Source organism: Melanerpes formicivorus, unplaced genomic scaffold (genome assembly GCF_026170545.1).
Source record: "Melanerpes formicivorus ecotype bairdi unplaced genomic scaffold, bMelFor1.0.p_v2 SCAF_1, whole genome shotgun sequence".
In the NCBI taxonomy this organism is placed as follows: domain Eukaryota; kingdom Metazoa; phylum Chordata; class Aves; order Piciformes; family Picidae; genus Melanerpes; species Melanerpes formicivorus.
Genome location: NW_027142353.1, coordinates 54,845,295 through 54,947,422, shown reverse-complemented (window position 1 = coordinate 54,947,422; position 102,128 = coordinate 54,845,295). Strand labels below are relative to the sequence as shown.

The following is a 102,128-nucleotide window of genomic DNA, read 5'->3' as shown; positions in this document are numbered from 1 at the left end:
TGGCAAGATGCATCCCGCTCCCTTTTCTCTGTTTTTAAATCTGCAGGCCAGCAGAGCACTGACCAGTCATCCAGTCAGATCTATATCAGCTCTTTGCTTCTGGTTTAAGCATTTTGTCTTTAACAAGCCATAGCCATTTCCTACAAATGCACAGCTCTGGCGAGCCACGGTGCTCCTGTCGAAGAGCAGCCACAGCAGACTTAAAAGGTAAACAAATCCCAGCCTGGGGAAGATCAGAAAAGCCGACAGGCAGTCCTGCTGGTGCTGATTTATACTTCCTTATCTTTTATCTCCTCCCCTCTCCTTCTCGAGCACGCTAGCTGTTCTCCCACGGTCCGTCTCACAGGGAAATACATACGCTTGCTTTCTGCAATCATTCATTTTCAATTCTCAAGTTCTTTAAGTCTAATTTTAATATAAGATTCCCCTTTTGGTGTACTGCAAGCCTGTCAGGGTAAAGCACTCACTTGAACTCATTCCCACCAGCATGTAAAGAAATCTCTGGCTCTGGGAACAGAAAACCTCCAATACTTTGCCCAGAAGCAATCTGAAATAGCAGATGCACAGTGCCTCCCACTTAACAGCAAACAAAAAAGGCACTTGGCTCACATCACTTTTCCAGTTCTCCACTCAAGAACTCCTCCCTAGCTGTGAAGCAGTCAGCAGGACAGTTACCCAGCAAGCATGGACTTGCTACCCTCTTGGCCAAAGCTCTTTCCAAACACACTCTCTTCATAGCTTCTAAGACCAGAAAAAACAGCTGCCCTCTAGCATAATGAAGGACACAGGGCTTCTCTGAATTAGTCTGAACATATTTTTGAGCAAATAGGCCAGTTTTAAAGTGCATTTCTAGTGCTGATCTGTCAACTCCAGCACTGTCCTTCAGGTATGTCCCAGTGCTCCGTTATTCCTGCTGTTAAACAAATAAATAAATGAAAATTAGGGGCAAATTTGCCTAATGCCAACTTTGAGCTAGCACCTCCTGCTCAAGACTTGTTTTCAGACCAGTGTTCAACCTCTCAAATCTCTGCTCCTGTATCACAATTATGCTAAATTGAAAATCATGCTTTCTGAGCCAGCAATATTGTTGGTACAGTGGTCATGCATTTCCACCTCAGTATCATCATTTTCATAGAGTTTTTATTTCTGCAGACTGATTTGAAGCCTGACCTGTTCTCCAAGCTGCTGTTCAACATCTGTAGAAAACATTGCATCAACATATGATATGGATTCTTCCACTGCAGACAAAGCAGAAATATTTAACACCTTTGCCTTTTCTGTTACTGACAGGGCTGTAATTTCCATTTTAGACCTAGTGCTTCGGGAAGACACTCTCCCCCTTTTAATTCTTCACAAGTTTCTTACTTGGAGGCCATTTTACTTTTGTATCAACCCTTTTTCATGCCTGATTTCTAATCTATATTCAATTCTTCCTTGCCCTATTTCCTTTCTCTTCCCAGCCTCATTAAATTAACAGCTCCCTTCTGCTCTGCATCTTTGTTGGTAGGGTGCTCAGAAAACTCCACGCAGCACCAGTTGCATTTATGTCACCAGAAAGCAATCATTAAGCAATATTTCAGTCTATCTTAAGTGAATCATAGAAATAATCACATCAAACATGGTGGGGGGGGAAGGGCAGCTGACACCCCAGACTATCAAACGTAATCCATGTGTGTTTTTCTGCTGTGTCTTAATGATGTGCTATTACTTCAGGATTGCGTAAGGGTGTAATTTCCTTTGAAGACGTTCACTACTTCTTTTCTATAGCAGCTAAAATCCAAAACACAGGACAATTTCAGACTAAAAAGCACGATGCTGAGATACAGCATTATAAAACCAACTTCGGGATAGCTGGCTCAGCAGGCCCAGTGGGAAAATACGGAATGCTGGAAAAGGATTACAGTGGTTTTTACATTTACAAAGAGTTGCACTGCTGGTCACAAGAGAGGTCTCACATTACTGAAAGTACACATATTTGCTGGAAAATAAAATTCTCCCAATAGAAGGATCAAAAAAAAATAGAAAGGAAAAGGCAGCATACATTTGAACAGCTGGAAGCGTTTTCAGAAACTACCAAAAAAGAGAAAAGAACTCATTTAGAATAATATTTCCCTTTCTGCAGTGAGCATCGTAGTGGTGATATAATACATTCTCAAGAGGCTTAATCATGTCTACTGTTCAATCCTCAAAGGTTATTTCATAAAACAAAAATTAGTGGAGTCCACAGAGTTTCTTCACAAAAAAAAAAACCAAACCAACCCTGAAGCTGCTGTTCTGAGCTGTATTTGTTTTTCTACAAGCTCCCTTTGCCAAATGTCCCAGGAGCTACGGATCTGTGACAATAACCCACAGTCCACTGCTCTGGCAAAAGACAGGGTTTTAGAATAGAATAGGAATAGGAATAGGAATAGAATAGGAATAGACCAGACCAGACCAGGTTGGAAGAGACCTTCAAGATCATTGCGTCTAACCTATCAACCAATCCAACCCACCTAAACAACTAACCCATGGCACCAAGCACCCCATCAAGTCTCCTCCTGAACACCTCCAATGACGGTGACTCCACCACCTCCCCGGGCAGCACATTCCAATGGGCAATCACTCCCTCTGTGTAGAGCTTCTTCCTAACATCCAGCCTAAACCTCCCCTGGTGCAGCCTGAGACTGTGTCCTCTTGTTCTGGTACTGGCTACCTGGGAGAAGAGATCAACATCCACCTATCTACAACCTCCCTTCAGGTAGTTGTAGATAGCAATAAGGTCACCCCTGAGTCTTCTCTTCTCCAGGCTAAGCAGCCCCAGCTCCCTCAGCCTCTCCTCATAGGGCTTGTGTTCCAAACCCCTCACCAACTTTGTTGCCCTTCTCTGGACACACTCCAGCAAGTCAACATCCTTCTTCAGTGTTAGGAAGATGCTGCTTGACTCCACTCTGATAAAAACTTGAAAAGACTGTTTACAGAAGCATCAACTGAGACAGTGAATTAAGGAAGTAATAGGAGCCACGGGCATAAAACAATGTGACTACTACAAATATTTTGATAAAGAACCCACACTCCAGAACCAACACCACTCCAGTTGCTTTCAAATTAAAATCCTGGGGTAATCTTTTCATTTTAAATGCTCTGCTTATTCCACCAATTATGATGCTTTATTTTCTTTACCATAGTGCTCCCAGGGCCGTGTCAGCACTAGGATTTCCTTTTGCTAAGTTCTTGTTGTCACAATGAATCTTTCAACATGTGCCAACTCCAGATAAACACTACTGGTAGTTTGCTCCAATACAAAAAACCAGGCAACAAAGAACACAAGGCTCTCTTAGCAACACCCTTGAATTCCCTTTAAAACACACCTCCATTAAATATTCTACACAGGGTTGTCAAATTCATGTTCACCATTGATTGTGTCTTTCTGAGAACTTCCCATCTTCACAGTGTGCTTTTACTCACGTCTGAACTTACATTTGTTCTGGTTTTGTGGTGTATTAATCACTTCACTTCAGCAAAATACTCACCCAGTTTGTTAAATGAAACCATTCATTCTTTCCTAGTAGGGACCAGCTACAGGTATAGAATGTAGTCAGTCAGAGGTGCGAGACAGAAGCTTTCTTGTGGTACATGCCTGAAAATGTGCCTGCTAGTGTTTCATCAGAAGACTTGGTATCTAAAAATACCTAAAATATCTCAAAATACCTAACAGAATGGCAGTGCTATCCATAGAGGACAAATTCCTGCAAAGTGACAAAAAGACAGTAAAGTATCAAACACCACCTGAGAGCACAAATTCTGTTAAAATCAGGAGTTTGTCATTCAATCAGCTCTCATGCTTATTCATCCCTTCTCAAACATCCAGTTTTTCTGGGTGAGCCTTATCATGTTTATTCTTTATTTGCTTCTTTTCCAGTTATTTACTGTGTCCAGTTCTGGGCCCCTCAGTTAAAGAAGGACATCAAGACACTTGAACATGTCCAGAGAAGGGCAACAACGCTGGTGAGAGGCCTTGAGCACAAGCCCTATGGGGAGAGGCTGAGGGAGCTGGGATTGTTTAGCCTGGAGAAGAGGAGGCGCAGGGGTGACCTCATTGCCCTCTACAACTACCTGAAAGGTGGTTGTAGCCAGGAAGGGGTTGGTCTCTTCTCTCTAGCAACCAGCACCAGAACAAGGGGACACAGTCTCAAGCTACACCAGGGGAGGTTTAGACTCGAGGTGAGGAGAAAGTTCTTCACCGAGCGAGTCGTTCGTCATTGGAATGGGCTGCCCAGGGAGGTGGTGGAGTCACCGTCCCTGGAGGTGTTCAAGAGGGGACTGGATGTGGCACTTGGTGCCATGGTCTAGTCATGGGGTCTGTGTTGATAGGTTGGACTCGATGATCCTCGAGATCTCTTCCAACCTTAGTTATACTGTGATACTGTGATATTTGTCCTCATCTCTAAACCTTGGTTCTCTTCCTCTCTTGCTCCTTTCACTGCAGTTCTGCTGAGCAGGATGCTTATGATACCTTTTTAAACAAGCTCTAACTGACAAGGCCATGACTACAGAAAAATCAGCAACTTTTCAAAAGACAATATGCATTCAAATACCATTGTTACCATTTACTTCCAGAGAAAAAGAAAGCCCTACTGATAACATTTCATTTATTAATCACCCACTATATAATGCTCCAGTCTATCCTGGAAAAAACATTCCTGTTTTGAATGGTTTTGTGGCCCCCTATAAAACCTGCCCTCATAAACTCAGAACTTTAAACAGTTCCCCAATACTCATTCACTCATTATTAAAAGGAAACTCCATGTGAACAAACACACAGGGACCAGATTCAGGATACATCTACGCTGAAACAGAGCCAACATGTTTCCAGAGTACTTGCTCTCTGTGAGGTAATCGTCAAAATGCCTGCAAATCCATATTCACCAAAACAAGATAGATTTCACACAGTAAAGCCCTTAAAGTGGGCAAAAATAAACCACCACGAGCCAGTAAAAGCAAACACACACAGAGATAAAAGGACAAAAGGACCCAGTTAATGGGAGAATATTCCTCTGAAAACAACTGGTGACCCCTGAACACTGAAGCTCGGTGGAAGATCTGTGAAAGATAAGCCCAGGAACCAAAAAAAGTACCTAACTCTGCTGGCTATTTACAAAGCTACTAATTCAACAGCAAAACCAGTTTTATGGCACCTTGTAAATTCCATTCCTTTCTCAGCCATTTTATGTAGTTGGTACAATGAATGGGTTCACCTTTTGTATTTAGCTTTCAAGTTTGCTATTCTGTTCCAAACCTCACGAATACCTTCATGTAACAAAAGATGCTGTTTTGACTTACAAATATGGCCACAGAGACACCATTGGTTTCTCACAGCTACAAAAGCATGGCTGTCTTCCATGGCTAGCCCCTGCAATCAAACATTCGTAGGGTACTTGTTTTACTCCGTTGTCTCTCTTTTCTTGTGTTGCAAGGTATCTCTTTCCTCCACACCCTAACGTTTCCCATCGCATACCTGTATGATTACAGTTTTTCTTCTCCCATCTTTTTGTTCCCTATGCCAAATACAGTTCCTGGTTTTCCACTTCATCTTCCTTTCCAATTTCCCTTCTGTTGCAACCACAACTTGCTTTTTCCCCAGTGAAGAACTCCCACAAGGAATAGGGTTAAAACAAGTTTAAAAAAACATCCATGAGCATGCGAGGAAGACCCATGCTAACAGTTCCAGGTTATGACACTCAACAGCTGTGCCCTGATACTGAACCCAATGAGCACGCCAGAAGATCACTCATACCACTCCACTCATCCTGAAGGTGAGTTTTAATCAGCTGTTCCAACAAGATCAAATTTTCTAACAGTATGTGCTAGAGATTTGTTCTCTCCAATTCTATGCTTCAGTTCCTGTGGAACAGAAAGCCACCACCTTCATAAAAAAAAAAAGGTGACTCAATGAAATTATTTATTAACTCTCCCACCAAGTGTTCACTGAGAAGCAAGACCAAACACAACAATATTTTATCCACAATTAGGAAGACATGTATGCAATCTTCCACAAAAGAGAGCGGTTCCGTTGAACATCTTCATGAGTCCGTGATAAATGCTTCAAAGTCCTGGTCCAAGTCTGAGACAAGGGCATCCACAAAATCTTCAACTGAGGGTGACTTCTGAAGCATACCTACAAAACCAAGACAACAGACTCTTCAGTACTAATACTTCGACGTAGAAAGCTTTGTCAATAGTAACATTAGCCTAACCAGCTGGTCAAGGGAGGTGATTCTCCCCCTCTACTGCGCTCTGGTGAGACCCCACCTGGAGTACTGCATCCAGTTCAGGAGCCCCTATTACAGGAAGGATCTGGATGTGCTGGAACACATCCAGAGAAGGGCCACAAGGATGATTAGAGGGCTGGAGTACCTCTTCTATGAGGACAGACTGAGGGAGTTGGGGCTATTCAGTTGGGAGAAGAGAAGGAAAGTGGCCTTCCAGTATCTTAAAGGGGCCTACAAGAAAACTGGTGAGGGAGTTTTTAGGGTGTCAGGTAGTGATAGGAATAAGGGGAATGGGAAAAAAACAGAAACGGGTAGATTCAGATTGGATGTGAGGAAGAAGTTCTTCCCCATGAGGGTGGTGAGATGCTGGAACAGGTTGCCCAGGGAAGTGGTAGAAGCTCCATCCCTGGAGGTTTTTAAGGCCAGACTGGGTGGGGCTCTAAGCAACCTGATCTAGTGTGAGGAGTGCCTGCCCATGGCAGGGGGGTTGGAACTAGATGATCCTTGAGGTCCCTTCCAACCCTAACAATTCTATGATTCCATGATGTATTGCTAACTTCCAGTGTCACAATACAACAGTAACACCTGTCACGTTTCACCATCTAGAAATAAATGCAATTATGATATATACACATTACTTAATTTTTTCAAGCTACCTGCTACACATTATCACAAAATTGACAAGTTTCAAGACAGTCAACTGATTGTTATCGTCACAGTCTTGCTTGCACAGGGAGTTACACACATTTTAAAGGAATGTAACCAGAGACTCAGTCATTTCCAAATGACTAGGATAAATCCCTGAGCAGCTATCTAAATCCTTATCTGCTGAGTCTCAGGTGTGACAGTGCCAGAAAAAACAACCTGTTTTCTCAAAGTGGCACACACCTTTAAAGCATCTAATTCAGCACTTAAAGTTCTGTGTGAAATATCTCTGAAATTTTTCACAAGGCACAAAATGTACCCAAACAAAAGTATTTTCAGTGCCTTGCAGTTTCAGTTTTGCTTTTCTACAGTAGCAGGACTTACCTTCCACTAAGAATTTTAATTAGTGCAACTGTCAGCTGTAGCATAGAATCATAGAATCAATAAAGTTGGAAGAGACCTCAAGGATCATCAAGTCCAACCTGTCACCCAAGACCTCATCACTACTAAACCATGGCACCAAGTGCCATGTCCAATCCCCTCTTGAACACCTCCAGGGATGGTGACTCCACCACCTCCCTGGGCAGCACATTCCAATGGCTAACAACTCTCTCTGTGAAGAACTTTCTTACCTCAAGCCTAAACCTCCCCTGGCACAGCTTGAGACTGTGTCCTCTTGTTCTGGTGCTGGTTGCCTGGGAGAAGAGACCAACCCCTTCCTGGCTACAACCTCCCTTAAGGTAGTTGTAGAGAGCAGTAAGGTCTCCCCTGAGCCTCCTCTTCTCCGGCTAAACAACCCCAGATCGCTCAGCCTCTCTTCATAGGGCTTGTGCTCGAGGCCTCTCACCACCCTCGTTGCCCTTCTCTGGACAGGTTCAAGTGTCTCAATGTCCTTCTTAAACTGAGGGGCCCAGAACTGGACACAATACTCAAGGTGTGGCCTAACCAGTGCTGAGTACAGGGGCAGAATGACTTCCCTGTTCCTGCTGGCCACACTATTTCTGATGCAGACCAGGATGCCATTGGCCTTCTTGGCCACCTGGGCACACTGCTGGCTCATGTTCAGCCAGATGAAATTAGCATAATGAACAATCATGCTCAAGCACTTTGTCAAGCAATACTATAAGCAGAGTGGCTAAAAATCTCACACCTTCCTCCCCAGAATCTCAGCTTTTTAGAAAGCAAGAAGATATACCCTGTAAATGACGTTCAGATGTTTCTTTGTACTTAACGCTACATTAATGTTGGTCTTTTCCTTGTTATTAACATTTTTGAACATATGGAACTTTACTGCATTACTTGTACCAGAAGAAAGAAAAAAAAAACACCAAAAACATTACAGCTGCCAAATAATGTAAAATTTAATCTTTGTACTTCTTTGAAGTGATCTGTTCTTTCTGACAGCTGCCAACGTAAATATAACCTTGTTCTACCCTTTCTGATCGGCCTACCTACTGAACAGAGTTTCATTTTCTTTCACATCCTCAACAAGACTTGCCCTCAGTGGAAATTATAAGTGCATGCTGCTAGAAAACTGCAATCTTTTGCTATAAGAAAATGATTCAAAACCCACCAGGAAACAAAACCTCCCCTCTATCTGATTTAAACATGTTGCGAGCATCAACACAAACTACCACGGCACAGGAGGCTAATACTGAGCACCAAAAGGGAAACAAATCTCATTTCAGGTTGGCTGAAATGCTGTTAAGTGAAGTGTGCATCAAGCCATTTTGAAAATTACAAAGAACAGAATTAATATTTTGGAATACCTAGTAAACCTCTCATCTACTTTAACATTAGTCAAATGACCGTGGAATTACTTCCAGTTCACAACAAAAAATGGCTGGCTCCACGCTGGGCTGAGAAACAGAGGTCTCCAGATACCAGCTACTAATTTAAACTCCCCAAAGAGTTGTGGCTTCTTGTAGACTCCCTCTCTCAGGTTCCTCAGTGGGCTGTCTGGGGGACATGTATGTGCTCCCTAACAGCCTTGGAAAAGTTCCAGTTTAAACTCTTTTCCTGCAGTTCCATCAGAATTGGAGAGAATGCCTTGAGAAGGTGACTTGCATGGCAGCCCACTGAAACATGTACTGTCATGCCTGACTACTGGAGCTTTTTCTGGAATTCAGTTGGAGCTGTCCAGTCCCAGCAGTGTGATTAGTTTTGGGTTTTGGCCTAATATTGCCTCACACATTTACATCTGACCTACCTGGCTCTATTGCTAGAGACTGAACAGGAGGAAGACCTTCACAGGTATCACTCAGCTGACCTTTTACAGAAGTATACATTATGATGAGGTGAGTTGTACCTATGAAGAACCTACTTCCCCCTGTATTCCAGAAAGGAAACCTGGATAACTAGTTGAGGCACAAAAAAAAGTCTCAGGTTGGTGAAATTATTCCCTCATTCCAATTTTTAAGACATGGATCTACAGAAGAACCATTTTTCTATAGCAAATATGTCCTTTTCTATCAGGTATCAATTTGTTAGCCATTGGAATGTGCTGCCCAGGGAGGTAGTGGAGTCACCATCCCTGGAGGTGTTCAAGAGGGGGTTGGATGTGGCACTTGGTGCCGTGGTTTAGTCATGAGGTCTTGGGTGACAGGTTGGACTTGATGATCTTTGAGGTCTCTTCCAACCTTGGTGATTCTGTGATTCTGTAATATGGAGGGATGGCTGTACTGCTGCATAGGCAGTGTATAAAATTGGCCGTAAGAGATATCACCACCGCTCCCCAAGCCTCAAAACACAAACCCCACTTTCCAATACTGACTTCATAAAAACCAGCCAGCCTGGGTGATGCTTATCCAATTCTTCTGTCACACTAAAATTTATTCTGCTGTGGACAAGTCTTAAAACTTATTATCACTGCATGGCAAAAGAAGAAAAGCTAACAGTGCAATGATTAGGGGGAAGGAAAGAGAGCAGACTGATGCAGGGATTATCTGCAAGTAGATTTAATTTGCCTCTTACATAAAAAATGGCAAATGATAACAGGAACATTCCAATCCTGGATGTTACAAAATGAAAAAAATAAACATTAATTAACTACAGTATACTTGCACACATTTTAGTGTGGCCAAATAGAGGATTTTCCCAAACCTCCCTTGAAACTTGTTACAAAATGCATTCATTTAGACTCCACATGGTTTGTTTTAAATGTTTAGAAGAATTCAAAATTGTCCTGGCAATTTTGATGTCATATGACCTCCTACCCAGTAGTTCCAACTTTTGATACAGCTTTCAGACTTCTTGCATTAGTGGTCTACTGCACTCCTACTTTCCCATCATTGACATCAAAAGCAGACACTGGCAAAATCTGCTTTTGCAAAGGAAAGAGGAAGAGTGAGTAACTGAGGTCACTGCTGAAAAACTCCTACTGCAGTAAAATGATCATACTCTTCTGAAATAAATAAGTACAGATTTTAGAGTAGACAACTCCAAAAGAAACAGACACTGGTGGTATTCCCGTGCTTTAATCTCTTACTCTACACAGATGACTTAAAAATGGTCATCTCCCTTTAAACTCCATTAAAATATATCAAAGCAAGACGAGCTTTGATATATTCTAAGTACTCAGCACTTCAGTCTACATGATTTAGTAAGATGTCCACAAGGTCTGATAATTGCTGTTTTAAAATCTGGGCGTGTGTTTTATACGTTCAGCCCAACTCCTCTTTCAGCTCAGTCTCTCCCAAGCCTGAGGCAACTACATAACTTATCTTCTCTGCTTTGAAGTTTTCTTTCACATTACAGCACTGTGGTTAACCACACCCTTTTGAGAGATGGTTAGCTGTAACCTACAATCACTGAAAACTGGGAGAAGAATAAAGCCTGTGGCAAAATCTGGCCTCTGCCCCTTTGAAACACTAATTATTTTGGGTCTGTACAGTTTGAGTTAACATATGTTGCCATTCACATCACCTTTTAGGATTTATGCCTATTTTTTACACTGAGAGACATGCAATTGTTATCTGAACATTTTAACAGCCTCCTCAAATGGTAATTATTCCATGAATTACAACTTGAGGCATAGAAAATAAATTTTCAAGCTGCACTGGAGCACATGCATGTATGTTCGCTCACTCAGTTGATTACCGTGTGTGCACACAGCTGCCTCTGCCTGTGTGCAGTATTACACAGCACTAACACATCAAGAGCACAACTCTGCGTGTATTTATGCACAAGGACTTCTTCAGAGACCCAAAGGGGAAATGTGATTGCATCAAAACTGCAGGAGAAGCACACTCCAGGATATGTTCTGTGCTCTCAGATCATCCAACCCAGTACTTTTCACAATGCAATTCACTTTCTGCCTATGCACCTGGGTTTCTTTCCAGTCAAGGAGTGCCAAGGGAGAGAAGGAGGGCTGGTGCACACCTGGATCTTGTTCAGGCCTGCAACCGGCACACAACTGGACCTGGAAGGGACAGCTGGGTTATGTCTGTTTAAAAGAAATGTGGAATCCCTAATGCCACATAGTCCTGGGAAGGAGAGCATCAGCAAGAGCCACAGAGCCAACTCTAAATGAAAAAGGAATCAAGTTCTTCTCAAACTATTTCCTAAAGAAAACAAAACAAAACAAAATCCTCTGAGGCAATGCATTGTTCACTCGTTCTTTTAATTGCTCCTGCTATCCACGTTTGTGGCTATTTCTGTATTTTGCAGATTATCAAAGGGGGTAAGATCAAAGGGGTCACTTCAGAAAAGGTTGAAGAAGGTTTCACAAAGCCTTTGTGCTGTTTTATGTTATTTTCAATGCAAACAAATGCCAAGAGAATCAAATCCAAACAAGAAAAAAAAAAGTATATTTTGTTTTCTAATTAAAGACTAGTCCAAACAGGAATCTTGTTAGTAACTCCAGTGAATGGCAGGTCAGATCCTTTCTCTTCCCTAATCAGTACATCTATGGAATCATGTGGGAGAAAGATGAAAAGCTACGGTCATATCCACACACAAAAGAAAGACAATAGATGGCTTCTGAGAAGAAAAGCTTAACAAAGAAACTGCATAAATGAAATGCACTTGTAAAGTTATCTGTTATCAGTCAATGAATATGGCTAACTTCACAAGGAGATACAGGAGAGCTTCAAGGGTGAGGCTACATACGTGCATCCAAAAGTCAGACTTGTAGGAGCACATTTCTTCATCTAGGTATTAAAAACACCCATGCTCATGGAACTTAAGGATTTTGAAACACAGCACTAGTGAGCACAGCATCTGGACTGTTAATCTGAAGAGTAAAATCAGCAAGTTTCTAAGTTTGAAATTAGAATAGAATAGAATAGAATAGAATAGAATAGAATAGAATAGAATAGAATAGAATAGAATAGAATAGAATAGAATAGAATAGAATAGAATAGAATAGAATAGAATAGAATAGAATAGAATAGGACAGGACCCGCTTGGAAGAGACCTTTGAGATCATCCAGTCAAATCTATCACCAACACTATCTAATCAACTAAACCATGGCATCAAGCACCCCATCCAGTCTCTCCCCAAACACCTCCAGTGATGGTGACTCCACCACCTCCCTGGGTGGAATCTAATCAGAAATTTGTTTGTTCATCTGCTGTGAGAGCACAGCTTTGTGACTGATAAAAACCAAGAAAAGGTGGAAATCAAGAATGCTGGAACTTCTGTAACGAAAAGGGAGAAAAAGCAGCAGAAGGAATCGGAAGCTGATGAAATCTAAACAAATTAAAGAACAAATAACTACTTTTACTTTTCTTCTTAAATTCTCAATTTTTGTAATAATAAATACAGAGCAATTTAAGTATAAGCATGTAAGAAACTTTTCCATTATGTGTGTTCTGTGATTTCACAGCAAATAATCCCAAGGGCAGTCAAAATCACTTGTCAAAAGAGTTGAGTCACCTCAATTTCATTTTTCAGGAAGTCATTCAAGCAGAATAGAATAGAATAGAATAGAATAGAATAGAATAGAATAGAATAGAATAGAATAGAATAGACCAGACGAGGTTGGAAGAGACCTTCAAGATCATCGTGTCCAACCTATCATCCAATACCACCTAATCAACTAAACCATGGCACAAAGCAGCCTATCAAGCCTCCTCCTGAACACCTCCAGTGATGGTGACTCCACCACCTCCTCAGGCAGCCTATTCCAATGGGCAATCACTCTCTCTGTGTAAAACTTCCTCCTAACCTCCAGCCTAAACCTCCCCTGGGGCAGCCTGAGACTGTGTCCTCTTGTTCTGGTTTTGCATTGTCTACAAATGAACATCACAATATAGAATCCTGGTTATTTTTATGACCTTTAATATATTTTAAAATTTCTTTTCAAAGTAATATTAAAGAAATACTGAGTATCAAAGTGAAATTTGGAGTACAGAAGCGGCCAGGGAGCTAACCTGAAGAAAAAGAGATGTACTCTTGATGGAAGGCTATCACATCAGAGAACACTTAAGCAAACTGGGCATGTGGGAGATCACAGGTCCTGATGGGATGCATCCACAAGTTCTGAGGGAACTGGCAGACAGTATCACAAGGTGACTTTCTGTAATCTTTGATCCATCATGGTCACTGTGAGAAATTTTTGATGCTATCTCCAGCAAGATCCACACAGAGCAGAAGGTGATATATGGGCTAGATTATCAGACAGTGAGGTGGATTAAAAACTGGGCCCAGGAGGAGTCAATTAGTGCCATACAGTCTAGTTGGATGCCAGTAACTGGCAGTATACCCCAGGGGTCAACACTGGGTCCAGTCATATTTAGTATTTTCATGAATAATCTGGATGACAAGGCAAAGTTCAGCAAAGAGAAGTGCACAAGCCCAGGCACCAGTATATGCTGGGAGCCACCCAGCAAGAAAAGAGTTTGGACAAAAAGGACCTGGGGGTCCTGGTGAACACCAACTTGAACATGAGCCAGCAATGCACCCTTTCTGCAAAGAAGGTAAATGGCATACTGGACTGCATTAGGCAAAGCACCATCTGCAGGTTGAGGTGGTGATCCTTCCCCTCTACTCAGCGCTAGTGAGGCTACACCCAGAGTGCAGTGTCTGGTGCTGGGATCCTCAATACAAAGAGATGACTGAGGGACTGGAGCATCTCCCCTGTGAAGAAAGGGTGAGAGAGCAGGGACTGTACAGCATAGAAAATAGATGGCTCAAGGGGATCTTATTAATGAGAATAAATAAGGGAGGGTGCAAAGACGATGGAGCCAGGCTGTTGTCATTGGTGCTCAGTGACATATTAGACATACAGTGGACACAAACTGAAACATGGGAGGTTCTCCCTGATCATCAGGAAACACTTTTTCCTTGTAAGGATGACTGAGGGCTGACACATGGGGCCCCTAGAGGTGACGAAGTCTCCATCCTCAGAGATATTTAAAAGCCATCTGCACATGGTCCAGGACTACCAGCTCTATCTAGGTGGCCCTGCTGGAGGCAGGATGGTTGGACCAGGTGAACTCCAGAGGTTCCTTCCAACCTCCATCCTTCTGTGAGTCTGTATTTCTGTCAAAACATCTGCCATTTTTTGGTAAATCATAGCAAAGAAGGGCAAGTCTGCAAGTCATGCTGAATGAAAAAGAAAAACCACCTCATAGATCAGAAATATAAATACATTAATCTGGAGAACATGCAGTTGCTTAATATATGACAAGTCTAAGGACAGCAGAGGTTATAGCCTCAAATATAAACAGATGGGTCAAAGAACTGAAATGTTCTAGTTATGCAACTGTGCCAATCTCATGATGAAATACCAACACAATACCATTGTCTTCCTTATCTGTAGGAAAAAACCACCATAACTTCCAGACTACCAAATAGCAGTGAAGAAAGGCCAATGAATTAATATTCATCCTAGAATTTCACACTGAAAGATGTCCTATTAGGACTCAGCAAGTGCCCATACCAGGAACAGCGACTGTAATGCAAAAAAACTTTGAATATTGCAACATTACAGACTAAAACTTCTTTATCCTGATCTCCTTGGTACATTTGTTTCATTCTCATGACTTTTTAACATATTTAACATATGAAGTGTAGTATTTTTGCTATCACTATGAATTATTTTTAGAAGTTATTATTCAGACTAAAAAAGGCAAATATGGTATCAAGAGGAATAATACACCACAGTCACCATACTGATGCAACCAAAGCTGTTTTGATGATGCTAAAATGACACGGCCAAACCAAGTTGAAATTCTCCTATAAAAGATAACTACATTATTAATTCCATGCATGCAGAAGTTAGGGTTTTTTGAAGCAAAAAATAGTGTCATCAATCTTCTTCAAGTATGAGATACTCTTAGTCTAAATTCTTTAGACAGCCTTTAGACAGCCTTGAGCCAGCAGTGTGCCCAGGTGGCCAGGAGGGCAAATGGCATCCTGGCCTGCATTAGGAATAGTGTGGCCACCAGGAGCAGGGAGGTCATTGTGCCCCTGTACTCTGCTTTGGTTAGGCCACACCTTGAGTACTGTGTCCAGTTCTGGGCCCCTCAGTTTAGGAAAGATGTTGACTTGCTGGAATGTGTCCAGAGAAGGGCAACAAGGCTGGGGAGAGGCCTTGAGCACAAGCCCTATGAGGAGAGGCTGAGGGAGCTGGGATTGTTTAGCCTGGAGAAGAGGAGGCTCAGGGGTGACCTCAGGAAGGGGTTGGCCTCTTCTCCCAGGCAACCAGCACCAGAACAAGGGGACACAGTCTCAAGCTGTGCCAGGGGAAGTTTAGACTCGAGGTGAGGAGGAAATTCTTCACCGAGCGAGTCATTCGTCATTGGAACGGGTTGCCCAGGGAGGTGGTTGAGTCATCGACCCTGGAGGCGTTCAAGAGGAGATTGGACGTGGCACTTGGTGCCATGGTCTAGTCATGGGGTCTGTGTTGATAGGTTGGACTCGATGATCCTCGAGGTCCTTTCCAACCTTAGTTATACTGTGATACTGTGATACTGTAATACAACCTCTTCCAAACCTTTGCCCAAGCTACCAGGTGGTTATTCTGTGTATCACAAGCACTACTGACCACGACACAAAGCTGACGACCAGTCCACTTCACTAAACAAATGAACACATTTTCTTTCACAATCCTAGTGAAAATCAGAATTAAAAGACCAACTAGGGAATGCAGTTGAATTATTTCTTCCTTGAGCAAAGGAATAACACAGTTCTGATTTTGTTTTTTACCTTGAACCAAAAGTATGGGCTCTTTTCCACCGCCGTGTGCCAGCATCTCTCTACGATAACGCTCACCCATTGCCCTGGAGAAACACAGATGTTAGAGCCACCTGCAAACCCAACCTCTTCAGCTTTCAGTCAGATTTGCTTTGACAATCTCTGTGGAACTCAAGAGAGAGATCAAATAAAAATTTCCACCCTGAAACAATGAGTACCTTGACTCCATGTTGACTCCTTAAATTCCAGTTACATTTAAAATTGCACTATGAGTAACCGAAGCAGAGAAATTTTATACATATGAATATGTGTTGGTGTTTATAGAAGTCAATTTGCAAACAACATTTCAGCCTTCATTGCTCCAAGGAGAAAAGCTGCTCTGTTACAACGCTCCTAACATTCATCTAAGGTGATCTCCCAATTTACTTTTTAATTGCACAAAGCAAAATGAGTCAGATAGCTACACTTAGCTTTGAAGCTGGTGACATGAGGCTTGTTCAACACCTGCAGTTGCTTTGATTTCAATAGAAAATTACAATTAGGTATTTATGAAAATCAAGCCATCTAAGTACATCTAAATATGGGTATCAGTGCCTCCCAACTGGCACACCTGCACATTTTTTTGCACCAATGAACATGTCCCAAAATACACTTTATACCTGTAGTTATACATGGTTTTTATAATCTTTTCAAAAATCAAGAAGATGGCTAAGAATTAATTGTCATTAAAATCCCCATCAATCTACACAGCCCCATTTCATGTTGTCCTGAAGCAAGTAACACAACATTTCATTCTACTTAGTATTTTCTCTGGGTTTACCTATCAAATGGGTCTTGAGCAAAACACTGTTTCCACACCATGGAGGCAACAGCCCTAGACATGAGGTAGGAGTAATATTTGGCACCATAGCCCACAAGATGACTGAATCGCAGCTGCCAGGCCTATAAGGAGGAAACAAACAAAAGCCAGAACAGAAGTCATCTTTCAGATCCTTTACATTGTTTGGTATTTCTGATGTATAATGGGAAAAAGCTGATACTACTAAAGAACCAACAGTTTAGAAAAGAAAGAAGAAACGAAAGGAAAGAAAGGGAGAAAGGAAAGGAAGGAAAGGGAGAAAGGAAGGAAAGGAAGGAAAGGGAGAAAGGAAGGAAAGGGAGAAAGGAAGGAAAGGGAGAAAGGAAGGAAAGGGAGAAAGGAAGGAAAGGGAGAAAGGAAGGAAAGGGAGAAAAGGAAGGAAAGGGAGAAAGGAAGGAAAGGGAGAAAGGAAGGAAAGGGAGAAAGGAAGGAAAGGGAGAAAGGAAGGAAAGGGAGAAAGGAAGGAAAGGGAGAAAGGAAGGAAAGGGAGAAAGGAAGGAAAGGGAGAAAGGAAGGAAAGGGAGAAAGGAAGGAAAGGGAGAAAGGAAGGAAAGGGAGAAAGGAAAGGAAAGGGAGAAAGGAAAGGAAGGAAAGGGAGAAAGGAAAGGAAGGAAAGGGAGAAAGGAAAGGAAGGGAGAAAGGAAAGGAAAGGGAGAAAGGAAGGAAAGGGAGAAAGGAAGGAAAGGGAGAAAGGAAGGAAAGGGAGAAAGGAAGGAAAGGGAGAAAGGAAGGAAAGGGAGAAAGGAAGGAAAGGGAGAAAGGAAGGAAAGGGAGAAAGGAAGGAAAGGGAGAAAGGAAGGAAAGGGAGAAAGGAAGGAAAGGGAGAAAGGAAGGAAAGGGAGAAAGGAAGGAAAGGGAGAAAGGAAGGAAAGGGAGAAAGGAAGGAAAGGGAGAAAGGAAGGAAAGGGAGAAAGGAAGGAAAGGGAGAAAGGAAGGAAAGGAAGGAAAGGGAGAAAGGAAAGGAAGGAAAGGGAGAAAGGAAGGAAAGGGAGAAAAAGAAAGCAGAAAGAAAAAAAAAGAAAAGAAAAAAGAGAAAAAAGAAAGCAAAAAGAAAGCAAACAAAAAGAATGAAAAAAGAAAAGAGAGAGAAAAAAGAAAAAAAAAAGAAAAAAGAAAGAGAAAGAAAAAAGGAAAAATAAAGAAAAAGAAAAGAGAAAAAAATAAAGAAACAAAGAAAGAAAAGAAACAAAAAGAAAGAAAATAGGAAAGAAACAAAAGGGGGGGGGGGGGGAAGGGGAAAAAAAAAGAATAAAAGAAAGAAAAGAAATAAAAAACAACAAGGAAAAACACCCAAAACACCAATTACCAGAAATCCTAAGTACTGGATATACAGAAATACAAATAGGGTAAGAAGGAGAGAAAACCAAGCAGTAAAAACAAAACCAAACAGAACAACCAAACAAAAACCCACCACACCCTAAAGAAACCAAACCAATTTGATAATAGTGATAATAGTTGTGTTGTTCTATTGGTCTGGCAAGTTAACTGCAATTACCTTATTACATGTAACACCACATTTTATCATTTTCCATGTGGGTAAGTGTCAGATGTCATATTTGGGAAAGTTCCATTTACATATTTCTGCCACAATCAATAATAGGGACTTACATTTAATACTGTAAAAAACCAGAGCTTGCTATACACCCAAACAAATCAAGATTCAGACAAACCACATCCAAGATGTGCAAGACTTGCCTGCACATTTTTAGATGCATATATTTCAGCAATTTTGCAGAACTCTCTGACTGTGATTCTTTGTCGCACTGTAACAATCTCCTGATTTTGACAGCTGAAATAAACTGTATTTCTTTATTCAAGAAAGTGATGACCATCATCTTACTCTCCACTAGCCAAGTCGAAGATGTATGTCTGTGTTAAAAAACTAAACAAATTACCAACTGAGAGAATGGAAAAAGGAAATATTTGGCTTTTAATCAGTCCTTCTACCGTCAAAAAGGTAGCAAACAGCGGCCCATATTCTAGTTCCTTGTGAACTCCTGATGAGAAACAAAGTTGTTAGCTTCCTTTTCTAAGCAACACCTACAAATAAAGCTCTCAGCTGTAATTTACTCATTCAAAAGCTACTTTTAAGCAGATGTTCATGGGTGAGCAATCAAGCCTGTACTGGTAGTGCTGATGATTACTTTAGAGTAGGAACAGCAGCGTTAAAGTAGATGAAAAAATGTCTCTAGTCTCCTATTTTCCTGTGGATATTCAGAAGTTTAAATAGTTTCCAAATAGATCATTACAGTGAAAAATCAAAGTTGCTCATTCTGTTACCAAAAAAACCACCAAACATTTCTATGAGCTTGACATAGAAGAGGTTGAAATACTCTTCCCTATCAGAAAGAAGCTGTAACCAGGATAGTATGCCTTCCTCAATGGTGTAGTTTACATTGAATTGTTCAGATCAAATGCTCTTGCATTTAATGGCCTGCACCTAAACCAGGTCACCTTTAGGGATGGTCAACTATTCCATTCATCAGGCTTACTGAAACTCTATATCACAAGTTCAGCCTGGAGAAGAGAAGAAGGCTCCAGGGAGACCTAATTACCTTCCAGTACCTGATGAGGACCTACAAGAAGGATGGAGAGAGACTGTTTACCAAGGCTTGTAGTGATAGGATGAGAGGCAATAGCTTCAAACTACAGAACAGTAGATTCAGATTGGATGTTAGGAGTAAGTTCTTTACCATGAGGGTAGTAGAACACTGGAACAGGTTGCCCAGGGAGGTAGTTGAGGTCTCATCCCTGGAGATATTCAAGGTGAGACTCAACAAGTCTCTGGGCAACCTGATCTAGTTGAGGATGCCTCTCTTTACTGCAGAGTGGGTTGGAATGACCTTTGGGGGTCACTTCCAACCCAAACCACTCTATGATTCTAGGCGTGCTAGAAGAAAATAACATCTTCTCACCAACCTGCCCAAGACCAAAATCTTGTTTCAGTCTGCATCTAAACGAGGCCTCATTAGCCTCTGTCCAAATAGAAGACATTTTGCCTAACCTCACCTTTGCTAATATACTGAAGTAAGAAACTTGACATTGCTTGCTTTCAAAAGAGAAAAGGGAAGACCAAAGGAAGACACTGCTGATCCCTATCCCTGCATTTGGAGAGGCTCTCATACATAATGAAGTTGAGAATTCAAAAATTCATTGGCAGCAGGACCGTATCCAAAAAAGGAAATAAAAGTAGAAGATGACTAAATCCATCTTAAGAGAGATTTCAAGGACTGAAAAATTATAGATGAGTCTCTCTCCCTTCACTGGGATAAAGAACACACTTTTAGATAGCTCAAGCTGTATAATTACTACCATTCTCAAACTGCAACTGTCTTCCTATTGCAAATAATATACATCAGATCATAAACACTACTATTCCCTAGTGAGGTTTGAAGCCTGTATTAATTTGTGTTTGTGTGTGTGTTTCTTTTTTGCAACCAGTACAGATTTTCCTCACTCTAGAGTATGAATAATTGTAGCACACCATCATTCCAGAAGCTGTGGATGCCTCTCCCTGTGTTCAAGGTCAGGCTGGACAGGGCTTTGAGCAACCTGGTCTAGCAGAAGGCATTCCTTCCCTGTGCACAGCAGTGGGGTTGGATCTTTAAGGTCTCTTCCAACCCATACCATTCTATACTCTATGACTCCATGTCACTACTTTATCAATCCTCATGCAAAGCTTCTGATCAGGAACTCCTAATCTTCAGTATTTCACCATCCCCTAGTACACATTACACTACTCAAGTACATTTTCTGATTCTCACAATTAACTTCACAAAACTGGATTTAGCTGCCTCTAAACAAATACTTAAACATTAAGAAACATCCTCTACCCTAACTCACAAAGAAATACCTATCTGTATTAAAAAAAGCCTCCTCCTGCTTTACACACATGAGATTACAATCTAGGCAATAAAATGTTCTAAAAGCTCAAGAATATGTAGGGTTGTATTCCTTTTAAAAGTTTTATGATCAATAAAAATAAAACAAATCCCTATAAAGGTATTCTTTCAAACTATACAGTTCAGTCTTTATTAAAATAGATTTTTATGATAAAGTTAGCTATAGAGGTAAAATGATTTGATTCATTGTGTTGTTTCCAGTGATAAACAATTTCTCCATTAAAAACCAAAAAAAGACATCTTAAGGGTGAAAATTCCACCCCCAACATTAAATTTGCCAGACCAGCAGCTGGAAGCAAATGAATAGAATAGAATAGAATAGAATAGAATAGAATAGAATAGAATAGAATAGAATAGAATAGAATAGAATAGAATAGAATAGAATAGAATAGGAATAGAATAGATCAGGTTGGAAAAGACCTTTGAGATCATCGAGTTCAACCTATCATCCAACGCTGTCTCATCAACTAAACCATGGCACCAAGCACCCCATCCAGTCTCTTCCTAAACACTTCCAGTGATGGTGACTCCACCACCTCCCTGGGCAGCCCATTCCAATGGCCAATCACTCTTTCTATGAAGAACTTCTTCCTAACATCCAGCTTAAACCTCCCCTGGTTCAGCTTGAGACTGTGTCCTCTTGTTCTGGTGCTGGTATTTACAAGCAAGACTACATTCTATAATGGAATGCAATGAATATACAGAATACAGAATTAAACAGGTTGGAAGAGACCTCTGAGGTTATCAAGTCCAACCTATCAGCCAACACTACCTAATCAACTAAACCATGGTAATAATTGCCTCATCCATCTCTTTTCAAACACTTCCAGTGATGGTGACTCCACCACCTCCCTGGGCAGCCCATTCCAATGGCCAATCACTCTTTCTGGGAATAATTTCTTCCTAACATCCAGCCTAAACCTCCCCTGGCACAGCTTGAGACTGTGTCCTCTTGTCCTGTCACAGGTTGCCTAGGAGAAGCGACTCCCCCCCAACCTCTGGCTACAGCCTCTCTTCAGGTAGCTGTAGAGAGCAGTAAGCCCCTGAGCCTCCTCTTCTCCAGGCTAATCAACCCCAGCTCCCTCAGCCTCTCCTCATAAGGCTTGTGCTCCAAACCCCTCACCAGCTTCATTGAACTTCTCTGGCCACTTTCGAGCAACTCAACATCTTTCTTAAATTGAGGGGCCCAGAACTGGACCCAGTACTCAAGGTGTGGCCTATATGTACAAAATAGACAGCATTTACAACATTTACAGATATTGACAATTGATAAACAGCACAAGGACCCCCCCCAGACAAAGACCAGGGCAAGGTAATAGTTTCTCCCTCCATGCCCCACCTTACCCCGCCCCCTACACAAAAGGGACAAGAGACAGGAGCAGAGAGACATTAGAGCTTAGCCAAAGCAATGCAGCCAAGGTCAAGCAGAAGCCAGTTAGTATCTCTCCCAGAGTGAAGAAGCAAGAGAAGAGAAGATCGTTTTGGTACAACTAGTTTAAGTCCCTTATCTGTCCAATGGGATTGTTTAGCACTACCATTATTTTCCTTTTTACACCCAGTAGTGATTTATTGACATTTTGCTACTTTCTGTTCAAGATATGTGAAAAATTTTTAAAGGCATAGCCTAAAACTACCACAAGGCTAGACATGTAGAACTAGGGCACTCTCCTTATTAAATGTTGTATTTTTGGTAAGGAACTAGAAAGTTAATGAAGACTGTGAGTAACCACCTACTGCAGAAAGTTCCATGAACTCATTCCAGCAGTTTATAAAACACTGCATTTTACAGCATAGCCCATGGGTTAGGATAATATGCCATCCACAGGTCATGTTCTTGCCTGCTTTTTATCCAGCACAACAGACTGAAATAAAGCTGTGTGACTGATCCACTGCTGATATTAAAGGGGCGTTTTTTCAAGCAACATTATCAATCTTCTTTTATAACCCTGTCTGAAGTATTTCCTCAATTCCTCTTGCAGTTACTTTCCATCCCCTCGTGTAACAAACAAAAATACCTCACTGAGACTTTTGTATTCTCACACCTTATCAGGATTTTTTTTAAAGCCCTTTTAGGATAACATTCTTAGGGTAAGATTCAACTCATTTTACTTTAGCGCCACGAAAATAGGTGCCTTGCCCAAACTAGTCACATAGGCTTCCTTTGTAGTCAGAGGACAGAAGCATCTATCCAATTCTCTTTGGAGAGGATAGGGCTGCTGCTCTAGAAGATATCTGAATAATTTAATACAATTTCTATCTAAAAGTTAACCCACTTCATTCATTCTAACACTATGGGAGGATCAGTTAAACCCAGCTGTTTGGAAGACTACACAAAGTAATTTGTGATTCAATTACTTGAATTCTAAATTTAGAGTTGTTAAGATCGTCACAAAAATAATCTGACATAAAAATTTAGAGGTGATTCTAAAGACAAAACTATAAGAAAAGAACTACAGGTAGCAGGAGCTGATCTGCTGGAGGGTAGAGAGGCTCTGCAGAGGGACCTCGACAGGCTGGACAGATGGGCAGAGTCCAACGGCATGAGATTTAACACATCCAAGTGCTGGGTTCTGCACATCGGCCACAACAACCCCATACAGTGCTACAGGCTGGGGTCAGAGTGGCTGGAGAGCAGCCAGGCAGAGAGGGACCTGGGGGTGCTGGTTGATGGTAGGCTGAACATGAGCCTGCAGTGTGCCCAGGCAGCCAGCAGTGCCAATGGCATCCTGGTCTGCATCAGGAACAGTGTGGCCAGCAGGAGCAGGGAGGTCATTCTGCCCCTGTACACTGCACTGGTTAGGCCACACCTCGAGTACTGTGTCCAGTTCTGGGCCCCTCAGTTTAGGAAGGGTGTTGACCTGCTGGAATGTGTCCAGAGAAGGGCAATGAAGTTGGTAAGGGGTTTGGAACACAAGCCCTATGAGGAGAGACTGAGGGAACTGGGGTTGCTTAGCCTGGAGAAGAGGAGACTCAGGGGTGACCTTATTGCTCTCTACAACTACCTGAAGGGGGGTTGTAGACAGGCAGATGTTGGTCTCTTCTCCCAGGCAGCCAGTACCAGAACAAGAGGACACAGTCTCAGGCTGTGCCAGGGGAGGTTCAGGCTGGAGGTCAGGGGAAGTTTTACACAGAGAGAGTGATTGCCCATTAGAATGGGCTGCCCGGGGAGGTGGTGGAGTCGCCATCGCTGGAGGTGTTCAGGAGGAGACCTGACAGGGTGCTTGGTTGCATAGCTTAGTTGATTAGGTGGTGTTGGATGATAGGTTGGACACGATGATCTTTAAGGTCTCTTCCAACATGGTTTATTCTATTCTATTCTATTCTTACAGGTAGCTTAACACATACTAACCTAGCTTTTATTTCAGTGTGGGCAATCATGGTTTCATGCTCCACTAATTACTCCACAGTATTACAAAACCCTACAATACCTTTTGGAAACATAGAAAAGAGAAACAACCCCCTAAAGAAACTCTTATCTAGTGCTTCAATTTTTTAAAGTGTTCTTCCATCAGATTCTGCTGAGACTTCAGCTATTTCAAGGTATATTTAAGTCCACTTTGCTTTGCATCTTAAGACAAAAATCACAAGTAAGAACCTGAAAGTATTTTCAGTATTTAAGACTTTTAATTACAAAATGTGTGCTACAGTAATTACATCAATGAGCAAGTTGTTGAATAGTTTCCACAAGGAACAATATTTGATGGAGATACTATTTAATGCTCTCCCCCTTCTTAATTAAATTCTTACTCTGGCATGGCAACCAACTGAGAAGCAGCCAGCTTATCTCCTTCAGGGGCTATGGGGTGGAGAACCCCTGAGACTTGATGTTACTGTTCCTAACGCCCTTGAATTTAGCTACCAGCACAGCTGGAAATCTCCTGTGAGTCATGAAGAAGCTTCAAGGTCTGGCAAGTGGAGAGCCAGAAGAGAACAAGGAAATCAGTATAGGATATTTCCCTCTGATGAGACCAAGGTTTACCAGGGGTAGTGGAAATCCAGGACAATGCTGCTCTGGTATGCAAATGACCATATTGAAAGTTAGCACAGGCAATGTTTTCTCAGCACTGTCAGCCACTCAGATGGCATGAGCTGAAGGTGGAACTTCAAGGGCTACAGATCAAGAACTATGAAAGCAATTTTCAGCACAGAAAAATGGTGAATTTACTGAGGATGCAGATGATTTCATTTGCTCCACATTTAGCTTAACAAGTTACCCATTCTGATGGACTAGCTGTGCAGGTATCACTTTAAAATATGAGAGGGAGAAAGTGCTTTTAGCAAAATTAAAATGTCCATTATCTGATGACCAGGACATCTGGTCTTACTTTTATCCTTTGACTCCACTTTGCATTTTTCTGCTTTTACCCAGATCACTTTTCTCAAAATCCAAGAGCACAGAACTGTAACAGCATCCAGCCATCACAGACAATTTCTGTCTCACTCATTCAGTCACAGTGACTCCCAGAACCACTGTGCTAATCTACCTCAATTAAATAAATGCCCTTCTCTGAACTGCTCCCTTTCCCAAAAGAATTGAGTCTGCCATTAGACATGATGAGAAGCTTGCTGGTAAGGCTCCTCTTTTTCTCTTGTCCCCACACAGTAATGGGAGTGAGCAGCCCAGGACTGTTAGCAGAAGTTTGGGCTGTGGCCACCAGGCTCCAAAGCGTAAGCTCTGTCGCTGGGTGTGCTTATTTTGGAGAGGCCAAATTGTCACATAGAAACTATTCTCCCACTTTTCTGTTTGGATTACTCATTTACAAACCCAGAAAATTATTTTCACATACACTTTTCAGCTTAAAGAATCCACTCCCTTGTTCCAAAACAAATCACAGACTGTTTCTCCTTATTGAGTTAGTTTGTTGCGCAAGTTTGCACTGTGCTTTGAAGACGTCCTCTATTCATTCTCACCTCTAGACACAGTTAACGAGTTCTGGAGCGCAGAGTTTGCAGTGTTTGTGCCGTCCATCTCTGGGGAAAAGCTAGAGCACTCACTGACTGACAGGAATAACTTGCTCTATAGGTAGGCAGTGGCTTCCCCAGGCAACTTACTTTCTGTGGTTTTTGCCTGAGCTCCTCTAAGTTTTATAGGATTACATCAGCACCACTCTGGAGTTTCACAACAATACGAACATCTCATAAAGAGCTTTAAAGCCGCTTCCCTCGCTGCACTTTCTAATCTTGTTTAGAATAACAGAAAGCTAATTTCAAGAAACCACATTTTGTGCTGCACCTCCAACTTTCTTAACTTTCTTGTTTTCAGTGTCATGCACTTCTGTTAAGAGTGGGAGAGCACACAAAGTAAACCAACCCAGAGACACTGCTGACATTTTAGAAAGCGAGTCAAGCAAGAGATTAAGATTTCAATTTATAACACTTCTGTGTTTTTATTATAAAATGATAAATAAATCTAGCACAGCAGGGAATGTAAATATTTTTGCAGTTGTTTACACTAGGGAAGAGGAAAGGAATTCAACATGCAATTAACCACTTAGGTGATTCCAGATAGGTACCATATGGTCTTTGAATTACTTAAAGAGAAGTATTTCCTTTTCATTTACAGACTATTGATGCTTTTGAGCTGCTTATAGCAAAATCATTTAAAACTATTTACTCTTCACTCTTCTCTCCTCCCCATGAAGTGACTGGGGGAAAGGGGACATGGGAGATGAAAAAGAATACAAATATCAAAAAGCTCTATGTATGATCTGCATTGCTCTGCAACTCTTCAAGTGTGGATTAAAAGACACAGAGATATGAAAATTGATTCTCTATTGTGTCCTTTGACCTTGTCTGACAAGCTGAGAGACAATGTTACTTGTACAGAACTAGTCTTGGAGGGAAAATGTAAGAAATATACAATCAATTTCCAAAGATGCCCTTCATGTTGTAACAGAACTACACACACATACATGCACATGCAACACACACACAGAGAATTCTGTTACCAATTAACAATTTCTATGCCTGCCTTAAACATTCATAAGCCGGAGAAAACTAGAATCAGATCATCACAGTTTCCTCTGGGTACAGACTCCCAATGAAACCCAGGGGTTTTATTCTAGTTTACCAATGACATATTCCTTTAAACAAAACACACAAAACCCCCCAAAACCTGCATGAATGTGGCTTTAAAAGAACTGTTATTATATGTATTAAGCAACATTGTAACTGCAAACTATATTTGCCAGTACAACTTAATCATGTAAATTCCCTGTATCTGCACTGGAAGATGAAATTAATGCTCATTTACTAATGACAGAGATTTAGGGGATCATGATACAAATCTTGAACCTGTGACAAACTGCAGTATTAACTTGAAAAAAACACCTTTTCCCCTGCAGTGCAACTGCTACTTCCTGTTAGGCAAGAGTGATAACAGATCCTCTTTCTTCTTTTGTGCTGACCTCAAGGTGTTCAGAGAGCGGACAATCTCACACTGCATTTGAAGAGCACTTCATTTCAGGCCCTGTTTATGGCAATGGCAGATTCATTTCTACCACAGCATTCCTGGGGGGGGAGGATGTGTGACCTGTGAGAACAGAATTATGTAAAACTAAAACAAAGCAGTCTGTGTTCTTGTGTATCTCTTTCTCTGGATGTATGTGTGTGTGTATCACAGTATCACTAAGGTTGGAAGAGACCTCGAGGATCATCGAGTCCAACCTGTCAACACAGACCTCATGACTAGACCATGGCACCAAGTGCCATGTCCTGTCTCCTCTTGAACACCTCCAGGGATGGTGACTCCACTACCCCCCTGGGCAGCCCATTCCAATGATTCTCTCGGTGAAGAACTTTCTCCTCACCTCGAGCCTAAACTTCCCCTGGTGCAGCTTGAGACTATGTCCCCTTGTTCTGGTGCTGGTTGCCTGGGAGAAGAGACCAACCCCTTCCTGGCTACAACCACCTTTCAGGTAGTTGTAAAGGGCAACGAGGTCACCCCTGAGCCTCCTCTTCTCCAGGCTAAACAATCCCACAGCCAAAGATACATATAAAGCACATACAGCTATTCAGAATGTTTCCAGGAGGTGTATGCAACTACTTCCTGCACTGTTCCTTAAAATATTCTACTACACTCTCTCTGAAGTATATTTGAGTTTCATAGGGCTAACATGCAAAAAAAGAATTTCCTTAAAAGTGCTTCATATCTTACAATATCTGTAAACACTCTGCTGCTGTGGATAGTTGCCCAGGGAATAGTGTCACATTACCACCAGAAACCAAATCTTCACAGTATTTGCTATCACTATTTTCTTTATCATGAAGTGAACTCAACTCCAGAAAGACAGAAACCTAAACAAACCATGAAGGATGACTTTAAGAACTTTTGAAAGCCCCGGCATCTACTTTAATATTGACCTCAGCAGGGCACCAATCTTTTTGAAATGGCTTTTAGCTATTAATTATTTATAGAACTATTCCCTTCCCCAGAGTGCACTATGCAATCCTTTATTAATCTTTTCCTCAGATAGCAGACTCTTCAGCTTGATTTTGTAGTATACTTTAAAGAAGGCTCACATGAAAACTAATCCAGGGATTTGCACTTTGTGTAAATAACTTTGTCTTCCGACATGGCAAGGTAAAAAAGATTACTTTGAAGGGGTTACACAAACTTCAAGAGCTTGAGTAATGACGTATGACTTCATCGCTCTTCAAAACACTCCAAAAAGTGGAATATGAGCAACATCAATGCCTCTTCAAGTAACCAGAGAGAGAAGAAAAAGTGTAAAAGCAATCGTCTATTAAGGCTCTCTGCTTTTACCATGAAATTTACATCTCTGTGATCCACAGCAGTGGTTTCTTTAAAACACCTATTTCTTTCTTTAAGACACCTATTGGGTGTCTGTTTCACTCTTCAACAAATAAGGGAAAAAGCTGACAAGAGTTTAAAACATTAGGTATTAATCATAATCACACGTGCTGTAAATTAAACCATTCTTCCCATCTACTATCTGCTCACTCATAAGAAACCAATTATCAGAGTCCAATTACATAGGTTTTTTCATTAAAAAAAAAGCAAAATCAGAACATGCTAGTGTGCCCACTCATTTCCTATCTACTAGCCACATAAACTCCATTCCCTCAACTTTCCTCACAGGTCCAAGTTTCCTTCCTAAAATTGCCTCTATTTATTCCATTTTTTCCTACATCTTTAAGAGGTAGCCAACTACTACTACACAGTGCTAAGTACCCCATGCCAAATACTTATTTTAAAAGCAGGTATTATTTTCTTCAGCAGCATCCCATGAATAAAAGCATGCTCTTATTTCAGTTGGAAGGGATCTACCACAATCAACTAGTCCGACTGCCTAATTCAGAGCCCAGCAATGGTTAAAGCAGTATCAACAATATCAACACTGACAGGCATAGGGCCTCGCTCGCCTCCCTGGGAAGGCTGTTGCAGCACTGACCACCTTCTCAGTAAAGAAATGCTTCCTAATCATAGAATGGTAGGGGTTAAAAAGGGGCAATTTAAACCTGCCATGCACAGCTCTGAACCATTCCCCTATGTCCTGTCACTGGATACCAGGGAGAAGAGATCAGCATATCCCTATCCACTTCCCCTCCTCAGAAGAGCATTGAGTTCACCCCTCAGCCTCCTCTTGTCCAAACTAGGAAAGCCCAGAAACCTAAGCCGCTCCTCACAGGACATGACTTCCAGCTCTCTCACCTGCATTGTTGCCCTCCTCTCAATGCAATCAAGGACCTTCACATCCTTCTTGAATTGTGGGACCCAGAACTGCAGGCAGGAGTCAGGGGGAGGTGACACCAGGGCTGAATTCAATGAGATAATCTCCTCTTTTGACCAACTGCTAATGCTATGCCTGATGCCATCCAGGATGTGGGTTGCCCTCTTGCCTGCCAGGGCACACTACTGACTCCCACTGAGCCTGATGTCAAGCAGCACCTCCAGATCCCTTTTTGTAGGGCTGATCTACAGCTACTCCTCTCCCAGTTTATACTTGTGCCTGGCATTACTCCATCCTAAGTGAAGAATCCATCATTGTTACATTTTATCTCATCAATCATTGCCCAACAATCCAGTCTATCCAGATCTCTCTGCAAGGAATCATGGCCTTTGAGAGTCATCAGCAGATCCAGCGTGGTCCCACTGAACTTGCTAACAGTGCATTAAACTCCTGCATCCAGATCCTTGATAAAATACATTGAACAGAAGTGGCCCTAGAACTAAATACTGAGGAATGCTGCTGCTCACCAGTTGCCAGTCAGATGTAGCCCTATTCAGTACAACTGTTTGAGCTCTGCCCTTCAGCCAGCTCTTCACCTGGCACACTGTAAAACCACTGATCCCACACTTGGACAATTTGTGCAGAAGAATGGCATAAGAGACAGTATGAAAACCTTTAATAAAATCCAGAAAAACTACATCCCCTGCCTTCCCATTAGCCACTAGGGAGTGGCCTTAGCATAGGATGTCAAATTAGTCAAGTGGGACTTCCCTTTTGTGAACTCATATTCACCATGCTTGATGATTGCATTATTCTTTAAATAGTAGTACCCACTATAGCCTTCTCCATATTTTTTTTTCCAGAAACTGAGGTTAGACTAACAAGTCTGTAGTGCCCTGGGTCTTCTTTCATGCCCTTTTTGTAAACTGGAGTAACATTTGACAACTCTCACTCACCAGAAACCTCCCCAGACTCCCAAGACTTTTGGCAGATGATAGAGAAGGGTCTTGCTCTTTCAGAACTCTGGAGTAACTCCCAGTGAGGCCCCATGGACTTGTGAACAATCAGCTGATACAACCAGTCCCTCATCATTTCAATGTCCACAAACAGAAAGTCATTGCTCACACACTTGTGGTCTTCCAGCTCAGGGGACTGGGCAGTGGGAGGTCTGCCTCAAATGCCTCCACTTTTTCTTCATCCCTATTAGTCGGATGACCACCTTTGACATACTTTAACAAGCCCCTGTTATCTGAAACGACACTGGCCAGATTCAACTCTAATTGAGCTTTGATGTTTCATGACTTCTCTTTGCATATACAAACCATAACTCTGTAATCTTCCTGCAAAGTCTGACCTTGCTGCCTGAGACTACACAGTTTATTTGTCCTCCTGAGCTTCGTGAGGAGTTCCCTGTTCACCCAAGCTGATCTTTTCCCCACTTACTTGACTTACAATGATTCAAAATCCCAGGTCCATTCTCATTATTTCTGTCATCTTTGTCAAATGAAGGAGCTTCTATAAATATTATAAATTCTCATCAAAGCATTAAACAAAACCACATAACCTCTGCAATTTCTGGACAGACTTCAGGGGACTTCAACTTAAAATGTCTCAGCCTGAAACCAAGCTTTCACCTTCTCTGTCAGCATGTTTTGTACGTGTTGCCTCAGCCATAACTCCACAGTTTGCTTACAGAATTACAACTTTCAAGTGTCAGAAAGGGTGGTAGATGTAGATTATGCTATTCACAAATTCAATCAATTTCTTTAAAAAAACAAGGTAGATTTTTCCATCTCAGATGGTTCTGAACAAAACTGTAGTTCTTTTGCTGACTTTATATTCTCAAGGTACTTACAAGCTGTTTAATAACTAGTTCTACTAATTCTTAACTGACAAGTCTGAATGAATGATCAGTCTACAACTCCCAAGTTCTCCTCCCTCCAGAAGAGTAGCCATCATACTAACACTACCACTTTTTCATGAGCTTCTGAGTGATAATTCCTCCAGGTCAGTGACTGTTTTGACAATCTTTAATATTCTGACAACCTGACTGCACCTAATTGGATTATTCTGTCTTTCCTTCCTTAATAGCTCCGTTGTGTTTCTATCCATCTCATAAATTATATGCATTAATTCCTTGTATGTTACTTAATACTTCATAAAAAATCACTCTTTTTTTTTTATTTTAATACTGGGGTATAGGCATGATACATTTCTGCTTTTCTGCATTTCTGCAACCAGCACCAGAACAAGAGGACACAGACTCAAGTTGTGCCAGGGGAGGTTTAGGCTGGATGTTAGGAAGAAATTCTTCATAGAGCGAGTGATTGGGCATTGGAATGGGCTGCCCAGGGAGGTGGTGGAGTCACCAGCACTGGAGGTGCTTAGGAAGAGACTGGATGGGGTGCTTGGTGCCATGGTTTAGTTGATTAGATGGTGTTGGATGATAGGTTAGACACGATGATCTCAAAGGTCTCTTCCAACCTGGTCTGGTCTGGTCTAGTCTGGTCTATTCTATTCTATTCTATTCTATTCTATTCTATTCTATTCTATTCTATTCTATTCTATTCTATTCTATTCTCTAACATTTGTTGCTGTTTTCTATCCCACTCTCCTCTTGCTTCACCAGTAGTGATGGAACTCTATCACCTTCACTATTTGCATTTTGCAACTTAATATTTCTAGCCTTCTTATTCTGAATTTGTGCATTCTTCTAGGAATTATCTCCAGTCACATCATCACTTCTGGAATGGGCTGGGGAGGGACTTCTCAGGATATCAGGTAGTGATAGGACTAGGGGGAATGGAATGAAGCTGGAGGTGGGGAGATTCAGGCTAGATGTGAGAAGGAGGTTCTTCACCATGAGAGTGGTGAAACCCTGGAATAGGTTGCCAGGGAGGTGGTTGAGGCCCCATCCCTGGAGGTGTTTAAGACCAGGCTGGATGAGACTCTGTCCAGCCTGATCTAGTGTGGGGTGTCCCTGCCCATGGCAGGGGGGTTGGAACTAGATGATCCTTGTGGTCCCTTCCAACCCTGACTGACACTATGATACTATGATTTTTTTTATGATCTTGATGAGGTCTTTAAAAGGCTTAGTCCCTTTTTACCTATTTTACTTTTTTTTTCCCATCAGGGTAACTACAAAATCATCGTGTTTATGTGTTTTCCAACTACAGCAAATAACTGGCACCCTTCCTCTTTCTGACACGTTGTTTTAAATCAGTATTGACATTGTTTTGTTTTTTAAGCTGCTTGGAATTTCCACAATTCTACTTTGGGCTCACTGGAGCTTATCCTGTCTTCTGTTTGTCACACTTTTTTATGGCTTCTCTAATTCTGCTAACCTCCTTTGCTCAGATACTCAGGTGTACTGGTGTTTCTTTTGGCATCTTATGGATTAGCACCGTAAATTTTATTCCCTCGTCCTCAACCCAGCAATGGCAATTTAAAAGCCGTTTGCCAACAGCACCGACTCTACTTTTCAGCTCTTCTTTTTCATTTCCTTTAGCCTAGCTTTCAGTTTTGCTTAGGTTCTAAGGTTACATCGCTTTAACTTAATAAACCTAAGACAAATTTGGGAAGATTTTAGATAAATGTGAAATGAAATCACAGTTTAAAATGTAATTGGCAGCCACTACTTAGCCTTCCTTACCAATAATTTCAAGATTTATGTTCACCACTTGAGTAAAGTTTTCAGAATTCAAAACCACTTTTACCTTCAGAGGTTAAGGGTTATCACTTATTTATTTTAAGACAGATGCTTCATTGCTTGCTTGCTTGTCTGACTCTCTACTCTTTTATATGGTGTTACTGATATTCACATGAAATGTTAAACAGGACTGCAGTTACAGCTACACATTAGTAGCCACTCCAAAGACCTAACAAGAAATCCAAAGATAACAGATGCCACAACGACACAGATGGCAGATTCCATAACAAGATATTTCACTCAAAACTGCCAGCCAGCCTTCAGTAGGCTGAGAAACAGGCCTGTTAAAACAATCTCTCCCCCTTCACTGCAGCACCACTTCTAAGAGTGATCACAATGAGTACAAGACTGTGATACAGAGCTTCAGAAATCACATTGTCTCCAATTTTGGCCTCTGGCTTACCTAAGACAATTAAGCATGAGGTCAGGTCACTCTCAAGCTCTTAAGAAACGGCTCCTAAGAAGGCAAAAGAAGCACACAGCTGTTCAACCCCAGGCAACTCTACAAGCTTGGTAAGCTGGAAAGCTGCCTGGTAGAAAAAGACCTGGGAGTGCTGGTTGACGGCCAGCTGAATATGTGCCAGCAGTGTATTCAGGTGGCCAAGAAGACTAACAGAATCCTGGTCTCTACCAGGAATAGTGTGACAAGCAGAACCAGGTAAGCTGTACTCAGCTCTGGTGAGGTCACACCTAGAATAGTGGACTCAGTTTTGGGGCCCTCACTACAAGAAAGACATTGAGTGCTGAAGCATTTCCAAAGGAGGACAACAAAGCTGGTGAAGAGTCTTACGAGGAAGGGCTGAGGAAACTAGGGTTGTTTAGTCTGGAGAAAAGAATGGTGATGTGAGACCTTATTGCTCTTTACAGCTACTTTGGGAGGTTGTAGTGAGGTGAGTGTTGGTCTCTTCTCCCTAGTAAAATATGGCAGGAGGAAAGGAAAAGGCCTCAAGTTGCAGCAGGGGAGGTTTAGATTGGATACTAAAGAAACTTCTTCACTGAAAGGGTTCTCAAACAGTGGAACAGGCTCCCCAAGGAAATGGTCAAATCATCATTCCTGGAGGTGTTTAAAATATGAGTGGTTGTGGTATCAAGGGACATGGTTTGGCACCAGACTTGGTAGAGTTAGATAATGGTTGGATTGGGTGATCTTTTCCAGCTGAAATGATTCTATGATTCTTTTGCTATCGGGTGTTGCTCAACAAAACAAAACAGGGGGTTGGGCATACGGTGGCAACGTGTGTTGCAGCTACTATTTTTTCTCTGCAGAGAAGCTGTTTCTCTGCATCTAGTGACACCAACTCCTTTTCAGCTGACCAGCATCCCAGATACCTTTTTTACATGCCCTATTAAAAAATCCTTGTGTTCTCAACACCCACGGCAAGCCACATCTTCCTGTAGTGCCCAACATCCTCCCTGAGAAAGAACTCCAAATGATAGGCTGCATCTTTTCCATTGATTTCCTTTGTCAGGAACATGACAGACAAGTTAAGACAATGACCTAGGTGAAGCCTTCTGAGGTCAGAATCCCTGTCTGGGCAGAGTCTCCCCAGCTGCAGGAAGAAGAGAAGCAACCACATTGGTGATACACCATTGTTCATGCTCTTCTTCCCTCTAGGGTATCTAGAACAATACCTGCCTTGTCTTCTGTTGGCAAACTTGGCTAGCTAACATATTTGGTCTCACAGGTGTTTTGGTCTCTCAGATCACTAGCAACCTTAGGCCATTAAAAAGTTCTCATGCTGCCAAAGAAACCTGCACTCTGGACAAAAGCACAAAGGCATATTTAAACCTGTAACCTGACGTAAAATTTTAGGCCACTAGTAGAGGTTGCCCTTCTGAACATGATAATATACTTAACATGCTAGAGCAAAAAAAGGTATACAGCAAATTATTTAGTGTTCCAAAAAAATATCAAAAGGCCAACATGTTCCTTCCTATCAGATGTAATCATAAAGATGTATGTGGGTTAATTCCAGCACTGCACTCTGTATTCAAGCAGCACACAAATAAATTCTTTCTGTTTCTGAAAGAACAGCTTGCTGGAAAGCCAAGTCATTTTAAAAAATATGCAAGGGACTATTTGGCAGTGAGCCAAAAATGAACACAGATTCACTGTGCCTCCCTGCTCTTCAAAACCATTTCTCCTCACAGTTTCAATTCATACCAAACCCCCAATTTAGAACAAAGAAAGGTCACTACGCCAGGCAGACAATTAATATGCCAGCCCATGGTAACTTTTTAAAAGTAAGAATCAATAATTCAAATCCATACAGTATTTCACAGAGAAAATTCAGGTAGGATGATTTGGGCAGCTGGTGTTTATTGTAAAACCACTTCATTATTGGGAGCTCTTTCCTGTAACTGCAGGAGGTTGCAATCCCCACTATCGCTGCAGAGCCTGTTTACCCTGTGTCTCATTTTTCGTTACGATATTGAACCGAAACCCACAGCAGGAGATAGGAATTATTATGGTTGGCACAGGACTAACAATGCCATATCATTAAGTTTTGATGACTGTCTCAAAGGAAAGTATTTTTCAAGTCTGAACTTGGGGGACGGGCAGAGGACAGAGCAACAGATCATGGGAAGAAACTTTGATCATGTCTCAGGTTGATCAAAGGGTCACCTGACACTTTTGAAAGTCTCTCTGGGCATCCTGGAGACAAAGGTAGAGGAGACCAAGGAATGTACTCTAAAAGCAGACAGTGTTATCAATTTTAAGGCAGACCACAGGAAATGGAAACTGGCTTCAAAAGAGATGAGAATTAAGCTATGATTTGAAGAACAGTGCGGAGCAAAAGCAGAGTACAATATTCACCAGAGTTCAGAGACTGTAGCACCACGTACATCCAGAAAGAAATAGCAAGAAAATGTGTGATCATTAGTATGTGGTTGTTCTTGCTTTTCTAGAAGAGTCAAAGGAAAGACTGATTGCTTTTTGAAGGTATCACAGAGACTCAAGAATCCAGCCTGTGCAAAGTTTGCATTAATTTTCCACGCTCAGTAACAAAACTCCTCTGGCAACAAACCCACCAGACACTACAAAAACAGGCAAATACATTTCCTTGCCCCCTGCCTGGCAGTCAGCAGCTTCTGGATTCAGTAAAAGCGCAAGGAAATCCCAGCAGAATTTCATCCACCAGAAGCCAGCAGCAAACCCTGTGGTACTTTCAAACAGATAAGCAATGGCCAGCCAAAAATCAAGATTTACATTCTTCAGGAAAAGAGTCTCGTGGAGTCCTGCTTCTCTCTGTTTCTGTCTCTACAGTCTGCTCCATTCTTCCTTTCTGCCTTGCATGTGGCACTAGTTTCTGCAACAGTCTGTGTCAACACAGCCAGTGTAAATACCACTGTGTGCAGTGCCAACTGCCCCAGCACTGGTACATCTTGTATGAATGGCAAATACAGGCTTTGACAGGATCTTCTTCCCATTATCTCTCCCAGCATTGGCACATATGACATGATCTTTGCTGAGGATGCTTTGTTTTACTTTCAAATAGGTATTACTACAGAGATACAGCAACATCTACTCCTTAGGTGCAGTTTATGTGCCTCATTTTTAAAGTACTATAACAAAAAGATGCACACAAATTGTCCTACTACCAGATTTGGGCCTCAGAAAGACTTTGTTTAAGATACGCACTGTAGCTCTACTTCAGAAAAAAATGGGTCTGCACAATAAGACTGAACCACAAATACATTCAGAGGATATTTACTCGGTTTATTTGCCTGTCAAGAGCAGTAAGAGTGAATTAAGGTATATCAGGAGGAGACTATAGATGACAGAGATTGGAGTCAATACAGCTGACCAATATGATCGAGTATTGTTCCTTTATTGTTTCAGTACTGTAGGACTATAGTGTGAGTATAGTACAGTAAAGCAAAGCAAAGAAGAAGAAGGGAAAGGAAAGGTAGAAGTGCGTATCAAGGGAACTTCTACAACTTATATAAACTCAGAGAGCCTCGTTGGCATGGCTTCATTGGTTCCCTCTGAGTGACCACACATTGCACTATTAGAGATTATTGGTCCAACTACTAATGACACACGAGGTTTGTTGATGCAGGTGCATGTCCTGTTGTTCCAAGATAACTCTCTGTGTTTATAGCTACCAGTGTCTTGTTTTAGTTACATGCTGCAGGCACAGCACTGTTTTGCTACACTGCTAGCTGGCTCTGCACTTACGCTGAGCATGGCCTATCACCATGTCAGGCTCTAGGCCTGCACTGCCAGATTGCTCACACTGCTCGTCGCTGGCATTGCCACAGGAGACAATAATGGATGCTTGTGCAGCCCTGACTGACACATTAATGCAGTTAAGATCTTCATTATGAAATTATTACTTTTTCCCATCATATACAAGCCTGACCTCATTAACTCAGAACTGAATCTCAAGCTATTGAGAGCAGCTAAAATTCAAACAATCAAAATATGTTGCTTTCTCTGCCAGCCCTATACTCACCTAGCCAAATAGCAGATTAAGTTCATTTTGTATTTCAATGCCTACTTATGAAATCAACGAAAGGAATATACTCTCTTCACTTAGAAAACACAGAAAGCCAAGAATTTTTTTCATCTAGATGACAAATTAAACTGCAAACACCTCTTAAGTTTGCAAGGAAGAGCAGCAAAGGACAAAGAGCCAAATTACTGGCATTCAGTTACTCTACACATAGCACTGACATTCTCCTAATGTATTTTTTTCACTAAGTTTTACTGAAATTTAAATTGCATTACAGTTCTTGGCACACTAAATCTAAATTCAATACAAATTTGAAGAACACACGTTCTGACATTTCAAAAGTTCACCAGATGTCTTTCTTCATGTTGAGGCTAAGATTATTAAGAGCTATTACACACTTCTGAAGGTAATAACTAAACTTAAAGAATATTTAAAATGGAACAATAAATGCAGGCTAACTTTCAAAGCTGTTCTATTCACTGGGTATCTAATAACTGTGGAGGAACAATGTAAAACACCTATAAAAATGCTGACAAGTCAGACATTATACTCTGAAGACATCTTGCTTCCACTTCTCTTTGCCAGGCCAGAAGAGTCAGCAGTTTTGACGAGGAGTGCTGAAGTACATTTTTCTTAACACCCTTCTCACAGAACAAAAATCACATTTTTGCTAAGGAGAAAAGTACATTTCCCCAGGAGCAGAAAGCAGAGAAAGGATCAGGGTATTCTGACCAAAGAGTTGGGGGGCCAGGAGATCTCTGCAAACTGCACTTTTGGATGTCACATGAAGTATAGAACAAACTCCACTATTAGTCATAAGGAAGATCAAAATTACACAGCTGAGTAGAAGTCAAAGCTTTAACACTTTCAGATACCACATGAAAGGATAAATAAGTGATGTGCCAAAGGTCACAGCAGCACAGTGAGAAAGCCTCACTTCCAAGTCCTATTTCACACTGACTTCAGATAAGAAAAGAAAACGTTAAGTTTCAAGTTCAGCATGACAAGACTATACAAACCCAACACATTAACTCCATTTTGATTTTTAGCTGGAAATTTACAACCCCCTACTCTCTGGCTAAAGCAGCTGAGAGAAAGCAAACTCTTTCAGCATAGAAATACAATAACAAGCACATGTGTGAGGGCCAAGGAACAGGGAGAAGTAGGGATACTACTAGGCTAGGAAAGAAAAGATGAAGCGTATACAGTCAGTATGATTCTACTTACTGTATTAGATACATATGGCAATCCATAAACTTTCTCCTGTGTTTCTTTTAGAATTTCTGTGGTTGACTTTTCTAGTGGATGTTTCCCATGGTAGATCTGGTCCAAGGCAGCATAAAATACCTGAAGACATAAAATAGATGTTTTTCTTTGGCACATGCCACTGGCATTTGACAACAACAGAAGACAAATAGAAAAGAATGGGAGAGAGAATAGCAAGAGGGAAGAGTTTAAATATATATGGGTTTGTTCATCTTCCATTTTTAGCATAACATACAAGGACAGAAACTGGCTTTTGGAGGACACCAACCACCATCATCATAATCATAGAATCACAGAATTGTTAGGGTTGGAAGGGATCTCAAGGATCATCTAGTTCCAACCCCCCTGCCATGGGCAGGCACTCCTCACACTAGATCAGGTTGCTCAGAGCCACATCCAGCCTGGCCTTAAGAAACCTCCAGGGATGGAGCTTCTACCACTTCCCTGGGCAACTTGTTCCAGTGTCTTACCACCCTCATGGGGAAGAACTTCTTAATAACATCCAATCTGAATGTACCCCTTTCTATTTTTGTTCCATTCCCCCTCATCCTCTCACTACCTGACACCCCAAAAAGTCCCTCACCAGCTTTCCTGTAGGCCCCCATAAGATACTGGGAGGCCACTTTCCTCAGAACCTTCTCTTCTCCCAACTGAATAGTCCCAACTGTCTAAGTCTGTCTCCATAGTAGAGGTGCTTCAGCCCTCTAATCCTCATGACCCTCCTCTGGACATGCTCCAGCACATCCAGATCCTTCCTGTAATAGGGATCCAGAACACGACGCAGTACTCCAGGTGGGGTCTCACCAGAGTGGAGCAGAGGGGGAGAATCACCTCCCTTGACCTGCTGGCTATGCTTCTCTTGATGCAGCCCAGGATGTGATTGGCTTTATGGGCTACAAGTGCACACTGGTGGCTCATGTTGAGCTTCTCATCCACCAGCACCACCAAGTCCTTTCCTTCAGGGGTGCTCTCAAGCTAGTTACTGGCCAGCCTATATCGGTGCTTGGGACTGCCCCAACCCAGATGCAGGGCCTTGCATTTGGTCTTGTTGAAATTCATGAGGTTGGCTTTGGCCCACCTCTCCAGCCTGTCAAGGTCCCTCTGGATGCCATCCCTTCTCTCTAGCATGTCTGCTGCATCACACAGCTTGGTGTCATCTGCAAACCTCCTGAGGGTGCACTCAATGCTACTGTCCATGTCGCCGCAAGAGTGGTCCCAGTACTGATCCCTGAGGGACTCCCACCTGTCACTGGCCTCCACTTGGACATATTGACAGCTACCCTTTGGCTGCAGCCATCAAGCCAGTTCTGTATCCACTGAATGGTCCATCCATCAAACCCATACTGAACCAGCTTGGTATATAATAAATCCATGTTTAGGCCACTGAAAACACTGGCAGTACCAAATCATCATTTGGAATCTTCAAAAACATGGTGCTGAAAGTAGGAAATGTGTGACTATTTAGTAGGCCATTATGGTCATTTGGCATGATTGAGACTAGTTGAACATCAGTTATACAAGAGTCATTTAAGGGCAAGCAGCCTGTTTAAGCATGCATCATTGCCAGCAGCAGTCCATCCTGCAGGAATTTCAGCTCAACAGAGGTGTGTGTTCTCTCCCCAGTTCTAAAGCAATGGGATCTGGAGTGACACCGAGACAGACCCTACAGACATCTCAGGAGGGCCAAGAGCAACAGCTTGATTGCACAGGACACTACGGGACTGATGCAATGACACCTCTTTGTCATTTACTTCTGGAGCAATGCCACAGATATTGCCATAGTTGGAAAAGACCTTTTAGATCACCAATCAATCATCTCTAAAACCATGTTCCTGCCACAGGACAAAGAAGCCATGTTACTTGCTAATATAACTGTGACTTAAAATTTTCTTTCTATCCAAGCCCATTTAGTCCTCACTCTGTAAATCTGACCTCAACCCTTGATAACAAATACACATTAAAAGTTGGAAGAAAATCTGTCAGATCTATATACAGTCAGGAACACACGAGGAAAGAATGGGTGCATGTGACAGCAGTTATCATCACTTTGGTAGTTACTAGTCTGTAGACTGGCAAATTATTCTGTGCCAGTAGATGTCATGAATAGAAGCCCACCACTAAACATTCTCATTATACATTTTATTTCACTCCTGCATTGTTTTTTTCCAAAAAAAAATCTCCCACATGAACTAACTGTATTCTTGCCCACATTCTTTCTGGATTCTCAGCTATCTCTGTATGAGAACCTTTCAGAGCCAAGAGCATATATTTCAAAACCAGATCTGTAGAGAGTATCATAGTATCATTCAGGGTTGGAAGGGACCACAAGGATCATCTAGTTCCAACCCCCTTGCCATGGGCAGGGACACCCCACACTAGATCAGGCTGGCCAGTGAGTAGCAAGTCCTCTTGCATGTATGGAGAGGATGCAATTACTTTCATGTCATAGATGTATAGCCACAAGTAGCACCCTCTTTGTTAACACCTGCACAGCCAGCACTGGCCTCTGCCAGCCAGCACTGCACTGAAAGCATAATTCAAAAATCCCTTAAGTTGAACTAATTAAAAATATATGTATATACCAAAACCTGTGTTATGTCTGGTTTTGATCAGTGTAACTGATGTGTATACATTTACAGGTCCAGACTCTAACATTCTGATACAAGTAACTGCACAGAGCAAAGTACAAATATTTAACTAAGTTTTTCTTCTAAATCAGCTTCAGTGAACCAGAGCAACTCACATCTGTTGCAATCATTTGGGTACTTTTCAAAGTGAAGCATTACAAAGATCTGATCTTTACATTTGCTCCTTTCTGCATCTCAAAAATAGCCAACTATCTTTTATTAGGGTAGTAGCAGATTTATCTCATCTAAACACTAGGTCAGCTGTAAAAAGGGAAATTACATGCTTTTGGCTGACATAAAAACAAAGAGGGGGGAAAAAAACATAATCACAAAAAATCACACAGTACAAGATTTTAGCATATTAAATGCAGCCAAACTCACTGTAAAAACACTTGGCTGGAAGCTAATGCTACTGTTCACATCTGAGAACGGCAGGACTGAAAACCCCTAAGTACTCAGGACCATAATTTATTTCCTTTGAAGCAAAGCACCACTGACAGTTTATGGGAAGGTCACATTTACCCACTGAAAACAAAGTTTCCTTAATTTAATTACTGTTCCTCACACTGTGACAGAGAAGTCTTACAGCTTTATAGCGCCACCAAAAATCTTGATGGCAGTAACAAGCTGCCATTTTCATAGTGGAGCTGCAGAAGACAAGGAGCTCAAATCACATTTGAGTATATAAATGAGGTGGTTTGATTTTACTAAGGTGGCCTATATCTCTCAGTCCTGCTACACTTCAATGATCCAAAAGCACAGAATACTTCCATCTGCTGCAAGTTCTCCTTAAATGATTCTATGAATTGAACACTCCATCTTCAACCTATTCAATCTACCTGGGGATTCTGATAATCCAACCATTTTCAAGAACTGTGTAGATTTAGACATTTAGCCTTAAATAAACGGCACAGAATACATTCAGAAATACAAACATGAAAATTCATATAAGAATGAAGTAGTTCTCACTAGCTTACATATATTTGGATAATATTACAACATATGTAGAATAGAATAGAATAAACCAGGCTGGAAGAGACCTTCAAGATCATCGCATCCAATCCACCATCCAACACTATCTAATCAACTAAACCATGGCACCAAGCACCCCATCAAGTCTCCTCCTAAACACCTCCAGTGATGGTGACTCCACCACCTTACCAGGCAGCCCATTCCAATGGGCAATCACGCTCTCTGTGAAGAATTTCTTCCTAACATCCAGTCTAAACCTCCCCAGCACAGCTTCAGACTGTGTCCTCTTGTTCTGGTGCTGGTTGCCTGGGGGAAGAGACCAGTCCCTGCCTATCTACAACCTCCCTTCAGGTAGTTGTAGAGAGCAATAAGGTCTCCCCTGAGCCTCCTCTTCTCCAGGCTAAGCTCAGCTCCCTCAGCCTCTCCTCACAGGGCTTGTGTTCCAAACCCCTCACCAACTTTGTTGCCCTTCTCTGGACACCTTCCAGCAACTCAACATCTTTCCTAAACCGAGGGGCCCATGTAACATTACAACAAAAACTTTGTAATCTTATATGAATTAAAATGTCCTGTAAGTTCTGGATAGAGAGCAGAGACTAGAATGTAAAGAACATACCTGGAGTTGCATATCAGCTGCAGCACACACTTTTTTGGACTCACACAGTCTTGATACCATGTTTTTTGGTAGAGGCTTAAAAAAAAAAAGAAGTCAGAACATCTTTAGAATTGTTGTATATTTGTAAACAGTATGCTTAATACTAGAGAAGGAAGAATGTTAAAAAAATACTCTTGGTGCTAATAAAAACACATTTTAATTGCTTTGCATCGATGAAGGAAATCATATTTGCTAACAAAACATTAGATAGGCAACTCTATGCATCTATGAATTAAGCTATCAGCAGTAATTTACATAGCAATCAAGAAATTATAGGGTCTCAGTGTTTGTTTTCTGTAAATTGATTCAATGTTCCCTTATATGTCTATTAAAAATATGACTGTCTTCAGAGATAAAAGAAAAGATAGGACAGTTAGAAGTCCTCCCAGGTCATCTTGACTAATTGTCAAAAGTAAGCTTTAGAATAGCTTTTCCTTCTGGTCTTTGAGCATATTTCACCTAGATTTGCACAAAGGCCCACATAATTCCCACCGAGCTGGTGAGGTTTTCATAACTCCAACTGGTAGAGGAACAGACATTCTACCTTAACCCACATAAAAATGCTTGGTCATACCGAACAGTAAGCATCTGCCCTTTGAAATTTTTAACAAAGTTGAATGCATTCCACATCTATGGGAATAAAATTATCTATGCCACCACAGGTTGAAAAACTCCTCTGACTTTCAAGTCATTAAACAAATTCCTTTTGACTTTCTATCCAGACATCTATGAGTACATCCAAAGCCTTTTTAATGCCAGATTTTCAAGAGTATCTGTATATGAATGCCTGACCTTACCCTTCTTCCCACTATTTCCTGAAGCTTTTCAACAGATATTCTTCCTAACAAGCACATTTATTGCTATGAATTTTATTAACCAAACATATTAAGCATGGCTGAAGCAGCTTAGGTCTTGGCAAAATATTGAGGAAGTTATTACAATTTGCACAACGTAATACAGATGTTTGGTATTACACTGCACTCTGGAAACATACCTACACTTTTACAGCGTGTTGAATTGTTCAAGAAAGGAAGGTGTTCAAGAGGGGACTGGATGTGGCAGTAGGTGCCATGGTTTAGTAGTCATGAGGTCTTGGGTGACAGGTTGGACTTGATGATCTTTGAGGTCTCTTCCAACCTTACTGATTCTATGATAAATGATAGATGAAAGTCTACAGATCCTGATGGCAGAGGCGTATATTTAGGTTCTGTGCAAATCATATGACTTCAATACAAACCATATTAATGTTCACAGAAAAAAAAATCAGCTCCAGAGAAGTTACACATAAGTAAATAAAATACTATCAATTAACTGTGGAAGTTAAAGCAGATAAGAAAAAACTCAGAAGTTGCACAGTTGTTTTATGCAGTAGCTTGCCAGGACTTGTAAGCTCTTCTCCAAGAGAAATCTTAGCTGGGTAAAGAATGGGATAGAACAACATCCACTGTTTTGCCTGTCATAAATGTGCACAGCTGTTGCATTTCATCACAGGAAAATGAACCAATGAACACAAAGTCTGTCCTACAGGGTATCTTGATTAGGCTGGTATTTACCCTTCCCAAATACAAAAGTCCTGTTTGAAATTACATGATGGGTTTTGACTACTAGAACTTGGAGTAAATGGGCAGTTAGCCACAGTAATAAAGATCTTTGTCGCCAGCTACCTTGAGGTTCCATACTGGATTTAGTATTGTTAAAAATACTACTTAATTATGTAGAAAAGTTATTAAGACAAGCAGAAAACAAAATTACAAATGGTAAAAAGTATTTTGGTTGGAGAGATTTCCTCCTTCAAAGATGTTTTACACTGGAACTAAAGTACACGTGGGCTTGCAATAAGGCTTTCAGTTGTCATGCTAGAAACCCTTGTGTAAGAAAACTTTCAGAATTTAGAACTGATTTTATTATTAAGCTCCAAACTTAGCAGCAAGTTTTGGAAGCTTATTGAAGGCTTTCATTCCCTCATGAAGTAGCGCAGTATGGAATTAAGCAAAATGGATTTCTTCTATGGTCAATAGAATAGAATAGAATAGAATAGAATAGAATAGAATAGAATAGAATAGAATAGAATAGAATAGAATAGAATAGGACCAGACCAGACCAGACCAGACAAGACCAGACAAGACCTTCAAGATCATCGTGTCCAACCTATCATCCAACACCACCCAACCAACTAAACCATGCAACCAAGCACCCTGTCAAGTCTCCTCCTGAACACCTCCAGCGATGGCTACTCCACCACCTCCCCGGGCAGCCCATTCCAATGGGCATTTTCTTGGGTATTTTCTTATTGAGTAAAGAATGAGAAATCTGGATGGAAGCTTTTTAATTGTACTGTGTGCCAGTGTTCAAAAAGCTGAACATCCAAAAACTTGGCAACAGCAATTGTTTATTTTACAGCTATAATTTAAGAGTGTTAAAGCCAAGAGCACTCGTATCAGTAAGGTCAAACCAGCTCTTTCAATATAATGGATTTTCAACTTTATATTTCAGCTATATAAACATTAAATGATGGCTAAGCACACAGGCTTGGTACACAAAATAAATAGAACAAAAAGCACTAAGACTTTTCTAATTGGCGTTTTGGTAAACCATTGTCCCAGAGATCGTCAACTGAATTGGGAAATCCAAGTTTTCAGTTCACTGGGGCACAGAGCAGCAAGGTTTGGTGTTGCAGTCAGACTTTGAACACTCCCCAAGAGAGCTGGTCATGTCGAGAAACAAATGAAGCATGCCTCTCTGTTCAGAGCAAAGCATTTCTTATAGCCTCTTTACCCAAGACAGTGTTGCCTGCTTTTTTTCAATTGTACTGCTAATAGCTGACCTCAACACAGAGAATATGGCTCTGCATTCACCCATTCCTTCCTTATGTTCTACTATAAGCACCTAGCCATTCGAAACTCAACTCCTACAGGGAGACACAGAATGATCATTAATAACAAACTATAATCTCTCTGCCCAGGAGATGGCTTACCACCTTGTAAAGACCAAGTAAAATGTAGGTAAACCTAAAAGTCTCAGTAACCCCAAAAGTCTCCAGGAATTTATTTATTTATTTACTTTTGCAGCCATGTGAATATCAAACAACCAACATAGGTCTACTCTGTCCTGAAGATCAAGCTTTACTGTTAAGCAGACTGAAATCAACAGGAAATTACAAATCATTACAACAATACCTACTGACAAAAAAGCACAGGGGAAAGACATCAATGGCCTTTTGTTTAAATCTACCTGTGCTACTGATCTGGCTCAAACATTGTGCTGTGATCATAACTCAGAAGCCAGCCAGTATCTGGCACCAGAAAAACATTCCCAAAATTAGATTAAATTGAAAGAATGATAACAAGGAGATAATTTATTTTCCTCCCCCCCCCCCCCCCCCCCCCCCCCCCCCCCAAGCACCTTTAGCATTTTAAATTTTAGTATTTCAGGGAACTGGAATGAGATTCCAGAAGGTTTTTTAAAGATCACCACTCTTCTAGAAAGTTTGTTTTTGTGAATGTCGGTGTCCCAGGTTACACCCATCCTTCATGGGGGCTGAAAAGAACCCAGCCCCCATGTGGACAAAAGAAACCTGATCCAGGTGGGCAGTGAGAGAGATTTGGCTTTCCCCACTCCCAGGAGGAGGGGTCCGTTGGGTCAAAGGTCTGTTCCACTCTCCCTTCCTGTCCAGCAAGCCTATTTGAGGAGAGACAAGTCTTAGCTTTTTTTCTTTGCCCTTGTCTTGCCTGCTCAAGAGAAGTCATCTGCTGCTGCTGCTCCTTCCTGCATTGACCACACGGCCAGGCCTTTCCTACTTCCATACTGCATCCACACATTCTTAAGGACTGAATCCATTTGCATCAAAGGAATCCAATGCCAGCCAGGCCTGGTTTTATATATTTTTCTATTTACCCTTTTCCTTACACCTTTGTAACCTTTCCTGTTACTGCTGTATATGTATTCTGTTAAAAAATCACCTCTTTTACTTCCAAAACGATTCCAGACCATTTTCTTTTGTGATTTTACCTCTCCTTTCTCCTGCTAATTTGCTTTACCTTACTGGGAAATGGGAGATGGGGAGGGAATCTAAATCTGTTTCCATTTGGGCTTTTGGACTCCAGGTAAAGCTCAAACCAGCACAGTCAGGCATACAAATAAGCTGAGGTCTTGAGTGTACTGAGGAAGGTGTACTGTTTCAGACAACAGAAACTATTTCTCCTTGTTCCACCACAATCTCATACAGTCCCTTCATAAGCAGCTGAGTGAAGAAAAAAATCAATGCATCTGCATAATTGTTTGACTTCTTTTATCAGTTCCCTGACAAAACTACACTCATCCTCCTTTTAAAAGAAAGGCTTCACAGAGCTTTGGCTAAAGTATGCTGATGGAATAACCATTCCATTTTTACAATTCAAACACCACACGCTTGACTTTGGGTTCCACTTTTCCCATCCTTCCACATTAAGCAGAATTAAGATCTTGGCCTGAAATTTTCAGCATCTTTGCCATGGTGGCCAAAAGTACAGAATTCCCTGTGGCCCAAACCATGCCTAACTCCTTACTGTCGTGTAGTACCACGACACAGTGGTAATTTATTGCTGTAATCATGCTAATACAATATTGCCTTTGTAATTCCAGCTCTGTGAAAAATGAACTCAGTTCAGATTTGAACAGCTGAAATCCTGGCCTTTGTTCAAGGGAGCCTCCAAAGACACAGAAGCTTAAACTGATTTAGCTTGACAGACCTACCACATATCTATGCACTTAAACACAATTAAACAAACACAGTGATATGGAATGGTACACATGATCCAGACTGTCTGCTTAAGCACTGTTATGATCTCATTGTGGTACAGCTTCATGAGCTTACCCAAGTCATTCAACTTTGGTAACTAATTAACACAGTCTTCTCTATCCCCCCAATCCCCCCTTTTTTTTTTTCCTTACCTCAGGGATTTTCTGTTTGGAGTTATCTTTAGGAAGAGAGGAAAACTAGGCTTGCTACTTTCTTGGAACAAATATTTTTGTGCTGGCCAGGTTTTTGAATTAAATTCACAAGACTTGCCCCTTTTTCCAGAAGAGCTTGCAAGTTTTTTCACTCCTCAGTAATCAACAGCACAAGCTTTCTGTAAATTTCAAGTTGCTTTGGACCAGAGCCTCATAATCCACATATATATGCATAATGCATTCTCATCTTTGAAAGCCTACCCACCAAATCTTTTTTCTGCAGTGTTACTAAAAGACAATTTAAAGTGTCTTAACAGTCAAAACAATACTTCTTTCCCCTCTTCTTCCTATAAGCACAAGCACTGATCCTAAGTGAGGATCCAGAGGACTGGTCTTTCTACAACTTCAAGCTGTGCCAGGGGAAGTTTAGGGTCAAGGTGAGGAGAAAGTTCTTCACTGAGAGAGTTGCTAGCCATTGGAATGGGCTGCCCAGGGAGGTGGTGGAGTCACCGTCCCTGGAGGGGTTCAAGAGGGGATTGGACGTGGCACTTGGTGCCATGGTCTAGTCATGAGGTCTGTGGTGACAGGTTGGACTTGATCTTTGAGGTCTCTTCCAACCTTGGTGATACTGTGAACTGGCTTTTACACTGGGGGCAATCACAAGATGAGAGTGCACTACCAAGTTTTCTATTATTACATTCAGTAGGGGGCACTAAAAATTACATCACCTAAAATTTGCATGCAAAAACTGCACAGATGCAGGAATACTGAAAGGATGCTTTTTCAAATTATCTGCAGTGCCACTTCACAAGCTAGGCCAGTAAAAACCCCTCCTGTCACTATTCAGCTAAGTCTATGTTGATGTTGCAGGTCAGATCCTCCTCACACAGAAAAGCTCAGTCTCTTTATTCCGAAAACAACACTTACTGGAAGTTCTCATATGGAACAACATTTGAATGAAATGGCTTTACAAATTTCACCTTTTAACTGTTTCACCTTTTTTCTTTACTTCCCCTTGAAAGGGAGGTAACATGAAATCATGTTTTTTTTTCTAATAACTAAAAGCTGGAGAAGAAGATGTTGATTCAAATTTCTATTTGCAAACCAACAAAATTACTCAGAAAACAGAAGTCCCAAAAGTATTTCTGTGAAGTTGTAAATGTAAGAGAGCTGAGATTTTGTAATCATATACACATACATACAATAGATAGAAGTAACAGCTGCAACGATCACTGAACTTCAAGAGAAGATTACTTCAATCTATTTATAATTAAATGACAGATACAGTAACATGGTATCAGATTCTTAAAACTAGCTCATATGAACAAACAAAACCAAAAGCAGATTTATAAATGTTGGATAATGGCTTAAAAATGCATTCTACATTAAAAAAAAAAGGGGGGGGGGGGGAATTAAAAGCAAACATCTAAAGACTTCAAAAGGCAGAGAGCAGTATTAGACTCCTCTTCTCATCTTCCTGCATAATCCATTCTAGCCCAAATTCAAGACTGAAATTCTGCATTAAACCTCTCCTAACTGCTCTCTCAAATTGCAAGATTTCACCACCAATAAACAGAAGTTTATGGAAATGCCAACTGGGACACAGTGTCTGGTTCTTAGCTTTTCCACTGCAACTAAACACAGCTTAGATTTGTTAAGCCATTTTGAAAATGCAAAGCCATAAATAACATTCCACAAATCTCTTTCAGATGTTTTAGTCAAGTTCATTCTCTGAACTCATATACAGTCGGGTTAACTCCAATGTTTAAACACTACATGAACATTATAGAGAACACTTAGAAAGTAGTTTTTCAGTCTGCATGCTCAAACATATAAATGACAAACACTCCTGAACCAAGTACTTTTGGCTCCTAGGTTTCAAGGAGACTTTATTTACAGAGCAAATTTATCAGACAGTATCTGTTTGAATAGAGGTAAAGTAACATTCTGTTTGATGGAGGCAAGCATAATTGCACTTTCATAATACTGAAATATACTGAATGCTGAACAGTGGATAAAAAGCTTCAATGAAGTATAATATTACACAACTTAAAGGGCCTTTTTGGCTTTGATGGGTCGTCTGTTCTTCAACCATCACATTTGAGTACACTGAAACCAGCCTCAGTCAAAAGCACTAGACAAAGATCTTTCGTTACTGTTTACTGGTTTGTATTTTTGAAATGGCTGTACAAATAGAAATCATGTTCTGCTGCCATGGGTGGAAAAAAACCCACTGAAAATCATCTTGTTTCAAAGAGCACTGTTTTCTGAACTCCCCATAGAGAGCAGATCCTTGCAGCAGATTGGCACAGCTTTAGACAGCTTTACACAAGAAAAAGGATCAGAGCTTTAATTCAGAGACTCTCGACTGACAGAATCTAACTAATCCTAATCTAATCCTACATAAAACAGCACATTTTTCATCACAAAACATTTCAATCACTAGCCTATACTTTGCAAAAATGGGATGTCTTAAACACAGAGCACTTCTATTAATTTCCATGATTTAATATCTGAGCTTTATTTCAAGACATACTTTAGAGAGTTCAAAGATGAATCACTATTTTTGTCACAACTTACCTGTAATTACAACATTCCATATAAACTGATTCACACACAAGTTGCTGACTTGCTACACTATGTTTGTGTAGCGCAGAAACTATACTTTTGCAGGGAAAAAAAGGTTGAAAGGTTTAAATACGTGATTGGAACCTTGGGCACAAGCATTTGCTATACTTTTAGAGACTATGTCTACCTTTTCTGCAATAAGAGTATCAACTTTTTTCCTGAATATCATAAATTATGAAATCATTTGTCTATTGTTTATTTCTACTTGAAACATTATTCACAAATAGAATGGAATGGAATGGGATGGAATGGAATGGAATGGAATGGAATGGAATGGAATGGAATGGAATGGAATGGACCAGACCAGGTTGGAAGAGACCTTCAAGATCATCGCGTCCAACCTATCAACCAATCCAACCCACCTAAACAACTAAACCATGGCACTAAGCACCCCATCAAATCTCCTCCTGAACACCTCCAATGAAGGTGACTCCACCACCTCCCTGGGCAGCCCATTCTAATGGGCAATCACTCTCTCTGTATAGAACTTCTTCCTAACATCCAGCCTAAACCTCCCCTGGTGCAGCCTGAGACAGTGTCCTCTTGTTCTGGTGCTGGTTGCCTGGGGAAAGAGACCAGTCCCTGCCTATCTACTACCTCCCTTCAGGTAGTGGTAGAGAGCAATAAAGTCACCCCTGAGTCTCCTCCTCTCCAGGCTAAGCAACCCCAGCTCCCTCAGCCTCTCCTCATAGGGCTTGTGTTCCAAACCCATCACCAACTTCGTTGCCCTTCTCTGGACTCGCTCCAGCAAGTCAACATCCTTCCTAAACTGAGGGGCCCAGAACTGGACACAGTACTCAAGGTGAGGCCTAACCAGTGCAGTGTACAGGGGCAGATTAACATGTGGGAATGTGATTGTTTTCCTGCATACATTTATTCCTGGTTTCAATATTTCACTGATTAATTTTCCCTACCTGTCCTGTTTTATAATGCCTTGCAAATTGGTTCACCACTCGATAATCATTTGCAAAGTACTCCATCAGAATTGAGGGAACTTCAGCAAAATCAGTAGGACATCTGGTTCCTAGAGAGAGAACAATTGTACACATTAGAGTTTGCTATTTTCATTAACACCAACAGTTAACTCTTTCCAAAAGTTTTTGCAGCTTTTCAGTTTGGACTTTTGGTGAACTTTAATGTTGGTTTTTTTCATTTATTAAGTCAATATTTTATTTCCATAGCATTATTGTACATATTGCCAGAAAAGCTTCATTATAATCCTACACACTTTATTATAAATCACAAGGTAAAACAAAATATTTGAACAGCTGGGTGAGGCACCTTATAAAGCTCTGGATCACACCCTTCTTAAACTAAACCAGACTGCAGCCAAACTGGCTCTACATGAAACACCAAATCTATTTAAGTGTCCTAAACCTAAATCAAACTACAATGTAAATGAAACTCTGCCTTAATCCCATTCACAGTTACAATTTTTAGCTTCCCTCTCTTGGCTGAGCTTACTTATGCTTTATATTAAACTTGCTTAATAATACCAAGTCATTCATCCAAGGAACACTCTTGCAGACTGAAGAAGTGTTCTAAGTGGAGTATCTTAGGTACTATCTTAGGAGTTAGTGTTTTCAAAAAGCACTTTCTCAAAACCCTTTATTTAATCTTTATGAGCACCTTAGACAATCTAATTTGTTAAGATGTATAACACATCCCTAAATCAAAGCTGCATTTCTAATTTTTTATATTAAAGTTAGGGATACCCAAAGTTGCTGCTTTATTAACAGATGCACTGGGTCACCACTTCTATCTCTCTGCTAATGCCAACATTCAAAACTAGTCTTAAGGATGGTTTTTGCTTCTACTGTTATTTCTTGAAGACTACCTTTTTTAATCACTCCTTTGATCTTTACAAATCTTTCTCTAATTTTTAATTCAAATTCATCATCTGTTTATGTTTTCAGAATAATATTGGTCTTTAGTAAAAGCAGCATTTCCCATGCTGCTTTTGACCTCCTAAATTATAAACTACATTTTTTTCACAGTCCTCATTATCAAGAGGCAAAATAAAATCTAAAAGTCTCTGTTGGTAACACATAACTCTACCATGGACTTAGCTTTGTATCACTAGAATACAAAAATAGCAAAACATTTTTTTGGGGGAAAAAAATTCCTTCAGTCAAAGCAGGTACAGAATCACCAAATCCCAGAATGTGTCTGGTTGGAAGAGACCTCAAAGATTATCCAGTCCAACCCCCAACCCAGCACTGAAGGGTCAACACTACACTCTGTCCCTAAGTGCCAGGGCCACACACCACTTGAACTCCCCCCAGGAATGGTGACTACACCACTACCTGGGTAGACCATACCAATGTTTGATAACCCTTTCAATGAAGAAGTATTTCCTAATACCCAGACTAAACCTGCCCTGGCGTAGCTTGTAACCATTTCCTCTAGTCCTGTTGCTTGCCATCAAGGAGAAGAGACTGGCCCTCTCCTCACTCCAACTTCCTTTCAGGCAGCTATAGATCTGTTTGTTTGATTTCCAGGATGTTATTATAGAAGAAGATACAGCAAGTGGTCCTTAGGTAAAAAAAGCAGCTGTAGCCAGAACGTGCCTTTGACTCCTTTGCCACAACTGCAGGAGCTACAGTAGCCTGCAAACTGTCAGCCAATGCACTCCTTGCAACTGCTTGCAAAGAGGGACTAAATGAGAAAAGGCAATATTCCTTTCTGTGCATTTACTAAGCTGTTACTGCACATTCATTCATGTTCACTTCTGCATGATAAAAAGGCCTACCAATGATTCATGCTTGCAAATACAGTACGTCTTAAATTTATCCAATTTGCTTTAATTAGAAGCCACTAGAAAAGGCCTGGCTTCACAGATTTTCCATACTGCCAGTGTATGTTTTTTTGCAAGAACTAATTCACTAATGTCCTTTAATTCAATTTCCTAAATAGTTTCCAACCCAGGATTCATTGTGCTTCTACACTAGGTAAAAGTTTAGCTCAGTTTAATTTGAATACTCCAACTGTTCCATTACTACAAACTCCATGTAAGGGAAACTCGCAAGAATGGATACCACCACTAGGACAAAGACTAGCAGTACACAAAGAAGAGAGAAAAATGCCTAATTCTTATTAGAGAATAAGAATATTCAAGTGTTGTTTGCTTGGGTTTTAAATAGTATCTGGGGATCTGATATTGTACTTTCAAGTCAAAGATACAGAAGTATCAACGAGACTCAACTGTTTCTGGCTCATCCTCTTTTATTTTCTTGGGGTTATTTTGATGTTATGTGTGGGGTTTCTTTGGTTTTTTGTTTGGTTGTTGGTTGGTTGTTTTTTTTCTAATCTAACCCCTCCCAGAAATTGCACATTAATTAAAAAAAGTTTCAAAAACCTTTCTTACCAGTGACATGTTGGTATCGAGTTCTTCCCAACATAGAATGCATAGCATGCCCCATCTCATGGAAGAGATTCTCCATCATACCAGGACTTAGTAGTGTTGGTGCACCCCTTGTTGAATGAGGCAGGCTAAGCATAAGAACAACTACAGGCAGCTGGTATTCTCCATTTTCCTTTAGCCTGCCTCCACGAACTGTAAAGTGACAGTCCTTTCCAAGATAAAAGCAAACATAGGAACAGCCCATATAACTACACCAATGATACTAAAACAATAATGAAATTACTCAGTTAACCTTCAACTATCACACATAAACATATACTCTATTACACAAGTTGATTTCAATGGTCATTAATAGTGTTGTTCAATCGCAGCATGCTGTTTCTCCACCTTTATCTGCTTCATTTTCATAAAGCCACCTCATTTAGAAAGAAAAGGCTGTGGTTTATGTAATATTTTGTTCTGTAAGTATCAAAATCTCATATTTTTTCTAAAAAGTATCACTAGTCTAAGGAAATTTACTGAAGTGCCAAATCTATAACTTATACATTGTTCTCCTCATTCTTCAGCAGTAACCTCTTTATAAAAATACACTACACAGCACTCCTAGTATATTGTGAAATGCTGGAACATGTCCAGAGAAGGGCAACAAAGCTGCTGAGGGGTTTGGAGCACAGGCCATATGAAGAGAGGCTGAGGGAGCTGGGGTTGCTTAGCCTGGAGAAGAGGAGGCTCAGGGGAGACCCCTTATTGCTCTCTACAACTACCTTAAGGGAGGTTGTAGACAGGCGGATGTTGGTCTCTTCTCTCAGGCAACCAGCACCAGAAAAAGAAGACACAGTCTCAAGCTGTGCCAGGGGAGATTTAGGCTGGATGTGAGGAAGAAGTTCTACACAGAGTGATTGGCCATTGGAATGGGCTGCCTGGGGAGGTGGTGGAGTCACCATCATTGGAGGTGTTTAGGGAGAGACTTGATGGGGTGCTTGGTGCCATGGTTTAATTGATTAGATGGGTGTTGGATGATGGGTTGGACTCAATGATCTCAAAAGTCTCTTCCAACCTGGTTAATTCTATTCTATTTTATATAGAAAACTAGACCAGTTTTAAACTTTCTCCACTTACCACCAATTTGCAGATGATTCTAGGGAGTGAAGGGTCTATTGTACTGCATTATGCAGTCAATATACTAGAACTAGGCAGCATGTGTGAATGAACCACTGCAGATGGAACCATAATGCAGTTTAAATCAGAATTTGGAATAAAAGTTAGTTATCATTATGAGTTTTCACCTTTAGAAAGCACTAAAAACTCAGATTTTTGTATTCCTTGTAAATAGTAGGCCAGAAAAATAGAAAGTTCTTTCAAACTCTACCATTTCTCTAAACAGGGTTCTAGAACATTTCATAGTGTCTATCATTCTGTAGAAGAGAGAGTCTTGAGTTCAGGCTACCAGGTGACGTGTTTTAAATGAAAGGTTACTCACAAAAATATTTTACCCCAAATCACATTTGAAATTGCCAACTTTCCCTGTTTAGCTTGCTTTAATTAGAAGTAACTTTCACAACACTTACATGGAATCCAAAAAGCCCTAATGTTACAGTCATTATTGGAATACAACTCATGCTGGAATCAAATCATGCATGTTACCTGATGTGGTTTATCAGGCCGCTGAAAAAAGTCACAGTAGATGTATCCTAGCAAACCTTCAGTTTCATGAACAACAGCCTAAAGGAAAAAAAAAGTATCATTTCCACAGTGAATGCACTGATGTGTAAAACTGAAGACACACTATATTTTAATCCCCAGATTTATAATGAATAAATGACAAATAAAGTGGGAATAATTACTCTAAATTAATAATTAAGGTAAAATTGTTGGTAATTTTAGCCAGTTAAAAAAAAAAACAAAAACACACACATATAAGATTCACAGTTCATCCCTAAAACTGCAACCATTTCGCTCAAAACTAATTATTACTATTAAAAGTAACACTACCGCACTAGTTAGGCCACACCTTGAGTACTGTGTCCAGTTCTGGGCCCCTCAATTTAAGAAAAATGTTGACTTGCTGGAACATGTCCAGAGAAGAGCAACGAAGTTGGTGAGGGGTTTGGAACACAAGCCCTATGAGGACAGGCTGAGGGAGCTGGGGTTGCTTAGCCTGGAGAGGAGAAGGCTCAGGGGTGACCTTATTGCTCTCTACAACTACCTGAAGGGAGGTTGTAGACAGGCGGATGATGGTCTCTTCTCCCAGGCAACCAGTACCAGAACAAGAGGACACAGTCTCAGGCTGCGCCAGAGGAGGTTTAGGCTGGATGTTAGGAAGAAGTTCTATACAGAGAGAGTGATTGCCCATTGGAATGGGCTGCCCGGGGAGGTGGTGGAGTCACCATCATTGGAGGTGTTCAGGAGGAGACTTGATGGGGTGCTTGGTGCCATGGTTTAGTTGTTTAGGTGGGTTGGATTGGTTGATAGGTTGGACACGATGATCTTGAAGGTCTCTTCCAACCTGGTCTGGTCTATTCTATTCTATTTCTATTCTATTTTAATTCTATTCCATTCTATTCCATTCTATTCCCATTCTATTCCATTCCATTCCATTCCCATTCCATTCCATTCCATCTGTAGCCCCAAAATGACTTCTGAGAAGTTAACAGTAACTGAAGTTGATTTACCATGGAAGCAGAGATAGAAAGAGGAAGGAGTTGTGGTGTTTTCAGGCTATGCCTTTAAAATTTAGCTACAGATTTCAAGCAGATAAGTAGAAAAATATAAATAAATCACTATTGGATATAAAAAGGAAAACAAAAGATTGTTCTAAATAAATTCATTGCATAAATGTCTGGGATAAGAGGAGCTGTACCATAACAATTCTTCCCATTCTTTCTCTCTTCTCTGCTGATCTTGGCTGTTTCTGCTTCGCTCAGTAGAGACAACATGCTTCTGGCTGGCCTTGGATAAGTCTAACCCAGTGGTTTTCTCTCTCCTCTCTCTTGGTACAGGGGGGTCTGGGGTGGGGAGTGGAACGGCATCCCTGGTCTTTTTGACCAGGGGAGTTTTCGTGTTGCTTGCTAATTGTAAATACTGTATATTTTGTACATATTCATTGCATTCCACTGTAGAGTGTAGTTTTTGCTTGCAAATACAGCTTCATTTGCTTCTAACTGAGTTGATCTGGCTAAAAGTTAATGCTGGAGGAAACTTCAACCCACCACACATACAAAAGGCACTTAAGAGCAAAAAGTCATTCATGTCTAACTTCTAACTAAAATTAGGACAGCTAATCTGTACTTTTAATAGGTACCCAAGTAACATAAAACCAAAACCTGATTCATGGCTCAGAGGAACACACCATCACATCTAACTTCCCTTTGTCATTTCAGATGCTGAGAACAAGAATACATACCAACTTTCGAATATCTTCAGACCAAACCTCTCCTCTCTGTGTCTGTTCAGCATAAAGGGAGATTCCTAGGAGCTGACTGAACAAAGAGTTCAAACCTTCCATGCATGCCCCGAGAGAGAAAAATGGACAGTACAAGCCAGGATCAATGTTGTACCTAAGGAAATACAAGAACCCCAAACCAGTCAGTTAGCTGAGCTTTGTAAAAACAGTATTCCTCACCTTCAAACACAGATGTGACAAAATACACCAGATAAGCCTCATGTTTGGCTTTATTCTTAATATAGTGAAACTAAGTGACAGGCTAGCTATGGCACAGTTATGCACACTGGTTAGTGCTTCACAGTAACTCTTTTTTTAATATGTATTCAAATCTGGATACCAAACTCAGCAGATGTTGACTACAATTTTCAGAGATGTGGCAAACACATAGCTCAAACAGACCCTACGGCAACACTATGGGTGGCCCGGCTTTGGCTTTTGATCCACAAAAGGCCACCAGCATTCAAGTGCCACTCCTATGCCAAGACTGCACTGTGTGACTGATCAGAAAATAGAGGTGGCTTTCACTGTGATGTAAGACAAACCCTCAGCCAAGGTAGGAAAACAACTAGTAAGCACTGCTGACTCTGTAGTCTTGCCTTTCACTGAAACAACAGAAACAACAAGGGGAGCAAATCATCTTACACAAATCACAGCTCAAGCTGTAGGGGCTTTCTGAACTTCCAGCTTTGAGCCACATGAAGATTTTAGCATGTGGTGTGGAGTTCAAATACAGACTAGCATCCTAAGCCTAATGTTGAATAACTACTTATGTTCAAGGCACTGTAGAAGACATCATCCTTCTGCATGCACAAACTGAAAATGAACAAAGAAACACTTATAAAAAGTAGTTCAGACACCTATGGAGCCAATACTTGGGCTCAAACATCCTCAATCTCTGACTTTAATAAGTAAACAAACTATCAGGCAAAAAAATGCTTTGCAGACTTGGACCTTCCACAAGCTGCTTGGGGCCACTGAAGTCTTTGGAGATGACAGCAAAAGCAGAACTGTAATCTCCATGTAGTTGTGCGTGCACTCCAAATGACAAGAATCTTCTTGCTCCCTCAAGTAAGTACAAGTGCTATTGACACTGTTTCCTGGGGTCCTGGGGTAAAGAGAGTTTAAATATAGAGAATCACAGCCTCTCTATCTTCTTTCATGCTCTCCTGCTTTTGCTTCCTAATGACATGGCAACTAATTACTTAAATTTAAACACATATCAGCTAGACTACAACAGCTGAACACCAAAAAAATGAGAACCATGCTTTGTTAAGGCCTATGATCAAAAGGCTTAGAGACCAGCTGTGAAATAGTCAGCTGGTCCCCCATCTACTTAACCAACCCTTCCTTCCTTCCTCCCCATTCCCACACACAAAAAGACAAATCCTAAAACTGAAGCCCAGTGGGGATACTGCATTTGCCAATACGTCACTTTCAACTGTGGCTACAACTCACTACTTGGCTACACTGCGTGGTGATGCACAGCAGTGGAGAGTTACTTCTCTATGCCACAGCACTTGTTCTTGAATGTCAGTATGTTGTATTTTTCTAGTAATTTTTTATACTATACTACCTTGATCACATATTCCAACAGCCTTTTAAAACTACCATAACATCTGTCAAAAGTAAAGGTATGCTTTTACAGGATCTTCACAGAATCACAGAATGGTAGAGGTTGGAAGGGATCTCTGGAGATCATCTAGTGCAACTCTTCTGCCACAGTAGGTTTGCCTGGAGCAGGACAGCATCCAGGAAGGTTTTGAATGACTCCAGAGGTGGAGACTCCACCACCTCTCTGGGCAGCCTGCTCCGGTGCTCTACCACCTTCAAAGTAAAGAAGTTCCTCCTCATGTTTAGATGGAACTTCCTATGCTCAAATTTGTGCCTGTTACCTCTCATCCTGTCACTGGGTACCACTGAAAAGAAGACTGGCCCCATCCTCCTGACACCCACCCTTTAAGTATGTACAGCTCTTTCTTCATTTTGCTTATTGTCACATGCAATACAATAAGCTAAAGCAAATGTATTCCATTCTATTTTTAATTACACTAGAACATATAAAATTAAGCAGATTTTGCCTCTACTGTACTGACAGAACTTGAAGATGTGTTGCAACACTCAAATTCACACTGCATGCTACAATGCACACATCTTCCTTCTTACAATGAATCATTAAACCAAAAGAAGAAAATAAACATGGTATAAATTACTTTAGATGAAGCTAGATAAAAGGACTGGAAGCAAGTCTCTAAAAGAAAGCAGAAGAGAAGCCACAGAAATGTGGAGTACAAAAGACAGTGTTTTACACCCAGAGACCCCCAGAAGTACAGTGTACATGTTGAACATCCTCAGATTATGTCATTAGTTCCAAATAACTGCAACTCCTTCAAGAGTGGCACTCTGGAAAGCTGTAGTAAGTAAATCTCATGTGTCTCCAGAATTTTTATAGCACCTTCTGCTCAGCTTGTTACCATGAAAAATTAAACCCACCACAAAATGCTCTTCGGATTCTGCTCTAAAGATTTCCCTGCATACCAACTACAAGACCTCTTAAAGTGATCATTTTATTCAAAGGAAAAACAGCACCTTTTAGCAGCAATACACAACCATCTCCATAATTTAGGACTGGGGTTTTTTTGTCATATCACTTTAAAATCTTTTACCACCATCCTCCATCCTACTATGAATACTAAACTGTGTTTCCCATTCAAAACTCAATGGCTTCTTTAACTAAGGACAGACCATTAATGAAAAGTTCACTATAAAAGTACTGTCTAGATAGAAGGTTACTACGACATGCAGCAAGATTTCTCCACATACACCCCTCCAAGCTTCAAAATATGGTTATCCTTATTTGTTAAAATTACAACATATATTTCAAAATAAATTAAGAATGAAATAAAAGGTCATGATACTCTTTTAGTATAGCTAAAACATTACATGGGAATATCTCACAAGTTATACATTACTTCTAGTTCTAATTCAGCCTTCAGTTCAGTAGCAACCTAGAGATAGATCTCCTCAGAGACCATTCAGATAAGCAGCATTTATTAGTTCTGGGTCTGCCCCAGTCCTGCTCATACCACAGTGGTTTATGCAGAGCTACTCGAATATACTGTACCTTGCTTTTAATTCCTGAAATGTTCAGTAATCCAGAGGGAGTACAAGGCCCAGCTACACCTCTGTCTCAAAACCAGGACTAATAGAGACATGCTCAAGTGGTTTCACATGGAGATTGCATTAGGGGACTTTGCAAGGATTTTTGCAGAACTCATTTCAATCAGCCCTGCCAGAGATACGATGACCATGTGCAAAGCCAATCTAACACCTTCACATCTTCCTCCCTCTGATATCCAATATCACCCAGGGGCTGTCCTGTCTCCCTGTAAACTGGGAGAAGAAAGCTGATGGTATGATGTATTTCAAGAAACAGCCCATAGTACAATACTACAAACATGCACTTCAGTAGATGAAATTTTAACTCCACTGATGGCTCAGTCATGTCAAATGACTTTCACAGCTGAAGGAAATTAAAACCTCTCAGTTGTAGCAGTGAGTTCAGCTGCAGGAAAAGAGGATACAAGAATGATAAAGTCAAAAAGAGCACCTTGGAAAACACTTCACAAAACTAACCCACATTTATGCAGCAACCAAGAAAAATGAAGAGAAGCATGATGAGAACTGTGGTATCACGAAAGATCAGACTGCTCATCATTTTCTGAAAAGCAGATCTTTCTTTCTGTTGAATCTGTTAATCCTGGAAACCACTTGCAAGCATATGAAAGAGAAAAAAAGTCATCATGAGTAGTCAGCATGGATTCATCAAGGGCAAGTGATGCTTGACCAACTTAAACTCTGGTGATGAAACAGCTGGATCGGCAGAGAAGGGAACAGCAGCACACATCACCCCGCTAGATTCCAGTAAGGCCTTTGACAAAGAAGCTGTTGATGTATGGGCTGGATGAGCAAATAGGGAGGTGGATTGTTACCTGGATGAATGGCCAGGGCCAGAGGGATTTAGTCAGTGATGCCAAGTCTAGCTGGAGGCCAGTGACTACCACTGTACCTCAGAGTACAACACTTGGTCCAGTTCTGTTTAAAACCTTCATAAATGATCTGGATGATGGGGCAGTGTACCCTCAGCATGTTAACAGATGACACCAAACCGGGAGGAGTGGCTGATATATGAGGGGGTCATGCTGGCATCCAGAGGGACTTTGACAAGCTAGAGAAATGGGCTGAAAAGAACCTTATGATGTTCAGTAAGAAGTGCCAAGTCCTGCAATGAGATGAACAAGCCCAGGTACCAGTATATGCTGAGAGCCACTCAGCAAGAGTTTGGACAAAAAGGACCTGGGGGTCCTGGTGGACATCAGCTTGAGCATAAGTTAGCAATGGGCCCTTGCTGCAAAGGTGAATGGCATCCTGGACTGCATTAGGCACAGTATTGCCTGCGGGCTGCGAAGGTGATCCTTCCCCTCTACTCAGCACTGGTGAGGCCATACCTGGAGTGCTGTGTCCAGTGCTGGGCTCCCCAATACAATGAGATGGGGACGTACTGCAGAGGCTCACTAAAATGACTGAGGGTCTAAACCTTCTCTCCTGTGAGGAAAGGCTGAGAGAGCATAGACTGTACAACTTAGAGAAGACATGGCTCAGAGGGATCTTATTAATGAGTATATTTTTATATATATATGTATATATATATAAATGTGTATAATGAGTGCAATTAAGAAGGAGCCAGGCTCTTCTCAGTGACGTCCACTGACGGAAGTGGAAGCAATGGGCACAAACTGCAACACAGGAGGTACAGTACACTCTGACCATCAGGGAATACTTTTTCTTCTTGATGGTCACTAAATAGTGGCACAGGTTGCCTCTAGAGGTTGTGGAGTCTCCCTCCTTGGAAATGTTTAAAAGCCATCTGCACATGGTCCTGGGCACCAGCTCTAAGTGGTCACATTTGAGCAAGCAGGTTGGACCAGATGACGATTCTGTGAAGAAGTCATATGGAGCCTAGGACTAAGAAAACACAGCTGCAGTCTGAGGTGGATTTCAGCTTTATCAGAAGAGGACAACACTTCATGCTAAGTGGAAATGATTACCGCATTCAGTTGAAATACTGGAACAACATGTTTGCTGGGGGGGGGGCAGAGAGGAAGAACGCTGAATTTACCTTGTTTCATTTTATTTCTGTCAAACCCCACAATTACATACTACCAGAAGAAAGCACTGCTATTTCTTCATGGAAAGAAGAACCAGTGTTAAAATATTACTGGGAGAAGTGCCTATTTTTTCCTCATTCTCAGCACTCCTTGAATATGTGCATTGTCCTCATGAACTTACCCCACAATGAAGAGGATGGGGAGAAGGCTCTCTGACAGCTATTTTGTAATACTCTGTAGCTATCCAAAGACGGGGGAGAAGGGAATTCATCTGTAATTGCTTTGTCCTTTGGGAAAGGACGATACTTATCCACTCACACATGGAAACAGAAGTAACAGACTATACTGTCTGAAAGCAGACTCCCCAAGGGAACTGGTCCCCCTACCCTGACTGTTAGATGATGTCTGACATTTTCTGTACAATAAGGTCTTGATTAAACCACCACTTTAATAATAAGTTAATGTCCATCAGTTGTGGTCAAACACTGTCAGATTCAAATATCTTCCATGTTTAATGAGAGATGCATATTAATATTCTACTTTAAAACTTTATTTTTACATTCTATCTAAAAAACATCTGTTTAATAGTTCTAATCTCACTGATTTCTCCATATCTACTAGGGTACAAAGATACTGAAAAGTCCTCAAATAGCACTTGGTGTCTTATAATACATGACTGGTATTTGAATTACTTTTGGACAACCCTGACAGCAGTCAGTGGTGACTATTTTCCCTTAAGTTACCTGGCATCCACAGTCCTTTTGTTTGCTGGGCACTGCAAGTCATATATGATTATGATAATATAATGCAATTTTCATAATCAGATGATAAAAATCAGGTACTGAAAAAAAAGCTACTGCTGACTCCACACCCACTAAGCAGTAATCATTCCAGACACTAAAACACAGCTCTAATTCACAACTTTTTAATGTGGCCCTACCTTGTACCTGAGCTCTTTCAAAAATCAAGTTAAGACCAACTATCATTGAAGAGAGCCTAACACCAAACTTTCACTGACTTCAGGTTCTCTCTGGGTGTTTTTAGGAACAGAAATTAGCCAAAACCTCATCTATCTGAAGCTGATGTCCTATAATCAAAAACTCAGGTCCTGGAATTATTTCAGTGGCAAGAGCAAGCATATGTCTGACTATTTTGAGCCCTCACCTTCAACATTTACTGCTACTCACTGCAAAATGAAAGGTGTAGCATTGGATAAAAGAACAATGGGGGAAAGGGAAGACATTAATTTGAAATGCTTGAATCTTTCACAGAAAAAAGAATATTCAATTAGCAGAACAGGAAATCCTACAATCTCTTCTAGATCTGTAAAACCAAAGTCTGGCTGGAAGGTGTGGGTGGAAAAGTATTTGGAAGAGTTTAAGAACTACATGTTCCCTTATTGAAAATTCTTGTTTGATCCCAGGCTCAAACAGTAGCAGCCATTAGCAGTTTATCATTTCCAGATGACAGGAAAGAAGCATCTGTTTGCTAGTCAATGATTATGCAACTTCATGGATTCACATCTTCATCACCTTAGTGAAACTGCAAGAACAAAACATTTCCTAGGTACAGTATTTCAGTGGTCAAATTCTAAACTGCTGTTAGAATAGAATCATAGAATTGTCAGGGTTGGAAGGGACCTCAAGGATCATCTAGTTCCAACCCCCCTGCCATGGGCAGGGACACTTCCCACTAGACCAGGTTGCTTAGAGCCACATCCAGCCTGGCCTTAAAAACCTCCAGGGATGAGACTCCCACCACCTCCCTAGGCAACCTGTGCCAGTGTCTCACCGCCCTCATGCTGAAGAACTTCTTCCTAACATCCAATCTGAATCTACCCATTTCTAGTTTTGCTCCATTCCCCCTGGAGCAGCAGTGGGGACTGTGATGTGACAATCAAGCCAAACTTCCCTCAGCCCTTTGAATGAAGTTTCTAATGCTGTTCAACAGCCTGGGGTTGTATCTCCAAATCACTCTTTGACCCAGGCCAGATTATCTGAAAGGCCACATGAAACTCCAAGATGAAGACTTCTATCAAGCACTCAGTAAACACTTTAAACTGCCCTGTAACAAAGAAAGAGCTTGTCTGTGTTGGATACAGAGCTTTTTTGAGGGCTGATCCAAGTTTGTAATATTAATTTCTCCTGAAGCTAAAGGGGAAACTCAAAGTTCACCATCTTCTATCCCAGGTGTATGGTGTTTCTTTGATCATTTTTTTTCAAATATGAAACCAAGTGTATTTGAAAATGCATACAAAAGCTTCCCAACAAAACCCTACCAAAACAATGCATTCCACTGCACATAACTTCTCTAGTGATAGAATGAAAGGACCAAAACTTCAGTTAATGAATTAATTGAGAGCGCCTGACCTACACAAAAAGGAGCAGAGTTTCCAAAGTACTATGGCTTAGCCTGCCCCTGAACTGCTCACTGGTCAGAGCAAAGAAATCTTCATCATCTGCATATTAATAGCTGGTGATGACCCTACTGTGCAAGTAATTATTTTTATTATGCTACACCTTGAAGTAGCTGCCATTCTATGAATCACCTTATGCTTGATTTTCAAGCTGCTATCAGCTGTGGGCTTAGGTAGTTGTCTAGCTTTATAAAGCTCCTTCTATTTAAAACAAATAACAAAAAAGAAAGAAAGAAAACTACAAGAAACAGCTGCTTTAATATAAGCTTCTGGTCAGTTTTTTGGCAGGCTGCCTCTACGTTTATTCTGCCAAGTTACAATTTTTATCTCCAATGGGAAATGTATTCAAGTATTTTTGGGGAAAAGAAATCAGAAAGGAAGTTATTACAACCCATACTGAACTACACTAACAGGCATTATGCTACCAGTGAAATTTCTGCTAAGGGTTACTGCTACTAGCAAGAAAGGTTAATATTCTGGAGACAGACAGTTAAAATCAGCATTGGAAACCAACTGGACCTCCATTTAGTGACAGCAACTGCAGAGAAGTGCCTGAAGACAGGTTTCCTTGTATGCTGTAATTTGCAGCTTGCTTGCTGCACCAGCTGAGGAAGACAATGCACGTGGCATACTAACATCACTAGCAGTACATTGTACTGCTGTCTCCAAAGCTGGCAAATACATGAAAATATAGTTACAGCACTTCCTAAGGAAGAAAAAAGGACTTGGGTCCGCTAAGCAAGCCAAGGCATGAATCAAACATCCTGTCTGGACACCCTTTCACTTAAAATGTGAGTCCTAGGCCCCAGCAACATGATTCAGAGTGCTTCAAATAGGTACCTAGGAAGCCTATGTCACAGGAAAGCAGACACAAATGTAACGCCAACAAGAGTTCACTTGCAGAAGTTTTGAGCTCAGCTATGACCTCTGGAACTTAGGCTTCCTTGAGTGGACTCCATGTTGTCCACCTGAATCCCAAGAGGATGAATAGAATAGCCTTTTCTATGTGAAGGTGCCTTTGAAAATACAGGCAAAGGAGATAGATGTGGTCTGATGAACCACAACAGAACTTTGCAGAGAACTACATACTCCAGTCAAAAAGATTTCTTAACATAGACCCTTTCTTCTAGGGTATCAAAGGCTAAAAAACCCCTTATGGATTGATTTTTGATACCTGCAGTGCTACAGAAGTTTTCTCTACTGCCCTTGACCTTGAGCACACATTTTTTTCTTAAACTATTATGTGAAGCTTAAAGCTCTGCATGTACTTCTGGAAGGGCAGGAAAAGGAAGTAACATTTCCATCTGTTACAGGCATATACAACAGAAAACACAGCCATTAATCTATGAGCTTATTTCCTGAAATTAAGAATGCATTTTTCACATGACTAGATACTAAAAAAAAAAAAAACCCAAACCCATTGCTTTTAGTTTAGACCTAGGAAATATTGGGGTGCATTTATGTAAAAGAATAAAAGAACACCAGTATATAGATCTCAGTCCAAACAAACCATAAACAGCATCAAATCACACAGTATCACCAAGGTTGGAAGAGACCTCAAAGATCATCGAGTCCAACCTGTCAAAATCTATACATGAACTAATAATCCACAGTGAAAAATTGTATTTTTCTCTGTGACAAACTTTCATTCAGCTACTTTGACTTAAAACCCCAAAGAATCATGAATTAAAGTCCCTTTTATTGTAATAAAGGACTTTACATCATTTTGTTGTTCCTGAAGAACTGCCTAACTCATACACTTGAATGTCCAAAACTGAGACTCAAAAGCGCAAACATGAACAAAAAAAATGTTGTCTGTTCATTTTGTCTTAAAACTTATTCCAAGAACTTAATTCACTCTGAAAAATAAGTCTCATTTCAAAATGTCAAATGCATTTATAACAAAGGCCAGGAAAGAATGAATATTTTCTTATGTACTTTGTATCAGAATGTAAGCTCGGAAACTTTACAAAGAGAAAACTCAGCATCCTATCACAGTATCACAGTATCACAGTATAACTTAGGTTGGAAAGGACCTCGAGGATCATCAAGTCCAACCTATCAACACAGACCCCAGGACTAGACCATGGCACCAAGTGCCACGTCCAATACCCTCTTGAATGCCTCCAGGGATGGTGACTCCACCACCTCCCTGGGCAACCCGTTCCAATGATGAATGACTCGCTCGGTGAAGAACTTCCTCCTCACCTCGAGACTAAATCTCCCCTGGCGCAGCTTGAGACTGTGTCCTCTTGTTCTGGTGCTGGTTGCCTGGGAGAAGAGACCAACCCCTTCCCGGCCACAACCACCCCACAGGTAGTTGTAGAGGGCAATGAGGTCACCCCTGAGCCTCCTCTTCTCCAGGCTAAACAATCCCAGCTCCCTCAGCCTCTCCTCATAGGGCTTGTGCTCAAGGCCTCTCACCAGCCTTTTTGCCCTTCTCTGGACACGTTCAAGTGTTTCGATGTCCTTCTTAAGCTGAGGGGCCCAGAACTGGGCACAGTACTCAAGGTGCAGCCTAACCAAAGCAGAGTACAGGGGCACAATGACTTCCCTGCTCCTGCTGGCCACACTATTCCTAATGCAGGCCAGGATGCCATTGGCCCTCTTGGCCACCTGGGCACACTGCTGGCTCATATTCAGGTGGCTGTCGACCAGCACCCCCAGGTCCCTCTCTGTTTGGGAGCTCTCCAGCCACTCCGACCCCAGCCTGTAGCTCTGCATGGGATTGCCGTAGCCAAAGTGCAGCACTCGGCGCTTGGACTTGTTGAATGCCATCCCTCCTAAAGAAAGGAGGAATACAAAAGAAAACAGTAAGTTTCTTTGATGCAAATTCCAGCTTTAAAGGATAAACTGTGTTAAAAGATGTGGACACTTTACTTTTACAGCATGCATCCCAGCACTATTTTTAAAAGAAGCAATGCAGCCAAACCAATTTTAAAACCAATTTTCAAAAGAAGTTAACTGACACAATGAGGTTTGGTTACTCTTCAAGAACTACAGACTTCAAACAAAAATGCTGTGTCCCTGTGAAGAACAAAGATGTAGTATGTGATTACAAAGAATTATTCCTAAACTTGTATGACTTCACTAAGCCTAAATAAAATGCAGACTTCTAAAATCACTTTCATTTAAGCTATACATTTGGAAAGAAACTAAGACTTGTTTTGTGTAGCATGACTTTCATCTGCTCTATTAAGAATGCTTTTTATAAACTTGGACTTTAGGGATATTTGAGTAAAGATCACTGTTCACCAGAACATGAGCATTCAGACTCTTAACTGCAAACTGGCTGCTTGGCAAGAATTCGTATTGGTGGCCATTAAATGTAGTCCCCAACATACCCTTACTTTTTATTCATTTGGGAAAAAATTATCCTGTTGACATCCACAAAAATACAGAACACTCAGTTAACAAATTCTAATAAAACAGATTCTGTCAAAACTTTCAAAGAAGCTTGAAAAAAAAATCTTGGTAGTAGAAGATAAAAGTGAGATGAACCCCTCAGGTTAACTGAAAGAGATCAAGACAAGGAAAACCCCTTCCAATTTTCATTACATGCCAAACTATGAAATTTAATTCTTTACCTGAAGGGAGACTGTTAACCATGATTTATAGAAGACTCTAGATTTCTTAAAAATAATAATGGTAATAGTACTAGGAAGCCTTTGTACTCTCATCAACCACAGACTAGCACCTGTATTTCACATTCTCTTTTTCCTTCTGTTAATTTTACTTCATAGAATATTTTGCATGAGGTCGGGGGGTAATTCAGAATTTTGGTTTGGTATCAACACTCGACACAGCTTTTAGATTTGATTGTGTTTTCACATCAACAATTTTTTCATCTTTCTATGATGAATAAGGGAATAATTTTTTTGAGTCTTGAATTCTGCTTCCCAGCAAGCCTTTTCAGTACCCTTCAGGTTTTTCCCCCAGTGAGCTTGGTCCACTAGCTTGGTTAGGTGCACATTAGAAGACGTGACTTCCTCTTTCTATAAACATAAAGTTACACAAAGTTTTCCTTCTCTCTGGGCACTTTGTTTGAAGTATTTCCTGATTCTTTTTAAATTTTGCATTATTTTTCCACTTCCAATTTAAAGAAAGGGACCATTTTCTCAGACATTCCATGAACAGTCTGGACTCTTTTTCCATGTGGTGCTCCCAAGAGAGAGCGCTCTTCCATAAAACTTAAAAGTAATTTAACAAAAAGCAGCCATAAACAAGTTTGCTTACAAGTAACTCAAACTTCCAACATTAGTTGCAGCTTTTAGTGGTTTGAGAAAGATTCAGTTACATTTCGGTACCTTGGTACTGAAGTGATAAAAAAACCAAAAGTGCTGCCCATTCTCCCCTGAGGCTAGCAGTCTATGTGGAGTCCCAACAAGAAAGAGATGAGTTAGTCTTAATTTCTGCTCAGATGGTCATGCCAAAATCCAAAACATCTGCAACTGCTGTGGTGGCTTCTCTTTCCCACACAGCAGGAAAGTGGCTTATTTTGGCACTGAGTTGTTCATCCCCAAGGCCAGTCTTGTTTATTTCTGCAGTCCCAAAGAGGTGGACCAGTCCAGAGTGCAATACACTCTGAGCACATCACAGCTGCAAGCTGAATAAAGTCTGTGACCTTTTGGCAAAAATCCCATCAGTTAATTATAGCCAGCAAGGTCAGCCTGGTAAGCACCAAAGCTCAGGGAAAGCGGAGTCAATACCAAACGCACTAAGCTCACTGTTCATGGTTCTCAAGAACAGTTCTGTGCCTCTGTCAGAAGCAGCTTAAATACAGTAAATTCCATTTGCAAGGAAAGTAGGTGACCTCAAAAGGTCTCTTCCAGCATTTGGAGGTTTTTTTATGACCTGGAAGAAGTCAGCATCTTTGAAGGATCAGAGCCTTGAGAATTGTAACTGCTGTTGCACTTACTGAGAAATAATGGGACTTAATTAATACTATGGTACTTGGCTGCATGAAAACTCAACAGTATTATTTTTATAATATACATACTAGACATCTTCTTACTTGTTAGAGGCTGAAGCATGTTCTAGCATTCACTGTTTTATTATCCTCAGCCTGCCAAAATTCTTGAGGTTCTCTTAATTATCTTCTTTTAAGATACTACTACCATGAATTTCAGACATTGTCTGCAGTTTCTCTTAAACATACTGACATCTATTTTCTCTGTCACTTAAACTACTGCTACAAAAACATTACACTGTCCTAAGTGTGTGTTTAAAGATGCAGAGGCTGCATTATGTTTTGGTTTGTTGGGGTTTTTTTTAAGTTGTAAACTATCCTGCTACCATCAATGGGAGACTTGGTGAAAGCTGACAGAAACAAAATAATTGTGGCTAAATTTACAGATTAGGTCTGGAGCTCCTCCTGCTGTTCAGTTTGCAGAAGAGCATAAATGGTCAATAATTGTAGAAGCAGAGTGAAAATAAAGGCAACTTGATATGATAGCAAATGCCATTAAGATTCAACAGTCCAAAGGCGTGTGAATATTCTACATTCTTCAGAAGTAGACACACAGTTCTTTAATTATCAAGAATCTAACAAAAGATTTGTTTCCCTAATACTGTTTTAAATATACAATAAACAGTTAGAACATAAACACATAAATACATTTAAAATATGCAATTTACCAATATAAACCAGACATCTTAAAGAAGTCATGAATTTCAGTGACATTTGAAACAAATTGATGTAGGTGTTAAAAAAAAAAATGGAGAACTAAAGCAAAAGTAAAAGATCACATCAGGATCACTGTGTCTAATGTTTTCTCCCAACATTTCTGCTTGCAAATATGATCATATAGACCAAAACAGTGAGCACTAAACCTTTCAACAGACACTGTCCCATCTAGTAAGACTGGCACCCTGAAGTGCAGCTAGAACGCTGCTAAATTACTTAATCAGTAACTACAGCCCTGTAGTGTCTTTACTTATATCTAGGTTTGTGAAGATAATTTGCATCTCATGTAGGGAAGTCTTAGGTAAGTCATTGTGCCCCTGTACTCTGCATTGGTTAGGCCACACCTTGAGTCCTGTGTCCAGTTCTGGGGCCCTCAGTTTAAGAAGGACATCGAGACACTTGAGTGTCCAGAGAAGGGTAACAAGGCTGGGGAGAGGCCTCGAGCACAAGCCCTATGAGGAGAGGCTGAGGGAGCTGGGGTTGTTTAGCCTGGAGAAGAGGAGGCTCAGGGGTGACTTCATTGCTCTCTACAACTGCCTGAGGGGTGGTTGTAGCCAGGAAGGGGTTGGTCTCTTCTCTCTAGCAACCAGCACCAGAACAAGGGGACACAGTCTCAAGCTGTGCCAGGGGAACTTTAGGCTCGAGGTGAGGAGAAAGTTCTTCCCAGAGAGAGTCGTTAGCCATTGGAATGGGCTGCCCAGGGAGGTGGTGGAGTCACCATCCCTGGAGGTGTTCAAGAGGGGATTGGACGTGGCACATGGTGCTATGGATTAGTCATGAGGTCTGTGGTGACAGCTTGGACTCGATGATCTTTGAGGTCTCTTCCAACCTTAGCGATACTGTGATGTACCTGACCATATCTGGGAAACTATTGTTCTGTACATCAGCAGGAGTCACAGTGACACCAGTAGTCCAAAGGAAATTTGCTTCCCTTTTATAAAAAACATTTTACTGAGCAGAAAAAAAGAAATTCCTAACAATACAAAAATCAGCTCCCAGATTTGGTGCCTGAATAAATAAAAAATAGCAAAGATACACTGCCGATGTCTGTCTTAGTCTGTTTTACCTGCAGCTCTCCCTTCATGAAGCTGTTAAGCAATTCTTAAAGTAACTTTATTGGGTCTTTTAGAAAGGTCCACAAGGAAAGGAAATATTTTCCTTCCCAATGCCAAAATGAGCAGAATAATCTGCGATCATCAGCAACCCAATTACAGTATGCTTAGCTTTATCAGATGATCTAAGAAGGACATTTAGAAAGTATCAGAAGACACTCCTCCAGAAGGAGAAAGAAACACACACCAAGTCTTCTACACCTAATGCTCAAAACCTTACAGGACACACTGATTCTAAAAATAAGGAAAGCATACACTATAGGACATACAGAAAACAGACATAGACAATACATTTAATTAACATCTTACAATCATGTTAAGCACCATGCATTAGAATATAATTCTTGCTAATTTGAAGACTCTATACTAGCAAGGTAAATGAGATCTGCAAGATACAAGATGGTATCTTAAAGGAGTATGACTGCTTTTCCATAGATTGCTGCTGACCACTGCTAAGATGGGATGTGAAGCCAGATGGATCTCAACTCTCCTTCAGCATAACCACTACTTTGTTCCCACTTTCACAGAAGCATGCCTGCTACCAGGCCAGTTTAAAATAAAAGCTGCCACTCCCTGGCCCTGCCATAAAAAAAGCAACCCATGCATACACTGTGGAGTGCTGTGTACTATGGCAACAGCTACTGGGAGCAGCTGGACATCCTGCTCCCTCCCCTGCGCATTAAATTCTGCAAACCACCACAACAGCACATGAACTTTGCTGCACATACATAACTCAGCTCCCATCTGAGCACACAGCAACTTAAGACAAGGCCAATATTAGAGCTACAACTCATAGAAGAACAGCCTTGGTAACAAAGTACAAGAAAGCTGCAGAACAGTCAGGCCAACTGCTAACAATCCTTCCATGCCATGTCTATACTACCATAGTTTTCTGATCCAGAGTAAACTATTATTTCCATCAGATACATTGTTTAAGTTTGGTTAAAAAAAAAGTTTAAAAACAACCTACAAAAACCTACAAAACTCCAGTTGAAGGAAGATTTTTCCTCCCCCTCTCATGAGAGAAGGGCAACTTTACATTATCTTTCCTAATGCAAGCCTGAACAGTCACCACTGCTGATCTGATGAAGGCAACACGCAGTGCTTTTGTCTTTCAGAGCTGGCATCTCATTATGTACAAAAGTCTTGTGGACAATTTAAGTCTGTGTAGAGGGTTTATTGCCCTGTCTTTGAAGGAGAAATAAGAATGAATACAATCCATAAACAGGGAAGATCTACTGAAGTAGTTGCTATTTCAAGTCTGTAGGTGCATGTTCAGCAAGAGGTACAACAGTTAAAATCTGAAGAGGAGTTGAATTGTAGTCAGTGATCAAAATTTATTTTTAAAACATTACTGCAACTCAGCTAAGAGCTAAAAGCAAAACAAGAACAAGGTTTTTCTAGCTGTTCTGAATCCATTTCATCCTCTTGTATCTTCAAAGAAGAGCCAATACTTGCCACTAAAAAACCAAAACAGGAACCAAGAACTTCTACAGGCATTCCAGCAGTAACTAAAGAAAGTTACCAACAATTGCCCTACCAAATACTCTGTTTTTTCATATTGAAGTACATCTTCAAAGAAGGAAATCCTGTTTACATTGAGGCCTTTTCTGATTGCAAGGAATTAAAGATGTGAATTTGCATTACAATCATCAACATAAGGAGCTTACCTCTCAGCACGAAGAGCGCCACTGTAGTAAGGGTGATCCCAAGGCATCAGCTTCTGAAAGAGAATTCCAGCTTACAATTACAATAAAAGACAGCAACTGAACCCAAAGTGAAAGTTTTATTTCCCTTTGAACATTTTTATTTTCAGTTTTGACAAGTCACAGAAATTTAAAGCATTCAGGGCTAAAAACTTCATCAGGAATAGCATCGTGCATGAAAACTTGAAACCTGTGTTTTAAACATTCACTTTCTGCCCTTTCTTTTGGTTATCTCACACTCAGTGCTTGGCTTCAATACAAGTAGCAGCTGAGCTGTCAAAAAGCATCTGAAAACAGAAGATGAAGTTTCTCTTCCTAATTATACTATGTGTTGTACACTAAAAAAAGACATAAATATTTTTGAAGAACAAGGTCAGACAATACTATCCTAAAACAACCCTGAAACAGTAAACTACACATGAAAATTTAACTTACTGAATTGTGGGGGTTGAGCTTCATTTTCATTTTTGTCATCATTTCAAAATCTTTTTGAGTTCTGAAAAACATTAGAACAGAATAAACCAGGTTGGAAGAGACCTTCAAGATCATCGCATCCAACTTATCATCCAACACCATCTAATCAACTAAACCATGCAACCAAGCACCCTATCAAGTCTCCTCTTGAACACCTCCAATGATGGTGACTCCACCACCTCCCTGGGCAGCACATTCCAATGGGCAATCACTCTCCCTGTGTAGAACTTCTTCCTAACCTCCAGCCTAAACCTCCCCTGGCGCAGCTTGAGACTGTGTCCTCTTGTTCTGGTACTGGTTGCCTGGGAGAAGAGACCAACCTCCACCTGTCTACAACCTCCCTTCAGGTAGTTGTAGAGAGCAATGAGGTCACCCCTGGGTCTCCTCCACTCCAGGCTAAGCAACCCCAGCTCCCTCAGTCTCTCCTCATAGGGCTTGTGTTCCAAACCCCTCACCAACTTTGTTGCCCTTCTCTGGACACATTCCAGCAAGTCAACATCTTTCTTAAACTGAGGGGCCCAGAACTGGACACAGGACCCAAGGTGTGGCCTAACCAGTGCAGGGGCAGAATTATCTCCCTGCTCCTCATGGCATTTTTATGATGAAAGTGTTGCTGAAAAGTTTTTTGAGCAATGGAATTCAGTACACAATAATACTCTAAGAAAATGCCCATCATCAGAGATTGACAGTACTCTACAATAAACAGCAGGTTCATATACTAAGGCAAAAGAAGTTTTCTATTCTGCTTCTGTCATTCAGGTACCTTCAAATCAAGTCCACCTCCAAAGTGTTTTCTTCCTTACAGTACACTCAATTTATAGGCAGTGATGAAACTGTTTTGTGCTGTGGCAAACTAAGAGGCAACAATGACTATCAGGGAAAATTGCTTGGAGTTGTAAAATGGATGAAGCTGTGCATATGGAGAGAAGATGAGAAGGGTATGAAAGGTGTGTGACTAGCAGAAGTGGTGAGTTCTGTGGAAGAAGGACAGTGACCCTTCTGCAGCGGCAGCACTGCTTTGGCCCAGGACAAAAGATGCATACATGCCATGCCACCACCATGCCAGCAGGGGCAGCAAGCTGACCTCTGAGACTCCCTACTCCCCTTAGATTTTGGGGACCTTCCAAGATAGTGCACCTACTCAGCAAACTCTGCCTGCAGGGAGGAACCCATGGGAATGGAGACTACAAAAGGCACAACGTTTACCAGGCCAGGGCAGCACCCCACCCCAGGTTGGAGACCACACAGCACAATATTGAAGCTGCTGGTAGTGGTATGGCTCTCCTTGCTATCATTGTCCTCTTCTCCTTCTCTCCTCTAATCTCTGATTTCTTTTGACTACATGTGATATTAAACAAGCCAAAGAACCGCTCCTTTACTGCACTGCCATTTGTATTGAAGAGATCAACTGGGTTCAACAGTCACTTGGTGCTGGGTTCAGCTCTGTCTGCAGGGATTCTTGAAACCTGCCTCTAAGCCCAAGGTTTGAGGCTCAGGTCAAGTCACTGTTCTTGAGCACTTAAACTTGGTGTTCTTGTTTGCTGTTGCCTGCATTTCTTGACACAACAGTTGCTGCATTCAGTCCTCGATGTACTTGGATTATAGACACAATTTATTCTAGGCCAACAGCTCCCCTTAAAACTCAGAGTAAGGCTTGCTTTTTCTTCATCAGAATACAAACTTCTTAGTGCAGAAGTCAGTCTATTCTTGAAATATATATGGTTAGAAAAAAAACTTGGTGAAAAAGACATACCTTTCAGACAACTGCTCAGAAAGCTTCTCCAGGAACTGTCTAACTGTCTCTAGAAGTAAAATGGGGGGAAAAAAATAGGAAATTTATTTCTTCCCTTAAAATATGTTCAGTTTACATCAAAACATTCCAAACAAAACAAGCTCCCTTAGAAGAAAGTTCTTTTTAGAACAACTACTCCATTGTCATCATTTCAAGAGAATTTAGTACCACATTGACTTTGTTACATGATGGGATAATTTTTGATACTTAACACTGTGCATTTTATTTCTCAGTCCTTGTACCTGGATTTTTGGCCATGGTTCCCTGAAGAGCCCTGTGGGCAAAGGTGTCATACCCAACCAGCTGTGCCAGACTGTTTCGGCTGGCAAGCAGTTCTTCTAAGCGGCTTAATTGCTCAGCGTTTGGGTACAGAAAAATCTTGTAAGCAGCTTCCCGCACCTAGCAAAAGAAAAATAACAAAGGTCACATTACTACAGTGCAACTTTTAAGGGAATCAAGTGATGTAACTGAAGAGCTGGCATTACAGCTGTATTTCACTGGTATTTTTGGGAAAAGGCCTAAAGCCTTTTAGCAATAGTAATTACAGCTGCCTGACAATTATGGCTCTCTTATCGGTTAAAAATGCAAGGAAGAAATGCAATGAGAAAGCCTAAAATCCAAGGTCTGTATCCTGCCCCTCTTCCTCAATCCATTCAGAATCTCCACAGCTGCACCAGGGAAGGTTTAGGCTGGATGTTAGGAAGAAGTTCTTCATAGAAAGAGTGATTGGCCATTGGAGTGGGCAGCCCAGGGAGGTGATGGAGTCACCATCACTGGAGGTGTTTAGGAAGAGACTGGATGGGGCGCTTGGTGCCATGGTGTAGTTGATTAGATAGTGTTGGATGATAGGTTGGACTCGATGATCTCAAAGGTCTCTTCCAACCTGATTAATTCTATTCTATTCTGTTCTAATACCTCCATTATTTCATAGCTGCCACTGCCAAGGTTGCCGCTAATTATTATGCTCTAAAATAGTTCTCCCTTGTTAGTCATAACACCGTAATCATAAGCCACATGCACCAGCAAGTAAAATAACTGAGATGCCCTTTTGTTACAGTTTATGCAAAAGCACGCTTGGGGAATACACACCAGATCATCAGGACAGTCAGCGTGAAGACCAGCCACTTGCAAGTAATTGCCTTCAGCTGTGAAGTTATACCGAATGTGCTCTGGCAAAACATGTTTGTCAATCTTGTTGGGAAGGTGAGCGCCCATCAGAAATTCATTACATAAATCCAATATTCTGACGTTGAGGTTGACTGCTTTCTTACGCTGCAAGAAAAATCAAGTACAAAATGCAAACAGAAAGTACCAAAAAATTGTTACCTTCAGACATAGCACAAGCAGAATTCAAAGCTTCTAAAACCTTAAAGGACTTTCCCAGAAATATACTTTTAATATTGAAGTTGTAAGCTAAGGGCAGACCTTATTGCTGTCTACAACTACCTGAAGGGAGGGTGTAGCCAGGTGGGGGCTGGTCTCTTCTAACAGGCAACCAGCACCAGAACAAGAGGACACAGTCTCAAGCTGTGCCAGGGGAGGTTTAGGCTGGCTGTTAGGAAGAAGTTCTTCATAGAAAGAGTGATTGGCCACTGGAATGGGCTGCCCAGGGAGGTGTTTAGGGAGAGACTGGATGGGGTGCTTGGTGCCATGGTTTAGTTGATTAGATAGTGTTGGATGATAGAATAGAATAGAATAGAATAGAATAGAATAGAATAGAATAGAATAGAATAGAATAGAATAGAATAGAATAGAATAGAATAGAATAGAATAGAACAAAACAGGTTGGAAGAGACCTTCAAGATCATCGCGTCCAACGTATCATCCAACACCACCTAATCAACTAACCCATGTAACCAAGCACCCTGTCAAGTCTCCTCCTGAACACCTCTAGTGACGGCGATTCCACCACCTCCCCGGGCAGCCCATTCCAATGGGCAATCACTCTCTCTGCGTAAAACTTCCTCCCGACCTCCAGCCTGAACTTCCCCTGGCGCAGCCTGAGACTGTGTCCTCTTGTTCTGGTGCTGGCTGCCTGGGAGAAGAGACCAACCTCTGCCTCTGTTGAACTCAATCTCAAAAGTCTCTTCCAACCTGGTCTATTCTATTCTATTCTATTCTATCAACAAAATCCTAATGTAGGGTTGATGCAACAAGATCAGATGCTCAGATTGATCTGTAATTTCAGACAGATGTGAAATTTGATAGCAAATGCCTATGTTTCTGCTGCAAGAACAGGCACATGGAGTTCAAGTAGAATTTACCTGAGCTTTCATAGCTGTTAAACTGTGCCTAATATGATTGCTCTGTAAAACACTGAGAAAAAAAAAGAGGCATCACTGAAATGTATTAATCCTACTAGCATCTGAAAATAGATAACTGAATTACAGTTCTCCTCTTACTGTTTGTATTGCACTATTTTATGGAGACTGTAAATCATTTATGGTACTTCAAGTCTTTCCTTGATGAGTTTGAGATTTAGGGTTTCATCATCATCATTACAGTATTTCATACCATAAGATTTGCTTCAATGAACTTTTGAACAAGATCTACAACTTCTATTGCACAAGCACCAAAGGAAAGCCTGGACAAGTACCTATCCCTTTTTGAAATATTCTACATGATTAACCTGTCATCACAGTGCACAGAGTGCTGCTTTCTCCCCTCTGTAAATAGGTTGTTCAGAGAGCTAAGCAGCTATTTTAACTATCTGGTGCAGGCACCAATCAAAGAAAGCAGGATCCCAGGTCCTGCTTATAATATCTTATTATATCACCGAAACAAAAGAATGATGAGGGCCAAACTGGGAGGAACAGAAAATTAACATCTCAACTTAAAAACCACCACACTTTAGAAGCAGTTTTAAATTGACAAAATTCCACAGAGGACAGTGAGAATCCTACAGGACAAACCAGCACAGAATCATCACATCCCACGTTTCATTATCTGATCTTTGATAGACAAACTTCTGTTCATATACTATAGCAAAAAATTACCTTTTCTTCATCCAAATGAATGCCACTGATCTCAAAATCAAACATAAAAAGTTCTGCCACTCTCCTAAAAATACAGCAAATCCCTGTTAAAACAGCTTTATTTGATAGTAGACATAATTTCTTCATAGATTTTGCCCTTAGTAGTTACTTAGGTTTCATGTCTTTTACAGAAAGTAACACCACATTATGTGAGTAAAGTTATTATGGACACAGACTTCCTACAGTTTAGGTCCTTAACAGCTTACTCAGTGAAAAAGGACTTTTTCCTTTTTAGTCATTTTAGTCACCTGTATTGAAAATATCCTTTATAATAATTCCATTACAGTACTCTAGACATTTAAGCAATCTGTGCAAATTACCATTTTAATTTGACACTTCCATTTATGCTGAGAGATCACAAAAAGAGCACTTCATATCTAACATCCTTGACTCTGGGGGAATGAAGGAAGAAAGGAAGGTAGAAGTAACTAACTTTCTCAAACATTGAGCTTGTCTAACCACGTCTGCAAAGAAATAATTCAAAACTGTAACTGTTTAAGGAGCTAATAAAACATTTTACAGCAATCATAAAGCTTCAAATAACTGATAACATGATTCTGAATTACATAAAATGTTTGTGTAAACTGAAACCAAATTATACAGCCTGTGCTCTCTTCTGCTGCTAAAAGCACCAATATATATGCCATAGTACAGCATTCCATCTCAAGCAAAATGGAGTTACTGAAGAAAATCTTACATTTTCCTTTTTCTTGTTTTAAGCTGTCAGTTATTCAGGTTAAACATAGATTGGGCACCAGTCGCACAAAGAAACATCCTCCAAGACCACACAAACACACACATAATTTAGTACTGACTCATAAATCAGTAAGAGATGTGGTATGTTTTCCACTTGCATTAATTAATCTAACAAAACATAAATTATAGCATAAATCATTCTTTATTGCATACATCTACAAAGCTAAATCTCTAAGCTTTATTAAGTACCTGGTTTCTGGATCTAGAGAACTCATAACCATTTCATCAGCTAGCAGACGTCTCAAACTCTGACACAGTTCAACATCTGTATTTAATCTGGAAAGATAGGGAGTAAAGGAATCATAGAATCAATAAGGTTGGAAGAGACCTCAAAGATCATCAAGTCCAACCTGCCACCCAAGACCTCATGACTACTAAACCATGAATCACTCATTAGCAACAAACACTAATATTTCAGTCTCTTGCTATTCCTCATTTAAAGACAGAGATTAATCTTTACTGAAGCAACGTTAAAACCCAATGATTGTATTTTGAAACTGCTTTCTGGTTCACAGCCACACTTAAAAAATGAAAAAATTTATATACATGAGGTTTTGTGCATCAAACAGAAAAATAGTTTTGAATGGCATTTTGTGACAAATATGAGAAGACTGACAGCTTATTTTTCACGCTTACATATAATGATGGCAAAAGCATAAAGGGGAGAAAACTGTTTTCTAATCCTTAATTTGAAAGGACTCCATTAAAAGCAAATCTTTGCTCAAGTTTGCCACCAGATAAATGTGCTGCAGGCTGCCACTGGTGTACACTAAGATCTTACTGTCTCTAGAACATTTCCAGATGGTCCATGTTTAGCCCATATCCAGGCCTAACTATAGCAGTTACTCTATCACCTGATGATCCTTCCCCAGCAGAGAAGGGGAATCAGGAAAAGGAGAGAAGATCCACAGGATGAAATAAAAATTGATTTCATGAAATAGCCAAATTAATACCAATGTACAGGTATATAAAGTTACACTGAAGAAAGGTGCAGCAGTCACAACATGCAGGAAGGCAGGCCTAGATGGGAGCAACCACATTAAGGCCCAGCACAAGGCTCCCTTCTCTTCTGCAATCTTCCTCTTTCATGTTGAGTGTGATGCTCTGGGATACATCTGTGAGCCAGCTCATCTGCCTCTGAACAGCTAATGGCCTGCAGCTCATGGCTGGCCTGGGATTCTGTCCCAGCAAAATGAAGACACAGACCTCATCATTGTCCCTGTGCTAGCAAATACTGCATCCATCAGATTTGATGGCATGTTGGCTACAACACATATGTTGACCTGGATTACTGGGTAAGAACCATGGTGGGGAAAGAAACACACACATACACATCAGCATGGCTGCAGTGAGCACTAGCCCCCAGGCTGACAATCGTGAGCACTAACTCTTAGATCAGCTGAGCTGCAGCAAGCTCCTGCAGCCCCATTTGGAAAATGAACTTACTAATCAACACTCAGTTCAGAAACAGAAAAAGTCATTGCAACATGCCTGTACTTCAGGACAGGCTCTGTACAGAAGGTGCTAAGTAAAAAGTCCAGTACTCTTAAAAAGTAGGTATGTACTGTTAGCAGTTCCTAAGTGATACCACTTACCCACGGAAACAAACATTCAATACCAGCAAGTTTTGAGCATTTACATTGGTTTAAGAAGCTCTCAAGTTAATTTCTGAATACTTCCTTCTTTCTACAAATTTAAATCTGAACTGCTATTCAAATATTAAAGTAATGTTGTGATAGATGGTGTGCTCAATTTAAGTCTTGGGAAAAGTCCAGTTTCGAGGGAAAGGTTTCGCAAACACACCGGCAAGATCAACAGTTTCTGCCGAAACTGAGCTTGAATTTTCTCTTTAGTCAAATACATCAGTCACAAGGTTTACTAAACATGCACTGCTGCCCTCCTCAGAGTACAGAAGGCTTCATGGCCTTTGCAACTTACTATTGGACAACAGGTCAACCAGTCACCATCTCAACTGTTAACTGAGAATTCTGAGGGAAGCAGCATACTCTGGGTTACCTTCACAGTACTACTGCTTGGCAAAGCTTTCATTTAAGGCTACTCCTGAATGCCACAGGAAAGGAAGATATTGAAAGAACACTGTATTTGGAGATTAAGTATCACCCTTTCCCACCTTTTCAGTAGCAAGAGCAGAAGAGAAGCAAAGGAATTCATTGCAGTCAAGGACCACAGAGATAACTTTCAGGATTTAGGTTTTCAGATATTTTAAAACAATTAAGAAAAAAATAGAGAGAGAGTAAGGAAAAAAAAATGTTCTGTGAAATAAGGCTTTTAATTAACCAGAAGTCTGCCAGGGTACACCAGGCAGACATCACAACCCTAGGCAGACAATTTCTCTAAAGTTCATTTTAAGGCAACACTGTCCTTTCCTCCTTCACATATCCTACCCCTGTAGCCTCATGATGAGAGGAGTACATGCAGGAGTATGTTTGCTGGCAGGACTTGTGATTCCATGGGGGATTGACACAGGAGCAGTTCATTCCTAAAGGACTAAACCCCATGGAAGGAACCCATGCTGGAAGACTGTGTCCCCTGGGAGGGACTCCCCACAATGGAGCAGGGGAAGATGTAAGGAGTCCTCCTGAGAAGGAGGAGCAGAGACAACGTATTATAAACTGACCACAACCCCAACTCCAACTCACTGTGCATCTGTAATGGCACACTTGGCAGGAAGAGGTAGAGAAAATCAGGAGTGAAGTGAGCCTGGGAAGGAGGCAGGGCTGGAAGGAAGGCATTTTTGAGATTTCTTTTTATTTCTCATTATCCTACTGTGATTTGACTGGTAATAAGTAAAATTAATTTCCCCAAGTCTCTTTTGCCTGTGATGGTAATTGCTGAGTGATCTCATTGCCCTTATCTCAACCCAGGAGCCCATTGCTGTATTTTCTCTCCTCTGTCCAGCAGAGGAGGGAGAGTAATAGAGCAGCTTTGGTGGGCAGCTGGTGTCCAGCCTAGGTCTACCCACCACAATAGATGATCATATAGTACTTTTCAAAATTGTATATGGAAACAGCAAAAGACAGAAAGAAAGAAAACCAAGTAATCCATACTTCTCTACCACGGTACCAATGGTCCTGCAAGCTTCTTCAGCAGCCTCTCTGAATGCAAAGTCAGGATGGGCAATTTTCACAAAATCTGCCTGACATATTACAAGAAAAACAAAACAGTGAGGCAAAAAGACAAAAAAAATATATCTTAAATGGCATACAAAGTTGTACTCAAGCAGTTCCATTTCCACTGACATTTATTTCTACAGTTCTCTGCAATCTATTTGCAGAATTTGCCTTTTTATTGGTAAAATAAACTTACTGAAATCTGTGCAGACAGCTTTTAAACCAGACAGCGAAATGTGTCTTCCCAGAAAGGATCTTTAATCCATGTATTTCTTAAGTTTCAGCATCATGAGTATTTTAGACTCCTTAGAACACAGATATTCCAATGCATTTAAATGTTAGTTAAAAGGTTTTTAAAACTAAAATTCACAATTAAGAAGGAAGCACACCACCAAACATGCACAGAGGGCTTATTTTCAATCCCTACTACTTTTACACATAGATCTACCAAGCTGTGCTTTGACAACATAACCTACCAGTCCCTCAGGGATCAGTCCTGGGACCTGTCTTATTCAACATCTTTGTGGGGGACATGGACAGTGGCATTGAGTACACCCTCAGCAAGTTTGCTGATGACACCAAGCTGTGTGGTGCAGCAGACATGCTGGAGGGAAGGGAGGCCATCCAGAGGGACCTTGACAGGCTGGAGAGGTGGGCACAAGCCAACCTCATGAAGTTCAATAAGAGCAAGTGCAGGGTCCTGCATCTGGGTCAAGGCAATCCCAGGCACAAATACAGGCTGGGCAGTGACTGGCTGGAAAGTAGCCCTGAAGAGAGAGACTTGGGCGTGCTGGTGGACAAAAAGCTCAACATGAGCTCTCAGTGTGCACTTGCAGCCCGCAAAGCCAATCAGATCCTGGGCTGCATCAGGAGAAGTGTGGCTAGCAGGTCAAGGGAGGTGATCCTCCCCCTCTACTCAGCCCTGGTGAGACCCCACCTGGAGTACTGTGTCCAGTTCTGGAGCCCCTATTACAAGAGGGATGTGGAGGTGCTGGAACGTGTCCAGAGAAGGGCCATGAGGATGATCAGAGGGCTGGAGCACCTCTCCTATGAGGGCAGACTGAAGGAGTTGGGGCTGTTCAGTCTGCAGAAGAGAAGGCTCCCAGGTGACCTAATTGTGGCCTTCCAGTATCTGAAAGGGGCCTACAGGAAGGCTGGGGAAGGACTTCTCAAGATCTCAGGTAGTGATAGGACTAGGGGGAATGAAGCTGGAGGTGGGGAGATTCAGGCTAGATGTGAGGAGGAGGCTCTTCACCATGAGAGTGGTGAAACCCTGGAATGGGTTGTCCAGGGAGGTGGTCGAGGCCCCGTCCCTGGAGGTGTATAAGACCAGGCTGGATGAGGCTCTGTCCAGCCTGATCTAGTGTGGGGTGTCCCTGCCCATGGCAGGGGGGTTGGAACTAGATGATCCTTGTGGTCCCTTCCAACCCTGAATGAAACTATAAAACTATGAAACTATGAAATACATTTCTGGAGGGACAACCCAGAAGTTCTTCCAGATTCAGAATGGGGGGTTTATTTGACTTACTGACTTTGTGTAAGTCTCCAAATATTTAAAGGAGTTCAGAAGGCTAGAAGGATGCTAAAAAGGGGCTGGGATGCCAGGGGCTTTCAAGGCTGGTGCTGAGAATTGAGGGAGGTGCTAGCCTTGAAATGATAAAGAATTAAAGATTAGGACTATACCAAAGACATTCAGTAAGATTTTGCAGAAAATACATTAAATAAGCTTGACTTTGTCTAACTGTATGATTGCAGTGTGATTGAAAAGGCAACCTTACAAACATTATACAAATCCTGTGTAATGTTGACAGAACAGGTGCAAAATTCTCCCCCTCTACTCAGCTCTGGTGAGACCCCACCTGGAGTACTGTGTCCAGTTCTGGAGCCCCTGTTACAATGGGATGTGGAGGTGCTGGAACGTGTCCAGAAAAGGGCCACGAGGATGAGCAGAGGGCTGGAGCACCTCTCCTATGAGGACAGACTGAAGGAGTTGGGGCTGTTCAGTCTGCAGAAGAGAAGGCTCCCAGGTGACCTAATTGTGGCCTTCCAGTATCTGAAGAGGGCCTACAGGAAGGCTGGGGAAGGACTTCTCAGGATCTCAGGCAGTGATAGGACTAGGGGGAATGGAATGAAGCTGGAGGTGGGGAGATTCAGGCTGGATGTGAGGAGGAAGTTCTTCAGCATGAGAGTGGTGAAACCCTGGAATGGGTTGTCCAGGGAGGTGGTCGAGGCCCTGTCCTTGGAGGTGTTTAAGACCAGGCTGGACGAGGCTCTGTCCAGCCTGATCTAGTGTGGGGTGTCCCTGCCCATGGCAGGGGGGTTGGAACTAGATGATCCTTGTGGTCCCTTCCAACCCTGACTGATACTATGATACTATGAAAATAGCTGATCTTAGCATTCCTGCCAAAAGAAAACAGTCAGCAAATTGCTTCTAGACAGAGTTTTTGCAAGCCCAGCATCTTTGAAGATATACACTTGGAAGTAGTGTGCAGGAGGCAATTTTAACTCAGCAGAGTGATGCACAACTATCACCACTGAATCACTATTTTAGTTAGATATTGTTAAAGAGGAATTAGGCATAGTCTATATCAAGTATGAGAGACAAAAGGAGAATTAGTGACTCAACAGAGCATGTAAGTACTTTCTGGGGGAAAAAGTGCCTGGCACAAAAGGTATCATGAATCTAGAAAGTAATTCAGACTTGAGAACTAAAATCACACAGAGAAAGTAAAACCTGAAAAAAACAAAGGAAAAAAAAAACAAAAATCAATTACCTATATATTAAGAACTGATTTCAGTATGAAGGTTTTGTTTGCTTCTTTCAAACGAGGAATGATACTTTCATAAAAGATATACTTCAGACAAACACTTTCTAGGCAACAATACAAAGTGTTCTGTTAAACTTAACATTTAGTGATATAGAAATGTCACAGCAAGTACACAGCAAGTCCCTGGAGGCATTCAAGAGGAGATTGGACGTGGCACTTGGTGCCATGGTCTAGTCATGGGGTCTGTGTTGATAGGTTGGACTTGATGATCCTCGAGGTCCTTTCCAACCTAAGTTATACTGTGATACTCCAGTTCTATGGGTGACAGAGAACGCAATCTAGGAAATATCCACATTTTGTCTTCTTTTAACAAAAGCTGATACTGTTTAGTGACATCTGCTGCTTTTAATCTCTAAGTTCCTTATGGACCTTCAAGTATAAACTTTCATAAATTAACAACATGTATTGCAGCCCCATCTTTGAGAGCAATCCCTTATTTTCCATAAGGCAAGTGATGCAGGAAAGCTTATGTGTTAATATTACAGCAGAAATACAACTCTGTTTTCCCTCTTATTTTTCTTGTTGTGGCCTTTATACTATTTTTACATCTGTCTTTAACTGGGTGGTGTGACAGGATTCATAGCTACCTATCAATTCAATAAAAGCCTTTGTAATTAACTTTCAATCAATTTACTTTTCTGTCTTAACACAAAACTTCACAGAGTGAAGAAATTGCTACAAGTAATAATTAGAAACAAAATAAAACAAAAACAAACAAACAAAATCAAAACAAAAATAAACTTACCAAGTCTGCCACTCTGCACAAGCTATCTGAAAGCTGATCAAAGGTCATTACAGTCTCTGGCCCAGGTGGTGTTGAACATGCCTTCTGGACAAGCTGTTCCGATTCTTGCAATGCTTTGTCCTGTGCTTCCTGAAATCCTTCTGGACAGCTCAGTTCTGGAACACCAAACAGCCCCTGCAGTACACAAAACCATGAAAACACATCACTACTACCCTCGTCAATTTCTGCCCCTTAGCGTCAGGATGGAAGTATCACCACAAAATGTTAGCCAAAATAACCACAGCTAGCAAATTGTGATACTACAACAAAACTCTCCTCCATTGAATGTCTTTGTAGAGAGAACAGTCACACAATCAGCCAAAGACACTGATATCACATGAAAAGATCTTCATTTCCCAGAGCAAGACTTCACTGAAGTTCTTCTAGTCAGAGCTGTTCTCAGCAAACCTTAAGAGTTCGACACTAAATCCTCACAAACTCTCCTCTTCTACTCCCATAACTTGCTGTGCTTTTTGTCGAAGCACTTTTTACCTCACGTCCAAAGCACAGGGACCAGATAAATCATGGGAAGTCCATTCACATTCTCAAACAAGGCAAAATCACCCCTCTAAAGCAAAAGAGATTTATAAAGGAATGTGGGGGCCAAGCAGGGGTGTCAAAGCAATGGATGAGTTGGCCAGAAGCCCTAAGTATCAATAGATTACTGACAACAGCATAGCTGCATCAAGCCCATTAAATGAGCCCCAAACAGTATAATCAGATCAAAGGAATGGGTCAGCAACAACTCAAAAATTTTACAGTATGAACAGTTTTATTCATGAAACTCTTATCAAGTCTGGCCTTGTCCAACAGGGCAAGGTAGGCACAGACAGAAGTTATGTTCTGCATTTGTAGAAGAGAGTTAGATAGGTCCTGCTGCAGATCAAACAAAATTGCCTACACTACCTGGTAGAGAAGCTCCACAATAAAGACATACAACAGTAAAAAAACTTAAGACAAAAACAGGACCTCTGCAAGCAATACACTCCCTCTGCAACTGCCCAACTGCAACAGAAGCATCCCTGTACATTCTAAGTGCAGCACCTAACAGTATGTGGCACATGATTTCAGACAACATTCATCCCTTCCCAAATTTAACCTCCTCTAAAAATCACAGTCTGTATTTGGAAATACGTAGGCACTTCATGCAAACTCTTTGTGTTGCAGTCAGTTGCATGTAGCTTTCAAGTATTTATCCAAATAAAACGAAGAGCTGCAAACTGACAGCTTGTCTGTAAAAGTATACATTCTGAAGCAAAAGCATCCTCTTAAGTATCTGTGATGTTGTGAGTTGTCTCTTACTATTTTCAGTTCATTGTTGCTAAAACTGCATTTATTTATTTTTTCCTAGTGCTCTCACTATAAACTGGCCACCCTAAAATGGCAGGATTGTCTCACACTTCTCATGTTTTAATTTAGTATTTGGGAACAGGAACTGGGTTGAAATGAACACTGAAAAAGGTATATGTATACACACACACACAATACACATGTACCACATCACCTTGCTCTGCAAGAGACTCAAGACTGCCCCTTCACTCAGACAGCTGATGCAACGTCCTGCAATGACCCAGAGACCTCCTGGCATTCTTGCTGCCCTACATCACCATTCACCCTCCCAACTGAATGTCCTGTGAATGTAGTTCTCTTGTGAACTGGAAGTATCTTCTTTTAAGAGATAAGGTAGCCACAGACTGTCTCTTCCACATGACACTAAGTTCGATTTTTTTTTTTAATTACTACCCAAAAAATAAATTGACGTTTCCTGTACTGCATGGCCACAGCATTATTCTCTTTGCTTGGTCTCAGCATTTGCACTCTGTCACAGCCTCTTTGCAAGACTGAAATACACACCTCTCTTCCCAAAGAACTCTACATCCCCTCTGTGGACCACATGAAACCAGAACTCATTATTTACATGCACATGCACAGTATTTAACTGGATTCCTTCCTGGAGCAAGCATTACACCAGTATCCCTGCAGAGGCAGAAGAAACGTTTCCCAAACACGTGCTGGATTATAGAGGTCAGATACGTCTTCACTGAAGGAATTTCTCAGGCCCAGAGTTAAACAGTTTAACCAGCCTGGGCACCATGGCAGGAATAGTGTAGTCAGTGGATCAACACCTGGATTTTACAGGTTTTAAGCATTCTGTATGTACTGTGCCACTGAAAGTACCTATCTTGTGCTGTCCAGGGACTTGTTTAGATTCCTAGGACTCCACCTAATGCACTTCAACTCATCCTAAAAAGAAATATACCAAAAAGCCTGAGTGTCACTAATCTAGCAAACACGCTTTTTTTGCATAAGCAACTGAATGTCAAGAACAACATCCATAAAAGATGTTCAGCAGTCCAACCAATATTGAAGCACGGCCGAAGTGCATTGGCATGGCAAGGACAGATCAAAAAGGGCACAACCAGGTAAGAGCTGGGAGTGGAGAGTGATGTGTATATATTTACGTATGTTCTCTACTGAGGCACTAAGCAAATGTTTCAATAAACGAGGCCACGACTGTCGAACTCTTGAGTGTCCAGAAAACAGAATGTTTGGTTCATTAGGACTGAAACAATTCCTTACAGAGACATAACCGCCTAACCCTCCGGTAACAGCCTGGCTGTCCCCGCCGTCTCGATTTAGAAGTTTTAAATTTAAGATCCACACAGATGCAAAGCAAACCGCAAGGCTGCCGGCAGCCAGGACAGCCTCCTGCCAGCCAGCCGCCGGCCCTTCCCCTCCAGCCGCTCACCGTCTCCCTGCCCGCCGCGCTGCCGCGCAGCTGTGGCTGCTGCTTCGCATCGAAGGCGGCGCCCACCGGGCACCAACTGGTGCTGACGGCACGGCGGCACGGCCTCGCCGCCCGGCCCCGCAGCGCCCGGCCCAGCGCCGCCGGCAGCGCCTGCCGGCAGCCGGCCAGCATGGCGGAGCGGAGGAGCACGACCTAGAGCAAACTCCTGCAGCAGGCCCAGGCGCTCCGAGCTCCGCTGCGACCTCCGCGCGTCCGGGCCGAGGGGAGGAGGAGGAGCGCCGGTGGGTACAGCCCCCCGCATCCCGTCCGGCTCTCTCACTGGCTGTTTGGGGTAGAGGCGCCCTTTACCCGATCGGGCGCCGCTACGGGGAAGGGAGGAGCCTGGCGGCTGGGCGGGAGCTGCAGCTAGGCCTGCGCGGGGGCTTGGCGAGCTCGGGCGCCGCGGTGTGGCGGAGGCCCTCTGTTGTCTGAATTTATCCCTTGTTAAACCAAAGTCCATGTTAAAGCGGTTTTTTTTCGGTCTAGGTGCTTCTATGGTGCAAACTTGCGGCCTGGGATTTACAGGGGAGAAAAAAACTCCTCTCTGAAAAATTCACTTAACCCTTTCCTCTGGCATAGTGTCTGACTCCTTCCCTGTGAGTCAGCTGATGCGGGAAGCACAGCTGTTTTGCCCGAAGAAGCACACCTCACGTTGTTCATTTCAGCTCTGTGATCCATACTCGGGGTTCAACAACCTTGGGGATGTGTCTAGGTGTCCTTGCTCCCAGGCAGTATGAGGGGTGATGGGAAACCAGGCTCTAGGCTCTCAACATTATGCTGAATTTCATGATGCTGACCTGTGTCACTTGGAATCTTACAGTTTCATAGTTTCATAGTTTCATTCAGGGTTGGAAGGGACCACAAGGGTCATCTAGTTCCAACCCCTCTGCCATGGACAGGGACACCCCACACTAGATCAGGCTGGACAGAGCCTCATCCAGCCTGGGCTTAAACACCTCCAGGGATGGCGCCCCAACCACCTCCCTGGACAACCCATTCCAGGGTCTCACCACTCTCATGGTGAAGAACCTCCTCCTCACATCTAGCCTGAATCTCCCTACCTCCAGCTTCATTCCATTTCCCCTAGTCCTGTCACTACCTGAGATCCTGAGAAGTCCTTCCCCAGCCTTCCTGTAGGCCCCCTTCAGATACTAGAAGGCCACAATTAGGTCACCTCGGAGCCTTCTCTGTATTGTAGTCTCTTTTAAGAGGAGGGAGTGAGACTTACCAGCATCTTTTGTTATATTTTTAAGTTTTAGGGAAAACAAACAAGCAAAAAAAAATCACAAATTATAAATTCTGAGAAAATTCACAGAAATTAACATTTTATGGCACAGAAAATAGAGTAGAATAGAGTAGAATAGAATAGACCAGACCAGACCAGGTTTATTCTGTTCTTCCAGGTTGGTAGAGACCTTCAAGATCATTGTGTCCAACCTATCATCCAATAACATCTAATCAACTAAACCATGGCACCAAGCACCCCATCAAGTCTCCTAAACACCTCCAGTGATGGTGACTCCACCACCTCCCTGGGCAGCCCATTCCAATGGGCAATCGCTCTCTCTACGAAGAATTTCTTCCTAACATCCAGCCTAAACATCCCCTGGCACAGCTTGAGACTGTCTCCTCTTGTTCTGGTGCTGGTTGCCTGGGAGAAGAGACCAATCTCAATCAGTTCTCAAGTATGGCTGCTTCAGTGTTGATTAATGATTGCCCTTTGATTTGTGAACGTTTGTTTTTTCACTGACTAATTTTCAAGTACAGCAGCATTATGCTGTATTTTTGCACCAGCCTTGAATCTACATAGCACTTCCACCTATCACTCTGTTTCGCTCAGTTTCAGACCTTTGGCTGCAGAGACCAAAGAACCATATTTAAAAGCTGTAAAATCTGCCTGGCTGCAACAAAACTCACTTGTGCCACAGAGCAAGCAGCCCCTGTGGAGGTCTAAAACTACATTAATACCAAGTTTAAAAACTATCTTTAAATCATTGGATGCAAACCATTGAGATTTCAAGTCCACCTATGCATGCTGCCTTGGAAGTAACTGCTTTGTAATGTTCATAGAAGATGGCAGGGACTTGCATGTCATGATTAGAGAATTTGACATTATACCTTTTATTTCACCCCACTTTCTTTTGAAACATTTGTCCTTCAAAACTGGTGTAGGTTGCCCTGTGTAACTAGAGTAAGTCACCAAGCTGCCAATGTGTCAAGCCCATCACTGTATATTCTCAAGAGTTGTCCTCTCTTGTGCAGAAGCTGTTCCAGAAACAATTGTAGCCATGAAGATGGTTTAGGCAGATTAGGAGAATTTGGGATGGGGGGGAGGGGGTTGGTAGGTTTTAAAAAACAAAGCTGACAACATTTAGATTAGGACAGTTTAATAAATAAACACCTAGTATCTTGTGACTGTGACAAAAAGGCATTTAATGGAAACTCTTCCCAATATGACCCTGAAGCCTTGAGTTCTGTTTCAGCAGCTGGTCATGAAAACACAGCACAGTAAGTTGTACAATGAGTGGTTGTATGAGTGGTACAGGTAGTGTGTTCCTACACCTTCCCACTGTGATGACTTCACCTAAATAAACCCCAAACCCTCAACAGATGTCTGTGTGGTCCCAATCTGCCCTGCAGCCTCCCTTTCAGCCCTCAGCATACTTGCCTGGATGTTTTCTGCTTTCTGTTGAAAGCAGTAGAAATTGACCAGCAGATAACTTTACTAGGGAGGGATGAGGGACATAAAAGTGCAGTATTCACAGATAAGGTGAAGTTACATGGTGGGTGTTGGCAGCAGCTCCAGTGGGTCAGAAGTGCTGAACAGGAGGAACCCAGAGAAGGTGGTATCATCATCAGCATCTGCAAACAGCCCGTTGAAAGTCTCTCCTTGGTGAGCCTGCAGCCACACCTCATCTCCTCTCTGTAGCTCAAGGATGGCAGCTCCTGAGGCCTGGTCCTCTACACCCTGGTACCTGTCTACAGTGTGCAGCATCTTGATGCCATTTTTAACTAAAGCTACTCGGACGTTCCTTGAGTAGACCGTGATGTGGTAGGTGAAATAGTAAACTCCAGAGTATTTGCAGGTGAATTTGCCAGTAACTGGGTCGTAGTCATTTAGACTGTTATACAGCACTTTGTCAAACTTAATCGGGCGATTTGGGGCAGGAAATTTGGTGGAGACTGTAAGGCCGACACTGAAAGCACTCCTTGGCAGGAGCCCTGGGGCACCTACATTCCCCTTATCTCCTCTGTCTCCTTTCAAACCTCTTTCCCCCTGAATTCCTGGATTACCCTGTGGTCCAAGATCTCCAGTATTACCTTTAGGACCTGGATTACCAGGTGGGCCAATTGGCCCTGGGAAGCCAACTCTTCCAGGATGGCCAATTTCACCCTTTGTCCCTTTTGGCCCTATGGGCCCAATATCTCCTTTTAACCCCTTTTGTCCTTGCAGTCCCAACTCTCCCTTCTGACCTTTGTAACCCACTGACCCTATAATTCCTTTTGGTCCCAGTTTCCCAGGTCGTCCTCTTTCTCCTTTATCTCCTTTGTTCCCCTTCTCTTCAACAGTCCCATTGGCTCCTAAGGGGGGGGAGAAAAAAAAGAGAAAAAGACACTTTCTTGTGATCTTCCACTGGATTAGTGGGGCACAACATGAGTTTCAGCAGAAAGAATGTGTAGGTATGTGGCACATACTATACTCCCTGTGCCTACAATTTCTCATACATTTAGGTGAGGGATAAGCATAACATCTGAGAAACCTGCTGTTGTGTTAGTAAACAGGTGCCCTGGCTGAGACCAGCAAGGACAAGCTCAAAGAAAGGAAGATGTGATTTGTCTACAGGCTGGTGGTAGCACCGACAGCATACATCATCTCAGGCACAAGCACTTGTTTCAGACTTCAGCATAGAAATTCAGGAAGAGATGTTTCACAATTTATTCAGAGGAGGGTTCTATTTGGACAATGCTCAGAATTTCTAGGAGAAGGAACTTTGCTTGGCTTTTTGTCCTAATTGCTACCACATTTTCCATTTATCCTTCACCCAATTGTGGATGAGGAAGCTCAAATCCTTTGAAAAGCTGATTGCTGCACAACAGTTTGAAGGTAAAGCTCTGTGATGTGAAGAACAAATCAGCAGTTAACAGAAAAAAGATACCATAATGCTTGTATACCCTGTCAATCATGACAAGAAGGTAATAATTTCTGCATTAGAGCCTCTAGCTTCTGAAGTTAGGAATAATGCTGTATTTGCAGTGTTCTCTATTTACAACTGAGAGCAGCAATGAACAGAAAACAGGTGAGGTTGTATGGTGAGCTTCTGGGGAAAGCAGTGTGGGTCCATCTGGACAAGGACACAAGAAAAGAAGGTCACTTTGGTATCTTTAAACAACATTTGTGGCCTCATGTCTCATCTTCCTTCCAAAACTGGGGTAATTTCTAATAGAGTGGAGAAAAGTCTGAGGGGTGTAGAGCAGCTTGTAATTATTCCCCCACAATGCACATACTGCATGTTATTCCTCAAGTTCAACTTCAGTATTTTGGAGAACCTGGACACTTTTTGGCAAGCTTCCATGACTTTGGATATATACATTGTCTGTGTACAATTAGTCTCAGGATGCACAAGTCCAGAATCTCAGTTACTGAATTTGTGCAAAATGAAAGCTTGCACAATGGCTGACTCCCTATGTACAGGCCACTCTGCACATGTGCATCCATCTGACAGGACACAAGCTGCATGTGCATGGGCTGCTTAAGCAGGTGAAGTATGCAGGACCTACTATATTTTTAGGTGGATAATTTGCATCTTCTACCATTTCTTCTAAAAGTCCTTCCCCCTGAAGTTTCATATATAGTTATAGAAGCCTTACTTTCCTAAGGTATCTGCAGTTGCTGTGAGGCACAGGGGAGACCTTCTTGCTCTCTACAACTACCTGAAGGGAGGTTGTAGCCAGGTGGGGGTTGGTCTCTTCTCCCGGGCAGCCAGCACCAGAACAAGAGGACACAGTCTCAAGCTGCACCAGGGGAGGTTTAGGCTGGATGTTAGGAAGAAATTCTTCATAGAGAGAGTGATTGCCCATTGGAATGGGCTGCCCAGGGAGGTGATGGAGTTGCCATCACTGGAAGTGTTTAGGAGGAGACTTGATGGGGTGCTTGGTGCCATGGTTTAGTTGATTAGATGTTGTTGGATGATAGGTTGGACTCGATGATCTCAAAGGTCTTTTCCAACCGGGTCTATTCTATTCTATTCTATTCTATTCTATTCTATTCTATTCTATTCTATTCTATTCTATTCTATTCTATCCTATCCTATCCTATCCTATCCTATCCTATTCCTCCTCCGCAGCTGAGAGAAGCATAAGAGGTGGGAAAGGCAGGATAACAGGCTGAGCGAACAAGTTGTAGGGCATCAGAGGTAGCGGGGTAATTGGAGGTGGAAAATTCCTCCTGTCAGCATATTGTCAGCCTCTGCTACTTCTGGTGCAAGTTTCTTAACCTTCATGGTACTTCTGCTAGATCTAGAGTGTGTAGTGTTCCAGTGCTCACAAACACAAGGGCAACAGTTAATAGACAAATAATAAATGAAAACACTTCTTCTCTGACCTCGTTCACCTTTTTGTCCATCTGCACCATCTTTTCCTGGACTCCCAGGAAGTCCTGCTTCACCTAGTACAGAAGAGAAAAACAGATTTTAAACAATTAAATTACCAGAAAGCTTGGGATAAGTCCTTCTCTAATCCCTCCTCTTCAAGCCTGGCTTAAAAAAAAATGTAAAAAGTATTCTTATTCCTGACTTTCAGTGGATGCCACTGAGAGTACTTTTATCTTATGAAAAAGCTGACAGCACAGAATCTCTGCTTGATGATAGTTCCTTTTTGAGAAAGAGGGCATAAAGAAGTGGGTTATGGAGGTATGTGGAGGAGCTATACACTGATCAGGACCAGTAATGTAAAGACCTCTTGTCCTGTTGTTGCCTGTTATTTTTCCTGTTGAAAAATCGTAGGAAAAGGAGTGAGGAAGCCACATTTGGCAAAGAAGCTTTGCAGAGTCAGGAGGCCTAGTAGTGAAGCAATGGTAAAACTTTCCTCTCAAGAAGAGACATCTGCAGAGGTTTGGCCAATGCTAATGAAATATTACAGTGGAGTAATCTAAGGCATTTGTACTCCTGCTGCTTATATCTAGCATGACATGGACATTCCACTGCTCTAAACAGAGCAATAATAGAAGTAATTTTTACAGTAACATCACAAGTCACTAGGTGCCATGTGCTCAAACACCTGGATTTGCATCCAGAACACAACAGAAGAAAAAAAGAGTTGGCAGTTTGGATGTAGCCATATTCCAAGAGCAGCTCTCCAGCCATATGGTCTGGAGAACAGTTCTCTAGCAATTTTCTGTACAATGGGCACAGCCCAACATCTGCTGAAATGTCATTGACTTGTTAGGGAATGTGGTGGGTTGAAACTACCACAGGGACCCAAACTAAGTCTTGTGTATTTAATTGCAAAGGTTTATGTCCATACAGTATAAACATACAATGGAATGGTATAGTCATCCCAATTTGTTCAAACAAAGAGTAGTCAGTAGTCATCATAACAGCTTAATCTAGGAAAAAGAACTTGGGGACTTTATCAGAAAGCAGTGGAGTAAAGTGAGGACCTTTATAAGATAAATGAAAATAAGTAAGCTAGATGTTTTCCATTTTTCCAGATTTTCTGGCCAAGAGGGCAGTTAATAGTATGTGCCTACTGGGTAGCTAATGTGTGGTTTGTTTGTTTGTTTCTAGGTTTTACCTAGGCTAGGACACTGAAAGCAGAGAACCCAAAATCATTTTATAAGAGAGTTCCAAAGAACTCTTTGGCAGTCACTGAGGTAAATATATAAGTGGTTAGAATTGATCACAGGAGTCAAGCTCTCTTCTTCAATGGCCAGTGTTGGAGGAGGACACTATTCATTCTGCCCTTGATCCCAACCCTAGGATGTGTTCCTGAATCCAGTTCCAGAATCCAGCTCCTGAATCCACTTCCTGTCTTCCACTGAGCCCAGGCTCAGATTTCCCCAGTGCTTACCAGAGTACCAGTGGTGATGATGATATAATTGCCATCAAAGGAGCTGGGTTCAACGTTGTATATATTTTGGTTTATTATTATTATTTTCACTGGGTTTAGGGTTTTTTTTCCAATCCATAAGTCTATCACCCTTATTCCCTTTCTTTTCTGTTTGTGAAGGCAGAGAGGTTAATAGATCCTGGCACTCATTTAGTGGCTGTCCCAGCCCTAACCTTTGACAATTACTCTTTATTGCACAAATTACAAGTGCTGGTTATTTTTCAGCTGATCCAGTTTACCATGTAGCCATGCAAACAGTTGTGGCATATAAGGCAGAAAAGTCAAGTAGCAGGAAAAGAATATGGTGGAGGATCCTGCCTGTGCCAGCATAGCCATCAAAGAACCACACATCAAATGACACCTTCAACACTGGCTCTGCAGCATACAGTGTCCCTGGAGACAACTGCTTTTCTGGTGGAGCAGGTGATTCCGTAGTTTAGTAACCCCATCTGTTAAGACAAACCTTTCTACTACCATGAAAGACACAGAAAACCACTTCAGCACATTTTAAATTAATTTCCTTTGGACTGTTGACCTCAGATTGGTTAATGTATTAGATTATATACTCCACTGAAAAGAGGTGTGATTCACAATCCTTATGATCAGCACTTGCACGAAGAGCTTATCTGATAAGTACAAGTTTGATCTGGTTTGATTTGTGCAGCTGAGTTAGCCAGAGCCACAATAGCAGTCTCTGTGACAGGTTTAAGCCATAATTCCACCTGCACAATGCCACATAATAACTGGCCTGATATAAGGGGAAAATTTCCCCCTCCAAAATTTTGTGTGTCAATTTGAAGCAGCAGATTTTTACTTGTCCTGTGCTTTGCATTCTGGGGTTGTGTGGCCTCAGGTGAAGTGTTATATGTCTGTATGCCCACAGACTCATGATCTTGTGCAATCCTGGCCGTTGTCATCCCAAGGCTGAAAGTACTATGGAAATTATTAGCTTTAGCATGCTGAGAAGATCACACCTGTCTACAGTATCACACACAAATCTCTATTATAGCCTGTTACAGCAGACGTGAATCCTACACTCTTTTTCATAGTCTCTGTTCCTAAACTTCCCCCTAGTGGTTCTTAAATTACAGCAAGGAGGTGCCCTTCAAAGCAAGACCTACAAATGGAAAATTTAGGAAAGAAGAAATATTCTTACCACTGCACAAGATATCAGCAGTTCATAGATTCATAGAATGGTTAGGGTTGCAAGGGACCTTCAAGATCATCTAGTTCCAACCCCCCTGCCATGGGCAGGGACACCACCCACTAGATCAGATTGCTCAAAGCCCCATCCAGCCTGGCTTTGAACACCTCCAGGGAGTGGGCATCTACAACCTCCCTGGGCTGCTTGCAGTGAGGTGTCTCACCACCCTCACTACAAAGAATATCTGTTTGTTTTGTTTGTTTGTGTTTTGGTTTGGGTTTTGTTATGGTGTTTTATTGCTGGGGTTGACACTACAGAAATATAGTTGCTGTTTCAGAGATGTAGGAGCAGGTTTATAGGCTTTAAAAATTTCAAACAGGCATGAACATATTCCCCAAACAGAAGGTAAAGTCTTTCATTTTTATCCCACGACATCTTCATAGTGTGAGCTACCTGCCTTTCTTCATTATGTCTTTCTTTATGCTTTCTTCTTCAAACACATAAATGGAAAATGTTCTGAAGGCTAGGCAGAACAATCACATTAATGCAGAGTGACTATAGAGAGCTTTGAGAAGTAATGGCATTGTGTTTGATACATGAAACCATTTATTCCAAGCACAGTACCTGTGTCTCCCTTCTCGCCTTTTGAACCATCACGTCCATCACGACCAGGTACACCATTGTGCCCAGGATTGCCAGGGATGCCAGGATACCCTTGGGTGCAGATGTCCTGCTTTTGTGTTTCTGCTGTGCTGACTACAAGAGCCAGCAGTATAATCCAGCTCTTCATTCTGTAGATAGATTATATGATTTTGGCTGAAAGATTTAAGAAAGCAAAAGCACCATGGCTTAGATCTACCTTAGAAGGGGATGGGGAAGGGAGGAAAAGGGAAATTAGTTTTCACCATGTCTCTTATTTTTGTTTTGTTTTATTTATAGGTCTCTTATATAACATTAAGTACAATCCTGGAGCCTACTGAGTGCTTTTCAAAAATTTAATGGGAGTATCAGCCATAGCATCAATAAACATTTGAAACATTAACTCTTCTTTACACAGTTTAAAATAATACTTAATTCTCTATTATTTGGAGGACCAGATTCTGCTTCATATTTTCCTGTGCAGTATGACTTGCAGAAAAGATTGACTCTGCAAAAGGAAATTTTGATGTAAGTGGTTGGTGAGCAGCTCAAAGTCACAAAAGCTCTGGGGAGGTTTAGAGCTGCCCCTGATATCCTTAGGATCTAGATATCAGACAAGAAAATAACAGCTCATTGCATCCCTGAGATTTCCATACTGTTCTATTTAAACCGTGAGGGCTTTGACAAAGCACAGACTTCATTTACTTGGCTGAACTTAACCCAGATTTCAAGATCATAATAAAAGGGCAGCTCAGGCAAAGTTATCTACCCCTAGCTTCCCAAAAATTACAGCAGGGAGCATGCAGTCTCAGCAGCTATAAGGCAAAGAACCAGGTGTCATATTCCAATGAAAGCTGTGAAACCCCAGGGTCTGGCCAGTTTACAAAGGAGTGAATGGTCCAAATTTGGGGGTGATGTAGTTAGGACTAGCGATCCCACATGCATGCACAAGGGTTCATGTGATGTTCTGTTTCTCTGGGCTATAGTTTTCTTTACATCTAGGCATTCCCCTTTTTCAGAAATTTCTTTGTGCATCCATCTAGTCATTACAGTGCCCATAGGGAAGCTGTTTCATGGCCATTGCTCCCTTTTGAGGCCATTTGAAGCCCCTTTACATCTTCCAACTTCCTATTTCAAAGAGTCATTAGCAAATAGCATCTTTTGCAATTGGAATCTGTAAAGAAACACTTTTTTGCTCTAATTTCCAACCTTTATCATACCATTAATAACCCAGCATCTATCCAACATCTTCTTAAGGGAAAAATAATATAATTGAGCCAGTCAAACAGCTCATAACCAAGAAGAAACAGAGGTCTTAATGCCCACTTCACAATCCACATTTCTCCTTGCATCTACTCACCAAAGCACAGTTGTGCCTCTCATCTCCCAGGAGCTGGCTCTAGTGCCACAGGAGGTGAGCTAGGGCAACTCAACCCCCTAATTAAGCACAAACCAATCCCCTCTCTTTCTCTCTTTTTTTTGTTTCCCATTGAAGTTAGTCATCTGCTGGGTTAATAAGTTGTTACTTAAAGTGCCTCATGTATTTGTTCTCTCATTTGAGCATCCCTCCTGTACAGTATCTCTGAATATAGTCCTACCAGAATGCAGTAATTCTTACTTCTGGACACAGCTGGTATAAGGGCAATTAATGGGGAGAGATTAGACTGAGCAACAAAAATAGATTAATGCTGATTCTATTTGGAATTAATATTCACAAATGTCTGATGCACATAAGCTTGGGTTATATAGCTTAAAAACTTTTACAGGTAAAAATGACAAGCAAAAAGTAAATGTTAATTAATTGGCTTTTGATTTGGTTCTTTAATGAGAATACTTAATACTAAGATCAGTATTAATTTGGAAGCATTACCTAGGAATGACTAAAAAAATTATGTCTCCTGTTTAGTCTCTTCACTATTTCTCAGTCTTAGAAAACAATGCACACAAATATCATGTAGAGGGAGACTTGTATGTTATCAATGAGAGTAGTTACACCCTGTTAGCCATATTCAATCTAAGTATTCTTTTAACTTAAGGTAAGCACATTAAGGGAGGCATATTCCTTAATCTTTTTCTTCTATCTTCAGAAACATTCCCCATTTTGCAACAGTTATGGGAAATATGATTTATAGTGCATTTGCCAATAGTCTGCAGAGAGATACTTGACCACGTAACAGCAAAATTCCACTTTGTCTGCTGCTGCTAGTTTGCACTAAAGAAAGTTGAATATAGATTAAACATTTTCTACTTCTGAGCTATATAAATATTTGCTGCCTTAGTCAAAGGACTCTAGAGGAGTACAATAAGAAGCACCCTGTATGGTAGCATATGGTGCAATCTATGTCAAAGTCTGACAGTCATAGAATCAATAAGGTTGAAAAAGACCACAAAGATCAAGTCCAACCTGTCACCCAAAACCTCACGACTACTAAACCATGGCACCAAGTGCCATGGTCCAGTCCCCTCTTGAACACCTCCAGGAGTCCTGTCCACTGACAGAAAATCCAATTCCCAGTTTTCAAGGGAGTGTTTCATGCCTAAGGAACAGACAGTTTGGCCCCCATACATTCACAAGCTGACAACATCAATATCACCATCAACACCATCATCATATATATATATAGGATCTTTGATCTTACCTCATTCACTTTGTACTTGCAGCATGTTTAGACATCTTTAACCAGAGTATATAAAACCTTCATGTGAAGCAACGCATGCTTCAAATATGTGCCTTGAGGACAGGCACTTGTTTGGTCACTGCATTCTCAAAGGTCAATGATTTAACTTTGAGAGCTGTTCAATAATTAAAACAGAGGTTTAGACTGGAATCAGGCATGTTCTCAACATTATTGTGCCACATAAACGTGTAACAAAGCTGGTTTCCTGTCAAACAAGGGACAATGGAATTAGGAACAAAAAAGAGTATAGAAATTAAAAACACTGCTATGAACAAGGCATTACAAAATGAAAATAAGTAACAAAGTAACAAAGTTGAAGTTGAATTAAAGTAAATAAATAACATAGTAAATGAATGACAAAGTAAATGAATGACAAAGAGCTTCTCAAGTGTAATTTTAAGCTCCCATCCTGCAAGCATCAGTCAAATCTACTGTGCTGCTAATTTATATATTATTGATAACTAAATCTGAAGAAGCTATCACTTGATATGTGTCTTGGCTGTGTCTTCTTGAATCTATTGAAACAGCTGCTAAGGAGTAGTGGAAGTAAAGCAACTGAGCGTATGCTGGTCATGAGCAGTGAAGGATAAGACTAATAGTAACAGGAGTGAACGTGTTATAGGAAGCGGCCTTAATTCACCTCTTTGTGACAGATAACGCTGTCTGAGGGCGTTCCCACACTGCAAAGGTCTGACATGTGTGATCCTCGTATCAAATAAGGTAGCCTCAGCACAGCTGAGCCAGGAATGGTTTGTTCTAAGATCTTCACCACCACCCTGTGGCAATAAGAAAATAGTGCAAGCATTGTGGTGCCCTGGTTTGTATCTGGGACATTTTAGCTACTGTGCTCTGAGGAAAAGGGAGGACAATGAGCAGCAATTAGCTGCTCTACTTGAATGAACTTCTGTAGCCAAATTAACCTCGCTGCTGTGCTAATTGAGAAGAAATGAGAACCATAACAAACAGTCCATTTCTCTTTACCTGTTAGGCACCATTTTCTAGGGTTGCTTAGTCTTGGCCTCCCCTCACACTTCAAAAGTTTGAGTCATTGAAAAATAGCCCACCCTGCCAGCTTGGTGCTGTGCCCTCAGTGATCTGTCCTTCCATGCAGAAAACCTGGTCTTTTTGATGAACCTCCCTGGCTGCAGAGTGCTGGGAGAGCTGGTGGCTCTAGGGGGACAGCCTAGGGGAGCAGCAGGGGCTCACAGGGATGTGGTACTCACAGTGGCAGGGCCTCCTGGAGTGGCAGAGTCTTTATGCTGGCCTAAAGGGGCTGTGAATTTTACAGTGCAGCAGTCATGGCCTGTTTATCCCGATCCTGAGGGGAGAATTACATAATTCAT

General features: G+C 41.4%; 2 protein-coding genes across 5 annotated transcripts; both read right to left on the bottom strand.

Annotated features, from left to right (window-relative positions):
• Positions 1 to 5,921: 5,921 nt before the first annotated feature.
• Positions 5,922 to 89,381, bottom strand: MIPEP (mitochondrial intermediate peptidase). Of its 2 annotated transcripts, XM_068143908.1 has the most exons (19): positions 89,179 to 89,381; positions 86,391 to 86,564; positions 82,755 to 82,843; positions 79,876 to 79,962; positions 78,892 to 78,955; positions 76,985 to 77,167; positions 76,138 to 76,294; positions 75,857 to 75,905; positions 74,065 to 74,125; positions 73,594 to 73,646; positions 57,503 to 57,656; positions 55,744 to 55,821; positions 54,103 to 54,307; positions 51,650 to 51,759; positions 43,140 to 43,214; positions 38,886 to 39,005; positions 16,856 to 16,977; positions 16,048 to 16,121; positions 5,922 to 6,154 (listed from the first exon to the last, which is right to left on the bottom strand). In XM_068143908.1, exons 1-19 carry the CDS (start codon positions 89,347 to 89,349, stop codon positions 6,060 to 6,062), a joined length of 2,121 nt encoding a protein of 706 aa, XP_068000009.1. In that variant the 5' UTR covers positions 89,350 to 89,381; the 3' UTR covers positions 5,922 to 6,059. The 2 variants fall into 2 exon arrangements, with proteins under 2 accessions (XP_068000009.1, XP_068000020.1); XM_068143919.1 differs by lacking the exon at positions 43,140 to 43,214.
• A 2,206-nt stretch (positions 89,382 to 91,587) lies between these two features.
• On the bottom strand, positions 91,588 to 100,882 carry LOC137443822 (complement C1q and tumor necrosis factor-related protein 9A-like). 3 transcript variants are annotated; one of them, XM_068143881.1, is made up of 4 exons: positions 100,747 to 100,882; positions 98,093 to 98,259; positions 94,820 to 94,882; positions 91,588 to 92,799 (listed from the first exon to the last, which is right to left on the bottom strand). In XM_068143881.1, the coding sequence occupies exons 1-4, from the start codon at positions 100,749 to 100,751 to the stop codon at positions 91,994 to 91,996; spliced, it is 1,041 nt and encodes a 346-aa protein (XP_067999982.1). In that variant the 5' UTR covers positions 100,752 to 100,882; the 3' UTR covers positions 91,588 to 91,993. The 3 variants fall into 3 exon arrangements, with proteins under 3 accessions (XP_067999982.1, XP_067999990.1, XP_067999999.1); XM_068143889.1 differs by lacking the exon at positions 100,747 to 100,882 and adding an exon at positions 99,468 to 99,770; XM_068143898.1 differs by lacking the exon at positions 100,747 to 100,882 and adding an exon at positions 99,468 to 99,484 and having other exon boundaries at positions 98,093 to 98,284.
• Between the last annotated feature and the right edge of the window lie 1,246 nt (positions 100,883 to 102,128).

What these genes read in the sequence shown, in the direction of transcription:
- LOC137443822 (XM_068143881.1), bottom strand. An exon ending in AGGCGAGAAGGGAGACACAG is followed by an intron (nt 94,883 to 98,092) that starts GTACTGTGCTTG and finishes CTTCTGTACTAG; the next exon opens with GTGAAGCAGGACTTCCTGGG. An exon ending in TGGACAAAAAGGTGAACGAG is followed by an intron (nt 92,800 to 94,819) that starts GTCAGAGAAGAA and finishes CCCCCCCCTTAG; the next exon opens with GAGCCAATGGGACTGTTGAA.
- MIPEP (XM_068143908.1), bottom strand. Translation starts at nt 89,349, where the DNA reads ATGCTGGCCGGCTGCCGGCAGGCGCTGCCGGCGGCGCTGGGCCGGGCG. An exon ending in TGTGCAGAGTGGCAGACTTG is followed by an intron (nt 82,844 to 86,390) that starts GTAAGTTTATTT and finishes GTAATATGTCAG; the next exon opens with GCAGATTTTGTGAAAATTGC. An exon ending in TCTGAGCAGTTGTCTGAAAG is followed by an intron (nt 74,126 to 75,856) that starts GTATGTCTTTTT and finishes AATGTTTTTCAG; the next exon opens with AACTCAAAAAGATTTTGAAA.